This window comes from Leptosomus discolor, chromosome 4 (assembly GCF_034619465.1).
Source record: "Leptosomus discolor isolate bLepDis1 chromosome 4, bLepDis1.hap2, whole genome shotgun sequence".
In the NCBI taxonomy this organism is placed as follows: domain Eukaryota; kingdom Metazoa; phylum Chordata; class Aves; order Leptosomiformes; family Leptosomidae; genus Leptosomus; species Leptosomus discolor.
In genome coordinates this window covers 7,433,555-7,559,144 of record NC_141394.1, presented here as the reverse complement: position 1 = coordinate 7,559,144, position 125,590 = coordinate 7,433,555, and the positions used below count along the sequence as shown (strand labels likewise).

The 125,590-nt window shown below is 38.3% G+C and overlaps 1 protein-coding gene across 2 annotated transcripts; it reads left to right on the top strand.

The window, feature by feature from the left end:
* The first annotated feature begins 12,023 nt into the window (after nt 1-12,023).
* SYNPO2 (synaptopodin 2) lies at nt 12,024-99,992 on the top strand. Of its 2 annotated transcripts, none has more exons than XM_009948011.2 (5): nt 12,024-12,152; nt 71,811-71,962; nt 76,335-77,128; nt 80,411-82,590; nt 99,429-99,992. In XM_009948011.2, the coding sequence occupies exons 1-5, from the start codon at nt 12,024-12,026 to the stop codon at nt 99,990-99,992; spliced, it is 3,819 nt and encodes a 1,272-aa protein (XP_009946313.2). The 2 variants fall into 2 exon arrangements, with proteins under 2 accessions (XP_009946313.2, XP_086320585.1); XM_086464459.1 differs by having other exon boundaries at nt 12,048-12,152; nt 80,411-82,592; nt 99,437-99,992.
* Nucleotides 99,993-125,590: the final 25,598 nt, after the last annotated feature.

The window sequence follows — 125,590 nt, the reverse complement described above, 5'->3', positions numbered from 1 at the left end:
ATTTTCTCTTATGTAACCAGCGTTAACAGATACTTCCTACAGTGACTATCCACTGTCACCTAGTCCTGTTTCAGCTCAGGCATGGGCCACAATAAAGGAGGAATCAATTCCTTACTGTTTTGTTTTGTTGGGGTTTTTTTTGCAAGATCAGACTCTAATTGAGCAGGTGGTGAGTCAGAGCACCCAGAACCAAAATTGGGCCTGGCCAGTCAGAGGGGCCACTGGGACGCCATTAGGGATTGGGGAGCACGCGGATCATGCAAGTGGTTCTCCCTTTTCCCTCCTGCCAAGTACTGACCTCCCGCTCCGCAGGGAGGTAAAGGCTGCTCTACTTCTCCGGCTGCTTTCAGCAGCACACACAAAGAGGTCCTGACACCTTGCGCTCATTAAAGTTTCCAAAATATTTTTAGATAAGAAGGAGTGTAAAACCAATCCCAATTTGTAAAATTATATTCTGTCTGTCTGAATTCATCTGCAAATTCATTTAGACCAAATATTACTCTCTATCCCCTACTGTGAACTGGGCAATTTCTTTGCACTGGTACCATTGCTTGTAGCTTTTGAACGGCTGCATTGTTCTGCCCTAGAAATGGCTGCATTTTGTTACACCCTGCAGAGGAGAGGAAGGACTGGGAGTGCGTCACTCCCTCCCTGCCCCACCCACTTTAAACATCACCGGCAACCAGTAAGTCCACAATGATAGACCTTGTCTTCACGGTCCCTAACTCCCCCAAACAGAGGACAAAAGTCAACCGCCACAGAAGGCATTCACTGTCTCGACCTTGGAGAGTGCTGGTAAAGTTTACTGGTGTATTTGCAAAGCAAAAGACTGCATGTAGAGAAGAAAAAAGACATGTAAGTGAAAGAGTATTTAACGCTATTATTTGCCTAGGAGAGACTCTGGGTCTTGTGAAAAGCTCATTTGCCTTAAAGCCAAGGTCCTGATTTTTTGTTAGGTTGGTCCCTATTAGCTAAAACCACTTTCTTTCCCTGAAACTCAGTAAACCAGAAATGATTATAAAATGCTCTGTGGTCCACACATGGTAAGTTCTATGCAAGTCATGCATTACAAAAGCAAATGTGCTTTAGAAAACTGACGGTGGCTGCTTTCTTTAAAAAAGGCTTTCTGGCTAGTTCAAGCCTCTCGGTTTTTCAGTATCTGCAAACTGTGAGGTTCCTCTGCTTACTCTCACCGATCGTTGCTATTTTGGTTTTCTAATGAAATCAACATTCTGGCAGCTTGATGTGGAACATTTACAGGAGATAGATAACGGTGTTCCGAGAAAACTGCTGTGATGTTTCAGTTGGGGAATTTCAATTATCTTTTTTAATTAATTTAGTACTGTCTAAGATGCATGAGAGTAGAAGATTGCACTAGCAGTTCTTAAAGAAAAAAACCCAAGACTTGATTACCCTGCCATAATTGCTACATAACAAACTGTAACATAAAAACAAAGATGAGAACTTAAACTGATGAATCATGTATGATATATAAAGCACTGTGAATAAACATTAAGCCATCAGTCTGAGAAAGGACAGCAGAAAGTTATACGACCCTTTTCCGTGTTTGCCTGCTAAACGTACGGAATTTCTCAAACTTAGATGTATTTCGCTTTTACATTGAAAAGCATCTGAAGTAGCTTTACTTTCTTTGGCTTTCATTTACATTTCCTGCTCATGTATAAAATTTCTGATGTGTTAGTGGAATCTTGCTATAGAAGAGTACTCAAATAAGCTTACTATCATTAAAAAAACCCAACTTGAGTTAACTCTTCATAGCAAACTAGCTATTTGATTGATTTACTCAGTTTTCTCATTGAAAGACATGGGAGGAATCTACAGTGGGTTTTTTCCATTCGCCCAGTTAACAACCCAGTTGTATTTCAGCCCATGCTAGTGATCATTCAAGATACTCTGAGACTCTGAGTGTAGTCCTGCTGTTAGTAAGTCATATTGTTCCATATAATTGATTGTCTACTGCATCTCAAGTGATATTATGTCCTTTCTCTGATCAGTTGATATCACAAGCAGGGTAAGTTTGTTTCTATTTGTTAGTACTGATAAATACTCATAACTGTTGAATGAATCTGTTGCATAAGAAAAACAGCTCTTCAAAATCACTCTGAAATTACTTAAGATGCAAATACTGTTATGGTTATTCATGCTCACATTCAATGAGCTTCTGCTTTACACCAGCATTAATGCGGAAGTGAAAAATCTTCTACCTGAGTATGGAAAATAATAGAGGTACTACATACCAGTAATGCATCTCTGTCATTCGTAAAAATATCAGTATTGATTACAAGAGTATTTTTAAAAATACTGGGTTTGTGCTATTTGGGTACCTTTAGTATAAACTAGTTGATGCCTTCCTCATCATCAACAAAAATAAACATCAGGATTAAATGTTTTAAAAATCCACCACGTTATTTGTACGGGATAGATGCAACAAAGGGATAGGAGATGCAGCTGGCATGAAAATAACAAAGGACAGGAGCAAAACTCTACGTCATGCTGGGTGTCACAGCACTACTAGATTTGCTTTGTGGAGGCACAAAACCCACTTGTTCAGGATTTACAGGCATTGGCAGTTGTCTGGAAATGTGGCAGGTCTGTGCCAACCCCAGCTAAAGAGTAGATTATCACCAAAAGCAGAAGCCTGTACCAAAGACAGAAGGAGCTGAGAAGTCTGGAAATGGCTTCCTGGCCAGAAGATGCAGCGCAACAGGCAAGGGTGTAGGATCAGCAGGGGTTAAACATCAAGGTGGTTTTGGAGGGCACGCTTTTTTAATATAACCTGCTCAGTTTGGAGAGGAATTAGTTATCAAAGCAGAGAGTTGGAATTCTTGTTCCTATAGTCAGGAATGAAGATACCTGGATTGCTTTTTAATCTATTGCAGTTATTTGCACGGGGGGGTGAGAATTCCTGCAGGGAGGTCCTTGTATCATCTTTGCTGTTAGTGTTTCTCTGGTAAGAATCTAAACAGAACCATCCAGATGCAAAGAGTGAGCAACGCTGCTGTTAGCCTTCTGCAGAGGTAACTCGATGCCGTCACAACTTTTCATGCACTGTCCTTTTGCTAGATGATACAGTTCGAACCACCAACATCAGACTTGCTGGGGCACACACTGAATGAAACACTTCACTGTATTTGTAAAGTAAGTGTTAGAAACTGCCTTACAAGTCTTACAGCTGATTTTGCAGTACAGAGAAAAGAAGGGAGAACAGGGTACTACAGGAGGGTTCAAACTGTCAAACTGCAAATAGAGATTTTCAGTAGTTCAGGCTTATTTCTCAAGGTTACGCTGTGTGGTGGCTATTCTCCCCATTCTACAGGCCTGGACCAAAAATTAAATGTGAATTTGCAAGTGTAAAAACAAACTCGAAGCTTCCCGAGACCCATACTGTACTGCAACTCAATTGTTCCTCTGCTTCTCCCATTCTTGTTCTCAGTACTGCTAAATTCAATCTTACGAGCCTTCCAAGTGACAAACAACACCTGCTTTAAACTGAAATGCAAAAAAATAGTTGATTTTTATGCTGGACTGCGGCCATGCATGTAATCAGTCATTGAGCTCTTTAAAAGCAACAAGTCAAAGTGAGTTAATAGCTTTTATGCCAGCTAACAGGAAACAAAATGTAAAATATGAAATTTGATGCAGGTGAGTATTCATCAGACTAATGTTAAATCTTCAAGATCTCTTCAATTTTCAGTTCTGCATTTCAAAATTTAGTAGACTATTTGGGCCTAATTCATAGCTAGCTATGATTAAAATACATTTTCTAACTGAATATGATATGGTTACTCTTGTTTCATTTCACTAGTACACTGGAAGAGAGTTTAGCATAGTATATTTGTTTAGCCCAGTAAGTAGGCACAAAATGTTTGCACTGGGTTCTTTCAGTAGGAAGAGAGGAGATCATAAAAGCTGACTAAGATGAACAGATAGATAAAAGGTGTTGTGTTACTTAACCACCACCTTCAAATGACAATTCAAAGAGCAGGGTGAAGCATTATGGAAGAGGTGAGGAACATAGAACACCTACTTACATGCATGCTTCATTCAAGACTCAAAAGCTTTTGCATAGAAGATAAATTTTGATTTCTGTAGGCTCCATTAAGAAGATTGTGATGCAACCTTTTCCTGCCAAAACCTGAAAGAAAATACCACATAAATAGTTTTCTTTTTACTTTAGAATATTTTATCAGGATTTTCCCTAATACTGAAGCCAAAAATGCAGTCATCCCATGTCCTGGGAGTCAAAATGAAATAGAGCGAGACACCTGAGCCTCCCCAAGTCCCAAGAGAAAATTAGTTATTGCTTGCTAAAACACAGTGATAAGTAAAAACAGCAGTGGTATGACACTGGGAAACATAAATTCTAGCCCAAACCCTTACTTCAAGATTAAGAAGAAACAGGTAGTTATTCCAGTGTCACAAACATCTTTTCTGGGTTCACAAATCCTGCAGTGAATGTGTTTTACCTTTTCCTTACAACAAAATCTTGGGGAGCCTTTGTAGCTATTTTGTGTATTGATTCTTGGATATATTCTGAAATCCTTGTCTTTTCCTCTGTCACTGGTCCCTTTCCCAAGACTCCTTGGGTACTTTCAGACCACCTGTACTTCCACATTGCCTGGCCCATACAAAGGAGTGGGAAAAAGAAAGAAGCTCCTGTTGTAGTGTGCAGCTGGGACATGGTGGGGCCACATATGCACACCTGGAATCTCAAAAGCTTTCTCAAGACTTAGAGAGACCAGGAAGAAAAAAAGTCTACTTCTCTTCAGCCAGTAGTTCAGGAAGGTATTTCCTGAGTATCTGGGACCGGCTGTGGTAGGAACAGGTAGGACAAACACAAAAGAAACATTGGAGTTCTCTTCTCCAAACTCTTGGCTCCTCACTCAAGTTATCCATACAGTTTTACTCACTGTATTTAATGGTGACAGGTCTTTGGCTACCAAGGGCCTGTGATATATTGCCACTTGGGCATGCGCTTAGAGAACAGATCTTTATTAATCTACATTCTGACACGGTGAATCGCAGAGTTACATGGGAACTCTCTCTGCATGAATTTCTATTTATCACGTTATCAATCAGTAATGCTCAAGGATATCAACTTTGTTTCTGTGCTTTGGAGGAAAGTGGCTTCTTTTGCCTGTTTTTTTTTTTTTTTTTTACACAATAGATCCTAAAACCCTAATGCTAAAGCCATTACAAGCATCTAGGACGACACCCACTAACTGCAGACTTACAGTTTTTCAGAACATGACAGTGCAACCCTTTGTATTTCCACTTAGAGAAAGAATTATCTCAGGTTCTAAAACATGATCAGATTTATTTGATATTTCTGAGAAAGTGGTTTCTTACACCAGAGTCAGATTCAGTACATTTCTCTGCTTATTCCACTACACTTCATTTGACAGTCTTGAAGTTGGGGGAAAAAAATCAAAGCAGGGCTAGTTCTAGAATTCCAACCCATCACACAGTACCTAGCCTAATAATCCATATTAGGGATTAAAATTTGAAGCCTTTACCTTTAATGGTGAGGAATTGCTCATGCTTCTTAGGAGTGTGGGCAGAGCTTTCCCATCTGGCCTTAGAGTAGTATTTTGTATTTTTAATTTCTTTTCTCTTCCCTGAGAACTCGGTATTACTGGTTTTTAGTACCTTTACCAGGTCTGTACTTTCAGTCAGCAAACCCTCTTTAGCTGGCAGTGCACTGCAAAGTTCCTCAGGCAATCAAAACATCTGGATTCTATTAATTTCGCTTGTAGAACAAGAGAAATTTGATGGGAAAAAATGACGAGCAATCAGCTCTAATGAATGTTAGCTGGAGCCGTGCATTTGAACCTTCCATCAATCTATTTCATTCCCTTTGTCATTTTCTACCTTTTTTGAAAATCAAATCCTTTCCATGTGGCTCTGTTCCTTGTTGCTTCTGAAGTCAAGAGAACAAAAATGAAGGGGAGGAATTAAGCAGAAATTTATTTTTCTACTTCTGTAAGGTTTGGGGAAAATGATGTTTAGCTTTGCCTTCTAAATTTGCTTTTATCTTATGCAACTACTGTGTTGTACTACTACAAAACAAGGAATGTCATTAGGAAATGATTTGTGACAATAACATATGCTATGTTGCCTTACATTATGCAGCTTGCAGAAGCCACTTTTAAAAAAATCTAATTTGAAGGGATATATTAGAAGAGGCCATTTTCACTTTATTTGGAAGAGACTGTATGTCATGTTGTCTTAAGTGGCATGGCTGAGATTTTATCTTTTGTTCCATTAAACTATCTTTATATTTACAAGTGGGTTTTTTTCCACGTAATTAATAACCAACGAAACAAAAAAGCACTGTCAATTTTTTTCTTTTTTTTTTTTTTCTTCTCCCTGCTGATTCTCCCATTTGGCTAAAATCAGTTCCTACAATAAATTGGGTAGTTTATTAAATTGTTTACAGATGATACAGTTACAATCTACTAGAAAGCTGTTAAAATATGCATTTTTAGGGAACTAGCTTATGTTGATTTTATGTGAAAACAAATCAGACAGGGAAAAAAAATGAAATGCATAAAAAAGAGGAAATCAGACCATCTGGGTATTTACAGCAGTAAAATGCTGCCCATAAATTAGAGATCATGGTATCCCCTTTCCCTCTCTCTCTTCCTCATTACTAAGGAATGGGTGGAAAGGTTTGCATTTTTAAAGAATCCACAGACCTAGGATACTATTGTAGGAAACTGTAGGTGAAACGACAGCTTTTATTGCTGAATAAAAGACAAACATACGTCTTATTTCCTCTCACGTTTGTATAATGCCTTCTGAACTCAGCTACAAAACTCCTTGATTTGATTTTAGATAAATCCACGTGCAGTAAAAACGGTTCAGAACCATAAATTATTATTACAATAAGAAAAGAAAATATATGGATAAGTGATGAAGCAAATACGATTAAGAAGTAGTCCCAAGACCACATAGAGCTTTAAAGGAACTCAAGGCTGAAATAGCTGACTCTTAAAACTTAACCTGAGATTACAGAGTGTAATTTTCTAACAAAAATGTTCCAAGAGAGATTCAGAAAACAGTAAGCCTGTCAGCCCAATATCTATACAAAACAAATAGGTGGAAACTATAATATGAAACAGTGGACATCTGGATAAATACGGCTTCTCTGGGAAGAGTTAAAAAGGTTTTCATAAAAGGAAGTGCTGCCTCACAAACATAAGGCAGTCCTTTGAGGGGATCAAAAAACACATGGATAAGGGTGATCTGATTGATCTTGGATTTACAAAAGGCTTTCAACAAATTCCTTCACCAAAGGCTTTTAAGAAAACTAAGCAGCCATACCATAACATGGCTTAGAAGTATAAGGTGATACACATTGGAGAAAAAAAACATTAATTCAGGTATAAAACAATGAGCTTTGAAGTAACTATCATCAGACAAGATTTTAAGATTTTAAAATAGTTCCATGAAAACATCAACTCAGCAGCATCTGAAAAAGCAAATCAGGTGTTAGCAATGTTAGCAACTAGAGAACAAAATAGATGATATCATCATGTTATTGTATAAATCCCAACTTTGTCTGCAGTGTGAAGACTGTGCGGTGTTCCAGGCCCCCATCTCAAAAAGGATATAGAGCTATAGAGGATGTAGAGAAAGGCAACGAGGATAATGAAAGGTATGAGACAGCTTCTGTATAAAGAATGACTATTTCTTCTCTTCTTCTTTCCTTCAGATGACCAAGATGGATATTAACAGGTCTATAAAATAAGGGCCTGTAAAGTGTTGCTAGCGATTGCTCGGTCACAGTTTCCTCTGATCCAAGAAGCAGGGGACATTAAATGAATTTGCAGGATCCAGATTCAAAGAAGAAAAGGTGATTCTTTATGTCACGATGTAGTTAGGGATGACTTCCTATGATAAGCTAGAGATGCTAACAGTTACGTGGGCTCAAGAGGAAACCACAGGGAAAAGTTCATGGCAGAGAAATTCATAACTAAGTCCAGAGGAACTGCTTCCAGCTGAGGAAGCTTTTAAGCGGAAGTCACTGGAGGCCACCTGAAAGTAGTGTCCATTTTCCATGTTCTTATTCTTTTTCCTAAGCAATCATTTTAAGGTAGACGGCCTCATGTTGGTCTAAGCATGGTTATTCTTAGTTTATCACAGCTCACCAAGGATAATGCTCTAGATTTTGTGACTGGCAGGTCTTCAGAACAGATGAGCAGGTGGGGGGGGGGGGGGTGTGACCTGGAAATTTTTTCATACAGAACTCATCATAGAAGATCAGATTCAAGCCAAGACTTTACCTGTACTTGGGCACAGGTAGATGTTGGGTGAGTTCTGGCATTTGTCATTTGTCAGGCTTATAAAGTTATTTTGTGACATAAAATGTTTATCAGTTGTTACCTAGAATTGGATCTTTAGGTTTTAGTGAAATAATGGAGATGGTGGCAGTAGTTAAGTGGCTGTGGTTGCCATTAGCTTTAAATTTTTCAGTGGATTTCAAAAATTATCTCAGAATTTATGCGATTTGTTTATGCTGTAGAGACCAAAATGTTGTAAACCCCATGAATGACTCCACTTTTATCATGATGTCCAGTTTCTGACCAGCATTTAGAAATCCCAAAGGAGGCAGAGAATGTACAAGATAAGACTAGTATTAAAAAGCAAGATATGCTGTGGCATAAGCATTTAAGAAAGTCATATAAGGCAAATGGGAGTTGTTAATGCCTATGGAGTATTACTTGTTAGATTAGGACATACGAGGCTTTGGGTCTCCCCATCATGGGAATAGTTTAGTTACAGACTTCAAATGTTTTTCTCACTGCACAGCAAGCAACAAATTCTCTCTCAGAAGAAAAAAAGGAGCAATTTGTTTGGAATTGTTGTTATAAAAGCCCCTCAACATACTGACTAGGAAAAAGTTATTTTTCCTATCTTTGCTCTACTGTCAGGACCACAGTTCTTGCCAGTTCAAGAAGAACCCTATACCAGTTTAAATGAACCAGGTTTAAATGTCCCCAAAGCTTTGTCATTATACTGGGTTACTCTTAGTTTAAAGATCTTGGGGTTTGGGGTTTTTTAAGTTGTTTTTTTTTAATATTGCATGTAATTAGTACAACACAATATATATACAAACTCATCAGAAAAAAAATAATTTTTCTTTGAAGAGCAGAGATCCTACAGCACCAATGATGTTATCTATTGTTGCCATTACTTCACAAGATGATTTAACTCCTAGAGCGCCATGTAGATTTCACAGATTAGAAGCCAGCAGAACATTAAACAAACCCTATTCAACTTTAAGGATCAAAAAAATTAGCTCACAATGTTGTAGACAACTGTTAATTTAGCTTTTAAGAGAAATTTCTCTAATATTTTACATGGCAGTTCTAGCCAAAAGCATTGGCATGATTTTGCTATGTCTTTTGCTATGACACAATCAAATTTAAAGTGTTTCTCTCTGCTCTCCTGCCTTAAGGACGTCAAATAGATGGTGGGGGATTAACTTCAAGGAAGACCAACTACTGATAGTTCAGCAGCTGTATGGAGACATTTCATCTATATCATACAACAAAATCAAACAGATGCTGATGATCTGACTGGTTATTTTTTCAGCTGAGCAAAATCAATGTTTTATCATTTTACACAGTTCTCATGCATGGGCAAAGGACATAGAAACATCTATATCTAGTAACAATTTCCCATCAAGCATATGACCATCCAAATGCAGGAGCATTCCTCCTTAATTTGTTTTCTACAGTAAGTACATGAAGAAGCTCAGAAACAAGATCAGATTTAATTTTTTTTTTTTACCAAAATGATGAAAGAGCCTAATACAAGCTCAAAACACCCTAACAGTAATTAAACATATAAATTTCATCATAAATTTATAACATTTTAAGGGCTGATAATTATGTGATTAATTTTCCTTTTAAAAAAATTGATTATTTTTGTATTTACCAGTGTCCTAGGGCATTTTTTGCAGATATATACTTAAGAATCGTATTGCCATGAAAGTATCTAAAAAAACGTGCATCATTAGGCAAAAGGGAGAGAATTTGTCTAAAGAAAGATTTTACCTAAGGAAAGACTAAAAAACCTGTCTGCTATAGCAACAAATTAACATTGCACCAGATAATAAGAAGCAGTTAGCTTGAACCGAGTTATTTTAAATGAGGCATCTTCTCTCAGAGTTGTCTAGCAAAGTTCCTTTAAAGACCATTCCCTTCCCGAGTACGGCTTCTCTGATAGCGTTTTCTTTAAGTACTTAATTATATGGCAAGCTGTGCTTGTTTTGCTTTTCCAGAGCCTTTGACTTGTGGTCAATAAAGCAAGCACTCCTCCTCCCATTAAATCGTGATATTTAGAGACATGTTCCTCTGTTTGATTAGGGAGCTTGTCTCCAGCCAGCCTTTGGGTTACCTTAGTGTCTTCAGAAGCCTGATGAAGGGCTCAAGTGCCTAAAAGCCTGTCTACTTTTTCCAGCCATAATATTTCAGCTTAACAGAAGATCCTGTCTCTACCTTGGTATTTTGCCTAATGCTCTCTAAAGAACATTGCTGTAGTGTAAGAAAGCATCACTCCAGGGACACTTGATTGACAGGCACAAAGGCTTAGGTTTAAAGCCTCAACAGTTACCAGCTACTTAGATGCAAAGTTGTGTAACTTAAATGCCGAGTGTTTCCTGTAGCTCTGACATTTCTGAAGACCTAGAACCAGTCAACTGAAAACACTCCGTATAGGGACTTCCGTGGAATTTAGGCTGTGGGAATCTACATCAATCCCAAGCAATCTGGGTCTCAAAGCAAGAGGTCTTTGTTTCAGAAACCAGTCTATCCACTACAAGATGTTTCTGCCCACCTGCTGAACACTCCCCTTTAGAACCAGCTTAGCTCAAAATGCAATATGATTTAAGCCAAGTGAACTGACTTTGGGCTGAGGTGAGTAAGAGCACTTACACTGTCAATTGTTAACGCTCAGCTAGAGGAATATTCATCCCTCGCTGAAGAACAGTCACCTCTCAAACCACTCCAAGTAGACCTGGAGGAGCTCAGCTGTGTACAGTCTACATTACCCCAAGTCAGCAACAGGGGACAGAACTGAACCCATGTCTTGTAAGGCACCAGCAAATTAACTTCCCACTGAATCTTTTTTTTTTTTTTCTTCATGCTTATAGTAAGGTTCTCCTTTAATGACACAATGCAAATCATCCATTGATAGCATCAGAGGAGAGATATGATACTTCATTCCACTAATCCTCTTCTCCTCTCTGGTTGGAAAGGCAACAGGCTGCATAAGAACAGGTATTATTAGGGTCCAATAATAATTCAGGTCACTGCTAAATAGCAGTGCACATTAAACTATACTGAGGTTAGAAAGAACCAGCAAAACAGCAATTCCAAGACAAGGAAATTATAAAGCATTTCTTCTTCTTTTTTTTTTTTTTTTTTTTTTGCATACCTGCAGTGCTGCAGAAAGTGCATGTGGGGTACACATGAAAATCATAAACCTAGTTCAATCAAAGTGTATCAGTTTTTCAGAGGATGTACATGATGTTTCACTCGAGATTCTGCTTTCTTCTTTGTTTGGAGTATGAATGCAAGAAATGGGTAAACTAGAGTTTAAAACATCTGGCACCATTTACTAAAGTAAACTTACGTCCTAAATTGTCACTGGGAAATGTACACTTCTTTTTGCTGTTGTTTCGATTTAGCTGTCACGAGAGTCATGTTTAAATACAGCCTTTTCTGCCTCATGGCTGAGTCTCTTTGTGTGCCTTTCCTCAACGTTACTTACTTTACTTTGAAGGTGGGCTGAGCGTAGAAATCTGACGAAAGAGTGGGCTGTGCCCATGATCCGAGGGAGCTCTTACATTCTTCTGAATGACTACATTTGCTAGTGCAGTACACAGCAGCAGCAACAGTGTGGTGCTCTGGGTCTCCAGCTCTGCCTGGCAGACAAATCTCCAGCTCGCTGAACATCTGCAAGACAAATTTCTCATAATCTTCTGTAAATGAATGCTGCCTAACTGCACCAGGAAAATGGGCACAGGGGATTATCTCTGCATTGCTATGAGTGGAGGGGCGCCTTGGGGCTTTAGATTGCAAGGTGGCAAGGAGCAAAAGCAGCCTTTGCAAATCGCCAAGGTAGGATCATGAGAGAAAGATGTTATCGGTGTTTTGTGAACAAGAGTGACGAGAATAGTTTGTTTTAAATAGATACTGTTTCCAGTGAAATGTTCGGTGTGGATCTTATTGTGATGCTTGTCTGAATTTGCTAACATGTTTTGCAGAGATTCTACAGGTGCTGAGTATGTTTATTTCAATAAAAAAGGAATGATTACTTTTTGGTAGCTTGCAAGTATTGCAAACATTTTGTTAAATGTTAAAGGTTTGGAATTGTGAAATAATGTATGTCTTTCAACTCCTTCTTGGTTTGCTTTATGTTTTCGAATGCAGTCACCATATCACAAAACTGAATCTCGTATTAGGAAACGCTGTTTCAGTCATCTATTTTTTTTTCTAGGCATAGAATAAATACAGCTTTATCATGAGAAAATGTTCTTACTATTTTGGGAATCCTGGAAAGCATTACACTGGGTTATCTCTGGTTTTGGAAAGTTATCCAGTCTTAGAAACAGCTTTAATAGATGCCAAACATTCCCTCTTATATTTCATGATCAATGCTGAAAATTACTGAACACTTCATAAATTATTGTCATGTATAAAACGAGAGCAAAACAGGCAGTAGAAATTCAGAATAAATAAAAAATAGGAATTGGTAATGCCAAGTTGCAAAAATAATAGTTAAAAGGCAGTTTTGTTAAAAATCAGTGCTCACTCCATTGCAACAGCTTCTCCACTGGTGCAACAACAAAGATTTGTCATGGTTATTAAGGCTTATGTAACTGTATGGAGCTGCATTCTGTTCTCCTAGACAAGAGGGGCAAATTTTGCCCAGAGCTCTGAGATCAGCAAAATACCACTGGCTGAAATGATACTGGGACTGATCATTGTACAATGAATTCTGCCTTGTTAAATCGAGGGAGAGAGATTAGAATGTATCTTATCGCCTTGGTAATCCAGTACACTGAGTGTTAAGTCTTTCGTACTTTGATATAGTACTTTAGGTCAGTAGTCTAGCTATTTAAGCTCTAACTTTTTTAAGCTGTCAATATATTTATTAGTTAGTTAAATGTAATTTACTGGATCACTTGGCTTTTTCACAAATAGCAGAAACAGTAAGTCTACCTCATTTTATAAAAGGTCCTTTTAGTTCCTCTGTCAAGAAATGAACATCTTTCAGTACTATTTTCAATGACTTCCAGCCAGTACTATTATTCATATTCAGTAATAGAGCTATGATTTACTGAGTGTACATATCATTTTTTCTCATTACTGTTAAGTTGTTTGGTTTTATATTTTGCAAAACTTGAACACGTTTAAATTTTTTTCCTACCGATGGCAACTGTTGCTTTGCAAGTTAAGCCAGTGATAATAGATGACAGTGGAATCCTGCCATCTAGTGAAAACATGTAGCTAGAACTTAAAAAATTGTAACGGTAAAAGGCAAGTGGCCTTGATTAGATAAAACCAAAAGTAAAAAGCAGTTTGAACAGAAGATTCTGATTAAGCTTTAGTTTTCCTGATAAAAGTGGGCTATACATTTTATTTCTTTTTTCGTATTCACATCCTGGACTGTGGCACTTAAGTCTGGGTTCTGTTTTACCACTAAAATTTGGGACTTGAGACCTAGATATACAGTAACAGTTGTGCCTTACTTCTAACGGGAAAATCCACCAGTAAAATATACCTAAATTTAGGAAAATAATAATATGTATTTTAAAGAAAAAAATCAAAGCAGCACAAGATTGTTTTCTTGCAAATGGACCCAATCAAAAGGCCAGGTAATACAACACTTCAGAACACCCTTTGTAAAAGTACATGCATATCAGCATGTATGTGTTATAAGTATGGTGGATTGGGTGCTTTATGAGTCCCAGATCATTCATTTCTCCATGCTTAAGAGTTGGGCAGGATCAGTGAGATCTGAAAATGGACACTAGTATCTGGCTGAAAACCTGAAACTTAAGAGTTGACAGGCCACAGCTTGCTTTGGGACTACTCTGTCGGCAGTCACGCCGTCCCCCCTGGGGAGCCTGGGCTCTCTCAGAGGCGTGCAGATGTGGGTATCCAGGTCAGGCACCGTCGTCAGGTTGAGGCACGGCGAGGTGGGGGGTCTGCAGCTACATCGTGTGTGACCCTTCTTGGGGAAAGGTAATGTTTTCAGTTTTTATTCTGTTATCTGTGAAAACTGAATCAAATAACTCATGAAAGAATAAAGAATTACCCAACTAGTGCACAGTAATTTTCCTACTGGCTCAAAAATCTGAAGATTTTGTTTCCTAAATACAATAAAAAATTGGTTTGGTTTTCCTTTTTTTCAGCTCAAGGTTCACCTTCTCCACTGGTGCATACTAACGTAGCTCCATGGAACCAGTGGGTCACTGCCAATTTACACCAACCCAGATTTTGTCAGAAGTGTGTGTTTCTGGTTTTGGTGTCTCAGCTCACAGGAGCTGGGAAAGCTGCAGAGGGGTTGCTCCGCTGGCTGCTGACACAACCTGAGCACAGTACACCCCTGGGCTGCTGGAGAGGGAAGTGCATTCAGGCCCCGGTCATGAGCAGAGCAGTGGTTGTGATACAGATCTAAAGCGGAGAGGGATGTGAAACGGAGGGAGATGAGATAACCATGAAAACGTGGCAGGATACAAAAATCCCAAATTCACACTTATTTACCCTTTTGATGAAGGAAACATACTGTTTTAAAGCTAATGAAATAAGTCACTGCAGTTCACTGCCACAAGCAACTTTTACCAGTTTGTCTTACACCTTTAAAATATTGTTTTATTACATTTATAAAGAGATATGTAAACCCTCCCCCGTTGTTTGTTGCCTAGCTCTTAAAGTATGTACGCAAGTAGCATTCCTGCTAAAATCAATGGGAGTTTTGCCTGTATTGTCTTCCGTTATCATGCAAAGTGTTAACAGAGAGACAGAGGCAAACCTTTTGCCTTCCCAAGAAATATCTCAGTATTTTTCCTCACCAGCATGTAAAATAGGAAACTTTCATCAGCAAAGAATTTTATAACCATTAAATTAGATTCAAGACATTTCAGTAATTTGTTAGATCTGAGATTGCAACAAATGGATTTTTTGTTTAAGTATCCCAAAATATCATTTTGTTTGTCCATTTTTAACTCTTACACAAACGTAAATTTAGAAAACATTTGACTCGTTTCCTGTAGAGGCATACAAGCTGTTTAACACCCCTCCTCCTCCCAGCCCTGGCTCTGTACATCAACTTACTTTGTTATATCCACTCATGTAAATACTTCATAGAAATTTATTTTCAGTTTAAAATAATTTGCATATTCTATACACTGTCCACATATACCACAATGACTTTAAAAAAAATCTATTTTAAATACCATGTCAGAAGACATATTGTGCTAAGAATGTCATTAAAAGGAAAACAATAATTGGAAGTATAACGTTAAGGAAAACAGTAGTTGCATCAGTTGTGCTGTGTATGCACCAAGACACTAAACCACATCAGTACCGCGCTGTAGGATAAATTTCCCAGAGTAGGAGATGGTTGGGAAATCTCAGTACAACAGCGACCCTAGACAGCTAAGAATGCTAGATATATAAGAGCAAAGTGACATGTGATGCCCTTTCCATTTCCACTGTGAGATACATGAAAGAATGCTTTTTTTATGACTATCACATATCTTCTTCCTTGTAAATTTCTTTGCAGTTTTTAATTTAAAATATATAAAAACTATATGTTCAAAATAATGGACGATTTTCTGGACTAGCATTTGGAAGAAAGTCCTGTGAATTCTTCTATTAATACTTAACAATATCAGCTACGTTATATATAATGAAGCTATATCCTTTCTGAAGCATCTCTTTTGCAACAGAGATTTGTAATGGGGTTGTCCAATAGATGACTTAGATTCATAATTCAATCACGTTGCAACTCCATTAAATTCTCTGGTTGCAATAGAGGTACATTATTCTCAGTATATTTGTTACCTACATCAAACAGCAATTTGATGAACTCATTATTTGTACCTGTCAAAGTCTTGCTAATTTAAGTTTGGGAACTTCACCGAATAGTTCTAGTATTCAAGACTATATTATGTTCCATGATCAGACCTCTAAGCACTTCAAAGGAAATTCAGCCCTCTTTTTCCTATCAGTATCTTAAAAGTTCATTTTTAAATGAACAGATGCTTAAAAATCGGTATGATCAATTATGTTGTAGACAGTTGCTTGAGACATTGGGGAAACTAATGCTATTGCGACAAGGTGCCTCACTTGTTATTGAATTCAGATCACGTCAGTTCTGGAAGTACTCTGGTCTATAGGTAGTATATACAGAGATACTTCTACATACACACACCTCAGCAAGACAGATATCTTCAAAGGGGATCATGTTGTCCTATTTTATATCTATGAGAGCATTCATCCTGATCTCTCCCTGACTTACCAGCAGCAGAACGATATATAGTTCCATACGGAGAAACCCACAGCAAATTTTTTTTCAGTCCTGACAGATTTTATGTACTTTTCAGCAGCTTTTTTCAACTAAATTTTTTAGAAAAATAAAATTGCAACATTTCCCTTCCTTTAATTTCTACCCTGTCAGTTTGCCAGTGCATAACTACAATTATAATGCCTATCCTCTAAAATGTCAAGTTATTTGAAAGAACTTAATGGATATTTTGAAACTCTTACCAATGTGATTTTGCACCCTGAAAATTTTTGCTCTATTACAGACATTTTCTTATGTCCAAACACGCCAAATGTCGTGCAATTTTCCATTGTCTTGTAAATGTTAACTACAGTCCTGATTAATCCTATGAAATACTTCGATAATTCAGGGTTCAAATCCAACAGCCTCAAGTAGGCTTCATGCAAAAATTATAATGTTTGTGACTATTTTGCCAATTTCTGAAACAGACTTCTGCTGCACAAATAGTAGTTTTACCTTTGGCTCAGTAACAACATGTGACAACTGGCTGCCAGGTCATTTTAGACTTGTGCACTTGTCCATCAAAACACTCAGATTTCAATTCAAGTCTCAGTTTCATCATTTTGGATTCACTGGAACCTGAAACCGAAAGTGAAACTCAAAGACTTGGGAACAAGCTGAACCAACAGTGTGAAAAGCTGATGTCTGAATACGATTACTTCACGCTGGATGTATACAGAGGTGGGCTCTGTTGTGGTAGTTTGACTTTCTCCCTGCATTTACCTGAAATACTTGATACATGCAGAACAACCCCAAGTGGCTTTCATCAAGCTGACCTTTACGCTTAGTCTAGTAGAAAAAAATGAAGGATAAGCCATGTTAGCACAGTTATGCTCTTGATTCTGTGGTAAGGCAAAGCATGTCACTGTCACATATATGAGAGGCATGTTAGCACACGGTTGGTCCATCCACAAAGTACCTCAAAGGTGCTGCGTTCAATAGAACTTTTCCCAGTTCCTGTCATTCTCTTACATAGTCACCATTGGCAAACGCTCACGCTTCTAAGCAGAAAAACTAGGTTAGAAAAAGCTGAGATTCTGGTCATACATTCTAGTTGAGACATGATAAATATCATGCTGCGCTACACCTGTGCTCCTGGCTCATTTCAGTGCTAAGTCACACGGATGAGTATAAACCATCAGTTGCTAAAACAGTGGTTTTTTGCTCCCCTGCTTGCCTCTGCACTGATGGCCCAGGAGCACCATCCTCCTAGTAAGATGAAGGTAAGAGACTAGTTTGTGTTTCAGATCATCTCCAGACGACATTAAGAGTCATCTTGGAGTTAGTCCTTCTGTGCTGTCTGCTTCTGAAAATGTACTCATTAATGCATACTCAAGTAGGATCTTACTACATGCTACTGTGCTTGAAATGAAGATGCTCACATGCTGTGTAAAGGCTCAGTACTGTGCTAACATGACCCTGCTGAGATTTCCTTATTTGTATCAATTGACATTTTAAACAGAATTCGAATACAACTTTGTGCATTAGCAGGATACAGAGCAAGTCATGTTTAAAACATGCTAGTTGAACTTTGGCAGCAAAGGAAGGGAGTTTAGAGTTAACCTACATGATTTTAAACACAACTTGCCTTACTTGGACTGTATTTAAAACTGTTTGTTTAAATTTGCTAGCTAATACATTTCCAAACATAGTTTGTTTTTGCAGCCTGGACAAACTCTTATTCTCAAATTCACTCTTCAGACCATCTGACACAGCCAATATTTGCTGATATGCAGAAAACTCTGTAAGGCATATTTACGTATTCTTTCACAGAAGGAGTTATGTGGAAAACTGTGGGTTTATCTGTCTTTTCTGGAGAGGATTTTGACTCCATTACAAGTTTTGACCCAATTTAATAACCAATACATTTTTGCACATGTTTAGATGACATAGTGCAGCTTCTACTTAAGTAAATGACAAAACTTCCATTGACAAACTGGGAAGAAGCTGGGCTTTATAGAGGTTAGGTTAATTTATTTTGCAAAACAAAGGAAGAAATTAAAGTTCCCAAAATCTAACTAAAATAGACCACTGCTAAATAACTCTGTTCCTGAAAATCTGCCATTGCTAGTTAGAAAAATAATGAGGAAAAAAATTCATACACCTTTCCCAGAAAAGGTTTGTATATACTTCCAAAGGTTAGGGGTCTGCATTTTCTAGTTACAAAATTTTGCATTCCAGCTATTGTGCCAGTGGAAATGTTTAGTACTAAGGTCTCATCTAGCTGTTTAAAAACTCTAGGCTGAACTAGGACATGACTGTATACCCTGTTTTGGATATACAGACCTGCATACCAAGCTGGGTTTGGCATGCTTTCCACAGTATTTAGGCAAATGCAAGCATGCTTTGGATACGTGGTAGTATTCATTTGTGCTTGTTTCCAATACATACTTTTCTAACTCTCATGCTAGGAGAGTTTTCAATGGAATAGAATGAATAACATAATTCACACTGATTTAAACTAAACAAACTAAAAAACCCAACCAGTGTATTCCTACTAAATTAGATTAGCTGTTTTGTATAGAGCTTTCCTTCATTTTTTAGTTTCTTTGCTGGAAGCATTTAGAATACACTGCACGAGATTATTATATTTCATTGTTCTGTATTTTATACCATTGAATTCTTATTGTGAATATGAATGTAATAGTAAGACTTTTGGCCAAGTTCACATTAAAATATCACAACAGGAAATTTTGTTTACAAAGTCCTTTAGGATTGTGTCAAATTGTTTGAGAGGATACAGCTGGCAATTTATGCCTATCATGGAGGGGCTTTCTTCCAGACACAGAATTCAGCGTTCTTCATATTTACAGCAGAAATATTTAGAGCAGAAATTACTTTAAGGGACCATATTTCATGGCTTAAATGCTTAGCACTCTATAAAATGAGACTGATTTGAAGACATAGCTTCAGCTTTAAGAGGAACAATTCTGTGCATGGAATTAACTATGGACAAAAATTATAACATTTAGATTGTAACCAGTACTTATGAGCACTGTTCATTGGTTGGAATGAAACTGGCAGTAAAAAAAAACCCTGGATATCAGCTTGAAGGTTTTAAATTTCAGACCTAATGTACACAAGTTACACAGTGGATTTCTCTTTCCTTTTCTGTAATTTTTCCCATCTGTCCCATTTCATTAGAATCTGTAGTCCACAGTCAGTGTGGATGTTACGATGAGACTAATGCACATTTAGACTGAAACACTTCAGTGTGCACCAAAATCAAAGTGCTATTTTTTGGTTACCTGCCAGAACAACAACATGGTGTTGAGCATGAAAGCCAAAAATCTTCAAAACACCTCAGCACCTTGCTCTCAGTGGGGTGCTAAGAACAGTGAAGAAGTGGCTGCTTTATTTGTTGCTTATGTGGAAGGTGAACTGTAACAAAACCCTAGCTTTAAGCTCGCCAGAGCCAATGGGCTTGTACCCTGAGCTCTCTATCACGTGCTGCAGTCCTGGGCACGGCACAAAATTCTCTTTTCTTGTTTAGCAGGGAAATTCTGTCTAGAAGTCTTTCTACTTCCACAGAAATGCGTTTTGAATCCTTTAAGTTTCCTTCTTTGTTTGACATCTGGGATGGGGCATCAAATGCACGGGTAACCTTTTGCTTCAAAAGAGTTACATCATCCTGGACTGCATAGCTGTAGAATCATTATTTTATAAACTTGCCTTTTTGTAAGTATATTTTAGAAATATGGTCCCATCTAGGAAGCTGGATGCTTTGGTTTTTGTAAGCATGTTTTATATTACAATTCATTAGCAGATGAACTGGTGATGGGTCAAAACTATGAAGAAAGATAAGCTATGGTTTTTTATACTGCTGTTTTCATTTGATAGGTTCCCTATAGCATAAACATGCCACGTATGGCATGAATTGCTACAATATTGAATTTTAAGAAAGTTTCTAAAATAAAGACAATGCAAGACGATCATATGTCCATTGTGGCACTTTAGAGCAACAGAAAGAAAAATAAATGGAATGACAGGGGAACATAATTTAATAAGACCAAATTTCCCCTTCCTAGTACTCTCTGCCTGACAGAAGGAGTATCAGGAACTGCTTGTGGTCTGCAGGCAAAGGTGGCAAAGCTGAATCTTTGTTTTAAAAACCTAACAGTTGAAATTGCTATAAAGGAAGCCTTAACAAAGGAGTTACATTTTTTCCCATGAACTCAATGGGAGCTTTGCCATTGACTTCAAAGGGCAAAGGATTGGGCCTCAGTATGTATAATATAGTGCAGTTATTTAATTAGAAGCAGATACCATGAATAAAAATCCTCATTGGGAAGGGTGTAGCAGTTTTTGCTAGGGATCTACTTACTACGATTTTCTGTGTCTAGCAGAAGTCGTTCACTTCAAAGGAATAAAAAACCCCTTAGACTTAGGGGTATTCTGATAACACTGTTAAATAATGTAACTTTTTTCAAGTTATTTGGTAAGTGTACATTTAATCCAAGCCGTCCTGGAAGTCTTTGTAAGGACAAAGATACTCACTTGAGTTGAAGACACTTCACTTTGCATATTTATAAGAGAGTGAAACGATTGCTAATAATAGGTCCTAGTCTGATGTTCTTAGAAACTAGAGGCCATTTATTTAAGGATAGATAATGTATCAGTGTAAGCTCAGGAGAAAATTTAGACTGTGGACATATCCCTCAGTTGCAAATGTTTACTGGTTGAAGGGACTACTTATAACTGCCCTCTTGCTTTCTTCAGCTCTGCAAATAGACAGGCTTGTGTTGGTTGAAATGAGCAGGCATTTCTTAAACTATTTAGATACCAGGCCTTTGCTAACTCACCTCTTTTTGCCTGAGAGCTCAGGGAACAATCATACAAGCAGCTAATCCATAAGAGTTGAAGTGTAGAAACCTCCAGGTTAGGATAGAGAGGAGGAAAGAGAGAGGAGTGCCAAGCAGATGCGGGTGGCAACCTTCTCAGCGGGCACAGCTGTGGCTGGATGAGTCAGACAGTAACACCTTATGTTGGCACACCCACCCTGTGGTAGGTGCATCTCCCACAGTTTTAACAGACAGCACTTCAAAAAGGCTCTAGGGGTCCTCCAAAAAACCCCTGATTTTCTTCCAGAAGAAAAGCATCTATATGGAGAATTGTGCAATGGTAGTTATAATGGTTGTCTATACCTGTATAGTATCAGGTATACGTTCCAAGATGTACTGCAATCAAGAGGAATCATGCCATGAGTTTTACCAGCTTTACTCAACCACCACCACTCATGCTCCTGAAGAAACCATCTCTCTATTTATCTCTCTAAATCCTTGTCTTCTCTGCCAGAATATTCTTGCTCTTCTGTCTCTTATGATTCTTTCAGTAGTACTTTTATTTAAGTACAAAAGCACAGCTACTTACTTAAGCACGACTTTCAGTGAATTCACTAAAACTTGTGGGCAAACAATGCCTCAAACTTCAAACCTTGTTACTTGGTTAGAACAGTGCCCATCACTTCCAGTGAACTTCCTTTGGACTGAAAGGAATACAGGAAACTTTCTGCTTTGCATGAACTCTCTCATCACAGAAATCTCTGAACTACTAGAGCTTAACAGATGTGGCTGGAATAGACTGATCAGCATTTTGTTCCACAAATTACATTTTCCTATTTTGCAGAGATCACTTCAAAGTCTAGCTGCCATAAGCCACTGATTTAATTACAGCGGATGCATATGGAAATAATCTGAAAGGGATAAATAGCTTTATATATTATCATATATTCATAAAGATCTTCCCATACACTGAAATAATACTTGCAGAATGGATAGTGTAAGACTCGCTTATAAAATTCTTCATATTAAAAAAACTATCACTAAGCATGGATGTTTTAAGCAAATTCTAACATATAATACTACATAATCCCTAAGATCATTACAGAGGAGCAGCTGTTTGACATCCTTCACTGAAAAAAGCCCAAAGCTTCAGAATTGTTGGCTTTCCAAGAAACTTGATACCTAGGAAATTAGAATGGTTTCACATAAAGTCTCAGTCAGTGGAATAAGTGTGTTATGCTGATCAATATAAAATGAGCCGTTCACAAACTTGGAGGGTTGTGTCACAATAATACATAAGAAAATTACACCATTGGTTTATGAAAGAAAATGTTAGTTTAAAGCGTTATCTCATGGTATCCATGCTGTCAGCCAAAGTTAGTCTTTAGGTGTCTTGTGCATGTTTAGATGTACCTATGGGAAGATACTAGTCACTAAACCAACTGGAAATCACAACTATAATACTGGTTCCTTTCAAGCCCCCAAATCCCTTTGCTAAGTGAATTAGTGGTGTGCCATTATGTCCAGACTGAATAATGACCTTTTCATGATACTGACGTATTATTGATTATCACTAGATGGTGCTCTTATTCACAATCCCCAAATCATAGGTAAGTGAATGTAAAGACAGTTACACCCTGGAGAAATCTTAGTTGCTAGCTGTAACGTTTTCTTACTGAAGCTGCTAAGCGTTATTCAGCTCAGTACCTCCTGGACCAAATAATTTCAAAGTGTAGAATTAGTGCCTTCAAGACAAATATGTATATAAAATCAGTCAAAAATCACATCATATCAAACTGATCAAAATCATAATATCAAATTAATAATTTCAAATCTTCCTTTCACTTCTACTTATTATTCCCTGCATATAAATAGAATGCAATCCCTTTAAGGAGAGCCCCATGAATTTGTACTAGGGTTTCATTTGTTGTTTCATAACACTATAATTAGGACACATTTTGATCTTTAAAAAACTAACTGAAAAGGAATATTTCAGAAGGCCTTAAGAAGAGGCAGTCACAATCCTTTAAGGAGAAAACAGAAGAATATTTCTGCACCTATTTTACACTGTATTATGAACATTCAGTGCTAGTATTACACACAACTATTGAACACATGCAGTGAAATAACAATAAATTTTAAAAAAAAAGAGTACAAAAAGCCATTATATCACACCTCAGTTTCTTCCAGGTCAATCTGACAACAGCCAGAGCAGACAGGGCTGGGAGCCCTGAAGATGTAAGAAATCTCCCAGGTCTTGTATCCAATCTAAGTCTAATTTTGAGTTATATTAAAACGATGCTTTTTCTAAATTCCTTATTATCCTGCTTTTCCTTTCTCTCCCCTCACTTTCAGTCACGACTTCAGTCTGTAATATTAGCTCTTCTAAAACCAAGTTATTTTACTAATCTGGTGAAGAATAGACTCCCATGAAGAACACCAAAACCAAATCTAAGAATGCATACTTGAACAGCTAGGGGATTAGAAATCTGAGTTTTGCAGCTCGAGCCCATTTTTACTGGAATAGTTTTAAATTAACAGACCAGTACAGGTGTGATCCACCTCATTTTTCCATGGCTGAATCTTTATTTGAAGGGCTCTGATTCAGCTCCTAAATGTGCTACATTTTAAAGTAATTTTCCATATCACCAGGATAATGTTACTAAAAGATTTTTGATTTCATGGCACAATTTCTGACTACAAAAAGAATTTTACTTTAAAACCTCGTCATTCTACAAAAGTAAATATTTCCCAAACTCTCAGAGCTACAGTTTTCTTCCTCTGTATTTACATGAACAGCGAAAAACAATCCAGTGAACCTAAATGTAGTGAGATGACCATGAATGCCTCTTTTTCTACACTGGCAAGAACAGTACAAAGGGTACGATAATTAAGCCTGAGGAGTTATCTTTGTGGCTTGTCATTTTTCTTAGTGTTACTACATGAACAAATAGAGCACTGAAAGGCATGGCCTGAGAACAATGGTGCCCAGCCCCGTACCAGCCTTCTGGGTCATTCAATTGTTGTTTGCTTCCAGACCTGATTTGCATAAGAGGCCTGGAAAAGTCGCAGAGACTGAGAATTAGCACAAATTGATACTGGGTGCTAATTGACTCAAGCGAAAACTAAAGATGCATTGGCCTGTTCAAATCAGGCTTGAATTCAAGCCCCCTGGCTTCCTGCATCACCCAGCTCTGAAGAATTAAACCCTGGCATGGTTCATCAGCTGCTGGGTCCTGGGATAAAAATAGAGAGGCAGAAATGGGATCATGTTTCAGCACAATACTAGCTGAAACTGAAAAGGGTAAGAAGGAACCCTTCATTTTATGAAAAATATTTTCTTTTCAGGTGTTCTAGGCAACAGCACAGCAATGGAGCTCACCTAAAACAAGAGCCAAACCAAATCTTTCCCCAAAACCTTTTACTGCTCTAGACCCAAACATTTTTTTTTTTTAAAGGCTGGAAAATATTCATTGTTCCATGTTTATGTGCAGATGTGTTCCATCAAGAAGGACCCAATTTATTTCAGTGAGTGGATCAATCATGCTGGATGCACACACAGTGACAGTCATAGCTGTAGGAGTTATCTGTTGCCTCAGTCCTATGCAGTGCCTCTTACTTATCTGTTATCCAACTAAAAGCTTCATCTAATAGGTTTCCATCAGATCATTGTGAGTAAGCCTTCAAATGAGACTTGTGCTGTCTGATATTAGAAGTTTCCAATAGGCATAATATTTTTAGTAATCCACAGATTGTGGGACTGAGTTTAATATCTGGAGAAGATCTTTGGTGTGCATGTGGTTGAAATATTATATGAATAGGTTTCTTTGTGATTGCCAGTCCCTTTCTATTGTAGGACTCTTGTATAGCTTTCTCCTTACTGGGAGATGAAACGATATGCTACAAAGTCGTCTCTGTCTTTATAGTTTTGCAGTATTACAGAAAGCAGTGTTCTCCCTTAGGGATTCACATAAGCTCATGTTATATATGTATGTCACTTAAAGCACAACTTACACATTCGCCCAAGTGAATTTAGTTTAATTTAAAAGCTTCCTTGAACTTTATTGATTTCTTTAGTTTTAGATTTGGAAGATACTCTCAGGCCAGATGATATTTACATGTGCTCAGGTTTCATTTTGGCTGTTTCTCTTGGCTCTCTTAGGCCTTGTGTACCTCCAGTATCTCCATCATTTTAACTCAATTAGTCACAATCTAAACCATTACCTCAAATACAGATCCTGCCACAACTGCACTTGACTGGTCAGAAACATATCTGTACGACTGCTTTGCTTGGACTGAGCACACAGCTAAGGAGTATTTAAGGCAAAATCCTCTCAGCAGCAGGCCCCAATGCCTTCCTTCAGCTAATATTGGTTATTGTGAAACAAGTATGTCTCTGTTAGATCTGCTGAGGTTGTCCTTCTCAAAACATGTCTGGACCCTTCTTTTTTAATGCAGAAAGCTCTGCTGACGCCTCTGGTGTCAGTCATGGATAAACACTTTCACAAAGTAAAACACATGTGGAATATGGGGGGTGGGGGGCATGAAGGGAGAGGTTGGACTTGGTCTTCTCTTTATGCTCAAAAACTACAGTAATCTCTGGCATCAAGGGTTCTTTCCTCAGGCACAGAGGATGAGATAAAGTTTACTTCAACGTGCAGATTGCTGGTTTCTTCCATGCAAAAATAACAGAACAGGAAAGCAATCCCCTCTGATAGTGACATTAAAATGCTCGTGCTGTGTGTTTTCTTATTAGTCTTAAGTTAATAAGAAAAAGGTAAGTTTCAGGGCAAAATAATAAAGAGAAAAGGAAACTGGACACTGATTCTGACACTGAATTTAATTTATGAAGGTGCTGACCTGTGACATCTGTTCAAAGACTACGCAATCCCTAAAAAGTGTGCTTCCCAGAGAAACCTGAGAAGATACTAGCAGTTCATGTAACAGGACCTTTCCCTCAAAATTATATTAGTAAGAGAGGTGTCAGCAAAGTTGTAAGTCTTCTGATGCAGTCCGAGTCAGATTCTCTTCTTTTAGGTGAAAAAGAGCACTGTACATTTTACATTCCTATTTGGTTGCTTAAAATGCCTCTGTTGATCTTTAGATTTTTAAATGACTTCTTACACCACTAATATGCTGACTGTAAAGGTTTCTTAAACAGACAGCTATAAACAGTGCCACGAAATAAAGAGCTACACCACCCATCAATTTCCAACATATATAGTAGTGTCAATCATAGGGAAGCACTTGCTCAGGAAACAAATACAAAATTACAATACAGATTCACAAAAATGTCTTTTCAGTTTCTAGCTGTACCTTCAGAACTTTCTCCTTAGCCTCTGCTCCCTTGGTGCTTGGCATTTGGAATTGCTGCAGATCAGGGCTGACTTTGTCATTGCTACAGGTTTCCTGACACTCCTTTGAACAATCGCTTATGAATACCATGCTGTCATACTGTCAGATGTTCCTTCAGATTATTTTTTCTTTCACGAATAAGCTCTGAAAGCAGCACAATGCATACAAGAGGAGAATACAGAGTGATTTCCACTTCCTCTTCTGCTTGCATCTCATGTTTTTAAGCTAGTATTTGACCTTTGTTGGGAGTTGAAGCACTTTCCATAGATCTAAAGGGAAATACTATGTGGAGGATTTTGGGTTTGTAGCTGCCAGAGACTTAATTTCAGAAGTACTGACAAAAAGTGCCTCTTACTCTGTACAAGATACAGTTGTTTTCTGCTTTCTTATGTAGTAAGGGCAATGCTCCCCCTAAAAATCAGGTCATGAAGATCTGGCAGTTTTCAATTTATACATACTAAGGTTACTTGGAGGTTCCATATGGCAACACTGATAATGAGTTAGATGCATCATTTAATAATTGAAAAATATGCAGGATATCTTGTAGCAAAGTTGGAACAACAGTAGCCACACAAAATTAAAAGGAATGCTGTTGTCCTAAACTAATACAACTACCGCTGTCAAAAAACCTGCTACTACTATGTTGGGGTGAAATATTCTGATGGCAAGTGGGTATTTTATTACATGTTAATCTTCTTGAATGGGATGAGTTATTAAATTAGATACTCAAAATGAGTAGCTCTTTCATGTGCGCTTATATTTTCCAGATGTTTGATACAGTCAAGATTATCCTGCCATTTGCGTGTGTATGTTTCTTTTGCTGTTATTTCTAGAAAATTCTTTAAAATTTACTATTATTCTAACATCTGAGTAAGATTTGAAAACATTTATTTTAGTCCCATAGCATTTTTCAATTATCTTTCTTAATCTTTATTTCTATTATTTATAGTTTTGCAAGAAGAGACAAAAGAACAGAAGCCTATCATGACTTCAGCTTCTAACATTTATTTCAATAACACTGTATAGAATAGGCCATACCTCTGTGACATAACTCTCCAGAAGCTGATGGAGCTAAACTAGAAAAGCTGTAGTGCATTTTCAACAAGGATCAGGGGGAATAAAAAAAGGTTACATGGGATAATACGACTCTATTTTGGGGTAACAAATATCAATATGTTATTCTTCAGAACTATTATACTCTTGTAGCAGGTTTCAGATCTTTCAGTTTTCAAAACATGAATGTTTGATAGCAGCAAAATCCAGGACTAAATTTAAACTGATTAAGCAAGTAGGATTTTGTCCTAGGTTTTGTCCCCGCTAATTGACTTTAGTGACGTTATAGCGCACAGGAACTATGATGTCTTTGAAAAACACAAAGCTATTTTACGTGTGCTCTTCCATTATAGAAGTATCTAAGGCATTGACACTTTCAGACTTCAGTTCCTTGTCTTCAGGAAATGGAGATGGACTCACACATCTACTATGTGCGACTAGCTCATTGGCAGACCACAGTTGGCTGATATGCTGCATCTGTGAGCTACGTATCACTTAATGGAACTAGCAACAGCCATGATACTCATCTGTCATAATTAGTAGTACTTTTTAATAAAAATTATATCTATGCTAAAACTAAAAACTGAGCACCAAAAGTAAATAATATCACTTTAAATAGTAATCTCATTTTTCAAGGCCCTTCCTTCTTGACAAAACCAGCATGTTGGAGAAAGTTAACGCTGTGCATTCAGTACGTGGCTGTGTCCCTGCTGAGTCAGCCCTGAGTAATCCTAGCGAAAAATGTGCACCCGGGGGGTTCTGACCACCTCCAGTAATTTTACTTTTTAAAAATCTATTTGCAGGAGAGACTACTTTCAGTGTTCCAACCAAATTCCAAGGTGTGCCTATGATCTGATTACATTGGTTAGCCTGCACCACTTTCTCTTTGAAAGTTTTGTTAGGGAAAATGTTACCTCCTAGAAGGTGTACATAGTGGTGCTCTTGCTATAGGATTGCTGCAATTCATGAATGTGTGGGCTGCAGCCTTCTCTCTGTATAACTACATCTTTGACTTAGCCAATAGGTCTTAAAGCTGGCACAGATTTTGGCCAAAGGTCACTAGAGTACTTCAGAATCTATCTGGGATGAGAAATGCCATATTATGCTTGGGTTAGTACATAATAATAATACTTCAGAGGAAGATAATTAAATAAATTTTAGAAAATGTATGCCAAAGATCTGCTTGAAACAATACTCCAGTTTCTTATATTAAAAATTGTTAAAAATGGCAGCACTAAAAACCAACTGGCTTTTTCCCAAGCTACATGCCTTTTGGATTTCCTTAAAAATTCAGTCTTTATAGTTTCTGAATAATGCAACCATTGTAATTCAAGGACGCTCCCCTGCTGGTTTTGATTAATTTATTTTAACAACACAGAAGAAGTCTGCTGTAGCTCCTCTGGTAATATAAATCCGTGTTACAAAGAAATCTGTTGTCTCCATCTCTCTGATAAACTATCGTGTCAGGGGTTCAGATTTAAATGGATGGCAATACAACTTAAACAATTCATCTCTGCTTTTGCGTCTGAATTTACTATCTGGGGTTTTTCCCCTTCAACCTAGTTTATAACTAGCTAGTTTATAACTCTATTCTTATTTCCCATGTAAGTAACACATCCAGGGACATATTTTAATTTGTATGCAATAACACCCATTTTATACATTTAAAATTAATATCTTGAAAAAAAATTGCCTATAGTCAGGTATCTTAAAAAAAAACCCAACATAAAATAACCATAGCTATCTGGCCAACTTTTTAAAATTTATTGCGAGTCTCATGACTGGTTCTTACCTGAGTCACAGCTTTAACTAAAATTAGAATACATTTCTGGATATTCTGGATTGCAAAGTGATCCCACTCATAAGAGGAAAAAATAAGTACTCCCAACTTTTTAATGTTTAAATCTTTTTCTGTGTGGTACTAGAGAAATTGTTATTTACTAGTTGCAGGGCTAATGGAAGAAGCTTCGAAGGACCACAGTCTGAGAACAAAATGCCTAGTGAGGGCACCTAACTACCTGTTACAGTTTCTATGGACAGAAATTGAGTAATGGACAACACAGCTGTTATTTTAATAACAGTGATTTTCAGAGGTTACAGAAACTGTCACAGTGATGTGTGACATGTAGACATTTTCCCAAATTCTAAGACCATGTGAATACTCTAGCATTCAAGCAGTGTGATGAGTTTTGCAAATCATACAGCACTTTAACAGAAATTGCTGTTAGCTTACTTACTCAATTACATACTCTTGAACTGTTTTCATTCCACATAAATATTAAATACTTCTTTGTTTAAACTCATTTATTTAAAATACTAAGTAAAATTAAATTAAACAATTTCCAAGCCGTTTCTTACAGGTTTCTGGTAAACTAGCTGCTCGTTTGACATGTTGCATGTGTAATCTCAACAGTACCTCTATGTGTGAGTGTATATACAGATGCTTTAGGCTAATGTTAAACAATGTTCTATAGCTATGAATGTTCTTGTAATCCAAATAAAGTGGGTAGTGTTTTTATAACTATCAATTCTTGGGTTATGGAGAATGTCTTCAAATAGAAATGGAAAGAGGTTTATCATTACAAACAGGTCTCATTCCCTTAAAAGGAAGTTGTTTCTTTTTTCTTCTGCTTCTTCTTTGGAGAACTGGCTACAAACCGGGAATGGTTATTGTATGACTCATTTGAGAAGAATAGCTACAGTGTAAAAAGTTCAGAAAGGATTTTAATAAAACCAAACCCAATTATCTTCTGTTTTGGGCATGATAAGGACAGTTTTAAAGGGAAAAATACCAAATTTTTCAGAATGCTGTAAATCAACATAATACTGTAGTGTTTTAAAGGGAAGGGGGAAAAGGTCAGGAAAGAATAAAACATTTACCTCTAGTTTCAGTTCTATAGATAAGACAGAAATCTCCTTTCATAAGCAAACTTTACATTTACTTTATTCTGGTCTGGCCTGGAAGTGAGCTCCTGCGCCCACCAGTACGAATCACTGACTGCCACAAACACACAACAAACTTGGGAATCATCACTCACTCAGCTATGCACAGATAACGTGACTTTTCTACTGCACTCCACGTACTTCAGCAACTTGGAAATTCCTCAAAACCCCGACACTGTAAGTCAAACTGTTCGCAATAATAAAATGATTTCAAATAAAACATTAATAACATAAGCAGCTATGCTGTGGACATTAGAGGTTGCAAATGCTACAAGTAAATATTGTATTATCCCCTGCATTGCTTTCCCCCAGTGGCTTGAAGGATGCAATGGTAAAGTCAGGACAGAAAAAGGCCCTTTCCATCTGTTATTGTTTATGATTCAGCATTTGAAACTTTTGGCATAACATAAGGACCTGAAAGAGGTAGTCTCATACCTTCTACCTTTTGCTCCCTGCGCCAGTCAAAGGGGAGGCTGATCAGAAAGCAGGAGGCAGTATTCAAGTGATCACTGTATCCTTTCATAACAACCCCTGTCTTAGTTTGTACAATTTTATACATGAAACCAGGCCTCCAACATGTCTCTCAAAGTTCTGCTTTTCTGTGTGCTGCAACACTCAAGTATCCTACCTTTCATTTACAAAAGGGAGAGAAACTGGGGTTGTGTCTCACAAAGCTAAGTTTTAATAGGTTTGTGACTGTTAATGAGCAATAGGCACAGAAAAAGTGCATGCTAGCTGATGTACGTATTTTCAAGGTGCAGTAGCTGGGTGAGGGATGCTGGCTGTTTAGCAAGTGTTCCATGCAAGACATGGAGACAGGCAAAATTTTCAAGTTCAGCACTAGCTGTTTACATATTGCTGCTCTAGCAACAGAAGTTTGTACACAGCTCCATGAACTGTAAGAGTCTGCTATATAATCCTCTCTTAAAATAGCTAAGTGCTTAGATGTTTTTATCTAAACCCCAAGCAATAGGGTCAGGATATTTTATTCATTGTGATAGTCAAACACAGTTTGATAGTTACAGATCGGCTGAACAGTCTGTAATAGTTTTTGTAAGAATATGGTTTGTCTATTTAAAGTGTGTGAGATTATAAGGGCAACCATGCTAATCGTTGCATGTGGCTGCCAAAATTCTGTAGAAACCATCTGGAGGGAAACACAGTATAATGAAAAACATTATTTTGCCTTAAAGTTATAGGCCACTCTAAAGGAATAAAACTTCATGGGATAAGTCAGTAGCTTCAGATTGAGACACTTCTTGTCATGCAGTCCAAATAATACTATGCATAAATAAATTACAATTATTCCACTCGAAACAGAGACAATAATTTGTCAGTCACAACACAAAGATGTTAATATTTTTAAAGATTTTTGTTTACTTTGTCCTTAGTGCACATATATTGTAAAGGAATTTCCTCCATTAATCATTTGTGGTCAAGGTATATTCTGTGTTCCCTTAAATATCAAACAACTATTACATAGCTTCATTTTAGTGTGAAAGTGGGTGTGCATTATTGGCCATTTATATTCCAAAAGTGCTAGTAGGATTTAAATTTTTTTTTTAATTTCTCATGCTTGTAGCACTACGGAACTCTTCCCTGAGTGTTCGTCCTAAGATTGCTCCAACTGAGGCTGAAGTTAATAGAAATTGACCAAGTTATTTCAAAGGGAGTCTCACATTCGGAAAGCAAAAACAGGACAGTATTCTGGCAAGACTCTCCATGTATTTGAATTCCCCTTCCTAAGAAGTTTACAGGAAACTGCTGAACATTTCAAATTGTCATGAGACTAACTGGATTTGGACCTTCTTCTGAATATACGTAGAATATCCTGTAGTCTTCAAAGCCAAATTTTTAAAAAAATGCTTTGAAGCCCTCTCCACCCTCCTTCCATCTCGCTAATGTTTGAGCAGTTAAGAATGTCCTGGCCAAAGAAGGTTCACGGGTGCAGCACAAGCACTCAGTTTTTCACAAACCCAAGAATCTTGCATAACTTCAGATGACTCTATGCTTTACAGTATAGCTCAGGCTATATTGTAAAGGAGGACAGGCACTGCTGATGCTTTATGATGTACCTTTGATGATGAGAGACCTACAGTTGCAGCCATAATTTGCCATTGCAGTAGACTGTGGACGGACAGAATTTCAGAATTTGGATATTTTTAATGGGTTTTTAAAAAATACGTTTTGTAGACCTCACATTTACAAACAGTTATGGCTGAAACTGTTGTTGCTTCTACCACTGTCCCATAGTGTTGTTCAGACCTGCGAGGTTAGTATTTGGGAAGGGAGGGCAGGGGGTCCTGCTGCTGGGAATGGGAGGTCAGGTGGGACGGGGGGCTCCTCCTTGCCTATCTTTTGCTCTGCCTTATAGCAAGGCGAGTGATATTGCAAAAGAGAATCTGTGCTGCTGGAGGGAGAAGGCTGGCAGCAGACAGGGAAATAATTCAGTTGAATTCAATTAGAGTGCATCAGTAGAACTAAGTGAACTATTAAAATAAACAGGCCCCCTAAATCAGAAATGAGCATGACCACAGAAATCAGAGCCTTTGCAGACCTGCTCTATAGTACATTGAGTTCTTAGTGCTGTCTAACACAAGCCACTGCGTTGCACAGTTGCTAGCGTGCTCAGGACGTGATTATGTTTAGGGTTGCACACATGGCGTTGGCCCACCTTGGCCCCTCTGGCATCGGTCATTTTTCAGGGCCTGGGCAGGCCGTGATGCAGCAAGGCACTAATTGCCTTGCAGGGCCTGAGGAGCTGCCGCCTTAGTTGGTGGATGAAAGGAAAACAGAAGCAACAGCATGAGAGAATAGGACTGGAGCAAACCCTTCCTTCTCTTCTGCTGAGGACTCCTGCTGAGCGCCTGCAGGGACGGCAATGGTTGCTCTAGAAGAATGACTCCAGATTTTTAAAACATCCTGACCAAGCCACTGGCCAGGATATAAACCTAATTGAGTAGAAATAACCCAACAGTCTACTAATACCTTCAGATACCCTGGATCATTCTTCCTCTAAGTGGTAACTAATTCATTTAATGAGAGAGATTTTCTTATTTAAAAGGAAGCATCCTGAGCTTTTCCTGAAGACTGTTGTAGATTTAATTTGTTCAACAGTGGTATATGTATTCATCAGCAATGAAATACCTGATTTTCATTTATGACAGGCATTGTACTTCATACTAAAGCCAGAGATATGGGAAGAAACTGGGTGTAAGTGACAAAGTACTGCTTGTAATCAAGGCAATGGCTTTTTTGAACAGTATAGGAGTATATTTTCCTACTGCTTAGACTTCTTTTGTTTGACAGTAGATTTTGTAGACAGTCGTGTCTGAGTGAAAAAAATTACAGTGAAAAAATTTATTGATACATGAGAATAGGTAAGAGAAGGTCATATATTGCAAGAGACTGTTAGGTCATACAGTCAGGAGAATAATACGGTATCCTACAGAGATAACATAGATACTTATTGGTGTTGAATAAAAAACTATCTAGGTTTTTGGGTGGTATTCTGGAATTAGGATTTCCTGCTTAAAAAAAAGAATAATGAAGATAACTAAAGTTAATGAAGAGAACTGAAAGAAACAAGCTTCTCAAAAAGGTTTGTGCAGGAAGCAGCATACATTTTGTATCCAGGGAAAAATACTCCAAAGAAAGTGGTATAGTGATAGTCTATAAAAAATGTTACCTCAAACTGTTCTGGAATTTGCAGTTGAGTTCTCCTTTCCTTTAAAGGTTCAAAATTAACAGTTTTTGCAAAGCAGAGTTCTCAAAGTCTGCAAGAGGCTGATGGTTCAGTTTATATTTTTCCCAGTGCAAAGCAAATGACTGACAGAGGTCAAACATATAATTTGAAAGTTAAGTCCTAAACCCTAGTCCGCTTCCTGTTGCTGCCTCCTTTTAGTGCTCCATTCTACAGGTTTCTGAGTTCTCCTACACGTTATTTAGCAGCCTCAGCTCATAGCAACACAAAATTAAACACAGCACTAGCAGAACTCCAACTTGGTGTATTTTGGAGGCCTAAATACTTTAACTTAGAAAAGCAATAAAAACAGTCCTAGGCTTTCAATATGCATTTCAGTATGCATGAGAACAAAACACAGGTGAGAATACTTCTGTTGGTTCAAATTAATAAACATAAATGTGCTCTTAAATGGGTTCCATTCAAAAATGTGAATTCCTATACAAAGGTTAACATCATGAGCACTGGAATTTAAACCAATCATTACGGAAGAAAACCTAACAGCTAATTCTGCTGGAGGAAATTTCCACGCTCACAATTTAAAATGTTCTTTTGCTTGCTTTTTTGCAATCATAAGCAGAAACAGAAAATGTTTGAAAGATTTTTTTTTTTTCTCCAAGTAATACCTTTTTTGGTTATGGACCAGTGGTGCTGACAAATACCTAATTCTTGCCAGGAGCTGAAATACTAAATGGCAATCTAGTCCATTTTTGACAGTACACATGGAAGATACGGGCACAGCTGTAAAACACCATTTTTTTAGCATGCTCCTTAGAGTACCTAAAATTAAAACTGCAAGAGAAAGCATGGCTAGTTTCAAACCTCGTTGTATAACTGCAAAAACTACTTCTGAAAAGAATAGCCTGATGCACAGAACAAGAGTGACAAGAGGGACTAATAATCAAAGTGTGCTCCCAAAGAGCTGCAGATGGAGTCCAAACAAGAAAGTCAGAAATAATATTCAAGCTTCCTGTTCCATTTCAGACTTCTGCAATATGGGTGAGACGGCTGTCAAATTTTGCATTTACAGATTTTGAAGTGTTTGGATGCCAGGACCAAATTCTTAGCTTGGGCCCAGGACTGTTCCAGCAAACTCTTTTAAGAAACTTGTTTAGCTTTTGTATTGATGTGATCAGCAGAATTGATTAATGGCAATGGAATTATGCTGAAGAGCTCCAGTGGAAGAGCTGGTTCCAGTGCGTGTTGCAGCAGATAGAAAGAGCTCATGAGAGGTAGGGATGAGTTAAGAGTCCACACAGAATAGTACCATTTAGCATTACAGGCCAGGTTCTGAACTTATGAGTCAGATACCGTTTTTTTCTGGAAATATTTATGACCTTGGGTTTCCAACTACTGCGTTTCATCTGCAAACCTGCCTTTCATCACATCTGAGATACTAAGTGTATCAGTTCTGAACATGTTTTGCAGTCATAGCCTCATCTAATCTCTCATCTTTCCCTCGTCCCTCTCCAGGCCTCAAACATCTTGCATGCTTAGGCTAAGCTACCTCCTAAACTGGGTGTTCCCCTACTTTCTTCTACTCTCCCCTTGTCCTTTTTGGTCCTTTTCCTCTGTCCTTACACATATATCAAATATCAGTGTGTTAGGGTCCTCTTCTAGGCAATTTCTACCATGTAAAACAGCTCCATTGTGCTGCCCCCCCCTGTTTACTTTACTGGCATATACACATCTTTCCTGACATTTCGCACTCCTTCATCTGTCAGGTGTTTTAAGGAAAAGAATTGAACAGGCGTATTTGAAAGAAACTGTTCTGGGTAAGGGTACTGGGAAGCCATGTTACGCAATGAAGACTAGAGTTCTGTCTGGGATGGTTAGGATTATCAAACACAGAATGACAGTAATTTAAATGTATTAACTGCTTTGCTACAAATACTGCGTGCACAAGAAGATACAAACGATAACGACAGTAGATTAAACTTGGTTCACGAGCCTTCAAACAAACTCAGTATGACACTCTTTTTCATTTATGCAGCTGAGCAAGTTTATTTCAGCCAGCGGGTGAGGGGGTCTAAGAAAACTATTTGGACTGCATAACAAGAACACATCTGTACAGTTGAGATAGCTTTGAAGATATGCCAAATTTGTTTGGGGATTTTTGTGGTGTTTTATTGTTGGTTGGTTTTTTTGTTGTTTTTTTTTTTTTTTTAATAAGCTTATGGCTTTTCTAAAAGAATCCTAGTATCACTTCTACCCCTCACACCAAAAATAAACTCCAAATGAAAACAGCATCAGGAACAGTCATGTAAGGATTTTTATGGCTCAATACATAAACTGCTTAACCATTCAAGTCACAAAATAGTGTGGTATACACATTAAAAATGTAATGGAATTAGTTTATGTATTATGCATTCAAACAACCATAAGCCAAACATATCTTTGAGAGCATTGATATGAAAGACAGAAGTAAAGTTGCCAATTCCCAGCAAAAGTTACTTATAGATGTTTGCAAATAGCAATATCCAATTACAGTATGCTTCAGTATTTAAGTAGGCTTGGCAGGGAGAGGTAAAAACAAAAATATACTCATATCCTGGCAATCTATGACATGTTGAATTCTACAGCATTAACCAATGTAACCATCTTGTCCTATTTAGGAAACTTTTTTGTCTAGATTTCTTTGTTTGAGTTCAGTAATATAACTGCAAGCTGATCCAAAATGACAATAAGCTTCATTTTAAGTGCAGTATGAGAATGCAGTCACAGATGCTACTTCATTGCTTGTCCATAATGAGGATTGTAAAGGGTCTGTTAGACCCTTAAAGAAAGCAATCTATTGGCACCTACCTTTCAGACAGAAGTTGCTAATATTACTGATTTACTACATTTGTACTCAAAACAGTAATGTACATAAATTTCAAGACAGTGTATCAAATTCTCATACAACATAAATGTTCTAAGCATGCAGTTTTGAAGGGCTGAATTATATTCAGTGCTCTGGGAAAAAAAAAAAAAAAAAAATTACAATTCCTCCTGTGCAGCTAAATTTGGAAAGGAAGAGACCCCAGATGTGCTCTTTAGTCTTTTATGTGCTTGTATCAACAACACCACACTACTCAGCCCAAGTCAGGTCTATGCTATCCCATGACATAGGCACTGGCTTTCATACAGCCAGAGCATCCGTGGTGCACCGTAAAGTGAAAACAGTTTGGACAAGCTGCCTGACAACAGCACTGACAGTGTCATTCCCAGCAAAGAGCAAACACCCAGACATGGCTGGGGCTTCCTCAACAGTGTGCATGATAGCTCCCTTACAATGGTAAGTAAGTGGAAACACTGGGAGGATGTTTGCCATTTTCCTTCTATTTTCTCTGTGTCCCACATTACACAAATGTAAACTTAAACGTTCAATTTTAAATTATTAGAGATTCAGATTCAAATGAACCTAAATGTGTAATTATCTTTTGGGCACATACAGACATTTGCTTTCCCTCCTTCTTTTTTCTGATCTTTTCTCCTTCATCATGAAATCTTCCATGTCAAGAGAGATAACTGGAAACTTCAGGCTTCCAGTTCTCTGTTAAAACTTGCAGCATTTGAATCTCACAAGGATGCAATGGCTAAAGCACGCAGAAATTTCCTTACGAAGACCTGCTGGTAGCTGTGCTGGTAGTTCTCCTGTGGTGACTGTGAGGAAGACTGCTCCTGACCTCACAGAACAGTCCAACAATCCTCTTTCACAAGTAACTGGACACCGTAGAGCTTGGTGAAAGCATTACACAGAGGGCTGTCATGTGTTATTGCAGTCTTATCTTTGAGCTTTTTTCCCTTGGATGAGTTTATTTTTTCAATCCTAACACAACTTTGATATAAATTTTGGCCAAAAAACAAGGCTAGTTTTGTGCCAGAAAAGCCCAGTATAATGTGTCAGAACCTATTTTCATCTGCTTATTTAAGTCTTCCAGAACAACATTTTAGCCCTTCCCACCATACAGAGCTATGCCTACCTTGAATGGTTTGTTTATTTCTACTCAGGATAGCTAGGCAACAAGTGGGCAACAACTACCCATGACCTGGTAAAACTGCATTCTATTACGCTGTACATGTACAACTTTTTTTTTTTTTATTTCAGTAGATGGAATTGAACGCAAAATCTAGACCTAAAACATTACTTCGGGTGTTCCAATGTTATCTTTGCATCTCTTTGTTTCAAAAAATTAATACCACTACCACCCAGCATTACTGACAGAAACAATGGTAGCTTTAACTTCTGATACAAAGCCTGCAGACCCTTGGCATACCTAACTCACATATGATTCTTTTACCATTAACTGAAGATTCAGTTTTGATTAATCTTCATCTACTCCCCATCAGAATACATTGAGAACAATGTACCATGACTTATCAGCCACCTAAAATAAGCCCTTGCCGGAGGAAGTTTGTGGTACCTGACAAGCTGTGGCACTGCATAGGGGGTCTAGCGTATTACAAAGCCAGGCACATCACGGAGCCTGTCAGGCTGTGCAGTTCAATGTAAAGTTGGTTTATCTGGAACTGGGAGTAATGGGGAGCACAATGGATGGATACAGGAGCTGCTCAGGCATGTTCAGTCAAGTGGAACCAGATTTATTAGCCCAAGCTCAGTGCTATCGCTGCAGTCAGCAGAGGCAAGGAGGACGCTGCAGCTGACTTCAGCAGCAGGGTGAAGTGGATGTAATAGAGAACAAATCTCGCCAATTTTTTCAAGTATGGCTTGGCTACAGAACTGTTGGGAATCATTACTGTATCGTATATCAGATGTGCTTCAACAAGTTAAATTTCTTGTTTTCTTGGACAATGAAACAATCTTCATTCTACTATAAATTACTGTAAAATACAAATTGAGATACTCTGTTGATATGTGGTTTTTCTTTCTGGTTTTGTTTGGTTTGGTTGTTATGCCTGGTTTCTAACAAAGCATAACTTTCAGTCCACATTCATGTCAGCAATGGCCTTATTTGAAACAGCAATTCTTCTCAAGGTGCCTCGCAGGGTGATGACCCTTAATTCCAGACATCCCAGATTTGATTAAAGCCACATGAAACAAGTTCATCTTTGTAACCCCACACTAGTATATTGCCTGCCTTCCTCAAACACACAAAAAGCCTTTACTAAGACTACACTAACTGATCTTCGTCGGTCACATTTTCTTAAATTTTGTCCCTCTGTCACAGTTCAAGCACCAAACTAGGTACAGAATTGTGATGTACACTAGCAGCTAGATCAAAAACAAGATCAAGAATGAAGTATGAAGTGCCACATTTATTCCTTTAAGAAAGAGCCATTTGTTCTATCTATATGTTAGATGTATTCTATGTATATATTTTTAAAGTAAAATGGAAAAACCGTAGCATTTATAAATAAGGTGAGATTCTCAGTATCTCAGGAGTAATGAATGTCCACTTTGCTCTTTCTTGGTTTACTTCATAGACAATACCATCATACAGAGGAGACAGCATGGAGCCTGTGTAAAGCTTTGGCTGACTACTGACTTGTGAGTTAGGCAAGAAGGAACCTGTCAGTGTTGTCTATATAAAAGCAGACATCTTCCTCTGTGCTCTCCCACAACATCAAAATATATGCTGTCAACAAGGACCATCATTACAATCACTATCATTCCTCCTGAATGAGAAGCAGAGTCATTTTTGTTTTAAATCCAAGAACAAAACCATGTTTTCCTATAAGACGAGATCTCCTGCTCTCTTATTCCATAGAAGTAAACTGCCTTTTATCTTCTCTGGGGTTATAAAGAGATGAAATCACATACTTCAAGTCAGTGGCTATTCCTGTCCCTCCTGAAAGTAGCTGGCTAGAAGGGAGAGGAGGGGGAAAAAAGGAACAGAGAACGCAAGAACAAAACCACAAATCTCTTTGGGAAATTGGACAATCATTAAAAAAAAAGAAAAAGAAAAAAAAAAGGCAACACACAACTACCACCACTAGTTACTGTACAACCGTTGAAGAGGAACTGTGAGGAACTACTCCGGATTTATTACCTGTTTTAAGACACGATCAACAAATACGATAGAGGACTGTTCAATGTAAGACAAACTATGGGCCTAGCCACATCATCATAGTGATCCAGAGCACCTAAACCCAAACAAAAGACCCCCCATTGTGAATTCTCTTTCCCTGTGATCACCACCTTCATTACTGCTGCTTTCTTTTTGTTTAGAGGTCAAAAGAAATCTTGTTGGTTTGGTCCCTGTCTTGCTCTCTCAGGCCTTCACATATAATTTATTAAAAGCTGGTAAGATCTTTAATGATCATAGTTCTATGTTTCCCATTTAAATTCCCAGCCTCCTTTTCCTTTCTTCTAAAGCAGCTGCTCTGATCAAATACAGGCCTCATATTGATTCAAGCTTTTGAATCCCATCGGAGATGAGTCAATCCAATGGGAAATTTGGAACTCCTGGAAATTTATTAACAATGATAGCTTTACTTTTCAAATCTACATTAACCTCTTTTTATCCACCTTTCCTGATCCTGGGGAAGAAAAAAAAAGAAGTCCTACCTAGTACTTTTTAACCGAAAAAGAAAGCAAGCATTTCTAAAGTTTAAAGTGTCAGCAGATGCCCAGACTCATCATAGAATCATCACTGTCCAGTACTTTCAAGAAGAATACAGGATGAATATAAAAGATATAAATTAATGTGCAAGTGATCATCCAATATGATAATACCTAATTTATTACAGTTGTTTCTGGCTTCCAGTTAACAAACTAATGCTGAATGCTATTTTCTTATGCGAGAGCACCATATACTGTTATGTGCTTTTCCGACTTCCACAGTAGATATCCACTGGTGATTACTTGCAATGATAATCCACTTCCAAACTAGTGTAGATTAATTACAGCACATAGAGTAAAATCTCAGGCTCTGAATATATTAAGCACAGCCACAGAAATTATCTTAAATTCCCCCTGACAAAAGTTGTCAGGCATGGAGGCCTTTTCTTTAAAGAAGAAGATGCAGAAGACTCAATTGATAAAACACTAACCAGAACAGAGATTTTCTGATTTATCTTCTGTCCACAAGCGTGTGTATGTTTTCTCAAGGTTGTGAAGTGCTAATTATCATCAAGGCTAAAGGCAAATTCCTTATATAATAAATTCTAAGCACAATGTGACCACTACAGTTGCAATACAGTGTATAGTTCAAATCCTAGCTTCAAAAATACTTCTGTTCATTGAGTTATGAGACAGGAACCTATTATGAGCCCTGGAAAGCAATTCAATCTTACTAATTTTCTATCAGTGTAAAGAGCTTGTAACCTTGCCTGAACGTTAAATCCCAGATAAAAAAAAAAAAAAAAAAAAAAAAAGAAAAGTAAAAAACACTTTAAAAACAGAAAAGTAATTTAATACTGATTTTTAAATCGTGGTTTCACTTTCTGTAGGAAGCAAATGTTCCTGTGGGGATCACCTGAAGGAATGCCAAATATTCATAATAGACTTTAGTACTGCATTTCATACAGTAGCACAAACCTTTCCACAAATAAGCAAGCTAGGAGAACCTTAGCTTGCTTTCAAATGAGCTTGAAATTGCTTTGTGTTTCTTCAGTTTTCACGTGGAACCAAGAGAAACAGGTTAGCAATTTTAATTGAGTTTTGCAAGGAGATTTGGTTTAGTTCACGCAAATTCCCCTTGACAAAAGTTTTCCAAGCATATAAGCTGTTTACATGGACATCTGAGAAAGCCAGAGTGAATGAACATGCAGAATCGGAAACAGTCCTTGTCTAGGAGCTAACTGGGGTCTAGAACAGAAATTTATAATAAGGGTCGCAGTTAGATCTAGGTGTTGACCCTCTTTTCCACCCGTGCGTAAGTGCTGAAGCAGATGATTGCACGGCATTGCTACTTTCTGTGGCGGAACCACAATCTTTCTTTGGTCTGTATAATACAGGATCAAGGCCTGGGTCATCTTCCTATCTTCAGCAAAGGGGCAGTAATGCTGCTGACTTTTCTGGACTAGGAGCCTCAAAGAAAGCCTCGCTTTTACCAGGACTAGGAGACAGTAAACACCACTGAATTTACGGAGAAAACAGAAGAGCTCTGCCCTCACAGTTATTTCAGCATAACTGTGCCAGTGGGTATCTCCAAGTTGCTCTGTAACGTAGTTGCACTTTCTGTGAGGTGCTCAAACTATGCCACTGAAAGATATTTTAGGACAATATAGTGACATCTGTACTGGGGTTTCCTAGTTACCACAAGGAGGAAACATGCCTTTTTTTTTTTTTTTTTTCAATAACCTTATCCAAAATAGTTAGGCCAACAACATTTTTTGTGTAGACTTAGTCCAAGCTAGAATAAATCAACTACCTAGAGACTCTGTGCTTAGAGACCTGGCAGTCATTTTCTCCCATCTTCTAGACTACACCTAGACATGATTGTTTTCTTTTTTTGTTTCTAGAAGACATAGGTTAAAAAAATTAAAAAAAGATACCATGTTGAATATGCAAATAGATAACAAGATATCTTGAGAATTAATGTACCCACAAAAAAGATAAACATGGAAAAAGTAGAAACTAGAGCTGAGTGAAGGACTTTCTAGCAGCCGGAGACTCTAGTGAGTAGGTAAAAATGATATAATGATGCTTAAATGGTAAGAGTTAATAACCTTAGCCTTGCACAGGGAACTGTGGTTCACCATCAGAGAAAAAAAATTGATAAAAAAACTGAGTCTTGTTAAACTTTAAAAGTGTAATGTAGATGTAAAGCATTGAAAATTATTGCCTTAATCTTATACACGTATCACATTCTACAGAGTTCAGCGAGTGATTTTACATCAAAGAGAACTAGAATCAGACCTGCTGTCTGGCAGCCTGGTGTCTGGCTGAGTCTTAGTTCCTTGTGGATTTACATGAGTGCTACATCCCAAATCTGGGCTGGCATGGTCTGGTTGCCAATCGTAAGTTTATCTTTTACAGTAGTGATGACGGAAATTCAAAGGCCTGGAGCTTGAGCTGAAGCTCGGATGTCCCTTGCACATGGAAACTGTTGAGCACTACTGAGGATATAAATCTGGACAACCCTTTCAGAGGATCTTACAGCGCTGCTCTTTATAATGCCGAGTACCAAAAGGGCGGAGTTACACATGAAAACACAGGCAACACGTAATGTTAACTACAATTGTTTTAGCATTGAAAATTATCAGAATGAAAGCTTATACAAAAGTTTGAAAAGAAGAGTTTATAGTCTCCAAATGGAATGTGAAACTGCTGTATACAGGGTGGATTCTGTTCCCATTGTAGCTATTACAAGCTTTTCCCCATATTGCATGTCTGTTTATATCTGATTTATCTGGAGAGAAAAAAAAAACCAAACTACAAAGCCAAAAAACCGCTAATGAGGACTTTTGTACACAATGACTTAAGAGTTTTCCAACTTGCTTTACTCCTTGACGTGATTTATGGATTCACCTCCTGCTGTTTAGCTTTAGTGCACCATGAGGGACAAGGCTTCCAAACAAACTGAATCCCATTTGTTTGCGACATATTTAGATAACAGTTTCCTGGGGATCTTTTTGTTCAATTTCCCATTTCACAAAACACTGTTCAAGTACTACTGAGATGCGTGCAGTACGATTTTCCTACTGAAAGAATATATTTCTTTTATCAGTTTGCACAACTATTTTCAACTTTTTGTTGTGAATATTACAGGTAGTAAACAGCAAGTCCCACTCTCTCACATCAGAATATGAGTAATTCTGATTGGAATTAGTATCTGTTGTTATTTTATTCTTTGGAAGAATCAGCACTGAGTCAGGTCCAATTATAAGCAGATTTATGGGAAGCATTTTCTTTTCAGCAACAATTGTCACCTGTGTGTAATGTGTCTAAGTGTCCATGCACTCATATTTTTCTATACTTACTTCAGAGAGGAACTCTCCCTGATAACTTTAAGCAGTGATAAGCAGGCAAAGAAGTAAATAAATATCTTTATCATCAGGGTAAGTTGCCTATTCGAGACTAGGGAGATCCCAGTGTATTCCCTGATCCCAGAATTACAAAGGACAGGTAGCACTGCTAAGATCACCACTGTAATTATAGGATATTAAATTATGTATTCAATAGCTAGTCTGCTTACCTTAAGAACACATCACAAAAGAAGGTATATGAGGGCAAAATACAGTCTAAGGAAAAAATATCTAACTTCATTAAATAAAAACAACAACGCAACCTGTTTAAAAGAGCCAGTGTAGGTTCACCTAAAAGGTGGTGCCCCCATTCTTTGTGGAAAAAAGGAAGAATTGGAAAAACGATTTCTTAAGTCTGCTTTATTCAGAGATTCCAGGATATGAAGAAATTCGTATTAATAACATCCTTTGTAAAAAAGAAAAAATACAGGCCATGAGGCATATGGGATAGAAGTGACTGTAAGTTTGTATTTTAGGATAATGCTCTCCAAAGACTTTTTGAATGTTTTGTTGCTTGGCTTTTGTACAGTAAGTATGCTGTGAGATTTCAGGCTGACCTTTAGCTTTTGGAAATGCTGAAGTCTGTGCTTGCAGAACAAGCTTGCACGTTTCGGCTAAACAGAAGAAGGAAAAACAGTGAGGAATGTTTTGTTATGGGGTTGACTCATTTCTTTTAAACAAAGGAAATACTGCTGATTCAACAAAATATAGCTAAAGAAGCCTTAAGTGGAAAGCAAGGGAAATGTTTGATCTGGCGAGCACAATCTAAGTAAAGGGACTTTTTCCTGTAGATGGCTGACAATGACTGCCATTACATAGACAGTAAGCGAAAAGATAGTTCTTTTGCCCTGCCTTTTCTTGGGTTTCTGCATTGCATCTGGCTTCCACAGCCAATGCCTTTTCCAGCTGCATATCAAATCCAGCTTACTGTCCATTACATTCTAACACACTGACATAAATTCCTGATGAGGAATTGGGGTAGGAGGTCTCATTTACTTATTGGGTGCAATCTGCTGCGGAGGAACACATAACATGCAAAGAAACTGTCCATAGGATCATCGTGACGGTTGCCAAGCTCCCTGCTGGAACTGCACTTGCAAGTCAGCTCTCTCAGGCTGTACTGAGAGATAGAAAGGGATAATACCTGTCTTTTGCCCTTCTTTAATCATCTCCTTATCTGCAGAAAAGACTGTGGGATGTGTGCCAACATCCTAATCAAAATTAATCTAATCTAAGGGGTTTTTTACTCATGACTAACAGTTGTTTCCATATCAGTAAGCAAGCCTAACCCCCTTTTGAGTTCTCACAAGTCTGCTTAAAACTCTACTAAAATTAGAATGTTGTCCTTTTTTCATTCATCACAACCCCAACAGCTTAGGCTGAGACAATGCCAGTGGTTTTTAGACCCAGTTTTCCCAGTAGACTGCTTTGAGGGACTTTCATACGGGGAAATATAACTAATGCCTTGTTTGTTCTCGTATCTGGCTTGGGACAGCGGAGTTCCAAAAGAAATACAAGAGTTATTTGTTTATGTTAAGATATAGCCCTGCCCTAAGATGTCATCTGATTTCTGATTTCTCCCATAAATTTAGTTCACTTAGAACCAGATGCTTCTTATTCAGAGTGATTAATTGTAAGAAAACTTAATATCTGTGTTTAAGGTTTCTCACTTCATCTCACATGAGTGTGAAAACAGACAAGAATGAGGTGTAGAAAGCAAATGTTGTTCCAGAAGAAAACGGAATATTTTTTTCAGTTCACAACCTGAAGAACTCACTCTCAAGCTCTTCTAAGCACAATACTGTAGGGTAGTCAAAACTGTCTCGAACTTCTCGTATTTTCTTTGAACTTTATTGAAATAATTTAGAATTAAAAATTCTTAATACTTTGAATGGAAAAGTTTCTGCATAGCAACTTATTCCATGTTTGATGATACAGTGACTGCCTTCATGACATTGCTTTCATAACTTACTCATTTGCTTCTGCAAGGCCAGGATACGTGTGTGTGGCATGTAAGGATGGATGGAAAAGAATTAGATGCCATTATCCTCATGCCCTCCCCTGTTTCCCACAGAAACAAGGAACAAAGCTAGCACCCTTTCCTACATCTCTAGAATTTTCCACCATGGTGGAAAATCATCTCTAGAAGGAACTCCAGCGACAGCTATGCTAGGAAATTCAGAACTACAGAGGGTATGGGCAACCTCTTTAGATAATAGTTGTTTCTTGACAGCATTTGATATGGATAATTTTCTGAGCCCAAGTTGAACAATAGGGTGTGGAGAGAGGAGCTCAAAAATCTCAACTAAATAATTTTGCCTAGAATTTGGGTTAAAAGCAGGCTCCCCCCTCTTTTCCCCCATGTTGCTGAGTAAAAACAGGTACTGAAAAATGGCTGAGTAATTGCCATTTTGTACATAAGGGGAGGCTTGGCAAGAAACAAAGATATTTGCAGAAAGTCAAGGGTCTGGCTTGGGTCATTCTGAATTTTGAGTTACAGAAAAATGAGAAGCAGTGGTATAGAAGAAAGAACTCTAAGGGCCTTGAGCCTGATGGAGATCATTAACAGCCAGAAACAGTGAGCTCCAGTGCCTTGTGTGTGTTTAACTTAGTTGATGATTTCCTCATCTTCCTCAGAACATGAATTTGAGCAGATGAACCTTATGAAGGCTATGTAATCCATACAGCATAGCATGCTTTCAGGCATTTCCTCTTTTTGTAATGTACCATAAGGCAAGGAATAATTCACAATCATCACAGAGCAAGAGGATTCTCTGGTAAGAATAGATAATTAGGATCTTCTGGATGTGATATCGCTGAACGGGAAGCTACTATCATGCCCAGAGGGAGAGAAGAAATTGCCTAGAAGGAAAAAAAAAAAAAGCTTTCAGAACTGGCCAGGAAACTGAGTTTCCATTCCACTACTTTCTTTGGGTATATCTTCAAGTGTTAGTAGTTTCAGGTTTTATGTATCATATTTGAAACTGCTGCAGTCTTTGTAATGACAACTGAGGTAATTAAGCCAACTTCATCTAAGTTAGCCATCTAAGATTGATTTCTACTCAGTTTATTACAAGAGATTTTGAGAAAACATTTTAATAATAAATATCAAGCAAATGTTAAAAGATGGTGGGGTGCCTTATAAGAATGTACCGTGTATGCAGCAAATTCTCCCCCCTCCCTTCTTGTTATATGCTACGCTTCTTCTAAATACATAGATTCTGTTAGCTTTCCCTGACAGGAGTTTAAGGAAAACCTGAAGAGCAGAGACGGATGAAGCATAAATCTCTACATTAGTCATAATTAATTGTAGGGAAAGAATGTAGTGTTTCATGGTCCACATGTATCTGTATATACTTGAGGGGCAGTACCTAACGTTCCCAAACTTATTCCTCAGAGCTAAAGCAATAGTTTATACATATCACACAGAATCACATGCAATGACTACCTAAAAGTATCATCAGTCTTTCAGTAAATCTCATGCCATTTTGGTACTAGACAGTCTAAATAGGAAGCCAGTGCTGCTGTTGTGACACGATTCTCAGTGCACGTCTAAATGCAGTAATTGATTAAGTGAATAGACAGCAGTGTTAAATGAAATACTTAATGACCTTGCATTACCCATGTGAGGAAGTGTTTTGATTTCACTGCATAAATACAGTAACAAGAAGAAATGTCCCCTTTTTTTTTTTTTTTTGTGGCTGTCTGTTTTCTCCTCAATATTTTAGTCTTGATCTGCTGTTTTAGTTTTTACGGCCTCTTCAACAGAGATGACTCAATGCTGAAGTATCCTCCAAATGCAAGGTGAACAAGCATCTGCAGGGGATTAGGCTGACGTCAAAACCACTCCAGATTCTCTGTATTAGACATGAACTTGGATCAGGAAAGAAATGAAGCACTTGTTCATTGAATCATTCTGCCACTTAGCTTATCTTAGCCGTATTTTAGAAGGTAATTACAAAACTGATCTGAAATCAATTTTGCCAGATGAGTCTAGATGAAAGGTACTAATAAAGGCACTGGGAGCTTTATGAGTCTTATTTTTCATAACCAGACCTTGTTATAGTCACCAACAGGCTTGCTAATGCAAGTAGAGTAATCTTTTTCAAGACAATTGCAGAATCCTCTCTAGCACAGAATATAGTTCCTGCATTGATCCAAAAAAGAATGAGAGAGATCTTATAATACACCCTCTTCTGTGGCTGCTGCCCTCTTCTGTGAAATGAGTCTGGACCTTATGGAGCCTAAGGAGCTCTATGCAAAGTTATTCCAGAAAGGAATGCATTTATCTTCTGTTTTGCTATTTTCTCAGACACAAAGGTAAAGTGGTCCTGCTTTGGCTGTCATTTTCAAGGATTCATGTTACAGGCACTCTTTCTCTCAAAAATATGTCTAAGATGAAACAAGGCTGTTTAGAGTAAAATTTAAGACATGTTTGTATGGGTCATTTTCAGTTACTGTGGCAACTACAGATTTGGTAAGGTCCTGTCAACTGGCCTCCTGGCTGTTTTGTCCCCCTTCCCATAAGGTCATTTAGACGGTTGCTAGCTTTGATCATACATGTGTGGGGCTGCTTGCACCTTGAGATATTACATACTCCACTGATTTGAGCCAAAACCACCCCGTCCGTATCTACCAACTACCCTTATGACCTCTTGCAACTGGACTTTGTCAAAACCTCAGTCATCATGAATTAAGACTTGTAGCCAGAGTAAAAATTTACTAAACGACCACTGAAAATCAGCTTCTAGCCCTGAGAATTAAATTAGCCCAGGCAATTCCTGACAGAAATTTGCTTAAACTCTTCTAAAACCCTCCAGGGAAGGAGTTTCCAGGATGCTCAGGATGCCTAATTTAGTGAAGTCTTTGATCATCCTCAGAAATACTGAATATGTGAGCTTGAATTTTCTTTGCTGTGAAGTTGATTTCTTGCTGGTTTTAGCCTACAAACAAGAACAAACAATCGTACTGCCTTCTTTATAATAGTTTCCTGCTGTGAAGAGGTTAAGTCCTCCTTCCCATCTCTATAGTGGTTGGGGTTTTTTTTCCAAAAGAGAAAGACTGAATACACTAAATTCCTCCACAGCTTCCTCATAGGTCATGCTTTCTAACTCTTGTAGCATACTTGCTGATCTACTTTGGACCCTTTCCAATTTGCCCACATCTTTCTGAACTTGACAGAATACTCATAGTGCCAAACAAAGATGAATAATTACCTCCCATGTTCTACGGATTGAGCTATCCTATTAATATGGCCCAGGATCATGTTTCTCTCTTTCCTCATGGAAAAAATCCCAACAAACAACAAAAAACCCCCTACCACCCACACCCCCGCCCCCCAGTCTTCCCTTATTTACTTTAGAAACACACTAACGTCCGCCAGAACCTTTGCAGCTGAACTGGTATCAGCAAGACACTTCTTGTTTTTATAAATGCCATTTCTCTTTCCCAAGTGGAGCAGTTTGCACTACTCTAATGAATTATATAATTTCACTTTTTCCAGATCATTTTGAATGTGGCTCTTTTATAATGCCAACAATCACACCCAGTGAGCTCTCATTAGCCAATTTTATGTGTATACTCTTGCTTCACTGAACGATTAAGGAAAAAAGTCATAGAAGGGGATTCATTACATAAGCCTATAACACTGTTTGAACGTAGAACGTTACTTCTTTCAAAGAAAAACATACCATTTTCTAAAGGACCTAACCTTGTAAAGCATAGTCAGACAATAATGATAAATGCCTTGAAAGGCTTGTAAGAAAAATCCTTCCCTGGTGCCTATGAGCACAACATTAATAGTTTTCTAATCAAAGACGGAATCTTGTTGCAATAAAGTGTGGTATGATTTGTGTAAGGATATACAGAAACTCACGGGAGATCTGTCATTAACGGTAATAGCCAATTTTCAATCCCATGGGGATTTTTTCCTGCCTAGAGACATTTGGTGAAAACCCTTATGTCTTACATCACATAACACGTGAGAAGGCAAAGAAACACAAAAAATGCTGGATCAGAATGGACTTACTGAGGACAAAAAAAGAAAAAAAACAAAAAAATTAAAATGTACCTATCTCAGCTAGATCAAACTTCTCATTCTTACTGTTAGTCTAAAGAGACTGTAAAATTCATATTAACAAATGTGAAAATGGTACTGACTGAATAAGTAGCAATACTTTTAATGTGCAATATGAATGTGCTACACTTCCATCAGAAGTTATTTTAGGATGGCTTTTAATATAGCTGCTTGAATATTTCATATCAAAATATTCCTCTTTGGAAAACTGAGTTTTAAACGCAGAAGTTTTGGGGAGAATCCCTGTGTTTTCCTGAGGAAAAATCCTAAGCTTTCAGGGGTTTTTGATTGGTTGGGTTTTGCTTTTGTCTTTTTTCAAACACTTCCCCCCCCCCCAACTGAATAGCTTTTACTGTTTGTTTTTCAATTCTGACAAAAAATATTCAGCTATGGAAAATTACAAAAAAGCCACCCAGAACTGTAGCTGCAGATATATTTTTTGTGTCCTCAGTACTACTTCCCCCGAGTTTTAATTTTGCCCTTACCTCCCTTTCTCTTTCCCTCTGCCTTGTTTCTCTGTTCCCTTTTGCAACACACCACAACTAAAAATTCAAAGGATAGTTTTAAACTACATATGCAAGGCAGCAAACAGTACTCTGGTCTGTAAGTAACAGTTGCTTAAACAGTAATAATAGTGTAATTGTGCCTATATTGGGTCTATTAAGCAAAAAACCCATCAAGATACCTACATGGATTTATAATTTACTTTGCGGGTGCCCTACAGTGGCCATTTCTGACAGGGGATGACTAGAAAGTGTGATTGTCAGGAAAGACAACAGTAATTTTCCTACGATCAGACATTTTTATCTTTCTGTGTAGTGCATTCACTGCCCTCTACTGCTTGAAATGAGTGCAAAGCCATTAGGGAACAACTCTCAAGTAGCCAACTGTAACATAACCTGGCTTGAAAAACCTGCAGGAAGAGAATAGTAGTCTCATCTCCTTCTTAAGGAGAATTACACTTTGTACTAGTAGTAAAGACTTCCATTAAAATAACATGGAATTAGAGTGAAGGTCTTTCTTATTACCTCATTAAAGTAAAATGTTTGAACTGCATTATACTGCTTTGTACAAAGGGTACAGTATGTGTGTGCACCCAAGCAACAGGAGTAAAAAAAATTCAGTAATTATCAAGAAATTGAGACATGTAGAGTCTTAGATCTTCAGTAATGTTTAATATTTAAAACCCATGCCTGACTTCAGGCCTAACAGTAAATGAAGATCTAGTCAATACACTAATTTGATGAAACATGGGTGTTCACTTAAAGTGAGAGGAAGTCATCTTTGACTATAAAGGTACCTAGACAACTAATCAGATGTTAACATCTGAAACCAAGACTTCAGGTATGTCCATATAGTACAATGGAAAGTACATGCTCCAGCTCTGGACAAGCTCTTCAAAAGCCACTAAAATATTGTACTATCTCACCTTACTATAAGGTAATAAAGCTTGAACAGCAATATTGAATTCCACCGTCCTAATTTAATACATAAGCTAGCTTGTTCAAAGAGATATTTGGGCCTTCTAGTGGTGATCAACATGATATAAAGATTCAGATTTTAAAAGTGCAAGCAGCTTTTGAACTGTTTAGTATAAAGGGGGATTTTCAGCACAGCATAGACTGTACTGAAAAAAATGTGTGATGTATATAAATACTTGATGTATTTAAGATGTAATGGCACAATGTAACAGCACTTAGGTCACTGAGCTCATGGGAAGTATAACAACAGTAACAAGGGCAGTAACAAGGTGAAAATGGCAAGTATATTTTTATCTCAAGATAGCAGCTGGCAACAATATCATCACGCCTATTCCAATAGTGTAATTTCACATTGCAAATACGCAAATCCCAATTCAACAGCTTGTTGAGCACTTCTCACTCTGTTCGAGATATACAAGTAGTGTCACACTGCAGCTTAAGATGTTCTGGAGATCACAGTAACTTGCCAAGAGAAACTGATGAGGAAGAGAGGCAGCTAACACCAGCCAATAAATAATCCTCAGGAAGTACTATACGCTGAGGGCTGGTTTTGTGCATTTTCTGTAAAATTAGATTTCATTTTAAGCAACTATTGTATGCTGTGTTCTATAAAAATCCTCACTGGTGCTGCCTCTTCAGCAGCCATGTTCAGACTGTACTTTGAAGACTCACTCACTCGTATTGAAGGCTGCCCATTCCCTGCTGGCTAGCTATCGGTCTTTCCTCTCTCTCCACATACTGTTTTTACTGTCTTAGTAAAATGCATGGCCTCTTCCCTAGACATTACCCTCTGTAATGTGGCTGGTGAATGACAGTTTCAGCTATTCTCATCATCGCTATCAGCTACTTCAACTACTTTCTAGTTTGACACAAGACCTCCTAAACAGCCTAGTTGAGATCAGTTATAGTCCTCCTGTCAGTCACAGCATACATGTGGTTTGCATCCAGACCTCTAACACGGAAATCTATACACAGGCTTTCTAAAAAAATAAACATACTGTTATACACAGTGGCCCTATTGTGGCCAAAGCCACCATGGCCACGATCACGTACACACAAACGCTATTACCATTATTAGCCTGGTGCTCTCAAAGCCATATAGAGGGAACTCCCCGCCCTGAGGATTGTGCCACACAGACAGTAGCCAGCTATTTCTTCAACACGCTACTGAATGGTTTCTAACACAGTTCTCAGGATAAAAAATGCCTTCCTCCATATAAGGAAATCTTGATGCCCTGTCCAAACATTCAGTATTTGCATGACTGAACATACAAGTGAACTCTTCAGTAAAATCTCAGAATAATATATCCTGTATGTGTACAGTTCTGATGTATAGTTTTTCTTTAAAGCAATAGGACCATCGTATTACAAAGACAAGAATGGTTACCATACTCAAAACAGACACCAACTTTATAAAGCTAGAGATAGAAGTGACACAAGCTAAAGTACAATTTTAATAGTGTCAGCTATGGGTTTATATGCATGCTTTATGACAATCCCATATAATTTTTATCATAATTTTTTCCATATCACAGGAAAGCAAGAATAGTGGGGTGAAAGGCAAACAAATTCCCACATTTACGTGGTGTTCATTATATATGACATTTACACATATAGTTTTAATGACAAACACAGATGATCACATACAAACACACATTACCAAAAGGAAGTCATTAAAGATAATATTGAAGTCAGACACGGAAGGGGGAAAAAAAATAATCCAGGATAAAAACCCCAGTACCCCCCAATACCTGCTCTTCTCGAAAGAGATTGTCATACTATTCAAGAAATTATCAGAAATCCGTTTTTAGTCTGAGGCAAGAATTTTGAAAGGGTGAAGACGTGAGAAGTGCAAGGCAGCTGTTACAGTCTGCTTGTAGTGAGACCTCCAAGTATAAGATGTTCAAGTAACACACTTACAAGGCTGGCCTCACAAAAACTAAGTAGTCTTCTTTGACACTGGGGCTAGCTAATTCAGAGCAACTGTGGAAAGTTGTGAGTTCGCTTTTCTGGCCAACAGGATATACACAACTCCTACTGGGGACCATACATTGACCACCACCCTTGGGTTTTTTCCTCCCCTCCCCCCCCCCAAATGCTCATCTGCCCACATTACATTGCTTCCACCATTCTACTATCTTGAATATCGTAATATTGAATAAATAATAAAAGAATCAGAAGCATTGCCTAGCTTTCTCCAAACTTAGAAGTACTTAAGAGAAAAATAATTATTTAGCATTTTCCCTCGGTCTCATTTGCTTTACCCAGTTTGTTTCACTTCTTGTTTTGGACTCTCAGAACAAGTACTATGGCAAATATATTTCTAAAACAGCTATACAAAAGGACTCCAGGATTAGTCATAAGTTTATAAATATTTTGGAAGTTAGTGGCTTTTCAAACAAATCTTTATCCTTAACTAAATTCAGGCTTACAAAAACACACACACAATACAGCTGTTTTCTGCAACATTATGCATTTTGTGCTGCTGAGTTAACCTTCAGCTATTTTGAAGAGCCCTGATGTGCATTGTACAATCATGACTTACAGACTAGTGGTGTTTGTTTACAGCATAACGGAGTTGCTTAATCTTACTTGTCTCCTACAGCAGCATTTCAGAAAGAAAATGTTGCTTTTTTCAGAGAGTCTTAAAGAACAGCTTGGGCTTTCCACCTCCCTCATTATATCCCTTAAAGACTTTTTTCTTTTAATTTGCAGAATATGTTATTGTCTGACAAGACTAGAGAATACTATGCACAGAAAACAGAAGCGTGCTTATCTAGAGGAGCATGAGAGACAGACATTATAATAAAGTTAAAGAAAAAAATTGCAGAGTCAGTTTCTAATGCTATTCAATCAAATTCTGTAGTTAATATGAAATAAAGGTTTGCAAAAACAATAGAAAGATAAGCCTATTTGAATGATCAAATATGTATCCTTGTACTTACCTTTTTAGATGATCAAAATTTTGGTCTGAAGTCATGTCTCCTTGGTTTTTAGTTTTCAACTGTTTCCTTCAACATACCCAGCCGATGTACAGGAAAAAGCTCAAGTGATGCAAGTTTATATATCTTGCTGTAACCAAACAAAAAGAGAGCCTATGTCAACTAAGACTTCCCTTTCTCTGGTCCAAAAGTTAATCTTGGAGTTTATAGCCCTTTATTATTGCTTTGGATTAGGCAACTGTATATTAATGTATTTGTGTTTACATTTTACAAATGGAAATACTGTATGTGATAGATGTGTGTCATTATTAAACAGTTAGTTTTGATCAAATGGAAGTTCGTATTTATTTAGCAATGACCAGTTCTAATCTCCCTCTGAACAACAGCTAACAAAATGAAAACAAATGCAAGTGCAGACCAGTATCTTACAAGTAGAGCATGGAACTTACAGTGGAAATCACGCTGAGAAAATTAATTGAGAATACATTAAGACAACTGACTGACTGGATGTACAATACTTTAACAAATGTCCTTTCGGTATCATAAAATTGCTAGGTTTATTAATAAAAACGACAAGGATAAAGTTCACTGCTACCTGAATGCATGGCCAACAAAAGTCAGCATTAACCTCTAAAACATCAACCAGTCACTTGTTTGGGAAACTGTAGAGATTTGTTTAATCCCAGAAGGAAACTGTTCAGGAACTGGGGAGAGGCAGCCTGGGATTCCTGCCCGAGACAGCTGCGCAGCGGATCAAATTAGGAACACATCTTTGCTGCAGAGTAAGCCAGCAGTACTGATGACATTTAGGCAGGAAGAGGGTACTGCCATGGGAAGATTTCTTGGGTGCTTTCTCAGTGCGGCAAGGGAAGGTACAGGGGCACTTCATAGGTCAGAAGGAGAAGAAAGTTTCAGCTCAAAGCAGAGTTAGTTACTTCGACACACATTGTAGAGTTATGACCAAGTCCCTTAAGTTTATCATGATTAATCCCTTACAATTATCCCTGCAATTATCTTAAAATTTTTATAGCTCCCGTCCGACGCCGTTCTAATGACAGAGGAAGGGTACACCGTCCTGGCGTGTTTGTGCCACAAGAAGCACTCCCGTCCTCGCCCATGTGCCGCCACGGGGCAGTGTTGCTTTGTCTAAAGGTGCAGGGAGCTGGTACAGTTCACCTCCCCCTCTTCAGCTAATGGAGCTCTTTCTTATTTGTTTCCTTTAGGTGCAGCCCCTGTACTTACAACATCACAAATGCCCACATGCCAGTAGTGCCATACAATTGTTCTGTTCCTGCCCTAGATTAATTGAGAACACAGGTTTAACCAATTCTGTTCAGACCTTTTTCCTACCTATTCATACAAAAACAGGGATTAAGGGTAACAGAGTTACGTGTTTGCTGGGTGTTTCTCTGTGAGGAAAAAACAGGCTTCAGAAGAAGGCCCCCCAGCAAGGCAGTGTTTCAGACACTGCTCTGTGTTTCTGCCATTAACTGTCACTACTATTCCTAGACCACCTGACCACTCTACCTGATTGTTTTTCTGCAGCACCCAATCAGTTTAGGTGCACTTTGTACTCACAATAACTAAGAAAACTGTAGTTGGAAAGACTGAATCTGTAACAGGAAGTTTTACCTAGTTTCCCCTGAAGGACATGACAGTAATTTGTTGGGTTTTCCCAGTGTTGTCACCTGTTAGCACAGTAAGTTGTCTTTTGGTGCCAAACTGTGCTTGGAGCTATCTCTTCCCTCATACATCATCACTCGTGATAAAGAGCCTTCTCTGATATTGTTAATGGCTACAGCAATTGTTTCAAGAACTTGAAAGAAATTAGAATATTAAAACCCAAACAGTAGGTCTTCAGTTCCCATCTCAGTTCCCTCTCCCCGCAAAAGACACCCAAGTCAGAGTATCTTTGTGTTTTCCTGTTTTACACAGAATTTTCCCCCTCCACTGAGTAACAAGTATTCTCATATATTATAAAAAATAGGTCTCCCCAGCACAGCCTTATATAGCTCTTTGAGTAGAATCTCTCTCTAAAAATAGAAATCTCTTGACATTGAAGCTCCGGGCAGCATGGAAACTGTTGCATTTCAAGCTGAAGCTTTTGGAAAGCACGCTCTGTATTTCCTCTGCAAGTGTCCCACAAATGTGCAAAATGCACAACCTGTCCTGTCATGAACTTTGAGCAAATGAGATTTTGTTTGCAGCCAGTGCTGTTGCAGCAATAACTTCTTAGAAGCAAGCCATAAAAAAAAAAAAAAAAAAGAACGCAGCACTGGCAAAAGGTGCTGGATTTACAGCTCTGCAAACATAACACCCTTTCCTTCCCCCCTCCCCCTCGCCCTCATACACAACCGCCAGTCTTTCCCAGACTGCCTGACTGGGCAAGATACCCAACACTTGCACTGAGGACAGAAGGACAGATGAAAACAAGCAAACAGAAATCTTGCACATCAGTGTAGCAGCTTTTCTGGTTCTAAGGCAGACATTCCTCTTGGGAATACACAGAAAGGAAAGGTCAGGGGAAACACAAACCCTCTCGGTCCAGCTTTCGAAGATGCTGACAACTTGCTCTCACTAAAGTCAGGGACAGAAAAAGCCAACTCTGCTAGCATGCCTGAACTGGAGACTGTAAGAATAGGAGGTCCAATTCTTCGGAGCACTAAGTCCAGGAGTATTAAATAGAGCTCAGCACCTCTAGCAGACTTGCTCAGACACGACTGTGCAAGGACAACAGCCACAGATTGACGTGGGGGATAGAAATTTGTCTCAGCTTCCACTATTACAGTCTGAGTAAAACAGTATTTCCTCAATGTTCTCACTACAACTATCAATTTGCCATGCCAAAAAAGTTATTTTTCCATCACTGTAACATTCCCCTGGCAGCACATTTAACATGAAATTGAAAGTGCTGTTATTTCCAGATTAATGAATACAAGTGAGTACTGATCTTAAAATCCAAATGAGGAGATGGGTATATAATTCTAGCCTACTTTGAGAAAGAACCTTTCAGCCTTCAGTTCCAGGGCAAGTCTCATGCTCTACTTGCAAGATACTTCATTTTCACTCTGGTTAGCCCCACACTATAGCCTTACACAGTATTTTATTTAAGAGCTGAAAGGCAGCTCATGAATACTAATGTCCATGTCAATTTTACAAAACATGCACAAATTGACAAATGGGTTCAAGGACTGCCTAAACAAGAAAGAATTGAGGGGGCAGTAAAGTAAATCTTTGCAATAGACATGCTTATTCCTATTTATTTTATAATTATTTTGGGTTAAAGCCATTTCAGACTAAGCCACAGAAAAAGAAGGAATGATTTTATGTGACGGTTTGCATCAATTCAACTCTGAACATTTTAAAGCTTGATCAAATTAAACTAAGATAAAAACTGAATATATTCTAAGCATAAAAAAATTGAGACTCATAAAGAAATCTTCATGGCAGGTTATGGGCTTTAATTGTTCGATAACAATTGTCTAAATAACTTGCTCTGTATTGTTACCAGGTGAGTGGCAAAGCCTACAGAGGGAATACTTTTCTCTCTAGTTCCCTGGAGGCTTCGGAAACATCTCTTGAGAGTCTCCAGACACCATTATTCCCCCTCATTAGGGCCTCCAACAGAAGCACAGAAACTTTGTCTCCTCTGTTGGGAGAGCAATCCAGAAGCAGAGCACTGACCTCCCCTGGTAGGCACGCATATCCTTGGTGTACATCCACCCTCTGAGCCATCATTGCTGCTTTCCTGGCCAGCTTCATTTGAGCCACCAGGGAGAGGTGAGGCTGCTGAACATCCAAATTCCCCAACAAATCACAAAAAAGGAGCTCACCAGGACAGCAGCCAGGCGACACTGGAAGGCCCCTATGGGAACCTAGGTACTGGCGTTCACAAAACACTCACCCAGTTTGGCAGAGCTTTCCTTCTAACCACCAAGATAGGTTGGCCTGATATTGTCCTCAGTTTTAAAAGGTTGTTTCAAAACATCACACCCTAAGCATTACGGATGCTAAGTAAACTGGAAGAGTGATAACTGAGTTTGCTTGCTTTTTTGTTTGTTTGCTTGTTTAAATAGTGAGTTTGCCTGGGAAATTTGTCTGCAACTCTGTTTCATGGCTAAAGCCAGTGGCCAATATCAATTTGTCCATAAACTGTCTAAGGTATGAGGAATCAGGCAAGTAGAGAAATGCCAGGAAACAGAGAAATGTCAGGGAATAGTGAAATTTGGGCAAAACAGTGAAACGGGCAATTCTGAAATTCAGTCAGTAGAGAACTTTCCAGAGAAGTAGAGAAGATTAAGTCTAGCTGACTTATTTTGAGAAGTGAAAGAAACAGAAATAATTCAAGAGAGAACAACATGGTGTAGTTTAATGTGAAATCCTGTTAAATAAAGCTACCAGCTTTCACAGATGACCATTTTCTTTAGTCTAACTGTAAATTTTATTTAGTTGAACAGTCCAGCTAAAGATGACAGCAAGTAATGGGAGCTGGAATTCAGTCCCACTGAGCTCTCAGCTGAGATGGGCCACTGTTCGGTACCTCTTCCATGACTTGGAGCTTTGTGCTTCCCTTTGAAGATCGCACTGGCCACTCTATTCGTGCATAATACAATAACTGTTTAATGTGTATTATCTAGATGCTGCATTTACCAGATGCTTGTGTTATTTGGTTTCTTTGAACAATCTGACTCATTTGTGCTAATGCAGTCCCAAAAGCCCCCCTACCCTGTAATTTGAGATCTGTGCTGAGCATTGTACACACAAAAAGCTCTCATAATAAACACAGTGCCACTGCTTTCTCCATTGGAAGCGAGGCAAAGCTTCTAGTTACCTCTTCATGAGCCTTCTGGTGTTGACTGAATTGCTGCCTTGGCAGTGAGGCAAGTAGCAAGAAATACATCATTGGGCACACATTTCAGGATAACCTTGACATCATTGACAGTGATAGATACAGCTCTCACTGAAACAGAAACCTGCAAGACGGCATTTGTTTCTTCTTGCTGCCTTTGCTATTCCGTTTGGGAGGACGATCATATGCCTTGCTTGTATATTTGCAAACTCATGACATAATGTTAAGGGATTGTCATAAACAATACCATTTCAGGGAATGGACTGAGGAGACTGAATAACAATTTCATTTTAACTGTTACTGGAGTAGTTTTGCTCTGAGGATTAAATGTGTCATCTAGTATCTAGATTTGTAATGAGAAGCCTCCCTCCCTCCTTTCCCTCTCTACCTGTTCCCTGTCCCCCCACTTCAAGAGAATTTGGGCAGGTGACCAATGGAGTGAAAATGGGACAGAGAGGAGCCACACAGGACAGAGTAATTGATAGAGGATATGAAGCTAGGAATGAGTGGGTTTGACAAAGTGCACGCTAGTAGCCGAGTGGCCCATCTGCCTGCTAGTAGGATGGATTTATGGCCTGTATGTCACTAATTAAGGAGCCAGTCATCCCCTCAAGCTCCCTACCCCCAAAAAAATCCCACACCCTTTGTGTCATCCCCCCCAAACATTGCTTAGTCTGAAAGGCAGGTCACAGGCCAAACCATCAAACTACACAAACATGCTTTGGACTAAATTGAGGAAAGTGCAAAGATCTCCAGCAAACTATTTCCCTCCAAACTCACCATTTCCCCCACCAAGACAGAAAGATTTTCACATCTCAGCACCATTCTTACCAAAGAACTGGGTAACTTTCCAGCTGGTAACAGAGTCTGTTCTCTTATCAAAATAGACCGTCTTCTCTTCCTTGCTACCTTTGACCCATAGGCTAGGAACATGTCAAAAGTGGTCTGAAGCTACCAATGATGTTCCTGGGATGATGCACCCTCTACTTTTGCTCAGGACTGTGTCACAGGGCAGCCAAAGTTGTCCTAGCAGCAAAATGCAAATTATCAGACTCAGCCTAATGGCTCTGCGTGCTCTGTAATCAGCCATAGCAGGGACTTGCAAATCTGCCTCAAACCTCATTGATAGATAGCTTCTAAGAAGTTAGTTAATTCTACATTATCTAGCTTACTTTACAGATCTGAGGTACAGGAAAACTAGCTGCAGCTGAAACTCACAAGCCCACCTCAGTTCTCCTGAGACAAAACTCCAAACTTCACAACAGCCCAGAGCAGTCCAGGCAAAGCAAGGAACTACCTTTTAAACTTGGAACCTGTTTAATGATGGCTGAATGCAAGCTTGCTCAGTGTGAACACTGCTCTGCTCTCCTGTCCCTTTGCCTAGAATTAACGAGCGAGTTAGAAGCAATGAGTAGCACTGAAACCCTCAAACTGCCCCCAAGTTAGAAGAATTCAGACCAAACAAGTCCTTAACTTGGCAACAATTCCGCCTTAACCAAAGACGGTACATTGGCCTCTCAGCATTGACCACAGTATCTGTGATAGTGCCAATTGTAGCCTTGGCTCTGGAGCCTATAACTCCAACACCAGTCAAGACTCAGGGATGGCCCATCCAGCCTCCAGCATGGATAACCAAGCCAGAGCAAATTTTATCCTAACTGATTTCACAGCTTAAAATTACAAACTATTAGCCAAAATACCACAGCGTGGATCCACACACTCGTTCTCACATTATTGTAGTTTCCACTATTGAAATGCAGCAAACACCAAGCATGCTTCCTAACCCCACATTAGGCCCTAGGGCTCTGCCAGAGTAACCTACTCCAAGAACGGTGCTTATTTGCTAGCTGATGTCCTTACTCATCACAGCAAAAACGCCCGAGTTTGGTCTGTTTCTCTGATCCTGGTCTGAGTCTGGAACCTCAGTCCCACACTGCCACCTGTAACTGAAAACAGTGTCCCCACCAGCACATTTCACACACGATGATGCTGCAAAAGCAGTAAGAAGTCTTGCTCTTTATATCCAGAAGTTTGTAAATCAGTCTCAACAGGCCTCCGGATAGCTAATGTTGATTTTCATTAAGTCAGAACATGGTGCTCTGTGTCAGAGGCCTACAAAAATCAATTGTTGCGTCAGTGTTTTAAAGGATAAACACAAGCAATTATATGTTCTGATAACAGCTCTGACTATATTAATGGAAAAGTCAGTATGGTGACACAAAGAATCAGGGATATGCAATTAATGATTATGGAAGATTGAATATTTGAGTTGTCTCCCACCAACATTAACTCTGTCGGGGAAACCTGTAATCATGCTGCTGTAACATGCTTTTTCTAAAGGAGTTGCCATGGCATCACGAATTTTGTCTGAGAAATGTAAACAGCTCATTCCCAAACCACTTAAGAGGATGTATTCAGTTTGTTTTAGTTTACAGTTAAGGCCATATGAATGTACTTTAGGACCACACTAACAGTGCAAGTATATAGCAGTTCCACTGCCGTATCAGTGACAAGAGTTTAGCCCAAGATTAGGCAGCGGATACGCTTACCACAAGGACTGCCTATTGTAGTACTTACAATATTGCCTCGAACTGTTCAGTAGCAGATAGAATAGACATTTTAATTCTCTATTTATTCTCCCTTAACCTTGTCACCACAGAAATTCTTTTCTCCAGGCCATAAGCTATACTTGCTTACATATATAAGCAGTTAAAACACTTTTGATGCTACCTATGTACTAAAGCACTCAGTAAAAATGTGTTATTTTCTCAATCCCAAAGAAGCACTGACAACTCAATTATCTCTCTGCACAGGGGACAGTGGGAAAGAAGAAATGAGAATTTAGCTACAACATTCAAGGAGACGCCAAAGTTGGTTAGGATTTAAAAATAAGTCAGGAAGCATAGTCAGTCACTATTCAAGCAGGGCAAGAAGGAAAGGGGAATGGAAATAGAGGAGACAATGCACAGCCACACTATTGAAAGGCAATGGCATCATTCCTCTCCTTGTCACATGTTCACCAATTCACCAGCAGCACTAGTAAAAATAGAAAATCAGCAAAACATTTTAGTTTTGACACTACAAGTATGCAGTAGTACACCCCAAAAAAGGATGATCCATAGCCAGGCTATACACTAGATGTGTTGTACAAAATGAATAACAGACTAAGTGCTGTACCCAAGCTCAGTATTGGGAAATTTGCTGCGTCGCCAGCATACCAGATCAGTATTTCAGAGGTCATTATCTCATCCCTTCTTCAGCTGCTAACTTTGGATTTCTGCCAGGGAAAGGCAACCACTAGCAAGATGATACACTAGTACATTAGGCAAAGCTTTTGAGAACTTGAGCAGGCTTTTCTTTTCACTGAGATCAGTCTGCTCTCTGGTTCCAAATGGCACAAGTGCTCTGTCAATATATAAATGGTGAAACATGTTCTTTAACCCACCCAGAACAGTATGTATAAGAAATTGTGCCAAACTACATTTGTCAACTCTATTATGAAGAGAACGGAACCTTTATGTAAGTTCTTCTCACATTATGGGGAGACAACAGTTACCAAACTGAAGCAGTGTGCTCAAGAAGTGTGATTTCACATGTACAGTCCAACAGGAGGACTGACTAGAAACAGAGTTAAACAATAAGTAAACCAGTAACTAGATGGTACCATCACCCCTCTGCAAGAATGTCCCATGAAGTTTCACATGAATAAACCATGATTAAAGTTTTCCTTTAAGCTGTGAGTTGATAAGTAAAGCCAGAATCTTCCAGGCAACTGGATCAATGGGTTTTCAAATTTAAAAGTACCTTCACTTTATATAGCTTAGCATCCTATATCATATATTTTGCCATAAACTACCATAATATTATATCATTGTTCAACTTTTCTAATTATGATGTTGGTGATAATCAATGGCAGCACTACCATGCACTCAAAGAGTAACATCTTACCTCACCTTCCAAAAAGACTTTCTAGATTTAATCCAACAGTTTGTGAATTGTATCAGACACTAAAGAACATTAACAAAAAAGTGTCTGAACATATTAACTGTTTTCTCCTTTGATCTCTCTAATGTTGTACTTTCTCAGTTAAAAACCCATTTAGAAATACAATTAGCTTCACAGACAGACACGAAAGCCACCTGTACAACAGTGGATATGAGCCTTCCCTCAAGAACAGAAACAGAAAAGGTGTGCTGAACTGCCAAATTCCCACTATCATCGCTACTGGGAGGAACTTGGTGACAGGAAATATTTCTGTGCTTACCTTACAAGCCAAAGATACTTCATTATCCAAAGCTTCCTCTCAGGAAAAGCATTCGGGAGATAGCTTAGAAGCATCTTCGTTTAACCCAATTAACAGACATTCGCATGGTCTCACTAGTCTTTCTGTGCAGATTCTACATACACTTCCCAAACAATGGCACACAGTGACTTTAAAGGTCAAATATAGAAACCTATGTTTTACTGTACTTATACTATCTATATTTATACCAGCTAGAGTCCCAGCACTCCAGTTTTAGCATCTAACGTGCTCCAGGGGCAAGACTCCTTATTGCATGCGCATACGTTCGGAGGGCCTAGGAGGGGTTGCGTGTCACACTTGATGAATTTGCCCTGTCCAAAGGTTTTACATTGTGGCTTTTGCTGTGACTGAGTCTGAAGGAAACTAGGTTGTCTGGTGGACAGATTCAGTATCGAGAGGATGGGAACTGGTATCAGCTTGATGCAAACTCACCTCCAGGCAGCACAGATGCAAATAGCTTGAGCCACATCATGCAGAAGACTCATACTCAAGTACAGGCATGGCTAATGAAAACAGACTAGAATTCAGTATATCAGCTCTAAAGAGGCTCTTTATGAAAGTAAAATGTACACAGCCACCATGGAATTCGAGGGTCTGTATACAGAATACTCTCACACAGGTAAGTCATCCCACTCAAACTCCAGTCTATGACACTGTTTTATCTCAACAGGATAGAACCCAGCTTGCTTAAAAGTTAATTCCCTAAGCTTGAGCTCTGGCCTGCCAAAAATGCCAGGCTTTCAGTTTAAACTGGAACCTGGTATTTCCAATGAATTTATATGAACACAAAGCCCAGATTGGAGGTCTAGGCAAGAACACTTGCAAATTACACGGTTTTGAAAGGGTGCATCAAACACTTGTTGCTTTAATGCTAATATGAACAAAGAAAGAAGAGGCAGTGTCTCCACACTCCTAGACCCACTCCCCTTTTCCCACATACTGATACCTATTATCTCTGCTTCTTTCCCCTTTTTATCTCCCTGGCAATACAATAGAATAGTTGCATCTAAGAAACCAGTCCTCCTGTTCTATGTTCAGACCTGTATTTTTTTCCAAAGTAAAAGAATCAGTGTTTCTGGAAATCTAAAACCCTTCCTATATTAGTCATTTCATTCACAATATACTTCTGTATCCAGAAAACAGTTCTCAAGACAAATAGACAAAACTGATACCTGTGCTTACAAGTGTGAAACAATGTACTGACAGTAAAGTGAGAAGTTTTAATTGTGCTTACCACCTAGTTGTATATTTTTGCCTTAAACCAGTGTAAGGACCACATGCTACAACCTGGGGAAAGAAACGAAAAAAAAAAGCCTTTAGAAATCTCCTCACACTAAAAAGTGACTGTGACCTGCCAGACAATCCTTGAAGAGAGATACTAAAATCTTAAGTGTTACATGCGGGAAGTCATGTAAAGTGGCAGGTAGATAGAACCTGCTTATAGAATAAAAAAATACTACATAATTTCTGTATAATGGGAAACCCTAGACTGATTATATGTTTCTGAACAGAAAATAGGTCACCACTTTTGTGGAGAAAAACTTAAAAGACCTCAACACCAGGCACATTTAAATAAAGCTACTCTATAAATTAATGGTGAGATTGAAGTGACTATATGGAATAAGAGTTGTAATCCCAAGATTAAGGTTGATTATTATTTTATTTTAAAAGGACTATTTAATAGATATTTCTTAAACACATTTCCACGTTATTAATGACAGCAAGCCATCTAAGGGCACAATTTGCTACTCTAGTAAAAATACTGCTTTAAAAGCTGGCTAGTTAGGTCTGAGAAGGTAATCTTAAACTGGAAATCATTACTCAACAGGGGCATAACAGCAGTCAAAGGACATATCCTTGTTAAGCACCCTTCTCTCTTTTGTTATTGTTGTTTAATCATCAGTCTAAAAGAAATACAAAGTCACTGCTGGTAGTTTGCAGCTGACATAACTAAAGTAGTAAACAATAATAAAGATGGACAACTGATCTACAGAAGTTTCGTTTGCCTGGTAAGCCATGCTATTTTGGGCAACATGTTTCATCATAACAAAACACAAGGCCAGCATTAGAGTCAAGACTAACACTGAGGACTTACTTAAGTGTAAATAATGTTAACTGAAACCAGCTTCAAGCCTTGAGGGCCATACAACAGCTCAGAAGAGGCTTCAGGAATCAGAAAGGATATTCAACTGAACAGGCTCTTCCAGAGGTGATCTCTCAATGAAGAAACTATTCTGTCTGTTTGAGCAAAGGATCTTAAACAGCAGGGAAGTGAATTTCCACTACATCCAGTGGCAATATTTTCTGTTCTGTTGTGTAAAAGCTGCTGGCAAACTGAAAAAGAAGCAGTAAATAGTTCTGAGGATATCTCCTGGTTTGGAAAGCTTGCTTTGAATTGAGAATATTATTGTGCAAGTATATGTGTATTTTAAAGCCACAGAAGTCTTACTTAATAGATAAAGGTTTGGGCTAAAAGGGTTGTGCTTATTCTCAGATTGCTCATTTTCTCAGGTTGGTTGCTCAGTCAGGCTGAGCAATCATAGCATCACAGAATCATTCAGGTTGGAAAAGACCTTTGAGATCCTCGAGTCCAACCATCGACCCTGCTCTACCAAGTACACCCCTAAACCATATCGCCAAGCACCACATCCAAACGACCTTTAGACACATTAAGGGATGGTGACTCGACCACCTCCCTGGGCAGCCTATTCCAATGCCTGACAACCCTTTCAGTGAAAAAATTTTCCCTAATATTAAGCCTATACCTACCCTGGTGCAGCTTGAGTCTGTTCCCTCTTGTTCTATCATTAATTACCTGTGAGAAGAGACCAGCACCCACCTCTCTACAACGTCCTCTCAGGTAGTTGTAGAGAGCCATTGAGCCCAAATGCTCAGTCAGACTACATCTAAAGCACACCACTTAAACGCACATCCCAGATACGTACTCCTAGCAGCACACCAGAATAAGATTAAGATATATGTCATCTTTCTCAAAAGTCACTAGTAAAATCAAGACTATGAAATATCCCAATAATTTCTTAGTTGTGCAATTGGAGAACCAGGACTGCAGAGTGTCCTCAGGTCCATTTGCCTCTCTTTAAAACACAACTCACTGACCTTGTTATCAGGTTCAACATACCTCAGCTCTCTGATCTGCTTATTACAGGGCTCAGACACACAACCAAGACCATCAGCTAGTAAACTGAGCCCCAGTTGCTGTCTGTGCATCCCCTTGCAGCCACAACAAGTAACAGGTGCATCTACTTTGGCTTTTTAGTTTCATCAGGATTACATTTTTTTGAAGCAAGTTTCCTTATTATCCTGATTTACCATATGTTGTTTCGTAGCATGAAACAGTTTTAGGTTGTACAAACTAAACTGCTCTCAGATTAAACCAGAGGAGCAGATCTAATACCTGCTATCTAGCAAGGAGTCTCCAGGTGACAGAATGAGACTAGAGCTAGTTTAAAGTAAAAACACTATAGCATACACAGCCTGAAGGCTGGGTACTCAGCATTAGCTTTCTCTACAAAACCCCTCCTTTGTCCCTCGCTAGCATGAGCACAGCCACTGTGTATCTCTCAGTTAATTCATCTTTCACCGGTTAAGAAACTGACTGAAATTGCCACGTGCTCCAGCCCCAGCAGCATCCCATAGCTACCACCAGCCCACAGTGAGTCACTATCCCACACTTTTCCCCCCACCTACCTCTGCCTTTGGGATGTGATCTCTTAGCACTGCATCACAGCAGACTTTGCTCACTCAGTTTCCAGCCCAAGTCTTTACAGACCCTCCTGAAGAGCCTCTAGGCAGCCCCCAGTCCCTTGCTGCAGCAGCTGCTTGTGAAGAGGTGCCAGGTGAGGGGGTGAGGAGCCCTCGACCAGCCCCCATGGATTTCTCTCCCGGGGAGCAGTGCTGCTGCTGCTTGTGCAGGATCCTGCTGCGCAGGGGGGTCCTGGTGCCTCGTGGTGCTCAGATAACAGCGAGCATCCAGGCTAAATTCTTCACAAAGGCAATTTCCCCTAAGATTAACATCTCTGTGGATACGAGGAATTGCTCAGCACTCGACATTTTAAGCAGCAAGGGCCACTCCTGAGAGTGGGAAATTCTGGATACAGAAGTAATCTGGGAAATTACGTACTTCAGGTAAATTGTCCAAGTAATCCAGAACTGTTCTTCGCACCCACTAGTAACAGCAATCTAAACACTTGAAATTAGATAATATTATAACAAATGGCTCAGAATAACCTGAGGTCTTTATGTACAACTATTTATATACAACACTTTAATACTGCTAAAAATTCAGAAGTCTAAAACTCCTTATGGGCAGAGCATGCACAGCATTGACCAAGGTCAGTACTACTGCAATGCCAATACACCTTGTACAATGATTTCCTTAAAGCTTTTGAAATTTGAAGTAAATCTTTCCACTACCATTTCTTCGGAAATTTTGTGATTGGAAGAAAACCAAAGCATTCAAACAAGCACAGGATATATAACTTGAACAATAAAAAGGAAGAGTTCTGACTGAGGGGGAGCAGAAAAGCATACAGGCAGCACCAGGGGAAAGCAGGCTAAAGCTCTTCAACATGCCCCAGAGGCAGCTGGTGTCCTGACAAGTTCAGCTCTGACAGTACAGGCTCAGCTTCACTGCTTTATACTGGTATTGCAAGCATTGTAAAACTAAGAAAATCTTTACAAACCTATTTTTATAGTAGTGAGATCCCATTCAAAAATTTTATGGGAAAAAACACTTTTCCTTCCTAAAGAAAACTCCATCCCAAAGCAGACAGGAGAAAGAAGTAATGGAGGAAGCCTGGGCTGCACTGTAAGGCAAGAGCAATCACTAGTTTTGGAAGAATCTCTTCTGCTTTACAACCAAATATGCCTTGCTTTAAGTTCCCAAGAACTGGATAAAGGTTTCTCACTGTCCCCTGTGTGACCAAGTTCTATCTCTGCTAATAAAGGCAGCTTTTATTTCCCAGTGGGCTCGTCAAAGGCTTTCTGACAAAACTTCCTTTGGGAGAAAACTATCCACTAAACATATTTTAGCAGGAAGATCCTCCTTTCCACAAATATTCTTTGGATTTTTTTGTTGTTGTTGTTATTTTTTCCTTTTTTCCCCCAAAAAAATCTGAAAAGTTTTGGTTAACATGAGTAAACTGTTTGTTCATTTTTGCGGGTTTCCAGTGAAGACAAATAACAAACCCAGAAATAATTACAGCTTGCCTGGCAAGTCAGTCTACATATTGCTGAGTAACTTGGTGATACCCTGAGGCTAAAAGAACACAAATGATGATGGTGTACTTCTACCCTAGCAGCAACCTGCTATAATTTACTATACAACCTGCCCTTGCTTATTTTTTTGTCGGTACTCTCTCCTCCCTTTTATTCCCCCAACAGATACACCAAAAAAAAAAAAAAAAAGGATAATACTGAGGTGATTTGATATAGACATTGTTCAATCAGTGCCTCTGGGGGAGGCTGGGAAAAAGGCTGACATACAGTCAGGAGAACCATTTACATGTACAGCATGTGCAGTGTGATCCTGCAATGGTAAAACCATGTCAAAGGTTTGATTTATGTAGATAAACCTGGAAATATAACACTGACAGGAGACTTGCTCTAATGTGCATGTGAACTGAAATACTACCAGAGTGAGGTACAGCGACTTAAGAGTAATTTCTTTCCTGCATGATCAGTCAAAAAAGGGGCTGAGTTTTTGTATGAAGGTCAAAATATCTTACAATTGTGATATTTCAACAATTCACAAGGCAGCAAAATGGACTGAGAAGCCCTTTCAAGAACTTTAAAAGGAAATTCAATGCCCTTGTCTATTTTCTTTGAATGCTACCGAGTCTGTTTAAAAAATTATGAAACTGGTTGAGCTGTCTAGCAATTCATGTAGACACATCAACATGGTACATTTGTAGTTTTGCTTTTTCACATAAATCGCTGAAGTTATGGAACGGGTAACAGTTTCTCTCCTGAGATAGCTGTAATGGTAATCTATGACAGAACTGACCCCAAATTCTCAGACACTTAATAAAGGAACAGAAACAAGTTTTCTTCTCACAATCTAGGTATGACATTACGCTATTTCAGAGTTCACATGTTGCTATAATTGCTGTTTGTGTGTTTTCTGAAAAAGAGTCACTAAATTCTTCCTAGCATCCACATGAAATATTTACATTCTGGCCTATGATCACTTGTAAAATTTTAACAGCATACCCTCCTATTTAAAACAACAACAACAAAACCTCAACTCAAATCCTAGTGCCTATATGAAGCAAAACATTCTAAACACTGTTTAAACTTCCACTTCTTCCCAAAGTACAAGGATGTTTATGCTCTTGCCTAAGGGGAGATAAACAGAGCAGCATACCACTCCATATTTGTAAATGTTAACTCTGCAAGGTAGAAACTGGCTTCTGTATGCACCGGGCTTCTGTTTCTTCACTGCTCAAAAAGCCGTAATGTGACATAGGGGTACGTATAAGTTGAAAAAACAAAGACACACGGCCCTGCTGCAGAAGAACATGCAGTCTCACTCTTTATTCCATATACCATCCTGATTCCAAGAAACTTTTCAAAATTGCCTCCAGAAATGCATCTTAGGTACCAGCCCAGTGGCCTAATAAAATTATTGGAGGTAATTCCACGAGTTTGTGGGACAGTTGCACCCTCAAATCTGGTGTGTATCAGAAGTAACTTTCCTAGAGGCAGAGGGGACTGACTCTGCTGCTGTAAGTGTGGTAGAACTTCTTTAAAAATTTTCAAGAAAATCCTATGAGAATTAATAAGGATAACGGATTGACCCACCAGCTCAGTATCATATAAGGCCAAAGTACTCACACTAACAGGTAAAAGACTGAGAGCAAAGAACCCAAGGACAGCCTTTTTATGTGTTTGTGCCATTCTAAAATAGAACCCTGCAAGCATCCTGGTTAATATAACATACTGTTTGCCAAATATGTACTTTAAAAATAGCAGTCAACTGTATGGCATACCTTGAGTGGCATTAAAGCTGTCTAGGTTTTGTTATACAAGGACTATGATAAGTTATAACATGCTGCCACTGGAAAAAGAAGTGAAACAGCAAAAATCGAGCTGCATAAAATTCTTGAATGAGCACTTAAGGGGGAAGGCTAAACCATAACAGACGTGTCTTAACTTTAATAAATCAGGGCACTTACTCAGATGACTAAACATGGATTTAGAATCTCCAGTGATACAGATGTTTATAGTTTGGCAACTACACCTATGGTCGGGCATCTAAGGAAAAGCGTCCAGTATATCAGAAGTCTGTATACCTATGGCTCTAACAGCATGTAGATAATTGACATTCTGCCCAGAGGAGCCTGAAGTTACACAATCTTCTTTTAAAATCTTGGCATAGATTTCAGCTCTAGTACTCTCTCATTTTGGGAGAAACGAATGAGATTTTTTGCATTTCTGCTAAACTCTGATCAATTGATTGTTGTCCCAAACTTCCTCCCTTTTTTAAGAAAAAATTCCAGCCTGTTTGGCATCTAGCTCACAAGCTCAGTAAAGCAGAAGCTTTTGTGTTTTGTTACTACTGTCCGGAACAGTATTAACCTCAACTGGGACAAGTTATTAATTTGTGTTACTAGAAACTGATGATCCATAATACTGATTCTTTTTCTTTTACACAGACAAAAGTAAATTGAGGACATGGTTGCTGCTGTTTTCAAATGAACACTAATTGTGCAATTTGGAATTTGTTTTTCACTCATTGTAGGTTCGCAGCAAGAGCAAAGCAGCTAAGGCTGGACTGTGTGAGGGAGACGAGGTGGTGTCTATCAACGGCAAGCCTTGTGGAGACTTAACATATGCTGAAGTTATTGTTCTGATGGAAAGCCTGACTGACGTCCTGCAGATGCTTATCAAGAGGTACAGGAATGCTCAGAATGCTTCGGTGCAATTCTGTTCAGTGAACCACATGGAAAATGCTGGGTTTGAATGCATCCATTTTGCAGACTTATACTGTGAGCTTCTGATAGTCCTTTTATTAATGTCTGTAGCTCTGCTTGTCTGTATGGAAAAGGAAGGGAAGACAGAGTATTTAATCTGAAGGAATTAATGTATATAATTTGAACAGCACAGTTCAGGCACATAATTAAGAGTACAGTCTCCAAATGTAACAATTTTATTTCTTATTATGCATTCCTAATACTTACAAGCTGTCCGCTACCATATCTGCATACTGCAGAGTCTTAAGTTCAATTATTCTTTCCACCTCTTTGAAGTAGTGAAGTGTTGTTATTCCCCATAGATAGGGAAGTGAGGCTTACAAAAAGCAAAGGCTGTATAGATGGAGAAAGTGTGTTACATAGATATGCCTTGATGATGACAGGGCAAATGGTCTTCTTGGGTGGCAAAATGAGTTACTAGTCAGGAGGGGGTGAGGGTCTGGAAATCATGAATTCTATTTCTGTAGCTGTTATCACTTCACTAGATGAGGTGGGGCAAGTCCCTTACAGTTCTCTGGATCTCAGCTTCTCCATTTATTAAATAGTGGTAGTGAATTTCAGTTTTCTTTGAAAATGCTTCAAGCTTCTTAAGAGTAGAGAACCTTCATATAAATTTGCAAGCAAGCCAGCGTTACAGCTCACTGCACATCAGCCTGTTCCGATGACTGTTCTGTAATTGGCATCAGTGTAATATATATAATCTTCAGTTTAGATTCACCTACAGTAAGCACATTCTCCCCAAACTTTGTGAAGTCAGACAAGATGAACTCTGAATTGCCTTCATGTGGGTGAGAAAAAGAAGAAAAGACCTGAGATTTCCACACGCCTCATAAGGAATTATAGCTCCCCTCTGAGCTACTGCAGTTCCCTGTGTCTGCTCTCCCACAGGCAGGACCAGGAGCACAGAAGGGGTCAGGATTCATCACAACAGCTAACAGAGCAGTGTCACTGCAAAGGCTGAAGGCTGAAAGACTGGTGCAAAAAAGGCACTTATCTCTGGTTACTAAGGATATCTAAAGAGCATGTGAAATTCCTCTGTGGTTTCTGCAACCTGTGCAAAGGAACTCTCCTATAGTGTCTAGCAGTTCAGTTAGAGTCTGCCTTCAAAACAAAATGCTCTCAAGGAGTATGCATTCTGTTTATAAAAGACATTTTACATCGCCTGTCTGTGCATGTTGTCTTGGGCTGAGTAATAGACCAATGCAATGAGATCAGGAGAACAGTGATAGCTAAGGATGACAGCTTACCTTCGCCATACGGCATAGCTCTCGGTTTTGGTTCAGCAGTGTACCACTTGAATGCTCCTCATGTGATACCTGCATTCTTATGTTTTTGATCCATAACATGACTACTGGAACTGCACTTGTAAAAATTATATTTGTGGCTGACCAGCTGTCTTCCTTGCAGCCATAGAAATAGCTCCATATGCTTTGACTCCTGCCTGTTGCTGCTCTATGACTGATATTTTGGTTGGTCTGATGAGCACAGTACACTCTAGCTGAAAACGACAGCACATCTTCCATTCACTCCATTGCCCCTGCTTGAATGTGTGGTGAACAGCAAGACACATCCTGAAAATCAGAACCAAAACAGAGTGCTTAGACCTCATAATTCAGTGTTTCACTGGAACGAAACTGTGTCTGTTAGAAATTTTAAGAAAAGAGCAGTTGCTCAACAATCTGAAAGTAACTAAAATGTTGTAAAGGAATTCACTGTGAGAGTCTGAATTTCTTCTCATCGGCTCATCTCCCCCAGCTCCCAGCCCCTATTGTCAGTATCTTCCAGGGTATGGGAGAATAAACTGAAACACTTCTCTTCCCCTGCCACCTCCATTGTGGGTAGTAGCCCTCTCAGCACTACCACCAGAAGGATTTTTCAGGAATTTTTCAGCCCTCTGAGAGCAATGAGAAGTAAATCCTTCCTTTCCTGAGTAGCCACTTGTTAGCAGCCATCTCAAGGAAATGGAAATCATGAGGAAAGAATAATGCCTAATTAAAGTGGTGTTCCAGTGGTGATCTTTACATACAAGCATTTTTTGCTGGCAGCAAAGAGTTTTTCTCCTCGGAAAGCTTCTGACTGTTCTGAACTACTTGCATGAAGGATGAGATTTTCATGGACATTCATTGCTGACCTAATTCTGCTCTTACTAAGCTCACTGTGAGGAAAATTAGGCTTTTAATGTAGTTTTTAAAATGCTACTTGGCCTTTGATGTCTGCAACAAGTTTTCCCAACGTCCTGTAAACCACAGTCAGTTACTGACCAGCAGTACCCATAAAATCTTCGGTTTGCAGGATCGGAGGAAAGAGACACCCTGCAGGGCGGGCACTCCCCAGATGCCATGTGGGGGAGCATCTCACTGACCTTCCCGACAAATGCTGAACAGATGTATCCGGGAAACATTGAGAGTGGGGACAGAAACAGAAATGCTAGCCTGCCCTTTTCACATCACTGTTAGCAAGTCTTGGGATACTGCTGAGTCTAGAAAGAAAATTTCTAGGGGAAAGTAGGGAATGTGCTCAGTGCATACCAAAATGAAACACACCATGTAGGGTGTAAAACATGACTGTGAGGCAAACCCTGCCGTGCTGACTCCATGAGCTCTGCTTCCTTCCTGGAATTACACCAGGGGTGTTGCTCCTGCAGTGAGCTGGAAAGACCTGAAACAAAAATAATAATTTGACAAAACAGACTCTTAAATGACAAAAAAGAGATCGGATTCAGTATTCCACCACTTGACACATGGATACACATTTATGTCTATATAGAGTAGAAGTATATCCATAAGCAGCAAGGGCCTTTTAGGGTGGAAATCTTTCTCTCTCACACATATACACAATCAGTCAGCTACCAATAAAGGCTAACATTTAGCTGGCCCAGCCCCCAGTCTCATATCTTACAAGGAAATGTTTACAGATTTCTGTGATTTATCTGTACTTAAGAGCAGTACAATTGATCATCCAAATAGCATAATATGATGGAATCCAGCCACACTCACAAGAAGCTCCCTAAATTAAAATCTGTCTGACCTTTATGTAGCTCCATATGTGGTTTAATGGATGTTACATTTTTTTTTTTTTTTTAAATTACATATTACAGCAGACCCAGGCTGCTACAAACAGTATGCTGCATGGCCAGAAAAGCAAGTGATATCGAAGTTTCTTCAGTACACTGACAGATTTAATTCTTCTGTTGCTTCTTCCAGCCTTTCTTTGTAGGGGGTTCCAAAGTTTCAGAATACCTGGGACGCACTTTTGATTTCAGAAATACCCATAATACTTGATATTAATACTTACTGAGGGTACCTACTGCTTCCCTCGTTCGAAAAAGTGCTTAGCTACCTTCTAGTCAACAGAAAGCCTTAATAACATGCTGCAGTCTTGCTGTACAGGTAAGGTTTTTTCTCGAATTAATAGTAGTCAGTATGGCCCACAGTACTGAAAGAAGAAGCTAGAGAGTACACTAGGAGTCCTAACACCAGTAAAACAACCTAACTGGGCCAGGGGTATGAAGAGTTTAAAAATGGGTGCTACACTGAGGTATATGGTAGGCTTCAGGAAGCCAAAGTAACATTTGCCAGTTATAAATTAATGTATTTTTTAGTAACTAGGAAATATTGTATAGGTTCACTACCCTTTTACATTGGATCACTGGAATAGGCCCAGAATGTTTTAATTATTCCATGATATATAAGGATGATGATCCTCACAGGAATGTGTATTTTAACTATTCATTCCCCTCCCTCTGATCCCCATCTAGTACTTATCTATTTCTTAGAGAGTAAACTATTTGGGACAGGAACCATATGTGAGGATGGTGCCTAGAACAGTTGCAGTAGTAGCTGAAGAGCCGAAAATTAACCACTCTTCTGGTGTCATGTAAAATTAATTTTCTCACGCACATGTGAAACATGAAGAAGTATTGCCCCAGAAGTCTCAGCACCATTTGTCTGGAAACACTGTAACAGAAATGTGTCTCTGAAATCATACTGATGTTAGGAATGATAAAATTCAACATTGCAGAAGGATGGTAGTAGGATCATAGTTCAACCACAGTAATGCAATTTCCCTCCTACTGAACTGTTAAGTTGAAGAATTTTGCAAGATACAAAGATGCTTCAATGGAAGACCTTTACATTTTGGGAAAATTCTTATAACTAAAATGGACCTGCTAGCAGGGACCACAATTAACATAGTGAAAATATGCTATACATAATTTTATTTTGTAACTGTACTTACAATTGCTGTGCTTACAGCAGCTTAATTTCTTGAATTACTTGTTTATGTATGTGCAGATCATCCAATGGAATAAATGAAACCTTGAGTGCTGAAAGAGAAAATGGAAAGCATGATAACATAAAAAATGAGGACTACAGGGAGAGTACCACACTGCAAATTAACACAGCGAAAGACATACCCCATGGAGATCTATGCATCACAGAGATATACAGTGAGACTCACCAGGGAGCAGGAGAAAGCAACATACACTTTTCTGAAATGAAACAAGAGACCATACAAAGCCACAGAATTACTCCTAAAGTTATAGGCACCTCCAAAGTGCTCATGACAGATGAGGCTGCTTTCAGAGGGAAGACAGAAGAAAGAAGGACAGGTACTATGGTTGAGCTGCAGCTGTCCCTCGCAAATGACGCGCACAAGGGCACCAATGCTCCTGCTGTGACCCTCTTAGGGGCAGAAAAATGCACCCCTTCAGGAAGAGGACCCAGTGTACAACAAGAAAGGACTAGCACTGTAACTGCAGTTCCCCTGGGTGTGAAAGAGGGCAACATCCAGTGGTCAAGCAAAGTAGTCCAGTTTTCTAGTGGCAAAGAGATCAAGAGGATCCAAGGTGCAGCTCCATCTCTCCCCAGGGTGGAAGTGATCCTAGACTGTTCGGACAGGGAGAAGGAAGCGCCCAGGTCTCTAGCTGAAAGGGGGTGTGTTGATTCTCAAGTGGAAGGAGGGCAGTCAGAAGCACCTCCTTCTCTTCTCTCCTTTGCAATCTCATCAGAAGGCACAGAGCAGGGAGAAGACGACCAGCACTCGGAAAGGGATCACAGACCTCTCAAGCACAGGGCAAGGCACGCAAGTAAGTATGTCCCATCTAATCATTTGCACTGCCTGAGGGTATCTTTTGTAACTTTAAATATAATTTCAGAATTTAGAATGAATTAGAAAAAAAAAAATTGAAGTTTTTTTCTGCAGTTTTCTAACTTTCCCTCTCTTTTCTTTTAAATTATGTTTTTGTTCTTGCTTTATATATTTTTTCAGGGTAATACAATGCTCCTGGTGGTGAGCCAAAAGTATACCCATGCCTTAACCGTGCTGAATAACTTTGCTTAGTAGACTTCCACTTTGAAATTAACTCCTGACTTTGTCCAAGTAAAAATACTTACATCTCCAAAAAGGGCTGAATTCTGCTGGTCTTCTAATGTATATTCAAAGGCAATCTGTAGAATATTAACAAAAAAAGCAAGTTGCTTGCACATGTCTAAATGTATCCTGTGCATTTCTCCTTTTATAGCAAAAACTTCATGTTGTCATTTGCATCATTTAAAATCAAAGTCACGCCACTGCTCATAAAAACCAATAAAAAAGGCTAGTAGAAAAGCTTGATGTTGCCCGCAGAAGAGATTTTGACAGACACTAGCATGTGTATAACTGTTACATGATCCTTTTAGTTTTGTCAGTCTTCTCTAGACTGTAAAGTGAACATGCTATTTCTTCTGACGCCCATCCCCAGAGGTCAGCTTCGAAACATGTCCAAGAAGTTTACATGAAAGTAAACTTGCAATTGGATCCAATATTAATTAACTGAGTGTAGATATGTTTTATTTATTTACCTATTTATTTATTTTTATTTTATTATTTGGGACCTTTCTATTGGTTGCTTGCTCTTTCTCAGCAATGTTAAGAATCCCGTCTGGGGATTTAGTAGCAGTATGTCAAAGGTGCTTGAATGTGTGCAGTGATATACTGTAGCAACAAGCTATTTCATATGCAGTGTTGGAATTAGTCTGCTAACCCACTGCTAATTCCTCTGTAAGCATATTTTTAGCATGATAACCATTTGTATCTTATTGGCAAGTGGATTAAGCAGTTACTTATGCCTAAGTGTCTGTATGCAATCCACATATTTTTGGCATATTAAATGAAGCATAAAAGAAAAGTGCACATGCTTCACATTTTGGCTGCTAAGTAAGAACCAGCTGTGGGACTGTGCCTGTCTGTCTTAGAGAATTACTTGCAATGCCTGTCTAATAAGGCAAAAGTACAAAGAATGAACTACATATTACATGCTAGACTCTTCTTTCAAGTAGTACATAGATTCTGTCTGCTTCCCATCTCAATTATGACAATTCCTTCTAATCTAGTGGCAGGTCATTATCCTTAAGAACCACTGATTTAATCTATAAAAATGTTTGTTATTATTGTTATTATCATTATTAAAATCCTGTCTACACATTAGTACAAACAAAATGCCAAGCATAGGGGAATAATCTGTGTGCAGCAAATACTACTCATGGTTTTAGTAAAATTAAAAGATATAAGCAGCATTTAAGTCTCAACTAGAGAAGATACTCATTATAGGTATTTGATCCCTTTAGCAGAAATTTTTTCTGAAAATAGTAATCAGATCATATTTACCTGAACAGGTAACATTTCTTCTGCCATTTTTTGAAACTATTAAGTAACTATCCAGATGAATTAAGAAAAATACGCTATCAAAACAAAAAGTTTCAATATTTGCTTTCCACAGAACTGTATGGGTACCTGCTGAATCTCCTTCCCAGAAACACTCACTGCTGTCACAAGTAGCTTATTTGAAAGCATAGAACTTACATGCTTTCTGTTTGCAGAGACACTCTAACACTAAAGCCCGCACTTTTAGAAAATGTCTTCAGTGACTACTGTGAGCATTTGGATAGTCAAAGGACTGAGCCAAGGATTTTGTGATTTGGCCCTCTCACAATAAAACATTACAAATTGCTGGTTCGGGTGCCATGCTCTTTTCTGTTTTATAGGTTCTTGTAAGAACCATCGGTCCAGTCATGCTGTCATCTAGCAAAATGGCAAAACTCCAATTGTCTTTAATAGGAGAAGTATCAGACTCCATCTACTGACATGGCTAAAAGGATCATTAATAGAAAATACATCACATGGCTTTCTTTAATGAGTTTGCTTTATTTATGCTAGCAAAAGATACTAATATTTTCATATACCAGAGGCACGCTTTTTCCTTTTGAAACTAAGCAGAAGGAGACCATTGATTTAGGCAGGAACAGCTTTAAATTCTAGCTTTTTTAAAGGTAGAAGCTATCGAGACTGTCATTCATGAGATGTGGTGGTAGAATACAAGGAAGGGAAAGAAACAGGGACACCACCTGACTAGCATTGCCCCATGAGGCACATACTCCATGTCACATAACAAGGAAGCAGTCATGCTGAATGCTGATGTACAGTGCATCTATCAGCTTTACAGCTGCATCTATTCCTGTTCCACATGACCTGATGAAACCAAATAATTTACGCTTTAAGTAATATGTATTATTGATATATGCTAGCAACTACTCTTAAGAAGTTAGCTGAGCCTCCTTGATTCAGTTCTTAAATGTGTATTCATTCTTGCCACGTTTTCAAAATAAATACTCTGAAGTTGTTATATTCTGTACAATTTTGGATTAGGTCTCAGACAACTAATACGTGTTAAAAGACTGAAACCTGCTTCCAAGGCGCTGAAAGTTAATGATAATAGTTTCTGTGTATGCCTTTGTGGATGTATATTTGCTTCTAAATAGCTAATACATAGAAGCATACCAACTTTTAGTGATTATACACTTTTTGTAATTTGTATGAGTAAAATAAACACAGAAATGGCAGAAGCTGCTACCACCATCAGACAGAATACACTCAGTTTCATTTGGTCTCAGATGTTAAGCAGTCATGGGCTTGCCTGGCTGGGAATGTCTGCTATAAGCCTAGGAACTGTGGTCAAACACTTGGTAAACACCAGACCATAGAAACTGAACAAATCAGAAAACACCATCTGCAATCAAGAACACTAGAAATAAAGATACACGTAATGTTCCTGTTGAACTAAGAAAGTTCTAAAGAAAGTGATGTAGCCTTTGAACTTGCATGGGTGTGAACCTAAGGAATGCTGGGTATGGAATTTACAACAGAGTTGATATTGTGGGAAAAGCCCAAGTATAATGACCTCTTCATACAAAAGAAAATACATGTTTTAATACGGGGGAAGGCAACAGTGGGTAAATTTCAGTACAGATAAATGCAGAACTATTTGTTGTTAGTCTCCTTGCGTTTTTGTGGGCTGCATGCAATCTAATGTGCACTTTGATTCTCTCCACAGGGCTCCGGCGAAGTGAGAGTCTGTCTGAGAAGCAGGTCAAAGAAGCCAAATCTAAATGTAAAAGTATTGCATTGCTGCTGACAGCAGCCCCCAATCCCAATTCCAAGGGGGTGTTGATGTTCAAGAAGCGCCGTCAAAGGGCAAGGAAATATACTTTAGTCAGCTACGGTACCGGGGAGTTAGAACGTGACGAAGACGAGGGTGAAGAAGGTGAGGGTGAAGAGGGGGACAAAGAAAACGCTTTTGAAGTGAGTGTGCTTGCAACAAGCGAGTCAGAAATAGATGAAGATTTCTTCTCTGACATTGACAACGACGGTAAGATTGTGACGTTTGACTGGGACAGTGGTCTGCTTGAGGTTGAAAAGAAGACAAAGAGCGGAGACGAGATGCAGACGCTTCCAGAGAGCACAGGTAAAGGGGCCCTCATGTTCGCCAAGAGACGGCAGAGGATGGATCAGATCACAGCTGAGCAAGAGGAGATGAAGGCACGCACAGTGCATACAGAGCAACGAAGGGAAGCCACCATGTCAGAGAACTTCCAGAAAGTCAGCTCTTCACTCTATCAGACAAAACAGGAAGAAATGTCAAGACAGCAGACCTGTGTGAGCAAAAGCTACGCAGATGTGAGCCAGAATCATAGCAAAATGGTACAACAGAACGGCTTTGGCTTAGCACCAGATACAAACCTCTCTTTTCAGTCCTCTGAAGCTCAAAAAGCAGCCTCTTTGAACAAAACAGCTAAACCCTTCCCTTCCGGGGTTCAAAACCGAGCAGCTGCACCATTTTCACCCGTAAGAAATGTCACTAGTCCTCTTTCAGATATACCAGCACCACCTCCTTACTGCTCTATTAGCCCACCTCCTGAGGCTTTATACAGACCTGTTTCAGCTCCTGTAGCCAGCAGAGATGTCCCAACTGTGTGGTCACCCACCGAGCCAACAGAACACATAGCATCCAGAGATGAAAGGATTGCGGTGCCAGCCATCAGAACGGGGATACTGCAAGAGGCAAAGAGAAGAAGCACTTCAAAACCTATGTTCACTTTCAAAGAAACACCCAAAGTAAGTCCTAATCCTGCCCTGTTGTCCCTTGTACACAATGCAGAGGGCAAAAAAGGTGCTGGAGCTGGTTTTGAGTCAGGACCTGAAGAAGACTACCTCAGTTTGGGAGCAGAAGCTTGCAATTTCATGCAGACTCAAGCATCTAAACAAAAGGCCCCTCCTCCTGTTGCTCCAAAGCCTTCACTCAAGGTCTCTCCTACTGCTGGTACTCCAGTTTCACCAGTTTGGACACCTCCAGCTGTGGCTTCTAACAAGGCTCCTTCTTTCCCAGCACCAGCCTCACCTCAGGCAGCACATCCTGCACCACTCAAATCTCCACAGTATCCTCATTCTCCTGCCCATCCCCCAAGCACTCTCAACCTAGCTGGTCCTTTCAAAGGGCCTCAGGCAACCCTAGCGAGTCCAAACCACACACCCAAGACACCAGTCACACCAAGTGCTGGAGGAACAAAGCCCCCCTTTGAGATGCCACCAGCTATGAGTGGAAAAGGAGCACAGTTATTTGCCAGAAGGCACTCCCGAATGGAGAAGTATGTGGTAGACTCAGAGACTGTGCAGGCAAACATGGCACGTGCCTCATCTCCAACCCCATCTTTACCAGCTTCTTGGAAATATTCATCTAATGTCCGAGCACCTCCACCTGTTGCTTATAATCCCATCCACTGCCCATCTTATCCTCCTGCTGCTACCAAGCCTTCCTCTAAGTCCACTGCTGCTACCAAAAATACAAAAAGAAAACCTAAGAAAGGTCTCAATGCTTTGGATATTATGAAACATCAACCTTATCAACTCGATGCATCTTTATTTACTTTTCAGCCTCCTAGTACTAAGGAAAGCCTTGGTATTAAGCAGACATCGAAGTTGCCCACTTCAAAGCAGGCTCTACCTTTAAGACCACCTAGCGCTGGCTCTCCCACTAACGTCCGGGCATCTTCAGTGTACTCCGTGCCAGCCTACAGTTCACAACCTTCGTTCCAGTCAAATGCCTCTACCCCAGTAAATGAATCATATTCACCTACAGGCTACTCTGCATTTTCTAAGCCAGAAACCACCACATCCTCTTTTTTTACTGCTCCGAGGCCAAAATTTTCAGCAAAGAAAGCTGGCGTCATTGCACAGGTGTGGAAGCCATCAATGATTGAAGAGTAAACCTTATAGCAGAAAGTTAGTGTCCGCGTTGCTTGCAATGAATTGTTTGCAGTGGTGACCTGGCACACAAACAGTGCCAATAGTATTCCTTAGCTTACTTAATAACATCAGATGTATCACGTCAAATCTGGGTCCAAAATATTTGAACTTTTTTAAGGAATCAAAACAGATAAAAATTTTAGCACATTTATGCATATTATCAGATGCCTTATACATGTAACATCCTGAACTGAATAGATACCATTGCATTAAGTAAGCAGGACACTAGGTTTTTGCTTTAGGGCTATTACAACAGAAACAACAGTAAGCAATATTCCTGGTATGTCAAATTAATAGAGGAGAGCTTTCTTTCTGTCCCCCTCCCTGACTATGTTCTAATGACCTAAGAATTTGAGACTTTTTTTAAAAAAAAGAAGTGCCTTATTAAATTATACTAATATTAATATGTATTACTAACATAGCATAAAATAGAAACAGTTTTAGACTCTGACTGATCACTAGCAGAATACAACTGGATAGACCTTTGGCCTGCACAGAGCCTGACTGAATTCAGTCAGAATCTGTCCTGGCTCAAAGGTCCTTCCACAGGAATCTGATTGATTGGCCAGGGGCTTAGTTTGTAAGCTATGTGGATCAGCTGTGATCCAAAATCATGAATTGCCTCTGTGATTTCACAGAGAACATGCTATAAGAGATGCTGGAGTGTTCCAAAGCCACTAAAAGAGGTGGAAAGATAGCTGGAAAAAACTGTTAAAGATTTCCCATTTTGGGGGAATTTGACATCCCAAGTGCTGACATATTTTTAGCCAAAGTTTGCCTTGAATCCAGCAAGTAAGATAGAAGCCAGTAAATCAAAATTATTGAACAGTCAGAGGGGTGAGCTGGGTTTTGCAGCTGTAATGTAACGCAATAGTTTCTTGTGAAAGCGAAGTGATTGAGAACTGAAGGGATACATATATTCAAGAGTAGATTCTCACAACCAGAGTAGTATATGCCACAGAAATTAGCACTGAACAGTAAATGATAAATATGACCATGTCTTCCGATTGGTCTCTCGTACACATTTTATTATTTTCACTAGGGGCTTCACAGTGCTTCTTTCCACTTTAAATCTTTTTACTCTGGTCTTACACTTTCACCTTTTACTTGTCGTATTGGGGACTAAGGATTGAAATACTGCTACCATAGAAAATGCTTAAGAGTCTGTGGCCTTGAAACCTATTGTATAATATTGCAGTGAATACACAGACTTGCTGAAATCAAGGTGCTACATTTGAATAGTTTAGCAAGTTTTTCAGTAAGCAGGCCTGTTAGCATCAGTGGTGCTAGGTCTGAAACAAGGTGTTGTTTCACACAACTAAGGGTATCGAAATCCATCCCAAGTGTGAAGCTAAAGATTAAAGCATAACTCTGTGAATAAAGAATCTGTTGCTATATTTGTTTAAACTACCATTCAGCTAGCTACAGACCAGATTATGGATCTTTTATATCATAGGGTGTTTAGTAGAACTGTTAATATTGATGAAGAAAACATTCCCCAGTATGAACAAAATCCTCTTAGTTTGATCCCATGATGGTGACTCAAACTGCAAGCAAAGTTGAGAAGAATACATTTGGTTGTACATGCAGAAAGCAGACTGGAATCAAAGTCTAATCAAGCCAACAAAAATCACTCCTTTGAATTTTGGACCTCTAAAAATTCTACTCTCTCCTTTAAATTTTGGATTGGGATGCTGACTGCATGACAAGAAAATCACCAGGTGGTCCATCTCCCTCTTAAAATTCAGGAAAAGATGGGAATTTTGAAAAAAAAAAAAAAAGAAAAAAAAAAAAAAAAAAAAAGTATGGAAACCTCAAGAAAGAATTATACTGCATTTACCTGGAAATAGAAAGTAGCAATATTTTAATCCTTGGAGATCTCCCTTCTGTTTTCCACTGTCAATATCTGTATTTTTCTTCTGTCATTAAACTTGACCCTTTCCTCTCTGCCTGTTTGTTTTTTTTTTTTTTCTTTGGTTTGGTCGCTACTTTTTTGTTTCACTTACAGACTGACAGTATATTTTAGGGGAAATCTATTTTCTGTGCTATCCTGCCAGTATGAAATCTCCTCGCTCCCCTTCCCACTCCCCTTCCCCTTCCCTTTCCTCCCTCCTTCTTTCCTCTCTAGTAAAAGTTTTAACTGAAGTTACATACACTATTCTAGGTAGAAGTTTAAGCTACTAGTATCTACTTGGAACAAAGACACCCTACCAAAGATAAGTAGCGCTGCTAGAGAGATACATAGAAATCGAATCAGCCTGATGTTGCCTTACATGTTTTTACTTACAGTCTCCTCCTGTAAAATACATCCGTAAATTATAGTCACACTTCTGTACTTGCTCACCCTACCACCCCAAGAGTATTTCCTTAATGAGGAGAATTTTAGTAGTTTTGTACTTCCACCACAAGTGTTGATGTTGATGCATGTGGCTTCTAACAAGATACAGTAGCTTACACAGCATGGCCACCAGTTCATACCAGGCTCAGGTCAGTAACTTTTGGAATTCATCACCAGCTACTGAGTATTCTGTGTGAAATACAGGGAATACTGAAATCTAACTTGTAGCATATATATGCCTACATGATACACCACTCTCCAAGTAAGAAATAATAAGCATTATTATTCTAACTATCAGCAGAAGAAACAAGAGATAAAGTTGGTATACACTCTCATGCAAAGGAAATCAGCTCTCCAGAAAGACAGAAGTCAAGTTAATAGGAGCTAGAGGAGAGCTGCGGACTGAAATAGAACATTTCAGTTTCCTGAGTCATCTGTCTAGAATTAAATTCACCTGAAAACCAGAAATGCATAATTGTCATTTTTAAAATCATTTTGCTATTTTTTTCATTTTCAGCAAAGCCCAAAATTTCACTTAGAAAGTCAACTAAATCATATGCATGTTTACAGCAACAAGCAAAAAGTCACCTTCTGTGATAGCAATATAAAATATAGCTATAAGCCTATCTTCTCTTTACTTTGTCCAAAAGAAAAGAAAGTGCATCTATGCTGAAAATCTGGATTTTGATCACATTTGGATTTTTTGCTGTTATTCAAATACATCATATGGCCTATAGCAATGACAGAAGGATTTTTTAAAGCACCAGTAAGAGTTAAAAGCAAAAGTTAAAAGAGTTGAGTCCTCTTAACTCAACTAAGGCCTTTTGAAAATCCCATTCAAAGTCAGCTCTGAATTCAGTTTCATATATACACATCATTCTACATGCACAGTGCTTGGATTCAACTTGGCTTCAAGGCTCTTTTTACTAATCAGGTAAGTCTGTAATTCTAATATTTCAGCAGACTAGCCTACTTAAAGTAACATTTTTATCCAAACATGTAATCTCTTGTGAAGCAGATATTTAAAGGGAAGTTGAGCTATTCATTGGCATGGGTCCAAATTAAAAGCTAATGAGGATGTCAAACATAGCTGAAATTTCAAGAAAATGAACCGTTTGAGAAGTCATCTGAAATTTCACTTTGCAAGGGCAAAGAAACAGCTTTTGTAAATGGTTTTCTGAAAGAGCAGTTAGAATTTTTTTAATACAATAACACAAGGCTACCAAGATGCACTTGTTATGCTCATTATGTAAGCATATTTAACAGTGAATTTTAGGCCACCCCTAATAACGATACTCCCAGTATGCTCACATTAAAAAAGGAATTTAAGTATTTTATGTTGTTTCTAGCACATTTAATTATAGCATATACTGGAGGTATTATACTGCACCAGTTTGGATCTCACATTCTAGACAGCCTTTCCATGAAAACAGCTACCTCAAACAGGGTTTATATACTTTCAATTTCTAATTCAGTGATACACATCTTGTTATAACACTTAAATTGAAAAGTTTTGGTTTGGAGATGAGTAGCGCTTAGACAAAAATTTCTGTTGCACAAATGAAAGACGAAATTTAGTTCTTGAACAAAGAACTGTTTAACTTCTCCTCCCCTTCTCTAGGGGAACCACTCTTACCATGTTCCTGCTCAGCCACAGATAACATTATGAAACAAACAGAAAGATATTTCCATGGATTTTTTCTGTAGGAACATTTACAGAGTAAACATTACCATCTCTTACAAGCAAGCCTCATTCTTCTGCTTTCTGCTCTCTTATGGAAGAAATAATGTTGCCAGTGTCCTAAGTTATGTGGCAACATCCAGTGACAATAAACTGCTTGGTTCCAAAAGCACCTGGCCAATGGCACGGGACTCTATAATACACTCGTATCAAGACTTGCGGCAGGGAACGCCCACTTCTCTTCTAGACACACTGACAATTCACTTTGAGGTCAAGCCAATGATTTTGAGATCAACCACCAAAAAGAGGTTTCAGTTGATTTTTGTCTGAGGTCTTCTTGCACTGACCCTAATTTTATATACCTAGCTTTATTTATTTTATTTTGTATACCTGATTTTACTTTATACGAGACATTCAAGAGCCAAGACATAAAATCGGCCCTAAAGCTGCAGTGATCCATTCTGCAGTCGTGTGGCAATGAGTTTATTTTCTTTTTGGCAGAGTGCTGCTATTAATCACACTAAGACGAATGTTCATGAAGTAAAGAAATACGAAGAGGTTGAGGTATCAGCAGGCTCCAAAAACTAGGAAGTGAGAGGCTGGTGTGTGGTTCAGATAGGAAAATTAGTGCTAACTGCAGAGCAGCAATTTTGAGAGAAAAAACTACCAGGATTAGAGGGAGCCAAGCAGTGGGTAGAAAACTCCAGAAAAAAAGCAGACACTGCACAAGATAAAATACCTATCAGAGGATCATGAAATACTGAAGGTACAAGAGAAGGAAGAATCACCAAGAAGGGTTTAATTAGTCTGCACAGAGATGGCTGACTTTCAGCCTTTTGTTGAAATTTTCTAGATTATTCTTGGATAACAGAGTGCTCACATCACTGGGCATGATTTTTTTCCTCTACTATTTACAAAAAGTTCTTGAGAAAGAACCAAAATGCTAATACCCAGCAAAAAGAAAAATGTGAGCATCAAAAAAAAGCAGGCCCTACCAACAGACTGTTGCTCTGAGACACAGCAGATCTACAAACATATTATCCTAGATAGCTCCTACACACAAGAGTTTTCGAAAGTGCTAAGGTGAATGCTGATGAAAGATTATAAGCAATTGTAAAGAGAACTTGACACCAGATGTTGGGATCTGGGAGGAGCACTGCTTGACAAATATCCAGGACAACAGCTCAACAAAGGACCAGCCTTACCATCATGCTCTGCTGCTCCAGAGTCGCTGCGGGGAATCCTCTGTACACTATGAGGTAGGGAAATACCAGTGAAACGACAGCACTCTTTGCAACTAACACCCTGCAAAATCTTTCTCCTCTCTTTTTCCAGGATCCTTTTCCAGATTTCATAGCTTCAAGAATAGAAAACGATTGGTTCTAAAAAGATGCACTCTTCCAGTCTTGCCTTTTTAACAAAACATGATGCAACTTTCTTTGCCTGAAGTCAAACACTCAGGATTCCACTGATCGCTTTGACAGTTTGGCATGGCAAGTGCAAATCTTAATTACACAGCTTGGCATAATGTTAGTTTATAATGAATCTACTCAGCTTGAGATAGGAATGTTACACAAAGAAGAAACAAGAAACTTGATAAGATCTTCAAAAACCTGTGGATTGAGAAGCTCTGGATTACTCACTGCTGGTAGATTTCTTGGGGAAACACACGAGCCTGATCATTTCACAGCACACTTGGTGCCACTGTCACAACCCATGTGCCCATGACAACAACTGTTCTTAGTTTACAGTAAACATTACCTTTATATGTGATTACGTATGGGAGGAGCTGGAATCACTCCAGAGCTATGTTTGACAGGTGCTTTTCAGCCTGGTTGCTTACTACAGGAAGCACTTGAGGTTTTTTTATCAAATTATTTAAAAAAGTAGGAAAAATCCCGAAGCTCAGTGAAATACTATGTTGGAAGGGTCTCTGCAGAAGCACACTTGAACTCTTACTTTACAAGCTAAGACTCACCATATGATGATATTTCCATGGTTTTAATATTTGCTTCCTTGAGTAATGCAGGCAAAAACTTTTTCTTTATATAGCATGCTAATCAAGTCTCTGTTATCCTCTGCAGTCTTCAAAGGAAAAAAATCTATTCCTGTTTGTAATAACCTTGACAAACTGTTTTTAATTTCAGTCCATCTGAAATCTGCACAAGCTTATGTGGTAGTATATTATGATAACTGCACATTCCCTTAGGCTGAGGAAACTCAGCTACGAGAAGAATAACTTACTGAGCCATGTGTACAGATTCACCATCTGGATGAAGGCTTCCTGTAATCAATATAACAAGTGTTTTCCAACAAGAACCCTTGATTCTTCTGTATGTCTTTAAGACAGACAGAGAGTCCTCTCATAATTCCAGGCAATTGAAAGACAAGGTGTTATGAAAGCAACTAGGTCATTTCTAAATAGGTGTAAAGACTAAACTGTTGAACAGATGGGAGTGTTTATCTTGATGTTTTCATCTATAGCTGAAACAACAGATTTTAACTGATTTAAGAAATGCACAACAAACAGAAGAAAAGGAAGAACATTACAGAAATAAAATACACTCCCAACCACTGTAACACATGTTGGATTACAAAAGGTGACATGGAGCACAAAACTCCTTGATTTCAGTATGAGCTTTAGCTGATCGCAAAGCAAAGAATTCAGTACATTTATATTAGAAGTAAAAATTTCCACACAGTAATGACCTATGCACAAATATTCTCAATTTTTTAAAGAAAGTTTTTGTGAAAAAAAAACCACTTTTTTTTTATTTTTCAAACAACGTCAATAACTGCTAGTGAGCTCTTCTTTGATCTGTGAGAATGCTACTTCTTATAGTCTCACTCTGCAGGTTGTTGTTGGTACTCGGCTTTATACTGTGAACAAAAGGTAAAGCATGGGCATTTGGATACACTCAGTTTTCTTCTAAGCAGTGACACAAAAACCTCAAAATCTGCCTGCAGTTTAATTTTCTTTGGTTAAGTAAACAGTTTTAGATATGTACAGTATTTCTGCCAGTCCTAGCTGTGCAACCTGAGTATCTTTCATGAACAAAACAGCGCTGTAAGTTTATTCACAAAAGGTTTCCATATGCTTCCTTGCTGCTTGTTCGGCTGATGTCAGAAAGCGCAGAGGTGCAACAAATAAGAAAAAAGATTTCATTATGGCATTACAATAAAAATTCAGAAGATTACACAAAATGAGAGGCAGCAATGTAACTTTTTATGGTGATGTAAATCTGCACCTGCACTGTACTCTGCTGCACAGCTGTGAGCATTTCAGATGTACAAAATTATAAACTTTTCTCACCCCAAGACTATTTTCAGAGAGGTGTCTTCATAGAGAAACTTGACAGACTTGGTACTGCTACAGAACAGTACCGAAGCAAGCACTGACACCATGTGTATATAATTATGAAAAAAACAGCATTAAAACACTACTGTTTGGATTGCAAAATGAGGCACTTGGAATTAATGTTGCCTATATCAGCTTAATCCAACCCCCTGGGGCATTTGCGTGGCCAAAAAATCTGTAATCTTGTCATCATCTGCTATTTTTTTCTGTAGGATTCCAGACTCCATTCAGGGCACAGAATGGTACTGCTCGTGTGATGAATAGCTCTTTACTGTTTTGTTTTGACATTGTTCCGTGCTTAGCACCATTCCTTACTTAATGTACATTCTTCAAAGTGTGCTCTTTGTGCAGAATTATTTCCTCACAGATTTTTTGGTTAGTACCCAAGTCATTCAGAAGCCATAGTTCATGTTTACACTGTTAGATTCCACAAATGAGTAAATAATGCACGGAGCGTGTGGCACTGATACAAGTCACTCAGTAGCCTTGGGTGTCCAGTTCAAGACACTTAGCATCTTTAGAGTCCAGTAGCATATGAACTAGTTACTGTATCAAAGTATGTGATCCTTAAAATCGGTCCGTGAGTGTTAACAGATCACAGGTCTGCAGGTGCAAGCCCAGAAATGGAATCAATCCTCAGGGACCAGCTATGAAATCCAATCTGTGAAAGCACCTTTTGCACAACATACTCCTTTGCTATATAATCCTAGCACTTCCTAAATGAAGCCCTGAAATGGCACTGGGTAGGGCAGAAGGCCTGAAATTTAATCAAAATGCATATGCACTGGGCAATGATGCTTGCATTTCACAGCTTTCGAATACTTGGCCTTTCAACTTCACTAGCATTGCTTCAAGGTAGATTTCTGTGCTTAAGACCCAAGGGTTTTCTAAGAACAACAAAGCAAACCCTGGAATACTAACATGTAGCATACTGTAATCAACAGGGCCCTCCAGCATGGCTTGAACTCCCATAGACAACTGCCATTGTGCTGCCACAGTAACTGGTAGCAAAAGCATGTTGATATCCTCCCTGTGGATCAGGGGCTTGGCAGTCTTCTGGCAGCAAGAGACCGTGGAAGGACAAACCCATCCCTCTGGGGAAGAAACTTCCCTGGAACTCTGGAGGAAAATATACAGCAGTGTGCACAGGTTCTTTTCCCCAAATGTACCTCCCTTGCCTCATTTCTTCATCTTTTTTCTTTTCCTTGTCTCTTCATCGTAGCCTCATTGCAAGCTACACAGGTCAATTTTCCATTCCTTAAGCTTCTCATCCAAGCTCAGGACCCTTGGCCACCATGTCCTAGTCTCATCACACTCCAATCCAGTGCTGGATACATTTTTCCATCTGCATCAAGTATTACCAGCTCCTGGTTTTGCTTTGTTGCAGTCTCTTCTCTGTCCCTCCTCTTGTCTCTTTCTTCTACCCTGTTGAAAGTCTGTTTCTTGACTCCCTGTATTCAAATCAGCTGTTCTCTCCTTTGAGGCTGCTTGGGCCCAGGCAGGGAGTCTTGGGCTGTGTCAAGGGGCAGCTGTACTCTGCAGTGCACCTCAGGCCTGGTCAGTGAGGGCACAGACTCAGGCCCAGACCCAACGGAGGGAAAAGCCAAGCTATGCACTACCTTTTTGTGAATGAAAACCTAGCTGTGCAGCCAGCCCAGGAGCTGTGGAATGCCCCAGTCACTTCTCCAGCCCAGGGGGGTACACATAGCCTGCAGTTGAGACAGGCAGAGCGAGCACAAGGACAGTCTCCTTGTTCTCCTACGTGGTGTCCAAAGACACCACAGCCTACAGCAGCTTAGACCTGCAATAATGAATAAAATCCTCCTGCCTAACAGAATATTTTCGCTGCTAACAGAGTTCTCAGGAACCAGCTGTAGAAAACAAGGTGCTCCTATTCAGCCTATGTAAGGCTCTCAGCTTGAATATACATAGGCAAGTTTGCATGGAAATATGAGACACTTCAGATACAAAGATTAGTCTCAAACCAGTTCTAAAGCATGTAGTGGTGCCACTTTTCAAGGAAAAAGATGCTAGAATTTTTTTGCATTGATCTGTCTTTTTGTCTACCCTCACTCTTGAAATGGTTGAACCATATAGGTTCATTTGGTTGAATGGCATCTGAAGTGGTTGGATCATTTGGGATTAAGTAAATAAGAAAAACCCAAACAACTAAGACTGAAAATTTCAGTTTGAAAGACTTGATAAGAAAATTATAAGGAAATGGATAATTTATCTTTTAGTTTGGGTATGTTCAGCCACAACAGTGCCACCATTTTCAAGTATTACGATATAATTAATATTTATATTCTTTGATTTTAGAAAAAAATATCATTAGCCTTTATACCAACTTAAAACCCTTTCATTGCTCATATAAAATAGCAAGGTCAGAAACTAGGATCAACTTTGCACTTGTTTTTCAAATGTTCATTCACACGGCTTCATGTTCTAAGACCTTCCTCCAAGCTGTGTAATATAAAGTCCAGAAGATGGCAGCAGATATTCTTCCTTAGAAGAAATATACTCTATTCCAAGAGAAGCTAAAGATACTTATGGCCAAAAAACTTTGAGCCATTTGCTTTTTATAGGCATAACTGTATTGTATTTTGATAATCATATACGGATAAAGATTAAATGATAATGGAAAGCACTGATATTCTTTCATTTACACAGGTGCAAGCTGAGCTAACTGAATAACTAATACATGACAGGTTAGCAGCCCTCTTATATTTCTTTTCCACGTAGGCATTTTGCTGTAGTGAAGGCCTAATTCTAATATCTTACTTTTCATCACTTGATGACTAAAAAGGACTTTTCCATCAAAAGCAGAATTTGTCACAAAGCTTATATAAAATGGTTGACTGTAACTGTTCCATTAGTTTGTATGCTAATGATGAAAACAAGGTTATTCTCACCTGAAATGATACCACAGTTATAAACAATCTTAACTTAGAATAAATTAGGTTCCAGTTCTAAAATTCCCTATAAATTTTTGAAAGCAAGCCCTGACAAGGCAGTTTGGAGGAAGTTAGGATCAGGCATGAACTACCTGATTCTAATCTATTACTAGTCTCAGTACAGCCACTGACAAGGCTTTAATTGTTAAGACAGGTAAGATTCCCTGCCTCTCCAGCCATTAGTATCCCTATTAACCAAAATGCTGCATTCCAATTTTAGCCTGCTATAAATTATTTCCACAGTTTTAAATAAATATGATTTTTCCATTTTATTTCAAAATTTTTTGGTATTCATATTGTAAAATAACTGTAGCATTTGCTCCAGAGGTGGCAGCATTTCAGAGAGAAACTACTCTTTCATTACATAAAGTTTAACTGTAAATGGTTTGGGATGAAAAAAGCTATAAATAAGATTAACAATAAGTTTCCCTCTATATGCCATTCGGTTTAAAAATCTGAAGTGCTTGGTTTATGTTTAAAAAAATGAAAAGAAGGAAAGAATTAAAAAGCATAAAAATCAAGTATTACTTATTTTGCCTTACCATTTTCTCAGTGGTTTGGTCTCTAACTGCAGTAGCCATTACAATCCCATAGAAAACAAAAGGAGAAATGCTTCACTCTGGGCTTTTTACAAAGACAGTCATTTTTTGAGACAGTATGATTGTTTTATTTACTTCCTCCTCCTTTGTCCCCTTTTTGTGTAAACATTAGCCAGGTGCTGATGTTATCTTAGATTTGAACATGCTTTTTTCATATGGGATTAAGGACCAGGACTATAATGAAAAGGTAAAAATAAAACTGCCTTAATGACTTAGACACCTAGGTAAATTTTTTTCAAGTGACTTAATCAGGTGGGAGTCTATGTTGTGGAGAGTTTCGCAGGATTATGAAGAGTCCAACCTACTTTTGAAAACAGAACTCTTGACTTTTTACAGAAATGTAATATATGTCCTCTTAACTGGTGAAAAGGCAGTTTCAGCATGTAAACATATGAACAGTTTTCACTCATTAAGGAGATGCGCCACCTGAGACAGAAAAACAGTTATTGTGAAATCATTTCACTAAGTAGTATTTTGCATTCCCATTTGGTCTGTAAAATGAAAGATATCTTTCTGACTCTTGCCTTTAAAATTTGCACTATTTTATGAAACCAAGTACTGCTCTTTCTGTCTTTTAGCTTTTCATAATTATCAAGAAATAGGAAATAGCACTAAGTTACGATTAACCCATTTTTCTGGACTATTGATTTAGATATTATTGAAAAAAAGGTACACATTTGCACTCCTTCTACTTACATTAAATAGATCTATATGTGTATACACCTTTTATAAGTACTGTGTTTACATTCATTCACTTATATACTGAAATAGTTTCTTTTGGAAGTAATACTACATTTGTTTTCATTTACACTAATACACAGCTTATAAATATCAATACAACAAGTTTGCTTCATTGAGCATTTTATAAATAGTTTGAATTTTTAAAATAAATGTTAACCTAAACCTAAAGTTTAATCTGTTTGCATGGACACCTGAGCCAGTAAGCAGCTGTTAGGATTCTGTGATTGAAACGGACAGCTCTGAACTGCCTTTCTTCTTAACATCTAAGAATCACTTTCCCTTCAATAATTATTGTAGAAAAGACCTTTCCCTCTGAAAACATTCACACGAGGCAATGGCAAAGAACAAATTAATCACTGTATAGGGTTCTGGTTTGTTCTGCAGCATACTACTTCGACTGCTGGTACGGTATTACAATGAATGTTTTACAAGATTACACTAATACAATATGTGATGATGGAATAATTCTGGCAGCATATCACTCTTCTTTCCCTCCTCCCTCGATTTTCGGGAAGAAGAATGGAAAAACTCTACCCCTCTTTTTATGCTCTTCTTGTAGCTTAAGGGAGACAGATGGTAGAATAATTATTCTCTATTTGCACTTCATATTTCCCACTGTCTCACTTACGATCTGGGGTCTGTGCATTCTTTTCAGTACATGCTTGTCAAAAGATGTATCTCCATGAGTTAAATATGAAGGGAAAATAATACAAAGTATCACTACTGGCTGCTGCTGTCCAATAAATGAATGATGAATTCTAGTGACTAAATATCGCCTTAATTCCAAAGTTTGTGTTTGTTAGCTTGAAGGGGCTGAACACCAAAGTAGTGACAGAAATCAGTACCTGAATATCAAATACAGATCTGCTTTGAATTTAGAACTGTTCAAACCTAGACCTTAAGCCTAGGAATAAAAATTATCTGCAATGAAAACAAGGCAATATTGATCATCTCTCAGTCCCTGCATTTGAAATACGCTTGTATTTTAGCAAAATCATGCTTTTCTACAAGTGCTCAAAATCTGTTTCCCAAAGAGTGTGAAAAAAACATGCAATATTATATATTCTGAAGCCAAAGATTATTCAGTTTCAGAGTAAAGTTGGAATAGATACAAACATTCTATTTTTTAACTCAATAAAATATTGAAAAAGTATATCTCTATGCAGTGTACAAAAATCTGCTGTGCAGGGTGCTGTTGGATTGCTTTTACTACAAACAGATACTACCATAACAATCTTAGCAGTCAGTAGGCTTAGAGACTAAATTCCTCCTCCTTAAGGCAAACACTGAGGCATCACGGCATACTGCACATAACTGATGCATTTGCTTTATTTCTTCCACTGATGACGAAAGAAATTCAATAATTTTATGTGAAACAGACATGAAAATTAGAAAAATATCTCCCTGAAGATGAAGACTAGAAATGTCCATAAATATGCAAGATCAATGAAAAAAATGTATAAGCCACACCGGCAAATTGAAAGCCAGTGCTATTTTTTTGCCATTACTCTGGCAAAATGGACAAGACATGAAATAACTACTCTTATCTTGGGGTTCTAAGGTAGAAAAGGAGAATATTTATCAACTTTTGAAGAAATATTTTTTTCCAGATAGCTTGGCACAATCTTTCACCTATCACAGATGTTTTCATCTAATAGAGTGATCACTGGGTAATCCTATTCGGAGCCAAGGAAAGCCACTCTTACATAATGAAACATTCTTCACTTCATGAGACCATTTGGATTCTTAGCTAGTCATTTTATCCCGAAGAGCCTGACTAAAGTTAAAAACAAAACAAAAATTAATACAGGGAATTATGTATAACCAAGCTCATTCCCAAGGCACTACTGATGTTCCAGTTTAGTGACTGCATATCTTCCTGCAAGGCCTAACGTTCTAGCCAAATACAGACCCATGCTGCACAAGAGCTAATAAACCGAGCACAATCTCATGCCAAAATGGAGAAAAGATTTTTATTTACCCATGAGACTAAAGTCTTCCATGCCCAAAGTATTTTGCATTATTTAATTTTTTTTCATAAGGATCAATTCAAAAGACATAACAACATTCTCCAGATTATCAGTATTTGGGACTCTTCTACAACAATCCTTACATGCTGAATTTATGATTTGCATCACATTACAGGTATTGTGGATAGATATGATCCAAAGTACAAACACTTGGTCATCGAGTTCTTCCAAATTAAGGCCACAGGAGATTCTCAAGCCAGTAAAATACTCATCCCCGAATCCGGTTGTCAAAAACTCTGTGCTAGATCCTATATACTGTATTGTTTGATTCATACAGAGCGTTCTTCTATTATGTCATTTTAGCTCTCTTCTGCCAGTTGCCTTTCTTTGCCTTATATGATAACAAAGCTATCCATAGAACAGCTTCCATCATCATAGAATAATATCTTATTTTCCATTAATGATCTCGATCTCCTATTGATTCTGATCTATCACCTGTACTAAAAAAGGTAGAACTCACAATAATATGAACATATAATTTTGTCTACACTATTTCTGCTTTCACAAGTTAAACTTCTACCTTCATAACACAGTAGATAGTGTTCTGTTAGACAAATAGTGAAATAGACTTGATAATTCATCATCCTCTGATTAAAATCTGTTGAAGAAAATTAGCTCCCGTTTTATCACTAATGGTTAGACCAAAAAGATACTTCTTCAACTTGATGAACTCTGGAGTTTTTCTCTAAACATGACAGACAAAGAGCATCTTCACCTAACAGTCTTGAAAAGTCAGATATTTTATGCAACACTTCTTTCAACAGTATCATTTCCCTCTGCATCTCTGGAATCCTAGGAAGTACTCACGGGGCTTGGAACTGGAATCTCCATTAAATAAAGGGGAATTTCTCTATCTACTCAGCACAGAACATAGTCTAGAACCCTCTTGAGAGCAGTTAACACAGGTAGACTAACTAGGTGGACCTGTCTGACCAACTTTTTTGTCCCTCTTGTACAACCTTATCTTTTTAGTTTCAAGATTCGGGTTATCAGGTTTATTTCTAATAGAAACTGTATCCCAATTTGGATATTTATTTTGATTTAAAAAAAATTTTTCTTGCCAATATTTTAAACAAAATGCACTAACTAGGCTTGCTGAATAAGCTTTTTTTTTTTTCTGTGGATTAAGTGAAGAAAGAAAGTGCAATACATTAGAGGAAGGAGAAGTATTCTGACTGGCCTACCTGGGTCAGTCATTCATTGGCCACAGGCATGATCTATTATCCGGACTCTTATTTTCGAGATAAGAAAAAGAGATCCTTCCCATCAGGTGAATACACAGAGAAACTTTAATCCATTCTTGACAGTATATAACTTCATCTATGGGGAAAAAAGGTTCTATACTTTGTTTTATTCACTTACCTTCCAAATGGATAATTCTTGCTTTTTATATGCTACCATCTTAAGAGTATTCAGTTAGGATCTGTCTATATGTAATGATTTGATCAGCCAGATATTAATGTTTGATCATTTCAAGGTTTCAGTGAGGATTCTTAAAAATTAACTGAGCTAAGTTGCCCAAAATGAAGTGTTTTTTTCTGGATAGAAGTAGAACCTCATGAAAATTTGCCGTATGTAAGTCGGGGCAGGATTAATAATGTTGGTGAGTTTCCTCTCTGGAACTGCAAACTGGGAAAACCTGTTCATAGCTAAGAGGTGAAAGGATTGTCCTTGATACAAAGCATTAGTTGTGAAACTTGTCAAAACTCTCACTACATAACCTCTGTGTGTCACGCTATTTTTAGGAGATTCAGACTGAGCACCACCAAATTGACCGGAAACAATGAAATCGGTAATCTCTTTCTCAGTTTCCATCTTTCATATACAAGGCTGATACTAAAACAGAACATAAAAGCCTGTGTGAAGCAGAGGTCTTCTAAGTTTCTTGAATGCGTCATGATCCTGCGACAGAAAAGCCTACAAAACATGACCTTTCTATGTGAATCCTTGCTGGATGAGCTATACCTTATATGATCAGATACCTGTTGGCTGGTATCTAGATATCATGCTCACAGTATTTTAAGTTTCGGAAACTAATTAGGAAAAGTAACACAGGCCAATGTTGTTTGAGTGAGATTCTAGCAAAGCCTCTGGCAAAAGACTGGAATTTCATACCAGATTTCAGAATTACAGGCATTTAGACCTCAGGATATAAATCAATGGGTCTAAATCAATGAGTTTAGGAACCACATGTACGGAGACTACTCAGTAAGGACAATGTAATTTGTCTGTGTAACACAAAGAACAGGTCTGGCTTGGAGAAAAGGCTGTACCTGTTTAGTGCGCTGCCAAGTGCAGAACCTTCTCATGAACACAGTTTGTTTCAAAGTGCTGCATTACTAAGAAGATTAGGATTTGTCAAAAATGAATGGATTGGTCCTATAAATGGGTCGGAATGTACCGAAATTTTGAGGGCATTGCCTTTTAAAGAAGCCAGGTTAAGTAGCGTCATGTAAGGGTATTAAGTGAATGATTGCATTAACGTCTTTAATTTTTTGTGTTCATTTTTGTGCCTTGAAAAGTGAAAACTTGGGTAAGTCTAATAATTTTAGAGTAAGAAATGCCTTTCTTGAAAGGAGATTGACAAAGACATGTTCTCAGACAGATGTCCTAGACAGAGTCTGCTATCAAACAAATTAGGCTGTGCCTGCATGTTAGAAAGAGTCTTGTAAACACACACAGAACTGTCACAACATGACTTCCTTTTTCATTATTAAGAATGGTCTTTTCAGAACATGGCACTCTAGCTAAGTAGTGGAAAAGCTGCACAGTTGCTAACGTAATTGTACCTTTTCAGTAAAAGCCTGTCTTCGGTCTACTTACTTTCCTCAAAAATTCAACTTGCTCTGTCTTTGTTCCTGTTTCTTTCTCTGCCTGCTTTTCTTTTTAATACCTCCCCTCTTTCCACTAAATTAAAGGATTAAAAAGTACCCACAGACACAAAAAGGGAGTGCCAGGATGTCATGTGCTTTCAGGGCCTGTTGTTCCAGTTTGGAAGTGCAGAGAAGGGGCTTCCTTTTTTTTGTTGTTCAACAACTGTAACCACATTTGGTATTTTGTTTTCCTAGGAAAGAAGCAGTGGACGCTCATTATCGCTTCCTGGGAGACCTTCTTCATTCATTTCTCGAGCCATGTCTCCTACTTCTCTTGTATTTCAGCCTGCCCCTGATTACTTCAGCAAGCCAGACACAGCAGCTGACAAGCCTGGCAAGAGACCGACTCCCTGGGAAGCCGCAGCAAGATCCCCTCTTGGCTTAGTGGATGAAGCTTTTGGGCCCCAAAATATGCAGGAATCCATTGCTGCTAATGTAGTATCAGCTGCCCGCAGGAAAATGCTTCCAGAGCCACCAGATGAATGGAAACAAAAAGTTTCTTATGAGCCTCCAGCCCCAAGTGGTAGTGCAGCCTTATTAGGAGGGAAGCAATCAGGCATTATATCGCCCCCCAAAAGCTCCCTGTCTGCCCCAAGTGCCACCTCACAGGCTGGCTCTCAGCTGCAGTATGCTTACTGCAGTCAGCGATCCAGAACAGATCCTGATATCACGTCCATGGATTCCAGGTCTGACTATTGCTTGTCAACAGCTGATTCAAACTACAATCCACAGCCAAGGGGATGGAGGCGTCCAACATGAGCAGCTGAAGGGCCTGGCATATTTTCCCTTCTTCCAGCTTTACAAGCCTTAGATTTGAGTTGAAGAAGGAAAGTTTCTTGCTGGCCTGACGATCTCTGAACTAAAGAAATGAGGAGGCAAAACTGAATGGAGCACAGTTTTCACATGACTGCAGGGCTAGCAGCCTCTAGAATAGATTCAGTTTTACACCTAACCTAAGATTGTTCTGTTCATCGAAAGACAAAAATACACATTTCTCGGAGTGAGGGGTGGGATGAAAGTGGGGCAACCAATGTGCTCGATACAAAAATCTAGAAAGGATGTAGTTGGAGACAGTACAAGTGCTTGCAGTTAAGTTAATGTGAAAAAAAAAAATGTAAAATAAGGGCATTTTAAAGGCAAGAAGTATTTTAGAGGATCTTGTAGGATTTCTGGGTATGTTTAACATCTGAGTTCCAAGGTACTAAATATAACCAGACTTGGGAAAGTTCCAATGGAAGTCAAAGCACTGGCTTATTTGCCATATGTTTTACTTACTGCATTTTTTAAATGACCTAAGAAAGTAAATCAACGAGTACTTTTACTGTAGCAAAGGTTGAAACACATCTGTGGTCATGGCACCTGAATCCCTATAACACATAGATATATGCAATCTTATGCAGTCATCCATTTCAGAGAGATTTCAAGCCAGTTTTGATGAAGTTTTACATACTGTAATTAACCAAATAATCTGAACACAACAGGAAGAAAGGTGTTATTAATAGAGATCAGTACTATGATACTTGAACCACAAAAAGGATGAGGAAAGTATTTAGAGTGTATTTAAACTGGATTGCAAGTTAATTTTGTAATATACTATCGAACATGTCAGAGGCTGAACAGCCTTTATTTCTCTGTGAAATGCACTACTTGCTGAACATTTACTGCTACAGTGTCTGGTAATCTGACTGACTGGGCAGTTATTCTTAGCATCTAGGTAGCTCAATGCTTAGAAAGTTTTTGATTTGTATTCTCAGTTTGGAAGATATAGACAAGTTGTTTAGCAAGATCAATACCAGTTCTCCACAGAAATTGGTATGTGAAAGAGGGTTTATGACATGTGTTACATGGTATGAGTCTAGTAGGAGTAGCAAATATTTGGACGGTTGGTTACAATTCAACTACCTTGATAGATCTGAAGAGACAGTAAATTTTTGCTGGTGATACATATCTTGCATTTACAGCTTATTTAAACAACAGAAATACGTGGCTAAAAATATATGTATTCCAAGCTTATTGGTTAGTTTAGATGTTGTTAAAGCATTAAATGAATACCCCAAGTTTTACAAAGTGCTCTGCATCCTCCTCATTTTGTGGGGCATTCTTCAAAGATCTGTCAAGCACAGTCAACTAAAATTACTGTGGAAGCACTGTTAACTATCCTTAGTTTCAGTAAGGTTGTCAACTGTGAGTAAACTGATTAGATTAGAAAGAACTAAAACATACATGCAGTAAGAAAGAATATATTACAAAACATTCCCATCTGAAAAGAATTTTCCATCACAGCAATTATAAAATATAATTGGTATAAAGGCAAGAGGAAAATTAAACCCAAGTTCAGTTGAGCTGGAAGCTCCCATAACAGCAAATAATTACATGAAAAATATACCCTTAATGGGTTTAAGTTGGCAGTATTTCTCCAGCAAACAGAAGTCTCCCTGAAATCAACTTTTTGACCAATCAGGAAATGAAGACATGGGAGTTGTAAACCTTTAAACTCAGATCATATTGCTATAGCACCTTACAAATTTATTTCACAAAATATGAATTTGTGAAGAAAAGATTATTTAGAAAAATTACATGAACAAGGCTGCCACGATATGCCTGAAAACAAGCTCTGCACATACTCAGACTAAATTTTCCTGTCACACAGGCAAAAATACAATTTTCTCTGTAGAGTCCCATAATGTCCCCTTTTACATGACTGGGAATATTCCCACAGAAACCAATGGGGCTGTAGTAGTCCCATTAGCCTTAAGGGCTTGTCTTTGGATGCAGACCTATCTCCCTGGAAGTATATGTCAAGATTTCACTTAATTTCAGTGAAATTATTATTCAGAGTGAAATTCAGTGAAATTTATAATTCAAAGTCATCCGGGCCTTAACTATTCAATAAATACAAGTGCATGTGTATTTCACAGAAGGTCTACATTCTGAAAATTACATAATGTATTTTGCTGAACTGTGGTCCATATTACCATGATAAAATGATTCCCTGTATCCAAGTCAAGTTCAGGTTTCTGTTTTGAACTTTATCCTTTACATTGTTAAAGCGGAAACCAGATTAACGAGTTTGCAGTAAGGCATATTTTTACCCAATGCAATTATTTTAATTCTCAGAATCAGACAGCTGACTTTTAAATTTTCATTGAAATTAATGTGAATTCTAAGGCCATATATTCCCCAGAAGGAAATGTGTGCTTAATTTTAAGGTACACGTAATTAAAAATTTACAAAAATATTTTAAAATTTTGATAATACAAAAAATTTATTATACCAAGTGATATTAAAAAGAATTTAATGCCGTCATCATACAGCAACACAGAAAAACATACTCTAGTATCAAGCTCTAACCCCACCCTCCCCAAATATGCAACAGACATGTAAGAACAGCAGAATCAGAGTGTTTCAGACAGAATCACCGACTTTCTGTCAATGTCCCAAGAAAAAGAAAGTGTAGCCTTATAATTTTCTTCTATTCACAAGAAGGAATTAATCATTTAGTACTTCTGTGAACAAGAGAATTACTGACTGAGTTTCATGTGGCTTTGTGTCTTATCATAGATTGGATGTTTAACATCATCTACTACAGGTTTTTTTTTTCCTCCTGCTGAGGATTTACTAGCTCTCTTTCCCGTATGGATCCTCTCATACCTAACAAGGAATGAGTTCATACTGCAGCATTTCCATCAATAGCAACACTGGTAGGTGTCTCTGTCCTCCACCCAACCATCTATTTTTACAGTCTGTGGGCAATGGATTGTCTTTGAGATCTATTCCACTGCCACACAGAAACGAAGCAAGTAAACATTTTCAAAGTTATTAATGAGAGGACAGACATACACACAGGCATGCAGACAGATCATATAGTCCTTTTTACAAAGGAAACCAGGCTGAAACCAGACAGAGACAATGTGCTGATTTCAATGGAAGCAGCAGGCCCAGACTACTAAATGAAATACTAACGCATACAGAGCTTCACAAAGAACCGCACGGCTTTTTTCACTTTCTGTTCTTCAACCCATTCCTCCATTAGCAAAGCATCTTTCTGTCAAGCAGTTGTGACTGTTGTGTGTGAGTTCTGAATATATTAATGCAAGTATTTCTTACATTCGCTTTTGAATGCACAAATCTGCTCAGTAAATGTGAGGAAAAAATTCTCTTGATACTTTAAATATGCTGGTTTTGTGTTCACTCTCAGAGGTGCCTCTTTAATACGGAGAGTATTTGAATACACAATATAACTAGTTTAGTTATGTTAGATGATGATGTTCACAACTCCTGTTCATAATTTGTTTTCATTTTGGTTTGCTTTAACACAACCAAGTATCTGTTCACATTGCGTTTCTGCCTAGTAACAAAAGACTGTATTATCTTTATAAAAGGCTTTTCACTTCTAAAGACTTTTTGCTCACTGCAAAGGACACTTTATTTGAAAGTGCATGCCAGAGATGTAAATTGTATCATTTAATAAAGTGATTTGACCAATCAGATGAGAAACACAATTTTGTTTTCCCTAAATTCTTGTCTGTTTAAATAATCTGCACCCAAGTAAAGCTTAATCTCTTTTTGCTGCACCATTTTTAGATCCACTGACTTTGCCTGTCGGTGACCTCGTGCTGATATGAGCTTCTAAAAGCTTAAATCAACATCAGGTCAAATGGCAACTTGTCAAATTCAGTAGAATTTCATTTTTAGACTGACTAAGCAAAGGAAGGAAATGCAGTGAAGCACAATCTACCCAGGTAAAATAATACGGTCAGAGCAGTTTTTATTGTTTGAACATTTTCATCCCCACCGTAAAAACCTGCAACTAACATCTACTTACTATAACTATTTGCCTACCTTACATACATCTAAACCTCTGTTTAGTTCCTGTAGTCTTGTTCATACAGACTGCATTGCTGTGTTCTCTTGTTGTTTATTCTTAATTGAAACATACTAGTCAAAGAAGTAAATACTGAGAACAAATTGTGAACCCAGTCTTTACACTATTCAGGCTATTTGGGTAAATAGCTTTTAAGGAAATAGGGACAATATGTACAATCTATCTGTGAAAAGCCAGATCAATTTTTCACTATTTACATGAAATGAATCACAAAGCCATTTTTGCTTTTGTAAAGCAAGCAGGATTTTGCCCCCAATACAAGGAAAATGATTGATGCAGGTAAAACTTGGGGAACTGATGAAGCTTGACAATAGCATTTTAATAGCTTTGCTCCATAAAGGGTTTATAAGGTTTATAAGAGACTCACTATTATCCCTTTTCATGGTACATTATCATTCTTCTTTGTTAAATTCTTAAATACATCGTAAAGAAAGAAAGCATAAGCCAGATTCACCGTTTCACATAAGTCCTTTGACTTCAGTGATTTGCAACAGTCACTGGTTTTGTATGATATTTCACCCTCCAGAGAATGTACTTTGGGTTTCTTGAAATGCCCTAGATTTTCTAGTGCATTCATCAACATTTAAGAGTGTTTTAAATGACTACAGTGTGGCACACTGCTCAGTTGCTCAATGTGAGTCTGACAGCATGAATATTTGGTGCCACGAGTAATTTTAAACCCAGAAAGAAAGTAGGATGTCTCCAGGCCAGTATCCAGTTTTCCTCAAACTGAACATTGTTCATTGGATATATTATTAGATTTTAAAAAGAAGTCTTGTCTTGCTAAGTTGCTCTTTTTTTCCTGGAGAAAGGAAGGTAACAGTTAATTAATAGACATTAATGGAGAACTACGAGGACATATTGTGCTGTGGTACAGTCCAAATGCAGCTGGAAGGTTACAATATGTGTGACATACATATAGAAAAGAAGGTGTTGATAAACCCCTAGCTATTAATAATACCTAGATCTATTTTATCTTTAAAATAAATCAAAATCTGAGGATAATTTTGTCTAAATAGTGCAGAGGTTCACGACTTATTTTCTCCCTATAAATGAAGAAACCGAAGGAAAGATACGCTAACTGCTGGAAAAATAATTTTGTATGTTGTAACAATAATTTTAAGCAGGCTGTAGACAAGCAGAATCTGCCCAAGGCATAAATGGAAAATAAGCTGCTTTATGGCATTCAGAATAAGAATAATGGATGCATTGGTATCTTCTCCCAGCATGGACAACGTCGGTTAAAAAAACAAATGTGATTTTTCAATATTATTAACAATTTGCTAAGCCATCTTAGTTTTAATCAGTCACTTCCTGTTACTGGAATTAATGCACTGGAGTTTAATCTCAGAAAACCAGTAATTTTTGGAAAACAAGAATCCACATAAAGTCAGCATATGCTCAACTCTACAGTAGTTCTAATAATTTTTTCTAACAGAAAAGCCTGTAAGCATAAACAGCACCTAGCATTTTTGATCAGGTGCTTATCAGCTACTCTGATTTTCATGTCACTTTGAGACAGTTAATATCTACAGCTAAATGCAAATCTCTCGCCAATTAAATAGTTCGTATATTGAAACACAGAGCTTAAACTGAAGCTCTCTGGTGAATTACTTGCATGCACAACAGAATAGTCTCGGGTGCCATTTTTTCAAAAGATGAGAAACAAATACGTAACTTTTCTAGTTTCCAAGAAATTCCCCACATAATTTCATGTCTTATGTGAAAGTTCAAAATAGTTTTCTCCACTATTTCTGTGGAGTTCTCCACCATTCTTCACTTCTTCTGGCAGTTTAAAACTCCGAGAGATTTTCCATGTGGTAGTAAAATAAAATAAAAAGATCAGTGTAGAAAACAATAAACCTACCTACTGAATCAGCATGCCCCGAGAAAAAATACAGTTCAGAGAAACACCAAGAACAGAACAACAAGGCAATGTAAATCCTTTGACCACACGGAGCAAAATCCTGCTCCCAGCTAAGTCAATGGGAGCTTTGCTAATTTACCACTTATGTCAGCAGGGCAAGGATTTCACCTCACATACAAATGTGCAGGACCACAAAATACAACTGGTCATGAATTCACAAGCACTGAATTGGTGTCAGCAGTTCTGCAGTGCTTTGAAGCCTGTAGTTTTAAAAAACATGATTGACAAAACAATAAGGCATTAATCATATTTTCTAATGTCATCTTCTGTGAGGAACTTGCTCATTTCCATGTGCAGAAATATGGATAGTTATCTCAGCTGGAACTCTACTGAGGCTCAAGTTACTGTCTTGGCCCCCTGTGTAATCAATGTGGAGAGGCATTCTCAAAAAGAAATTAACTCCATCTGCAAATAAATGCCTATAATAGGTGGACTGGTTGCTAAGTCCAGGATATTTGGACAGATGAAGATCGGCAGCACGGAGAGTGCTGGAAGATACATGATTACACATCTCCCTCTACATAGACAGGTATCTCTTCAGTACAAGTACTGCAAAATCTTAATATAAAAATACACGGTTAAGTTACAAGCAACTCTTCATTAAGCTAGATAGCAAAATAAAAAGACAACTTAGAAACAAAGAAACAGAATACATGCCTCTCTTTCTGGACCTGAAGTGTTTTTTGTGTTACAGTGTACCTGGGTACAATGAATTCTGAGAGGACTTAATAGCTCTGAAACTACGCTGCCTGGGCATGCAACGCCAGCTCAGTCTCACAAGCTGTATAAGCATGTCAATGCACTGCTGCACCTGAATTTGCTCCTCATCTAGTCAGACTTGATCTGGTATGAGAAATGGAGTCCCAGGACCCCAGATATATATTTATGCCACTCCAAACTCCTCTAGGTTTGCAGAGGTCAGATTGGATCGTTCTGTACTTGTGACATGGATCATCAACAAACCAGACAATCCATCCCAGGATAGTGAAGAGATGACTGTTGTTATTTTGGTAGCCATAAAGATCTTGAACTTTAGGTAGATACTTTTTCAAAATCGACATGGAGGTTTGTCAAAGGAACAGATCATCAGTCATCTCTTCCTGTGTTTTAGTAAGCTGCTATTTACCCTGGCAGAATCGGATACAGATCACTGTGTTTTGGATGTGTATTACTGGAGTTAGATGTGACTCCTCTGTATTTAACCTCAAATGAATAGCAGTATAAATACAGGTTTGGATGGAAGCTGGTAGATGTTTGGATGGATAATATTCAGACAGTAGCAACAGCAGCTTTATTTTTCCTTGTGACCTTTCTAATAGTTTCTACTCCTTTGAATGCTCTGCCATAAACTGTGTAGCAGAGGGAAGAGAACACAGAAGTGCTTTAGGACAAAGTTCATAAATACAGTGAGGATTAAGGGCATTTCCAAGGCGCATTGTAGCTTTTTTTCCAGATATTAATTTGACTGTTTGTGTCTTACTTTGATATTTATTACTTTGCCCTGTTTCAAATTTTTGCCTTTATTCACGATCTCCCTTTCAGACACTACAGTATGTACGAGATGCATTGTATTTTTTGACAAAGCATATATACCTCCTGAAAAAGCATAGTTAAGTCAAACAGGCAGTGCATTATAACGAACACTCACCTACATACACACAGAATGCTCACAGACCCCAGAAGACGTGACAGGCAGAGTGAGAGGGAAAACCCAAACAAACAAGAAATCTTGCGTTAACAGTGAAGCAAAAAGATACTATTATACTAGACTGTAGGACGTGGTGGGTTTCCATACTTCTATTTCCCATCTGCATTTTAGGGACTGGTGCAATCTCTGGAACATCTGACTCTGGTCCCTGTCACCCAATGTCTAGCACAGACAGGGGGAGCACAAGAAAACAGAGCTAAGACAAGTTAATAGGCAATAATGCTAAGCAGTATTCTAAATGGACTTGCTATTCCATGATGTCTTTCTGCCACTGGAGACTTCACACCCTGACCAAGTCATACTGGCATATCATGCCAGTAAACAAATTTAAAAAATATGTATTTTTTATTGCCTTTTATGGAAGATCTTAGCAGATTAGCATGTTATGGACACAGCAATGTCAAGACCCTATGTAGTCCTGTACTCAGCTGCAATAACTAAACTGCCTAGTGAATTTAATTTATTTTCTGCTAAAAGGTGGTCAATTTGTCACTAAACCCTTCAAACTTACTTATAGAATCGTGCTTTTTGTCTCTCAGGTTTTTCCAAAACTTGAGTTGTGTCATTTTGTTGGGCTAGGCTGTAGCTGTTAGATGCTTCTATTTCCTTAGTTGAAAAAAAAATCACAAAACCCAGGCTGGCTGAATTGCTAAGTCAGCATCGATGAACAGTGATCTCTAAAGGTACTTGCAAATCTTCATTACTAGTAGAATCTAATCTTTGTTAACAGCTGAGGAAGGGGAAGATCCTAAAGCGCACAACTACTGACAAAGCAATTGTCTTTCTCAAAACTCAAATTCCTGAAGAAATGTTTAGTGTATTCTTTCAGTGTCCAACTTTCAAGCCCAAAACAAGACAAGCACTTTAACTAAGTCTAGTGCTGTCCAATAGAGGGCAATGGTACACAATCCATATAAGCTAATATACTATATGCTTTCCCTGACATGGCCTGTATTTCAATACAGCAGATATGGTACAGTTACAGGAGATCGGTCAGGGCACCAGATGCCAACCAAGGTCATTACCAGCTAGCCCACATATATGCTGCAGCAGAAGTGGAACTCAAATGCCTTAAAACTACAGTTCGAGCTAAATAAGATGATATTGGAGGTATTCGTACAACACTATTTAATGACTACCACATAGACACTAGCTAATTATTCCTGACCTCAGCTCCATGGCGTGGATAGATGTCATTATCTCGTTTTACAAATGGAAGAAAATATGACAATGACAGAACACATGAATTGCCCAAGGCTGTTGAGACAATGGTAACAATGGCTCTTACCTGCACATATAATCCACTAACTATTTATAGTAGCAGTGCATACTCAACAACCAGCACAATTACATTCTTACAGCTTAGAGAAGAAACAGCAAGGAAGCTCCAAATTCTTTGAAGAAACAATCTAGTAACTCAAGAGACTGATCTAGTTACGGCCCAGTCTGCCAGACAAAAATCACCAAATTCTATGACAGAGAACGTAAGGCTTTGGAGTTGTTTACTGATAGTAACCACAGCAGAGTGAAGAGGGATTATCCTCAAAGGCCAGTAGAAGGATTACTTAAAAAAATCAGAAGAAATAAAAGGCGACTCTGCATTTGTCTTATTATAATGGAAGCACCTGTCATCTCCAATGTCACCACGCTAGTCTCACTTAAAGTCTGTAATAACGCAAGCAAAAGCCATCCAAATTAACAGAATCTTTGACTTTCCCCATGAGCCACTGCCAAACCATCCCTGGCAATGTCTTCAGTCTCAAATAATGAAGACTCCGATGGTCTTGATGACATCTGTTACTAAGAAGCACATGGGGTTTTGTACCTAGCAGTAATGTAAAATATACACTCAGCTGCTACCGAGGTGCTCAACTAAAGGGAGGAGAATAGCACAGACATATTCAAAGTCACCAAATGAAGGCATGTTTATGTCAGGAGTCTCTTCCATTAACCTGGGGAGAAGGTGACATACATGAAAAATTCTGTCACTGTAGATGGTGTAAGAGTTTCTTTTGTGACTCTTTGAAAACTGCTTTAATAAGGAACTGCATGATTAATTTAAAAATGGGTGAGTAAAACTTGTCAGACTTGACACTTCTTCCTCAACAAAGCAGAGCTAACAGTCAACTTTCACTTCTAAATAGGTGGCATAATAATAAATGTAAATAAAATCAGTTTGCTGGCAGAGTATCTTTATAAACAAAAAGCTTAAAGAAAAATCTGTTCTAATGAATTAGCAATGCAAATTCCTGGAAACAGAAATCTTCTGGGAAAAAGAGACAGAAAAGTACATGAATGGAAAACAACACACCCATTGCAAATGAACTTTTCTTTAAAGCAAAGTAGCAAGGAACAGCCTTAGGATAACTATCAAACGTATAGTAAATTTATGTGAATACATGTCCACAAACTCCAGCCACTGCAGATACAATATAAAATATCAGCCATTTCTATTCCAAGTACTAAGAGTAAATGGCACAACATGGACTGGAGAAAGAGAAGGAAGGTGGCATAATTAAAATGCATTATGTGGACTGTCAAAAATCATGCAGACTTTCATGTTTCCAGCTTCCTTGCCATGCATGTCCAAGCTATCTTCCACTTCCAAACAGGGCAGTGACAGTATTATACAGCTGTTTATTTTAATTTCATTTCTAAAATAAATACAGTACAGGGAAAAAAGCAAAAACATTACATCTATCCTCCCATGCCTCTTCTATCCTATGACTTCAGATCATGGCTATTTGTTCTAAATCAAATATCATAACATCAAGATAAATATTTCCTTCACAAAAGAACTTTCAGCCTTTGTATTTATGTGTGCACTCTCTATATTACTTTTTTTTTTTTTTTTTTCCCTAGTGAAATGACATTAAAGAATAGCATCTGTCAGAGTTCAGACGAAAGGCAGTCCACATTTCTGGGGAAATAAGCTTTACACTCCTAGTTCTCCATTCAAAAAAGCCCTAAGTCCTGCACCAATGACTTTTATTCCTTCAGTATGTTTTTCAAGGGGGATGGAACTATAAAGACAACTTGAAGTTCCAGACCTTTGCATTCAATATTCTCGTGTTCCTCTTAGTTCTGTTCACTATCCTAAGCAAAAGAGGAATTTGTAAAAGTAAATAATCTGCAAATGCTGGCAGTTTCTATTTGATTTGACAGACAAGCTTTATTGGAATTACGGTGTATAAAAGTGTTGGTACAGCAAGTGTTATTCCACTGGGCACAATGCCCACATTCAGTGTAGCTAAAGTCATGGAGAAATGACTCAGTAAAGTAAAACACACATGTACAATTCCATGATGCATTCCCATATAGTGTAAGGAGTTTTAATTCCACATCTGTAGGACATCAAGAATGAGAATGGAAAATATCTACGGCACGGTTGGACTCCTGTAAAGTGGAAAATATGAGATGGTAGGAGTTTTGTTTTCTGTTAATCATCTAACAAGTGCATTAGTCGTGGAATGTTTCTAAACTAAGTCAATCTGTGAAGAAAGAAGTAAGAGCAACAACATTAAGAGGGCATAAAGCATGTTTCAAGAGTGAAGTGCTTCTTTTTCTAATTTAAAATATTTCTTCTTGCAGCCGTCAATGCAAAGATGGAACTATGGCTCAAAATTTGATCTTTGATTCTCCATGTTTCAGAGTTATGTACTTAAATTCGTGATTATTTGGATGCAGTAAACAATTTTTTATAAAAAAAATTAAAAGGCCAGACTGATCATCCAGCAAGTATTATTTCCAATGCTGTTGTTCATAGTTGGTAAACAATAGTATCCTATCGTACACATTGTGCACAACCTATTGTACACATTCCAAAAACCTGTAAAATACGTACTTACTATGGCAATCTGCTCCCTGGGGGATCTTTTGTGCATGACTTTACTAACAGCTAAAGGAAAAAATGGAAGAAATGCCAAGAATGAATCACAAACTTCAAAATTATCCCCAAAACAACTGCACAGTAGTATAGTAGATGAGCTCTACACAATGAAAATTACTGCAATATTTTGCACTTCACAGGGTTCAAACTGAAAGGTATATTTGGGGGTATAACATAGTGACACTTCTTCAGTTGTGATGTGTTACAGTTTTAAAGTTTCTACTTGCTTAAGCTAATGATATAGTATTCAATTTCATGTAGTGAAGTTAGGTATTGACAAACAGAGCCTTTTAAAGCTGTTTGGGAACAATGTTAAAACTTTTGAAAGATAAGGTCATGAAACACCTTGATAACACAGCAACAAAGAAATGGTACTTCTAATTCAGTACTTCTATGCTAACTTTACAAAAGGAACATCTGCTCAACTACAGGCTTTCTACATTTCAGCCATGAAGTATTCCAGTTAATTTAGAAGTTAATGGGATCACCAGGAAATACCCAAGCACTGGAAATGTCACAAAGGAGAATAGCAGCATCATCAGTATCATTTAGTAAAAATTCACTAAAGATGGTCGCTAGTGATTCGCACGACTAACTGAGTGCAGAAATTGGTTCCCTACACGTGAAATACAAAAAAAAAAGCCCAAATTAAATTAGATTGATTTTTTTTTTTTTTAATGGTGACAACAATAGTGTTGAATCTTTTTCAAGTTGGGCTTTAGTTTCTGAAAGAATCTCCATTTTCACACGGAGGCCACTTCGTGATGGTCAAAGGCATACCTTTTCCTCAGCAAAATTAACTGTGACAAGACAGAAACTCTTAAGCTTCTTTGATAATGAAAACACCAAATGGAAAAGAAGTTCAGCCAGAAGATAACTTCAAAAATGGGGTCTACATCCCATTTCTGATTCTGGGAAAAAAAAAACAACAACAAACAAACAGAAAAACAACAGACCCTACTACTCCTCTGCTAATACTGAGCCTGCCTATGCAAAAGCAGGTTGGGAAGAACCTTCAAAAATGCCAGAGGTAGATTCAGAGCTTTAGAAGCATCACCTCACTAGTAAACAGTCACTCTGATACTTCATTAAACAAATAGTGAAAGCTTTTAAAACACATCTCTGTGTCCCTACTTCACGAGCCTGGATGTTAACTGACAGTTAATGCCTATAACGTCAGCAAATATTGCATGGTTGCAAAAGGAACGTCACTTGCTTTGGTCATGTGATTGTCAGCTGAAGATGACCAGAACGTTTATTTAGATGACTTCTTAATTCCTGCTACCTTCACTACGTAAGGATTTCATTTCTCACCACAAAATTGAAAAGGTCAGCAGAAAAGATTGATTCTTAAGAACTTCACTGTCTGAATGAAATTAACCTACTTTGCCCTAAAACTTCCAGTCTTTTTTGTATTGTACATTTATTTTCCAAAATACAACATGCACCTTTCCACAAGACCAATGAAAATTCATCTCTCTTCAGAGGCCAAATAAGAAATTAATTTTCCATGTACAACTAATCCTGAATTCATTTCTTACATATACTTTAAAAGAAATTCAATCTGTCCTGAGTGTGAATTTTCCTCAGATCTCTTCACTGGAGAAAACTGACCTCTAGATATAGGATCTGTTCCCTCGGGATCACCTGCAACCAGCCTTTCTTTAACTTATCTCAATCAATAAAAAGAAATGGACAGTTACTGAAAAATGTTGATCCAGGTTTGTGGTTTTGTAATCACTAATCTCTGTTTCAAAGGTCCTATTGCCCAGTATCACATTGTGAAGCTAAAAATAACCGAGCCTCTATATTTACAGTGTCGGGCGAGTTAAGTCACTAAATTCACATTCAAAGCATGTAAATAAAAATGACTTACTATTCAGAAGTGCTGAGACCTGGAAACAGTAAAACGCATAAATGGCCATCATGTCTTAAAATCAGCCCACTGTTTTATAGCCTCAATATGGTGCTGCATATGTGATTTTAGACATCTAGATTATAAATGCTTTCTAAAAACTGTCTCTAAAGTCGGTGACAATCTGAAACAGGATTTTAGAGGCCTGCTGGATTTTCTCAGTTGTATAGGTGCTTTCTAGAGAGTACTGCTTTTCCAGCCAAAGTGTTTTCAGCTGTAGATGTGACACAATAGGCTGTAGGATTCAATGTTACATTTAAGACCCAACTGCAGGTCTCCCTGCAATGAATGCATGCCGTTTCCATTGACATTCAAGGAAGCTATGCATGTGCTAAAGGGGAAATCTTATTTGGCAAGTGACACTACCACACAGCATTGCAATCCACTGAGTACAGAGACAAATCCTGGTTTCATACTTTTGCAGCAGCAAAGCCCCCATTAGCTGCCACTCCCTTCCCTGAACCAATCATGTATATATATTTGTTTTGATTTAAATATGTTCCTGTGCAGGAAGGGCAGCAGAGGGTAATTTATTTTCACAGAAAACGATGAGCAGCTATAATGATTAATGGGAACATAATTTTCATAACACTGGGATACTAAAAAGAGAAAGAAATGTGGGACAAGTTATGTAATGTGTATGTACTGAAATAAGCTGCATGTCTCTGAAAGGAGACGTGATCCTGCTCTCTCTGAAGTGAACAGGAGCTTTGCCACTGAGGGAGAAGACCTCAACTGCTTTAAATCACAAATTGATTTCCCCTAATTTATTCTAATTTACAGTAAAATATTCTTGTGAGTATAGCACCAGGGATATGTTAAGAAGAATTAAGAACTACTACACCAAATACCAGAATATCCACTGCATGACATATTCCCACCTCATAACCCTGTGACATTTAGGTCTAAAATTCAGTGATACCAATGAGTACAAGAATGGCCTTGCCCAAAACGACCCAGGATAATGCAAGTTGCCCTGTGTCAGGATGGAAGGTTCCTCCAGACTTTGAGACATTAGTCTGAATCTCTTACAAATAGCAACTGTACCCAGATGAACAAGTGTCATGGAATGAAATCACTGTTACCTAGGATGACACTTGGAACTGTGCTAAAGTTTCCAGGAGAGACTCACCTCGATTCAAGGGATTATAATGCATATTCATAACATTTTTCCTCAGGACAGCAGGCGTATCACATCATCTCTCCATTTTTCTTGTAAAACAGGATTAGGTGCCTGGTCATGGAGACTCATGCACCTGTCTGCATCAAGAAACAGGATTTTTAGCTCAGGTCTGCTAATCACTGGGGTTACCTTTCAAACTTGTATTACAGCCTACACAGTGACTGAAGAAAGGCATGCAAAATTATCTGGGTCCTTTCTACTTCAGACTGCAACTCAGCAAGGAGAAGCCTCTAGAGGGATGATGTTCTTCATCCTTCCTCTGTGAGGGCAGCGCAGAAAGAGGCTTCAATGCTGTGGCTCCAGTGAGAGGCTGCAGGAGCACAGGCAGGCTTATAGGGAGAAAGCTTGTCTCAGTGACAGAGCAGTTGCAGATCATTTCACTGCTGCATGAAGGAGCGACACGTGGAGATGCTGTGCTTGGGGGTAACATGGGTTCGTTTATCCCCGAAGCCTGTAGCAAAGTTACAGCCTAAATCCCAATTAGGGGACATAGACAGTGTTACATGCTTGGAGAGAATTTCTGCATTTCCAGTGAAATTGGACCAGTAGATGTATTGGATGCCCCATTTCCTCACCACACACAAGTTGCCTCCCAGGCCAGAGGCAGAACTTGAGAATACAGCTTAACTTTCTGCATCTCACAAGATTAACCCCTACATCACTGGCAACAAGCATCAACAGTACAAAAATGTTTTACTAGCCAAGAAGGAAATTTAAGTTCCTGAAATTCTGCAAGTAAACCTGTTAGTATTTTTTATGTCAGATACTTCCATTACAGAAAACATAACAAGCAACCCCTGCAACTCAAAAAGCCCGTAAATCCTACAGATCTACTCTTCTTACAACACGACGCATCCCCTTGGTAAGATACCTAGCTGATCCTTACAAGCGCAACAGTAGAAAACATTTAGAAAATAGTCTTAGAAAGTACATTTGGAAAATATGTCAGCTATGAAATGAATTTAATTTCATTTATTTACTAAATTTATGAAATTACTTTTACCCACTTCATCCTCCTATGCTTGGACGTGTTTTAAAGAAAAATAAAGAATATCTGATGAAAAAATAACTAGAACTTCCAGTAGCTGCTACATTAGTTATCATTAATTCTTCTAGTAGAATGTTCCCAATATATATCACATTTATATTTAAGCTATGTACTTGTGATATGGCATACCAGGTGGTTGTGAAGCTGCAAGACTGTATAATGATCTGGTTTCAGTATTTCTAGTGCTGCGAAGAATTCAGTTAAGGATTAATCATAAAACAGATGGGAAAGAGATTTTTGATTAGCAAAAAAATAATTTGTTACTTTTCTCAAGGGAAAATGGAAAAATGTTTTTCAGTTAATGGTTGTAAAAAAGTGGATGCTGATACACTCTAGGGCCTTGTGAAAGTAGTAATTAGAAGTTGTGTTAGATTATGTTCTTCAAGTAGACAAAAGAGTCTGCCTGGAACATGAATAAACCAGAAGAGGAAAATTCTACTGATGACGACCTCTGGATACAGTCTATTATTCTAGAAGAGGGCACGTTCTCCTTTCTGGGAGAATTCAATTGGCTTAAAAAAACTGTACAAATAAAAAATATACTTGAATAAGTTTACATGCCAGTAAGTTTATCAGGTGGGGGAAGAATTAGAGCAAGTGATAGATGAAACCTGAGATGCTAAAGAGATGCTGACACTGGCTGTCAAACCAGAAGTCCACTGAAGTACTGCACAGAGGTCCCAGGCAAGATGATAAACTGTACAGAGTACCAAACAATGGAGGAACAAACTGAAATAATATTCAACACCCGGTTTCAGCAAAATAGTAAATAAAAATGGAGATGTGTAGACGTAAGACTACTGACAACACTTATCTTATAATAAACTACTTTTCCTGCAAGAGGTTTACACTATTTGTTTTTCTTTATTGATAGGCTGTACAAGAGAGCTTTGCAATATGGCTTGTTTCTTTTATTTGTAACATCTCTATTCATTTATATCTTACAGAAAATGTGCTTGCTCTATATATTTGTTTCAGGAAAAAGTGTTTAAAATAATTAAAACACATCAGCAATGGAACAGTTATTGTGTTAACCTTCTGTAGAGTGCTTCTTGCCGGATGGTAATGGTTACCATCAAGTGTTAGTATCAGCCACAGAAATGTTTTCACAGCAGGGCTACCTATGGCCGCCAGCCAGACCGCCTGGCTTTGAAGCAAGTCAAAATGTTGATATCTGTTCTGTTTCTCAAGGGTGGAAAAAAGGAAGCACTAAAGAAAGCTTTTCCACCTTATTTGTACTGTTTTGGGTTTTTTTATATAAGGGTGGTTTCCTGCCAACTTTTTCCTAAGAAAACACTTGGCTACCTGACTCTTTTTTTTTTTGACTATTTCCTGCCAGCAGAGTTCCTCTGAGTACATGCCACAGTGTTCCGGCTTAGCCCCCACTCATCTCAACTTCTCTGCCTTTACACTCAGGTGATATTCTCGGGTTGGCAGTTCTTACGTTTAGTTTAAAATTGTTTCAAGACGAAAAGCTAGATAAGCCACACTCAATAAACACAGGCTTGATATTGCTCATGCTTGGATAGTTCAAATAATCTTTCTGTTCAAATTTGTTTCTAGCTCAAGAAGCTTTTATTTTGTCCTGCAGATCACCTTTTTGCTGAAGCATTCTCAAACTTGTGCTTCAACTAGTCCAGTCCTGCTTTGGAACTGTAACCCCCTAGCAATCAGTAGACCAAGCACGCATGAAATTGAACAGGTGTTTACTGGTAGGATCAGAAGTTTATTTTTCTTTAAACTACAACTTTTTTTTCTCTACTGATCATTCTCAGCTTTGTTTACCAGTGTTTACCATTTTAAGGCTGATTTTTAAGTGGGGGAATTTTGCTCTCTTCTTTGTTTATTTTTAAGAGTTCACACTGTCCTGACTTAAAAACAAACATACAAACTGTAAACCACAAATAAAGACACCTGCCCTGCTCATAACAAAAGTCTTCTTGTCTTCTCTGAGTTAGTTGCAAACCACCTAATTTACAGAAGTTAGAGGAATATTTTAAGCCTGGTGACTGAGTTTAGAGTTGGTTGTTGACAGAGGCTTTTAAGATAAATTTTCAGACAAATGTTGAGGAACCCTTAGGAGCTGCAGAACAGCTTAGTCAGTGGAGTCACTTCAAAGTTAGACTGGGAAACTGGAGACAATGTTCAGCCCAAACACCCTGTGGCTGAGTCTGCACTAGTGTCACTGCTGATCATCGTGGCACAGCTATAATGTGTGTGGTAGCCATGCTGGACTTCAGTCCTATTTCTACTCTCACAAACAGGAGCGGTACTCTCCTAACTTTTCTGCAGACTCTTCTGATTCTCAGTAGTTTAAGGCAGACAGAAGTGACACACAGAGTTTTGGTCAGCTGATGCATTTCAGTGACTGTCTCCTAACGCCTACTGAAAAGATTCTTGCATAATGAGTACCACCAGCATCACTGAGCGTAAGCTTGTAATTGCCAAGCTTGTAGCTGCCGTAACAGATAGAAAGGAATGAAATTGATACGAAGGCAGCAAGTTTTTTTCTCCAAGGCAGGACTGACGAAGAGCAGCAAAGCAGAGCCAGGACAACAATGCTATTAAGATTTCAGGATTTAATCTCAAGTTTCAAAGTATTTTTTTTTTCAGTTTCCAGCTCCTGCTTTCACAAGAATCTTGGCTTTCCATTAGCTTCTTTTCAGAAAACTGAAACGATGCCTCAAGTGCGATATAAAAATTAGTATATACGTTCCCCGCAATGCTGTTAAAACCACACATCAGTCACAAACCATTGTCCAGATTGTGGATCTTAATTCTGAACAGTTGGGTTTGTCAATACAAAGCTAGGAAAACAAGTATGAAATTAATCAGCTGATCTAATAGGATCAATGGAGCTCATGAAAATCAGATATACATTGAGGTTTGTGTTGGATCTGCATCTTCAAATATTTTAAAAACATACTACATACTTCACCGTTATGAAACATAATTTGGACTAAAATTTCCCCCTTCACCTTCAAAAACAAAAGCCCCAAGATACTCTGCCAATTTGATGTTTGGCACTCTGCAGCAAACAGAAGTTCAACACTTGGCAGAATGGTAAGTCTTTTCTTTGAACTCATTTTTATTTCGGAATGCTTCCTTTTAAAAGCACAGTACCAGCATCAAAAGCTAAAGAAATTAAGTTGTCAGGTATCCAAATCCTCTAGTGAAGGCATCTAAATAGATTCACTGGATACAGAGAAGGAAGTTAGAATTAAATGCAACATCAAAAGGACTTATTTCCAAACAAACACTGACCTGCTAAAAAGGGATACGTGCTGTGCAGCATTTAAGAAGCAAGTCTTCTCTCTTTAAGAGCTCTTATGCAGGCATACTCCATGCCTGTGACACTATGTCAAACTGTAATGTTGTAAGTAGTGAGAAGACTTGTATCCTTTTGATGAAAGAAAAAACCCCAAGCAGTATGTCAGCCTCATAGTGCAGTGGACCACCCACAGAAATGAATGAGTTTTCAACTAGTGATCATCAAAAAATGCACGTACTAAACTACAAGCTTCCTGGCCAGCTGCTGGCTCTGGTTAAGTCTTTGACAGTACAGGCCTGTGCTTGTGGCCTTAGCTCTTGGGATTAAATGGAGCTCTCAGCTTTGTATTTTCTTAAGATGACAGTCTTTCAACTCTCAAAGACTGGAAGTAAAGCATGAAAGCGCGAGACAACTGTAAGCGATAAATCTTGAGAAGTCACATCTAGTCTCTTGTTCTTGTAGCATGAATCCCCACAGTACTACAGCATCCCCTGGGCTGCTGAGACCATTGTACCTTTCTCAGTGAGGAGCAGGGGCGATATTGTGCCTCCAGGAAAAAATGAAGCTCTGGTCCATCACCACCTCTGTACAGAAAACATATTTCTAATATGACTGTCCTAAATGCAGAAGGATCCCACAGCATGGAAAAAATGCTTCTTGTACCTATTATTATGGATTATTTAACTTCAGCCAAGTACAGACCACAGTCTCCAATGAGTTATACCTGTCAAACCATGCATTTCAATGAGGGGAAGAATTATTTAACATGTGGCAAACTAGGATGATTAAGCCAGTCTATGAGCCTGTCATCTTCCTTTAGGTCATTCCATGTTACAGACAAAGCCGTTAAAACAGGAGGGCTTTTTTTTTGTGGGGGTTGTTTTTTTCTCTGCAAGCTTTTTATGTAAATTGTTACTAGTCAAATGTAAATCCTACGAAATAAACCATCCCATCCTCTTACAAAAAAACCTTGAGGATAACGAGAATACTAAATCAAAGTCTTCCTATGGATCCCGGAAAAACAGATAGTCTTTGGATCCTAAACAGAAAGACAACAGTAACCATATTTTCAAAAGTCTATCAAACACATTATACATTATTAAGCACATCATATCAATACCTCAAATGTATTAATCTCTTGCCAGTCTGTCCAATGTAGCTAGAGAACTACCAATCCAGCATGTAACTGAAACGAAAATACTTCATTTTTCACCTGCAAAAATAATTATATTTTTTCCCCTAAGCAAAACTTAAAACTGGACATATTCACAAAAAGGTTTTTCCCAGACCTTTTCATAGGCAGGGAATTATATTCCAGATAACTCTACAATCACTTTTTTTATTCAAACTAATTTGAATTTAGAAGTGAAAATAGGGAACCCTGTACTGCCTTTGTCAGAATACCATAAGTATTTAATTAAAATTTATAATAATAACAGGACTTAGTTTCATTTGCAACACATGTGGGAAGTTTAGGTTAGCTTAACTTCAGAATTTAAGTAAGGATTATAGGTCTACATTCTTCAGAATTTAACTTGTACGAAGACATAACAAACCTTCCTACTATTGCCAAGAAAACTATTCATTCAGTTAATCATGCTAAATTCGTGAGAAATATGCCTGCAGATTTTTCCAAAGGTGAGAGAACCGACAAATAAAATTATTCAATGCATTAGAGGCAAAAATACAAGTCAGAAAGACCTGTTACAGAAAATGTGACAGGTCTCTTTAAGATTTTGCTTCAGCAAATATAATAAAAGAGAGGCTTTCTTTAGCAACTTGTTGCTTGACAAATGGAACAAGCTTTTTCCTAATGCCAGCCTTTACTTACATTCATTTCTTCGTTACATACACATCATCTGATTTCAGTACAAACCAAACAAGTCCTATACATACATGGAAATCTATTGTGAGGTAAATCTGGCTTCAACACTTCCCACTCGTCTGTGTTTAAAAACTTTAACACTGTGACCACTACTGAGATTAAGCACTGCAGAAGAAGAGAGTGTTTACCTTTCTTCAGAAGACAAACTCCTGCATCCCTTATTTTTGCAATACTTTATTGACCTCCATGTCTATAGGGACCAGTTTAATTTAAAAAAGCAACTGTTGGCAGTTATCTCTACATAATTTATTCTTTGGCTCCAGTCAAGTATTTCACAGTAACAGTGATACCTGTAAATAGCTGTCTGAAGCAAGACGGATACAGAAACATCAGATAAGTCATTAATTGAGCAGTGACTTTGTTATTATGTAGTAACTACAACTCCCTTTTTTACAGACAGACATGTCTAATCCCTGAACCTCTTGATTTCACTCATATTGAGAATAAGAAACGACATGTATATTAACTTTAATACCCTAAATAGTTCATTGATTTAAATTCATGCATAAAATGAAGCACATATGGCAGTCACAGTCTCAGGATGAATTTAAACATCTGCTAAGAATAGAGGCATTATTCAGCACTTAAATTGCCTCTAGTTTAAGTCTTATTTGAGAGAAAACTGCAGCAACTTATTGTCTTCCATGTTGAACAGAAAAAAAAGAAAAGAGAAGAAGGAGAGAAGAAGGAGAGAAGAAGGAGAGAAGAAGGAGAGAAGAAGGAGAGAAAAGGAGAGAAAAGGAGAGAAAAGGAGAGAAAAGGAGAGAAAAGGAGAGAAAAGGAGAGAAAAGGAGAGAAAAGGAGAGAAAAGGAGAGAAAAGGAGAGAAAAAGGAGAGAAAAGGAGAGAAAAGGAGAGAAGAAGGAGAGAAAAGGAGAGAAAAAAGGAGAGAAAAAAAGGAGAGGAAAAAAGGAGAGGAAAAAAGGAGAGGAAAAAAGGAGAGGAAAAAAGGAGAGGAAAAAAGGAGAGGAAAAAAGGAGAGGAAAAAAGGAGAGGAAAAAAGGAGAGAAAAAAAGGAGAGAAAAAAGGAGAGAAAAAAGGAGAGAAAAAAAGGAGAGAAAAAAAGGAGAGAAAAAAAGGAGAGAAAAAAAGGAGAGAAAAAAAGGAGAGAAAAAAAGGAGAGAAAAAAAGGAGAGAAAAAAAGGAGAGAAAAAAAGGAGAGAAAAAAGGAGAGAAAAAAAGGAGAGAAAAAAAGGAGAGAAAAAAAGGAGAGAAAAAAAGGAGAGAAAAAAAAAGGAGAGAAAAAAAAGGAGAGAAAAAAAAAAGAGAGAAAAAAAAGGAGAGAAAAGGAGAGAGAAATGAGTTACAGAGGTGTATGACTGTATGTAGTTCAGGCTTTTTCCACTTGCCAGCCTGGGCCTCCTTTCTGGTCAGTTATGCAATTCAGGGGAAGCAGTGTGGTGGGAAAGATCCCACAAGGTGCTGGAAAAGACAGTATCAAAAGGAAAAGTCTTACTTGGTTAAACAAAAATGACCTAAAGGAAGAAGACAGGTAAATGTTGCCCTTGTTCGCAGGCTGACTTAAGCATCCTAAGTTGCCTCTTGCTAAATAATATTTCTTACTGAAATGGAAGGTTTGACTTTGTTATGATGTCACGTGGTTCTGTAGTTCTTTCACCTTCTTTAACCTTTACACATTATGATGGACATTCTGTTAGTGGCATATATATACGAATGATGTTTTAGCAACTTGGTATATTTTATGAGGCCCTGAACCTCTTTGAGCATTATAAAAGAAAGTAGCATTCAACAGGATCAGTTCCAGTTTTGCAGCTGTACCAGTTAAACATTCTTTATTCCAACTGCAATGACATATGCTTATTTCTGTTTCAGTTAATGGCAACATCTTGACACACTAGTAAGCAGTAAACTAAATTCTAGGATAGTCAGTCTACAAAGTTTTTTGAAGTTCAACTTCTAAATAACATTTACAGATAAAAATGCCTGTCAGTAAAGTTTCAGGTTGTGTCATCTGTAAGTTGCTATCACTGCTTTTTATTGTTCTGGTCCTCCAAGAAAAAGAAGTTCTTCTTAACATGTTGTCTATACTTCTGATATAAAATAAGCTGATTACTTCTCATTCCAAACTTTATGAAAAGATTGGAGTCTAGATTACAGACTCATTTTCCATGTGAAAAGATTGCTACCATGACGCACGTCCTTCTTGTCTTTGCTAAGCCAAACAAACTAAACTCTTTCACTCTTTCCTCACAGGTAATACTCTTTAGCATGTGTTGCCTGGATTTTATTCAGTTCTTGACATATTTTTTTCTTAAAGATGACCAAAATATCCCAGCTCCTCAGTGCCAGTAAAATGAGATTATCTTCCTTTTTTCTGTTCACACAGCTCAAAATATTTGCCTTTTTTTGTACTGCATTAGTGAGTAATATTTATCTTGTGGTTCAATATAATTTTTCTGCCATATCGTTTTTGGCGGTTATTCCTTAGTTTCTTTCCCTGCAATTGATTTTCCCTTCTTATGTGTAACTACTTCACATTTTATTTCTTAATTTTGTTGATTTTGAATTATTTCAACAATTTTTCAGAGTAGTTTTGAATGGTAACGCTACAATTCTCAGGAGCTCGCAGTCATCCAGAAGTAACAGTTGGCTGAATGGTACATGCTGTTCTGGTAGTGTAAAAACACGATTTAGCTTACTAGCGTATATTTTTCTATCAAATAATTAGTTAATGGAAATTGGAATAGACTAAACACTATTTATCCCATTTGGGATTCCTCCTGATATTTCCTCCTGGATCAAAAAATTCAAGTTTAAGGACAAGTTCAGTGTCAGTCAGAATGCCCATTTTATAATCTCATTTGGATGTGGTTTTACTGGATTGCATTTGATTTTTTAATTTTTTTTCCAGTTCATCAAGTTAATTTAACATTTAAATTCTTCCCTACAGATTGCTTGTAATTTTCCTACGTTGGCATTTAATTGACATTCTCTGCTTCTTCACTGAAGTTATTAATGAAAATACTGAGTAGCATGAACCCTCGACAGACTCTCCTGCAAACCCATTTGGCAGCTTGGTGGTGAACCACTAAGAACAATCTTGGCCTTTAGTTGAATAGATAGCATTCAACCAAGCCTGCTGGTACTGTTGAAAGTGGCTGATCCAAGCACAAAAACTAGAAAAGAATTACCAATGAGTAACAGCAGCAGGTAAATTCTGATAGTGAGGATTAAAATGAATCCCTCTTTGGGACAGAGATGTCTAGGATCTCAGAAAAATGTTTTGCAAAGCTAAGCCTAGGAATAGAAATCTTGAGGAAAAAATAATGCCATTTTTTGGTTGGACAGGCAGACTTTTAGGACATGGCATCAGGCACATACACTTCAGCTGTCTCAGAGTGCTGCTTGCTTGAAAAGTTATGCACATTGTGTTGGTGTGTTTTATTACTCTCCAGTTTCCATTTAGAATTAGAATTTCTTTCTCCTGTCATATCAGGATCCAAGCAATTTTCTGATCAATCCTCCAAGACAAACAAGACCATAATTTTCTGTAAGAAAAAGAAACTTCCTAGAACAAATCCAAATCTGAATCAGAAATATCAAAACTTCATCTTGCTTTTACTAGCTCATAATTCAGCTAGCTGCATCCAGACAGGAGGGTAAGGGGGGAATGTTCCCTTCTGTGACTTTCTTTCTGTCCGAAGTTGGTTGTTGTCATGAAATATCTGTGCTCTACATATCACACATTTCTCTGATAAACTGATACAACAGTATCCTGGAACTCTGAATATTACTGAGCTTCAAATTACTGCAGGTTTCTGTTCCTAATGCACAAAGAAAATTAAGATATTTTGGATAAAAGTTTGCAAGGTGTGTGCTTGTTGAGTAATTACTCCCTATTACATATAATACTGCAAAATTTCTCATTTCTTTTTCAGAACAGACTTCGTATATCAGCCATCTGCCACTGACTTTAGCCATCAGCTACTATCGAAGCATGGTTTCATCTTTCACTAAAGGATTAGCCCATGCCATTCTCATCTGATATAGTCTTGCCCATCCATATATTTAACACCTTATTTTTAAATGTCTCTTTCCTGGTTATAACATGGAGATTATTATTCTCAGAGGTGATGAGGAGATGATCTGTACGACTATGAGGGGAGCATTCCATTAAATCTTCCAATAAGCTCTGAAAGGGATATAAACTCTCTTTGTTGTGGGTGCAGTTCAATCTTTTCTGTTCTCTTCTTTCGCCAGGAAGATATGAGTGGCTGGAGTGTTTGATTCTATATATAACTAGTTGATGTCAGCTGGATGCCAATCCCTTTGAAGAGGATCAGCCCCTAGTTTGTCTCGGTACTAGGTACCATGCAGACCCAAGCACAAGGGTAGAAACCATCCTGGACCAGGCAGGTCATCCCCACACATAACCAACTCCTGAAGCTTCAACTTTTAAAGGGTCGAGATCGCTTTTTTCTGCACAACAGAACAGTAGGGTAAGTGTATTGTTTCCTGAAATACTTTGACATTGTCTGTCCTACAAATGGTCATATAGAAGATGTTTATGTAACCTCTTGACTCTGCAATTAAAAAGTTTGGGGTTTTACTTAGTCAGAAATGAACTTCTTTAAAGACGCCAGAGCATCTAATTTAGTTCCTCAAATTTTTATTAGCTTAAGAAAT

Bases quoted from the DNA above. Each gene is read 5' to 3' on its own strand.
- SYNPO2 (XM_009948011.2), top strand. From the start codon at position 12,024: ATGCTGCCTAACTGCACCAGGAAAATGGGCACAGGGGATTATCTCTGC. The intron at 77,129-80,410 runs GTAAGTATGTCC...TTCTCTCCACAG, and splicing joins GCACAGGGCAAGGCACGCAA to GGCTCCGGCGAAGTGAGAGT. The intron at 82,591-99,428 runs GTGTGGAAGCCA...TTGTTTTCCTAG, and splicing joins AAGCTGGCGTCATTGCACAG to GAAAGAAGCAGTGGACGCTC.